The sequence below is a fragment of the Archocentrus centrarchus genome, chromosome 14 (genome assembly GCF_007364275.1).
Source record: "Archocentrus centrarchus isolate MPI-CPG fArcCen1 chromosome 14, fArcCen1, whole genome shotgun sequence".
Lineage (NCBI taxonomy): Eukaryota > Metazoa > Chordata > Actinopteri > Cichliformes > Cichlidae > Archocentrus > Archocentrus centrarchus.
Window position 1 is genome coordinate 20,408,689 of NC_044359.1, and position 131,123 is coordinate 20,539,811.

General features: G+C 40.9%; 4 protein-coding genes across 8 annotated transcripts; 1 reads left to right on the top strand and 3 right to left on the bottom strand.

Moving 5' to 3' along the window:
* Nucleotides 1-3,210: 3,210 nt before the first annotated feature.
* Nucleotides 3,211-59,015, bottom strand: sptbn2 (spectrin, beta, non-erythrocytic 2). Of its 5 annotated transcripts, none has more exons than XM_030746830.1 (40): nucleotides 58,707-59,015; nucleotides 43,358-43,524; nucleotides 24,069-24,220; nucleotides 23,659-23,832; nucleotides 23,232-23,323; nucleotides 22,980-23,060; nucleotides 21,861-21,976; nucleotides 21,430-21,542; nucleotides 21,137-21,324; nucleotides 20,911-21,028; nucleotides 20,524-20,682; nucleotides 20,090-20,392; nucleotides 17,680-17,833; nucleotides 17,172-17,566; nucleotides 16,804-17,067; nucleotides 16,510-16,721; nucleotides 16,015-16,152; nucleotides 15,691-15,910; nucleotides 15,013-15,549; nucleotides 14,519-14,721; nucleotides 14,335-14,425; nucleotides 14,010-14,156; nucleotides 13,565-13,828; nucleotides 13,079-13,303; nucleotides 12,886-12,975; nucleotides 12,199-12,477; nucleotides 11,965-12,095; nucleotides 11,655-11,859; nucleotides 11,164-11,538; nucleotides 10,825-11,069; nucleotides 10,572-10,710; nucleotides 10,379-10,463; nucleotides 9,891-10,087; nucleotides 9,616-9,743; nucleotides 9,443-9,518; nucleotides 8,813-8,890; nucleotides 7,636-7,814; nucleotides 7,310-7,483; nucleotides 7,112-7,154; nucleotides 3,211-7,001 (listed from the first exon to the last, which is right to left on the bottom strand). In XM_030746830.1, exons 2-40 carry the CDS (start codon nucleotides 43,512-43,514, stop codon nucleotides 6,789-6,791), a joined length of 7,140 nt encoding a protein of 2,379 aa, XP_030602690.1. In that variant the 5' UTR covers nucleotides 43,515-43,524; nucleotides 58,707-59,015; the 3' UTR covers nucleotides 3,211-6,788. The 5 variants fall into 5 exon arrangements, with proteins under 5 accessions (XP_030602690.1, XP_030602691.1, XP_030602689.1 ...); XM_030746831.1 differs by having other exon boundaries at nucleotides 8,813-8,887; nucleotides 43,358-43,545; nucleotides 58,707-59,014; XM_030746829.1 differs by having other exon boundaries at nucleotides 43,358-43,545; nucleotides 58,707-59,014.
* Nucleotides 59,016-69,265: 10,250 nt separating this feature from the next.
* On the bottom strand, nucleotides 69,266-107,898 carry ltbp3 (latent transforming growth factor beta binding protein 3). The gene is given in 31 exon segments (XM_030746032.1): nucleotides 69,266-70,294; nucleotides 70,381-70,509; nucleotides 70,638-70,727; nucleotides 70,810-70,968; nucleotides 73,764-73,892; nucleotides 77,395-77,535; nucleotides 77,636-77,773; nucleotides 77,924-78,052; nucleotides 78,289-78,369; nucleotides 78,506-78,676; nucleotides 78,836-78,964; nucleotides 79,197-79,316; nucleotides 79,484-79,606; nucleotides 79,729-79,851; nucleotides 81,069-81,188; nucleotides 81,306-81,434; nucleotides 81,523-81,654; nucleotides 86,298-86,426; nucleotides 87,306-87,383; nucleotides 87,625-87,688; nucleotides 87,770-87,783; nucleotides 87,878-87,931; nucleotides 87,934-87,957; nucleotides 87,960-87,971; nucleotides 89,123-89,278; nucleotides 89,416-89,532; nucleotides 90,562-90,648; nucleotides 92,778-92,883; nucleotides 92,978-93,141; nucleotides 93,234-93,509; nucleotides 107,302-107,898. Coding segments are annotated over 31 exon segments (3,714 nt in total). The 5' UTR covers nucleotides 107,540-107,898; the 3' UTR covers nucleotides 69,266-70,142.
* Nucleotides 107,899-111,855: 3,957 nt separating this feature from the next.
* Nucleotides 111,856-116,231, bottom strand: LOC115791787 (zinc finger protein 16-like). Its single transcript, XM_030746033.1, has 2 exons — nucleotides 115,104-116,231; nucleotides 111,856-115,003 (listed from the first exon to the last, which is right to left on the bottom strand). Exons 1-2 carry the CDS (start codon nucleotides 115,813-115,815, stop codon nucleotides 114,051-114,053), a joined length of 1,665 nt encoding a protein of 554 aa, XP_030601893.1. The 5' UTR covers nucleotides 115,816-116,231; the 3' UTR covers nucleotides 111,856-114,050.
* A 4,866-nt stretch (nucleotides 116,232-121,097) lies between these two features.
* On the top strand, nucleotides 121,098-123,073 carry LOC115792168 (leucine-rich repeat neuronal protein 4). Its single transcript, XM_030746595.1, has 2 exons — nucleotides 121,098-121,312; nucleotides 122,032-123,073. Exon 2 carries the CDS (start codon nucleotides 122,033-122,035, stop codon nucleotides 122,750-122,752), a length of 720 nt encoding a protein of 239 aa, XP_030602455.1. The 5' UTR covers nucleotides 121,098-121,312; nucleotide 122,032; the 3' UTR covers nucleotides 122,753-123,073.
* The last annotated feature ends 8,050 nt before the right edge of the window (nucleotides 123,074-131,123 follow it).

Consider the following 131,123-nt stretch of genomic DNA (forward strand, 5'->3'; position numbering starts at 1 on the left):
TAAAAATGCCTTGCTAATGCCAGTCAGAGGAGAATGGCCGGAGTGCTTCAAGGTGATTGGGAGGCATCAGCAACTCAAGTAACCACTCCTTACAACCAAGGTATGCAGAGGAGCATGTTTGGGATGTGGAGGAATAGGAGATTCACATCATGGATATGCAACCAGCAAATTTGCAGCAACCATGTGATGCTGTCATGTCAATATGGACCAGAATCTCTGAGGAATGTTTCAAGCATCTTGTTCAATCTGTGCCATGAAAAATGAAGTTCTGAAGGGAAAAAAAGGTCCAACCTAGAACTACCAAGTACTGTACCTAATAAAGTGGCAAGTGAGTGCAGGTAGCAAATGAAAACAAAAGAAAAAGACTGGATATTTTTAAAAACCATATACAACCATCCTCTGTGCACACTGTGATCTGTGATCAGCACACTTTTTTTGTGTGCTGATCAGATTTTAGGAGTGTGCACTGAAATATTCTGTTAATAGGAAAAACACTACAGGAAATGATCAAATAACTCAGTCACACTGCACTGACATAGCTAACAGCAATTTTATGAGTAACACCTTTCCTTTCAATACTGTGGCAGGTCTGTATGTCTGCTGTGAAACAGGTATGCTTACTCCTAGTGTAGCTACACACAGCTGGGCAGTTAATTATCCAGGGCAGTTGAAAACCCTAGGATGAGTATGCATGTCCTTTAAACATCTGTCAAAGTACCTTTTTAATGTAAAGGTATGTGACCATGTTCACATTTAAAAGCAAAAGAAAATACAGTAGAATGCAAACCTCCCATATCTACAATATTGTACATGTCAAATAAAAATGAGAGAAAATAATTAGGCATGGAGGTGAATGGTGTGATATGCTCTATTTCCAAAAGTGTATCACAAATCATTGAATTCAGGGGTTCCAATCACTTCCATGCCAACAGGTGCATAAAACCAAGCACCTAAGTATGCAGACTGCTTCTACAAACATTTGTGAAAGAATGGCTCACTCTCAGGAGCTCAGAGAATTCCAGCGTGGTGCTGTGATAGGATGCCATCTGTGCAACAAGTCCAGTTGGGAAATTTTCTCACTACTAAATATTCCACAGTCAACTGTTAGTGGGATTATAACAAAGTGGAAGTGACTGGGAATGACAGCAACTCAGCCACAAAGTGGTAGGCCACATAAAAATGAGCGGTGTCAGCGGATGATGAGGCGCATAGTGCGCAGAGGTCGCCAACTTTCTGCAGTCAATCGCTGCAGACCTCCAAACTTCATGTGGCCTTCAGATTAGTTCAAGAACAGAGCGTAGAGAGCTTCATGGAATGGGTTTCCATGGCCGAGCAGCTGCATCCAAGCCAAGCTCAATGCAAAGTGTTGGATGCAGTGGTGTAAAGCACGTCGCCACTGGACAGTAGAGCAGTGAAGACGTGTTCTTTGTAGTGAAGAATCACACTTCTCTGTCTGGCAATCTGATGGATGAGTCTGGGTTTGGTGGTTGCCAGGAGAACGGTACTTGTCTGACTGCATTGTGCCAAGTGTAAAATTTGGTGGAGGGGGGGATTATAGTGTGAGGTTGTTTTTCAGGAGCAGGGCTCAGCTTTTAGTTCCAGCAAAAGGAACTCTTAATGCTTCAGCATACCAAGACATTTGGACCATTTCATGCTCCCAACTTTGTGGGAACAGTTTGGGGATGGCCCCTTCCTGTTCCAACATGACTGCATACCAACAACATCTATAAAGACATGGATGAGTGAGTTTGGTGCAGAAGAACGTGACCGGCCTGTACAGAGCCCTGACCTCAACCTGATGGAACGCCTTTGGGATGAATTAGAGCGGAGACTGTGAGCCAGGCCTTCTCATCCAACATCATCTGGAAGAATTGTCAAAAAATTCCCATAAACACTACTAAACCTTTTGGAAAGCCTTCCCAGAAGAGCTTAAACTGTTATAGCTGCAAAGGGTGGGCCGACATCATATTAAACCCTACGGATTAAGAATGGGATGTCACTCAAATTCATATGCGTGTGAAGGCAGATGAGCAAATACTTTTGGGAATATAGTGTATGTGGAACAGTCAGGTTAAGGCTAGCACAGCATGCGGTCACTCTCACATTAACATTTCTTCAATGAGATTACGTGGAAAGGCTGTATGATTAAAAGTGACTGACAGTTTTCATCTTTTATAGAGCCAAATGGTTGCAAAGTAACAAAAGGTGATTGTGCTTTAATTCACAATTATACCTGTGAAAATCACTTTAATATGCTCATGGCTCAGGACCAAATCTCTTTCAGATACTTTTGGCTGCAGGAAACAAAGCCACACCCAGGGTGGCTCCGTGGTTAGCACCATCACCTCACAGTAAGAAGGTTGCTTGTTTAAACCCTGGCCAGGGAATTTGCATCTTCTTTTTGTCTGCACAGGGTTCCTCTGGGTACTCCAGCTTCCTCCCACAGCCCAAAGTTAATTGGTGATTAAAGTGAAGAGGACAAAAGTACTGTACAGTATGAATGCATGGTTAAATGTGCCTTGTAGTCTAAAGTGCTTTGAGTCATCAGTAAGATTAGAAATGCAAATAAATTCTATAGAGAAACTGTCCTTTTCCTTAGGACTGTGATATAATCAATATATTGAGTGCTGATGCAAATGAACTCCATACTGTATATGCCTGTAAGCCATTACATGTCATGTTACTATGGGTTTTAAAATCTCACTGTAATAAAACAAGAACAAATCATTTTCATATTCAAGTTCATGACAACCTGTTCCCTTTAATCTGCACATTGAGCTCATTATTAGCCTTTTTATGTTGTACTTTTCCATGCACTTACTGAACACTGTAACTAATTATTCACAGTTCAAGCTGGGGAAAAAAAAAAAAAAAAAAGCAGCAAGTAAAGCTCTGCTGATTGGAGTCAGCTGTTCCAGTTAAAAGATGAGATTGAAAGTGTCAGCTGTAGAGGTGGCCCTGCCTATAAAGAACGGCACATGAATTCTGGTGACAAAGCGACAGTGTGCTCTTCTTATGAAAGATCGGTTGTCTCGATCAGACCTCTCACAGGATCTTTGAAGACGTGTTATATTTGCACAAAGCTGGGAAACAGCTACAAGATATTCCTGCAGGCATCAGTGTTCACTGAGCCATAGTCAGTTTCTACAACAGTAACAGAAAAAACGATTACAGTCATTTTTTTTCAACAAAAGATTCAACAACATCATGTTCTTGATTAAACCATGTTTTATTATTCCTAATATTAGATGTAGATACACAAGTCAACAAACATTATCTTCAATTTGTAATGAAAATGCTCCACAGCACACTGACATCGTGTGGAAGGGTCTGATATTACAGACAGGTACCTGAAAATGGACAGCAGTTATAATTTTTGCAATAAGTTGCATTAGTAACAGTAGTAGTAATAGTAACAACAGTAGCAATAATGATAATAATAGCAATTAATAATAGTAGTGGTATTAACAACTCTGAATTACAGAGAAAGGAACAGACATTCGTCAAACGTAATGAGAAATGAAGGGAGGAGGACAGGCTTATCAAATGCTGCAAGACAGACCACTGGATGAAAAAATACAAGCTCCCACTAGACAGCAAATGTCCTGCCTTCTTCTAAAAAAAAGGAAGCTCAAATTGTCACCAGTCTGTTTTCAACCATGTGTAATACTTAACAAGTAGTTTTTTTTCTTCATTAAGTACTCCATCGTTACAAATACTCTTAGAATCAAAACGTAACTCTTTGACATCAATAATACATACTTCTCATGTTCTGGTCAAAGCTCACCAGTAGCACAATGTTATTTTAAAAGGATGCCATTTGCAACATCAAATCACAGCCAGTTAAGGACATTTCCACAAGACTGGTTTGCCAGGGTCATTCTGCATTAAATATACAGGGCAGTATTGGTGTGTGTCTGTGTGAGTGTATGAGTGAGTGAGAGAGAGTGAGAGAGAGAGAGAGAGAGCGCTTGTCTACAGTATGTCAAGTATGAGAAATATTTTTGCTTCACATGACCAATTTGGCCAAACTGATTTGAATCATTCACATTCAAAATGAGCTGATAAGAAAATACACTGTGTGACCTTTGAACTTGAACTGCCTAACATCTACTGGATGCAGTTCGCTGTTCAGAGCAGTTGTCGCTAAAGCGGCTCATCCACTGGGGGGGGGGGGACTCCTCCATTCAAAGCTGTGCACAATGCCTGAAAACTCCATTGGCTCGCTTATGTATGCAATGACTTTATTCACCTGGATCCCTCGTTGTAGTTTAGACCGAAACTAACTGAGAGCTCTGTCATACATTCAGGAATGCAAAGACTCACAGTCAGAGACAAAGCAGGTTTGATAAGTTTGGACCACCTGCTGTTAACTGAAGCCAGTTCAATAACCTCAGAGTGGATGTTGAGACATTTCTCTCATTAGCAAATGTTCAGTTGGGATTTGAACATTTAAACAAACTATTTAAACTCCCTGTGTTGTGCTATCACAGCAATTTGTTGTGGCATTGCTATGAACCGACCACTCTTTCATGGATATACACATCCAGGCAATTCTCAAGTTACTTTCAATCTCAGTAAATTACAAATAGTTACTCGAAGCCTGCTTATATTATGGTAATCCATAAAATGCTTATCATCAAGTAGAGCGTTGCATTTTTGCTGTTATAAACAGCAAATTCCCGCTTGGCTGTAAGTGACTGACTCTATCAACCAATTGATATCAAGCCAGAATGTAAGGTTGTGCTGTCTACATTCACAATATACTATAAATGCCCTTTTTAATGTAAATGTAAAGTATGTGAGGAAACTAGCAAGCCTAACACCTATCTTATGTTTACATAATCTGGATTAGGTTGCCATTTGATTTATTTTCACTGCCAACTGATTATTACTTGCTCTCCAATAATGAAGTCCAGTCTATGAAATACATGGCATAGCCTGGACAACAAGAAAGTATAAACCTAGTTGAGGTCATACCACATATGCAAGAGTGCAAGGATCATCAAAGAGAGGTGAGGACTTTCTACATCTCTGCCACAACAAGCAGAGCCTTCTGTGGTTGCTGCTAATCATATTTTACCTGCATATATAATCCACTGACATACATTAGGTCATTGCCACAGGGCATTTTTTTTTTTTTAAACTTTCATATCTTTTTACTTATAAAACTTCCTTTATGATTGAATTATTTGGTGAGTTTGTAAAAACAAAAACAAAAACAAGGGGTTTAGTGTATTTGTAGTGGGTTCAAGTAAGGCTCAGGCTCATATCTCTGTGTTGTAAAGCACATAAAGCGCATTCCTCAGAGCCTATCCAATCTCACCTCCACACACCTCACTTCACCTGTAATGAGATCTGCCAGCCGTCCATCTGTCTCGCTCAGGTCCCTACAGTCTGCCGCAAAAAAAGTGTGCTTCAGCTTTTTATCTATACACACTGCCCCCATGCCTTCACACCAGTAGATGGAGAATGGAAATAGATATGAGAAAACTAAAAACAGAAATAATAACTGTCTCGAGGAACATCGTTATAATAATGTCAGCTTAAGATATTTTAAAACCGAAAGAAAACGCTTTATGAAATCATTCCAGTGATATTAATTTGTGTTTCTGCCTGTTTTTTGATTTTGAGTACCAAAAAGCAGCATCCATCTGGCAACGCTTAATCAGAAATAACAAACATGCAAAGTCCACAGCACCACAACTCTCACACACACACACACACACACACACACACGCACACACGCTAGAAAACTAATCTTCTCTGCTTTATACAGAAATAAGAAAAAGTTGAAAATCAAGCAGAAAAGATCACTCAAAAAGAAATAATCAAATACAGGCAAAATTAGAGATAAAATAAAAAATAAAACCACTTATTAAATATATATTATTTTTCCAATGAAAATTTTGATCACTTACTGCACACTGCTAAAATTTAATGAGCTTTATTTTCCTGTCAAAACACCTCATAAACTGTCATTCCTAAAAAAAAGAAAGAAAAAAAAAAGAAAAGAAAAAAAAAAGAACAAGAAAAAAAACAAAGAAAACAATTTAATACAAACAATGGCGAGCCCGACATTCTCCACAACTTTAACCAAATTTCTTTCCACAACATAAATCAAGATTATCTACTATCAAATTAGTCTTTGTCAAGCCAGCAATTGAAAAAGATAAATAGTAATAATAATAATACCAATAATAGTGATATTAATAACATCAATACCAAGAACAGAAGAAGAAATGTAAATGTGATCCGTCCCAAAAGAGAGCAGTTAAAATTAGGGAAATGAAACCAAAATGCAGCAGATTGGAAAACCATCTTTTTTTTTTTTTCAGGTTTTTTTTGTGTTTTTTTGAGAAACAGTATCACAACAGGGTTAGCTAATCAAGACTCACCGAAGAGCAAATACTCCTACTGAGGAAGACCCAGTTTGGTAGACTGGAACTGTACTGGGACTAACTCCCTGCTAATGCCAACCACACCTGGTCTGGACTCGGACTAATGAGCTCTGCTGGTCTCAAACTGGGTGAGGGCTCTGATTGTTGGGTGCAGCTAAAGTGAAACAGACTGGATGAACGATAAAATAAATGACAGATAAAACCAGCGAGGGAGAGAATAAGAGAACGAAAAAGGTTTTCTCAGCTACGTGACGCAGCTGCTGACAAATTCCTTGGGGTCTGCACAGAGAGCAGTGTGTTTGTATGACCTGTTTGTACTTTCCTTTCTGTTTGCCTCAGTTTATTGAAATTTTAACAAATTTAGTTCCCATCCACTTAACAAATGTTCTATTTCTTCTTGCCAAAAAAGCTGAACCTCTTCTCACGATCCTTCTCTTTCCCCTCCTTGTTGCGCATGGTAACGCCTCCAGCTTCACCTGAGCTCGGCGAGATGGGAGGCATCGTCATGGCACGGCTGAGGGCCCGTGGACCTACGGGCGAGTCTCCCGATTCTTTTGGAATGGAGCAAAGGATGGACTGAATCCAGGAGCTCATTTCCGCCTTTCAACAGAAAAAAAGAGATTGGTTACGTTTCACATTTAACTAAATGTGCACAAACCTAATTTGCATTTAAGTATCTGAGCATCATAAATCTGTGATGTGCATCTCACCTCATCCTTTGCTTGGAACAGGTACTCCTTCCCATCCCCTAACCTGCAGTAACAGGGTTGAAAAGGTAAACACTTACATTTCAAAGTCTAATACACATCACTGTTTCACCAGTCTTCCTGTTTCACTATGACCTTTAGTCATTACATCTAATAGAGGGATCGCTGTAATAGAATCTTTTTTAATATCACTCTTCTCACCTGAGCTTGAATACATTTTTCCTCTTCTTATAGTCATGGGCTACTTCACACACAGCCTCTGCCAAGCTGATGGGCACCTCTCCATGGTATGGAATACCATTGCTAGCACTCTTGCTGTCTTTATAGAAACCGAGACTTCCTTTTCTTAGGACACAATACACATTCTGCCAGGACCTGTGGGAACAAATGAACAGGATCAGGATTAAGAAGACATAAAACAGGAGTGAGACAAAAGGCTGAAGTTAGACAGTTCTACATACAAACTAAAACCATGTCACCATTTCTCTGCAATTCCTCTTATAATGCACGTGACCGACCCTTCTCACCTGCTAGCTGCCTTTTTGCTGTGAGACTCCATCTCCTGTTTCCGACAGAGCATCCCCTCCATGGCCTCCGGCTCTGACTCTGCTGCGCCTCTGCTCGGTAAAGTGGCAGACGGGTCGAGGCGAGAAGATGCCAGTCCGCTGTCTCGACCCGGTCCGTTCACCGACTCAGACTCCGAGCCCTGTGGTTGAAACCAGGACATGAATGGTGGTGAGGGGGTAGAAATGAACACGGCTGGATGGAAGCGGTGATTAGCAAAGCAGCCATTCACGAAAAGCCATGATGACGTCTGCTTTGACAGCACTGTATGATTACCTGAGATAACAGCATAGTGTGGGTTCAGGAGGGCTACATAATCACACAGCATACTGACGTTGCACAGACAAGATTATAGTCGCTCTTACGGGTAAAACATACAATTAAAATAACCAGACATACAGGAAACAGGTATGCTCCACTAAACGTGTTCTTAAAATTATTCAAAAATAATTTAAAACTGCCTCAGCCTCTTCAGCCAAATCAAAACTGTAAATGAATGAATATAACTATGAATGAATAACTCTACACGGACACAAAAACACACACTCAATTACAGTTCACATCTAAGACTTGAGATATGGAGATCCTAGAAATAGTGTAGGTGAAGTGTTGTGGCTCTAATGTAGCTTATCAATCTTAAAAAAACTATCCACACACTACAGGATTTCTTCTGAAGTTTTGTGACTAGTAGGAAGCAGAAGCTCAGGGTACCTCCACCAAAAGACTGACACTCAAAAGGCAGCTCGCACACATGGATAAAGACTAAAACAAGCTACATATAAATTAGCTTTGAACAGCTACATTTATCACCACATTTACTCTGGACTCCACATACAGTCACTCCTGTCCTGGTCAATATGAGCACATATATAAAAGCCGATTTGATCCATGAAAATAGTGTGTTCATGAATCTGCATCATGCCTTTAAACAGCAATGGGACTTGTTAATGATAGGTGTAGCTCATGAATAAATAAAGCAATGGCTGCATCTGTGGCAGAGAGCAATGGCTTCTCAGTGGAAGAAAAAAGGCATTGCAGTTGACCAGGAGCTGAGCGGAGGCTGTGATGGGGACGGGGGGGGGGGGGGGGGGGGGGGGGGGGGGGGGGTAGCTACAAAGCTGACCATGGCTTGGTACTCACACGCTCCTGCTGCTTTGGCTTACACACACGTTTAGGCTCTGATTTCTTTCCCACTGACAACGATAGCGATAATGACTGCTGACAAAAACGTAATAAGAAATTGTTAAGACGTCTGTGGCAAAAAGGTGAATGTCAGGATATGGCTTGCACTTGTAGAACTTCAGAGACAGAAATGGCTCTTTTCCATTTAGTGATCTGTAGTATCAGTCGATCAGAGGTTTACAACAGTGCTGTCCACAAGCAGTCATCCATCACCTCTAACACATGAAGTCACTGGGTACTTATTCTCATCTGCCAGTGAAGAGAATCACTCGTGTAACATGTATGAATTCAAAATTTAAAACAGTTTTCTTTCCAGAATCCAAAACAAAGCGTGCCTCTATATTATCAATATATTTGTCAAGCAAAGGTCAACTACTTCCTAATGTAAATTAATTACTAATATACAGCTTGGATTTGTTCTTCATAAATTAGGCCAAAGTGTCTGAGTGGATATGAATTTTAATGACCTATTTTATAATATGGGAAATCAAGGAAAACAATGTGGTGGGCTGCATGTTAATGTATGCTGGAAACTTGGTAGAATTAATGAAACCCTTGCAGCATGTGGGGATCCAAAACGTATCTTACCTGAGATGTGTCATTGTCGCTGTGTACTCCGTTCACTGACACTGACTGATTGAGTGTGGTCTGGTCCAGACTGGTTCTATGTTTAAGAGGAAAAGAAAGCATGCTCATTTTATTCTTTTAGTTTGTTTTTGTTTTACACTGTTCTGCTCTACCATAACTACTCTTTGGTGTACCTGGCTGCAGAATCGTGTGCTTGACTTTCTGCCTCAGACTGCGGCACTTCTTCTGCTGGTGGTGGAGTAGGCGGTCGCCGTGCTCTCTCCTCTTCCTCTCGCCTCCTCTGAATCTCATGCTCCTCAAGCTAAACAATGGAAAACCATTAGCCATTGCTCAATGTAATCCCCAATGAGTGAAGCTTTTATTGCCCAAATTACAGATGATGCAAGATGTACTAATATCCTATGCATCTACCAGTGTACTCCAGAACAAACCAAACCCCTCTACTTACTGTAGTGAGTTTCTCCAGCTGAACGAAGCGCTCTTCCCAAGCTGCGGCAAGTTTCTCAAAGGCCTCATGGCGTTTAATTAGACTCTCTACCTCATCCACATTTGCGCCCAATTCTGCCGCTCGAACCAGTGGTTCTTGCCCTGCCAGCCAAGACTCTGCCACATAAGCATCACGTCCAAACTGCAACACCTCCAGCACTGAGATGAAGGCAACCAAAGGCCACAATATAGAGAGAAAAACAAAGCAAAAGAGAGCGGATGAGAAAAAAATGAAATGTAATTCACTGTATGATGCAGTCCCCACAGTGTATCGACAGTTGCGCTGTGTCTCTGCATTGCATTGGCCTTTAAACCTGAGATACCGGTGTACATTTTATCTACCATCTCTAACCTGTAGCAACATGCCTACAAGAATGTGCACTTTCATCATGGCTCTGTTAGATTAAATGTACCCGTACCCATACACACTCCAAAAATGCTAAGCCATACCAATTTGCAAGTGGTCCATCTTGTCTTGCCATTTTTTGTTGATCTTGTCTCTCTTTTCCTGGAGTTGAGCCAGTTTTTCTCGGATCTGTAAATCAAGAAAGGTTCAGTGAATTTCTGTTCTCAAGTCAACATTTTCTGTACAATGTACTGCTCTGTCTGAAGATAACAGTAAATGGGACCTGTTGTAAAATACCTCATCAGATGCATAGTGGTTTTTGTTGATCAGAGTATTTCCCATCTCAATACAAGCAGTGAAGCTGTCTGTTCTGGCCTCAATCTCTGATTTGATGTCTTGATGATTTGCAATTACCAACCCTGCAGAAGATACATCCCTGGAAAAAACAGGAGACAGAGATTACATATGAATAAATATGTCATTGTTCTGGTGTTTTTTTTTTGTTTTTTTTTTACAGTAACTGGAAAATTAAGCAGAAAATGACATTAACCTGGGGCTGTCATGTGCATCAATCTGCAAGTTGACCCCATCCATCCAGAGCATGAGGTCTCGCACCATGTTGAAAAAGCGGAATTTCTCCACGGTGTCCAGCAGGAGGAGCCTGCGGGCCTCGCCAGCCTCAAGCAGACCCTCCCAGGCAGAAGTCACAGCATGTTCACTTCTGTGAATGTCATCAGCTTTCTCACCAGCATAGGCCTTCTGCAGACGTGCTGCATCATCCTGCACCTGATTCACCTAGGAATTCAAAGGGGAAGAGTGATGTTTGGTGTTGTATTCATAAATTCGTTTGGCATCTAAAATGAAATTGCTTTATCAAGTGATAACGGACCTGTCCACTGAGGGCCTGGATGTCATGTTCAAGAGCAGTGTGCTGTCTGTGTAGATGTTGGACAGTGTTCAGGTCACGGCCAAGCTCAGAAGGCAGCGTTTCCCTCTTCTCCTTAACACGCCCAAGCACCTCCATGGCATCTTGATGGAAGCGGTGTAGCTCATAGGAAGCTGCCAACATTTGTGTGCGTGTGTCAATCAGCTCCAGCAAATCAGCCCAGGCCTCGTTTAAACCGTCCTTCCATTCAGCAACACTGGCGTTCTCAGGATGACCCGACTCAATCAGGTCATCTGCCAGCCCATTTACACCATCTACACGCTCTTGGCCGATAGTGCTGGTGTCACGAGCAAACTCCCGGAACTTGTCCCTCAGCATCTGTAGAAAGAAAAATCAGGGCAAAAGGGAACAACATAATTAATTCAGCTACATTTCCCTGAGCTTCCATGTCTCCAAAGCATGCTACTGAGAAAAAGAAAAAAAAAAAAGCTCACTGTGACATGTTCATAGTCCTGTCCTAGTTCATGGGAGCCAGCAACAACCTCCCTCTCAGCAATCCACTGTTCCAGGTCATCCACCTCTCTCTTCAGCTGGGTCAGCCGCAGTCTCTCCTGAAGCCGTCCACGACGCTCCTCAGCAAGGTCCTTCAGGCCTGCGTACAGCTTGTCTACTTGGGCTTGTCGTAAGGTGATTCTTTCACTGTTTAATTGAAAATGAGAGACGTTTGGTTATGGGTGTCCATCTCTATTCATTACAAGATTGAGTACCACAGCTGAAAATGTTCAAAACTCCTTGTGCCCTCACCTCTCTGGGTGTTCATTGTTGACCATGAGACGACTGCTGTTGGCCAGTTGGTGGATGGTTTGGGCGTAGTCTTCAAGTGCCTGCTCAAGGATCTGGTGCTTCTTGACCATCACTAAAGCATTTTGCTCATCCTGGGAGAAAAACAGAAAATTACTAAATTTCTCAAAACACAAGTTTGAGGGAAAAAAAAACTGCATTAAAAGCAATTTAATGTCTCACTTTACCCCGGCTTACCTTGGCCTTTTCTTCTGACATCATGTGGAGCTCCTGCTCTCCCATCCAGGCCTCCGCCTCTGCTGCATCAGCATAGAACTGCTGGGCACGGTTGGCCTCTATTAGACGGGCATGACGTTTGTCTGTCTCGGCAATGAGTTGGTCCCAAAGGTCCTTCAGTTCAATAAGGCGATCTTCTAGAACAGACTGTCTTTCGCCATCCACCTGGCTCTGAGTCTTGCCTCGTCTATGGATGTCATCAATGCGAGGCTGATGGCCTTGGATCTCCTTTTGCAAAGTCTGATTCACAACGAGACACAACGCTCAATTTTCTTGGTGGGTTAGCAACTTCTGCTCTTCAGAACCTCTCCATACTCAGTGAAAGTGTTTGTTTAAAGTATTTAGACTCTTGCAAGTAAAAGTTCATGAATACCCAGATTATGGCCTTGATTACCCATAAAATGATGTTTTATCTCCATGATGGCTGTTACTGTGTTCAATAAAGACATAAAAAGTACAACTTCTCATGTGTTATAAGTTTAGTCAGATTGTGCTTGTCTATACCTGTCACTTTTATGAGTAATCAATGCCAAAAAAAAAAAAAAAAACTATCCTCCTTAAGTTACTTACAATGCAACAACTAATAATAATAATAATAATAATAAATTGTAACTTGGTCACTTTATATGGAAAAAGCTGTGACTGCACCTGGTTCTTCTTGATTAGCAGCTGTACAGTGGGCAGGTCTTTTCCATGATCTGTGGAGGTTGCTATGGGCATCCTTTCTTTCACCCACAGCTGAGAGAAAAAAAAAAACATCAGGAAAAAACAGGATATTTTATTTGAGATAGTCAGAAAATGTTTATCCCATTGATGGAATCAATGAGGTAATCCCACTCACAATTTCATCCTCCAGGTCTCTGTTGAACTGATGTGCTTCTTTGGAGGCGAGCAACTGCTGCCTTCTAAGTTTGAGAGGCTCCTGAAGGCCGGCGAAGTTGTCAGTGACACGCCTTTGCTGACCATCTATCTCAGTCAGTCCAGCATCTTCCTGGGACAGAGCCAGAGCCTGAGACTTCAGGGCATGCACCTCCTTCTCTCTGACCTCCATTTGATGCTCCAACATCTACACAGAGACAGTACACACATTAAAGACACAAAGGTATAACATTTACTTCTGCTAAGCAAACATGGCTACTTCCACTACATTCAGTTAGCAAGGCTGGAATCTAAATATATATGCGATATTAATCCCCAGAAGAAACGCTATCTAAAACATGTTTAAAATCTCTCTCTAAAGTGAGGTTTTTCAGCCCTTTTGAAACTTGTTTATAAGACTAAATTTGATAATTTGATGACACTGCTTTACTTGCACCGTGCAGTATACCTGGTGCTTCTTGAGGAGGATGTTCACGCTGGTCAGATCTTTTCCATAGTCATCACTATGCAGCTGACTCTTAAGGTTTTTCAACCAGACATCCAGGGCGGAGCAGCTTTGTGTGAAGAGCTCTGCTCTGTTAGCATCAAATAAGCACTGAGCCTTGGTGCGGGTTGTGCCCTCCAGCTCCTCCCACTGACGCTGCAGGTCCTCCAGGGTCTGCTGGACAACAGGTTTCAGCTCAGGCTTCTCAGCAACCAGTGCCTGGCCCTCCTGTAAGAGATGAGACACAATTCAAGCTTGAACTTCATTAATCTGCTTTTTTCTCAAAGTCAGTGCTTTTTTTCCAGGTTCCCTAATGTAAAGGCAAATAAATGAATGAAATGAAATCTAGCTTCAAAATGGCTCTCTATGAATGTTATCATTATGTATTTACTGATTAAAATGGCCACACCTTATCAATTTTGTCTAGCCAGTCTTTGTTGGAGGCCAGCTCTGCCATGAAGGCCTGATGTTTCTGCCACTTGCTGTGAAGATTTCTGGCCTCATCATAAGACATGTCCTGAGCTGTCAGCATCTTCTCATTGATCCATAAAGTGAGCTACAAAAAAAAGAGAATAGCATTTTAAAATGATTCATTTTTATGTAAGTTTGTAATTACATTATTATGACCAAAAAACCCATTTCTGTTCACAATACAAGTTAACTTTTCAATATTTGTCCCTTGCCCATCATTATTCATTTATTTATATTTTAATTGGACTAAGACATATTTTTACCTCCTGTCCATCTTGGAGGAAGTGCTGAAGTTCACGGTTATCCTTAAGTTTGGCCAGCAGTTCATTTGCAGCCTCTTTATTCTTAAGATGTCTGGAGAAAATAAACAAGAAATGTTTAGCATTCAAACATCTAATTAAAAAAAAAGTACATCATATCAGTTTTTCTTTCTTCTTTTATTCTAACCTTTCCTGGATTGAATCAACTTTTTCCTGGATCTTATCAGAGTTCGCATTAGAGTCATTAATGAGGCGCCTTCCAGCTTCCACCACACCAGTTATCTTCTCTTCACTGGCCTCTGTGGTGGTGAGGAAATCCTCATGCTTCTTGATGGCTTCCTCTGCTGCCTGAAGACTGGTGGGCATCTCTGTGTGGGACAGCACGTACTCCTACAAAGAGACGGAGAGAGAATGAATGTTAAACACCGCTTCAGACGCAGTGCTTATTTGCAATGATCTAATTCCAATGATTTGGGTTTTAGTGGATTTATTTATTCATACAACAGAGTAAGAATAAGACATTTAAAAACGTGCAGAAATTTTCTTTACCAATAAAATATCAGATCTTTTTTTCCTCAGAAACTCTCAGTTAATTGCTTTGAGCCAATAAGGCAAAAAGTTATTTCAGTAAACCCATAGGTGTTTGGCAAAGGCTTCATTCCTACAGTGTATTTCCCTAACCTGGCTGTTGAGGAAGGCCTCCGCCTGCTTTGCATCCCTCAGGAAAGTCTGGAAGTCGAAGGCTTGGGCCAAAAGGCTGTGGCGATTCTCCCACATGCGACGCAACTCATGCCAGCCAGTGTCTAATGCCTGGAGCCTCTGGGCCAGAAACATGTGCTGGGCATCTGTCTGACCTTGGGTCACCTCCTCACCAACCGCGCGCATCTTTTCATAGTCCTCCTTATAGTTATCCACCTCGTTCTTGATGCTCTCATGCTGGGCTAGCAAACTCTCAGCCTCAGGCAGAGAAGTGGGAATGTCCTCTGAGGCCACAGCTGTCTGAGTGCGGGACAGCCAGGACTGGAAGTCATCCAGATCCCTAAGGAAACCCTGTAACTTGCTAGCTTCCCCCAGTGACTCTTCCCGCCGCTTCATGGTAGCATTCAATTCCTCCCACACCTCTTGAATTTCTGCCAAGCGTCCTTGGATCTCACCAGCCTGATCTGGATGCTCCTTGGCCAACTTTTCTGCCTCATTTCTCAAGTCATCCAATTTTCCCTGAAAAGATAGAAAAAAAAACTGTATGAACTATAACAAAATACCTCATCATGAAACCCCAAATAATACCATTTTTATTTTGCCTTGTTTCATTTGTGTTCTGTTCCCATCTTTCACCCATTATAACTACACCTCCCATACCTGGATAGCCTCAAGGTCCCTCTCCATGCCAGTGAGTTTGCGTTGTAGTGCCATCACTCCAGCCAAGTCATTGCCAAGACTCTGAGTAGATTCAATGACTTTGGTCTTTTCCTTCATCCAACTCTGGATCTCATTACACTCGAGGTGGTAATTCTGGATGTTGAGGGCCGACTCGAGAGCCTGTTTCTTTTGCCCAGCCAGTTGTTGAAACTCCTTCCATCTAGACACAACAGTACATAAGGCTTAAAATGCTAACCACAGAGCCTGTAGAATAATATACATTCCTGTGTAGGAAGCGGGTTATAAGTCATAAATGTAGCTGACCTGTTGTTTAGTTGGTCTGTTGTCTTGTGGATTTGGTCTTTGTTACAGTTGTCTGAGCTCAGCAGCTGCTCAGCCACCTGGTCCACATCAGTGACACGAGCACCTAGGTTGTTCATCTCAGGTTCCAGTGTCTCAAATCTATATGCATAAATAAAACACAGCTATTAATTCGCTCATTCTAAAAAGTCTACCAAGTCTTATCTAATGTAGACACTTACATACATTATAGTGGATTTAACACTAAGTTTATACTTTTAAGATTAGAGCTTAGATTAGAATAATGTAATTGTTCTTGGTGAGTGCTGTCAGAATTTTCATCTTTATATTTCTTAACATTAATTCAAGTGTTAGATTACACAAATGTAATAGTTTTATTGATTTCTTGTTTGTCATTTCACAACTGTACGTTTCAGCTTCAGTCTTTCAAACATGAAAAGGTTTTGAAGAAGAAGAATTCATCTGTCATCATGTTTTAGCATTCTTCCCTCTCCTCACCTTTGCTGTACAACCTCCAAGTCTTCCAGTTTTGTAGGGATCTCCATGCCATGCAACCACTGCTCCTTTTCCTCCACCCAGAGCTGACAAGCACCAGCTTCACTGAACATGCGATAGAGGGCCAAGGCACCTTCCAGAGCCTGCCGTCGAGCTGCTGACAGGGACTCCAGTTCTTGATAGCTTTGCTCAATAGCAGGCAGACGACCATCCACCTACAGTCAGCAATAAACAGTAATTTAGTACTGCAAAGAGCATACCGTCATGGAAAAAGTATGAAAAACAAAGCTCCCATACTTGAGGGTAATGTATGTAGGCCTGTGGCAGTGCTTGAGCCTGTTCGTGCAGGGAGTCGATAAGGGGGTGGTGACTCTGGATCTCCTCTTCTATCTCCCTCTGCTTACGAGCTAGAGTTTGAGTAGAGAACTCATCATGGCCCACGTCCTGACTGGACACCTGTCTAAGTGTCTCCATGATCCATGCTTCCATGTCATTGGCATCTGTTTGAAACTGGTGCAGGGCCACTGCTTCCTTAAGGCTCTGCTCTCTTTGCTTAGTTGTCTGAGAAACATCACGTACAAGAAAATTACGAGCAGAAAAGGAATATTTGTAGTAAGTAGCTTTATACTGTACATTTAACAATAAGAATCATGATGAACATTTACCTCCTCCAGATGGGTCCACTGTGCACGGATGTCTTGAATTCTCTCAGTGACTTCTGGAGCTCCAAAGTGTCCCTCTTTAACCAAATCTTCTCCAGCAGCAATGCTGTTACTCAGGGGGCCATAGCGGGCTGCCATTTCATCCCTGAAAGCCTCATGTTTACTGAGTAGGTGAAGGGCAGAAGAAAGGTCACGGCCACAGTCTCCACTAGCCAGGATCTGTTCCTGCTCTCTGATCCAGGCTGCCTCCTCTCCGAGATCCCACAGGAACTGCCACAGACGCCGTGAGTCCTCTAGGCGCTCTCTGCGTTTCACAGCAAGCTGACCAAGCTCTTCATAGGCTTGACCCAGCAGCTCAACCTTCTCACTAACTAGTCCAGGCTCGCAAGGTTTATAGGCTTGTGATTAGAAAAGGCAGGAACACACAGAATTTAGATACTGTGCATAAAATGGTCAGACTAAAATGCATGTTCTGTACAGAAAATGTGTAAGACCATGTCTGAAGACTTACCCTGCTCATAGGATGTGAAGCGCTTTGCAGCTCCCTGCACTCCCTTGATCCTCTCTGCCTGGGCAGAAATGTCAGCCTCTACCAGAGTGTGTTTTTGCAGTAGATCTAACACATCATGCAAATGTTTTCCACTGTCCTGCGACTGCAGGCGACCCTGAAACAAACAGAAAGCACAATCCAGTTGAATATTTATCTATTTTATCTTGTGAAAACTTACATTTAACAAAAGCTCTAAACTCCTGATAAAGGTGAACTGGGTTATAAATAATTGATAAGCTATCGTTTGCAACTTGTAACATACTAAACTACGAAGAAGAGAAGAAAAAAACAATTTAAAAAAATCAATAATAATGAGTATTTTTCAACAATTTTGACAAGCCTTAATCGCACACCTTGCCACCACCTAAAACCCATTTTTAAATTAAAAAAACAAAACAAAACTGTGATACAATATGTGAAGTCACTGAGTACTGAGTAAAGTTTAAATTAACCAAAGTGAAGCTGTGGGAGATTCCATATAAACACATCACTCAGAGCTATACACAAGACAAGTAGGGGTACAGAGTGTATGCCAGCAACCTCCACATCCAGGTAGCTGAGATTTTATACTGCCTTATCACCCCACTCTCCTGGTCCGCATCATTCATAATACCCTTATAGGGTCAGATTACCCCAAAATTATATTTACATATATTACCTCAGGCCCTCAGTGACATTTATCCATCTAAAATCCACAAAACCTGTTGTGAGTTGTTTCATGTAAAAGTAGTATTTTCTATTTTACCAACCATAATCACTCTGGCAATCAGGAAACACCAGCATCTACACTGGCCAGTCAAAATGAATTCATGTCAATAATGTCACCACTAGGGTTTAATATTTTTCCCGAAAATGACATGAATCAAATCCCGGGAAATGACGAGCCATTTCCCGGGAATCCCGGGAAAAAGTTTATTTATTTTTTTATTTTAATCAGGCCTTCTGTAGCCTGTGTCGGCCTTAACCTATTGTGATATTGTAGAGGTAGCTTTCCAGCTATGTCCTGTTATGCCCAGTAGGGGGCAACGTCGGCTTGATTAACGCAATAAAACCTACATCTCGACATTGGAGTGCTCGAGCTATGCGGTGTTGTATCGTTCCTCAACACTCCCTTAACAAATATAATTCGAATATTCCTGCATTGTACATGGAATTATACCAAGATATTTTACAACTGCTGGTGCAAAACAATACGGTTCATCTCCACAGCATTGATAAAGGCTCAGCCACGCTGTCGTGGCGACATCTGTTACGCTATATCTCCACCAGTGGAACGCTGTAATAGTCATTGAAAAGTTAACTACCGTACTTCACTATAATATGGCATAACACAGGGCCTTGAGTAATGCACTACGACTTGGTCATTGCCATTCTGGCAACAGCAAATTTATAACACCGTGTCTGAGGGTTAAAGTAGGTTCGCTGTGAATCGTCTATTGAAAAACTGGCCAATCCTTATAGCCTAAAAAATATACATTTTACTCAACTCCATTTTAAAAGCGAAATATGTTAAAGCAATCTATTTCATGATAATTTCTTCACACGTTAGGCCCGTATCCTAATTCATGGTTGTTAGTAAGCGGCTGCAAACGAGGAAAAGAAACACTCGAAGTTAAACAGATATTTCTTTATTGTTCAGGGCAGGCATATTTTATAGGCTATATAATGCAATATAACAATATATAATATAAAATTATATAATACAAAATACCTTAGGGTAAACACATTGCCTACGATTTCAACAAATTAAAGAGGAAAAAAGTACAACTGTGTAATACCTCTATTAAAACGCTTGAGATGAAGCTGAAGCCTTAAACGGAGGCTGAACGTGCCTGAAATGAAGAGTAATGCTTTTCGCATTAAACGAACCCTTCTCTCAATATTTCCATAAATTTAACATTCTGAAGCTTTCTTTTCTTTCTGAAAGTCAAATCAACGCGCGCGACTTTTTTCCCGGTTTCCCGTCTAACGTTTCCCGGGAAACGGGAAATGGTTCTGATCGCATTTCCCGGGAATCCCGGATCCCGGGATTAAACCCTAGTCACCACGTTTAACCACAGAAGAAAGGCGCGCACTTCCAGTGACTAGAGTCTACCTCAGTCGACCTTTTTAAAGCCAACAAAGACAGCTAACACCAATCAGGCTAGGCCCGCACAAAGCTAATTACTGCTGTAAAGTGCCGACACTAAAGCTGCCAGGGACATACGTGAACAACAATTATGTTAATTGAGGATTAGGAAACTAATTTTTGCTAATTAAAAGCTCAACCAACAGAATGCAGGAACCAAAGCAGTGATTCAACAAAAAAAAATTAGGATTTATAAGCACAGGTATAGTTGTGTAAACACGTGTTTCTTTGTGCCAATTTTACCTTCTCATCTCCCATCCAGTCCATGATGTAACGCATCTCCTGAAACAGCCTCTGTAGGTCACGGTGGGCATTCAGACGCTCTCTGCGTGCAGCCAGAAGCTCTTTTAGGTATTCCCAGAGTCGAAGCACATTATCCCTTCGTGCGAGTATGCGTCGCACATCGTGATATCCCTCTGCCTCAAGCTCTTTGGCAACAGCCTCCACAGCAGCCACACGTTCCCAGTATGCCCCAATGTCTGTCTCAATTGCCTCGTGTTTACGGGTGGCAGCTTCCACTGCTCCCAGGTCAGTTCCAAAGTTATCCTAATAGGAAAAAAAAAAAAAATGCCAATGATTGTAAATCTATTTACAGCATTCAAAATCAGTTATTTAAATGCACGTGGAGCTTCACTTGTCTGCGCGCCCCCCCCCCCCATGAGTTAAATTTTATCTACCTGAGACACCAGTCTCTGGTTCTCGCTCAGCCATGTCTCCCGCATAGCGGCTTTCCGGTCAAAACGAGCAGCAAGCATCTCCAGTTTCTCCTGACGAATCAACTCATTCCTCAGTGCCAGCTCACGTTCATGCTCTGCCTTTTCCAGTCGCTCCCATGCCTGCCATGCAAATGAAACACAGGAAGCTTGTATCATCTGGGATCTAGGAAACTAACATCGGGTTGCCAGTTTTGTGTGATGATGATATTTCTGTAGTCCAACAAAACCTTAAAGGAAGCATGAATTTTTCCCTAAAATCATACAACCTGCTTATTTAACATGCTTTTTGGATCACATTATGAAACACGGTTTTCACATTCGTAGATGGAAGGCTAGAGTAACCCATACCTTATTGATGTCAGAAATGAGTTTTCCCTCTCTTGGCATGTAGACTTTCTGATTGTTTGCTCTCATCTTGCTTTGGATAGTAAAGAGAAGAACCTCCAAGTTTCCTTTCTCTGTAAATCTGAGGAGACAAACAACACTGCTAGTTAACATACTGCAAAGCTTCACCATTTTGGATCATAAATGATAACAAGCACTGACTCATACACTTAACCCAGCTGACACTCACTTAGGAGGTTTCTCCACAGTCCTGTAGGAGTTAAAAGCTTGGAGCTGGTTCTGTACAGCACTCAGGGAGTTAGCTAGCTGCCGATCATTGAGTGTCACTATGGTCTGCTCAATCCACTGCAGCAGCTCAGAGGCCAGGGTCTCATACTTCTCTATCAGCTGGTCGGCCTCAATAGCATAGTCAAGCACCTGCAATCAAGAGAAATTTATGAATTGAACTGGGGGCATAAACTCAGTGTACCTGTAACCACAGATCTACTCAGATAAATGCACACAAATACACACAGAACCAACCTTTCCAATTCGTTTGCCCTCCACTGCCAGGGCTTTCATCTTAGAGAAGTAATGATAGTAAGTTGCCACATAGGTAATTATGGACTTCTCATCAGGCTGATCCACATTAACATCTTTAAAAAAAAAAAAAAAAAAAAAAGAACAAAATTAATATGGTTTATATGACTATTTATATGCTTAAGTTTGGCTCTCAAAATAATCTGAATAAAGAGTGTGAAATTGTTTATATTTTTAAACATGCTTTTTGTTATGTCAGTGTAACTGACTTGCGATGCAGTGTTGTCTAATCTATAATTAATTGCAGTAATCCTCTATAGCCAAACTCTCGCCAATCTGTTTCAGGCAACAGCTTAGTGCCTTAGCGGATAGATCAGGCCATCAATGTGACTTACAAGAGTGCTTTTGTTTTTGTTGAGGCTTTATCCACTCACCTTCTGGATCCAGCAGCTTGGTAAGCCCCAGTTCCTTCTCAGCCACATTGAAAGCATTTTGGAGATTGTAGTGAGCATTGGACCTCTTCAGGTTGTCAAACTCAATCAGGTCGGGTCTGCAGAGGATTGGAAACAATTGCAACTTCAATAAGAACAGACTACAGAAGAGAGAACAGGGCAGGCAAATAAAAATATTGGGCTGACTTATTGTATCTTCTTGTGGTAGAGAAGAAAATATTTTCAATCCACTTTGTTAAAAGACCAGGGTGCATAAAATATTCCTCTAGAACTGGATGAAGTCATCTGCATGCAAAAAGGCCTATGGATAAGAACCGCACCTGCCAATTACTGCTTATTCTTTGCTGAATGATGCTTTCATTTTAAGGTTACTTAGGTAGTAGAAAATTATGAAATTGGCTTGGGTGATTATATTTTATTAAAACTCATAACATGAATGCATTCACAAAAAAGAGAATGAAGAGAAAAAGGCCCATTGTTCCTTGCACGATGATGTAAATGGCTGACAACTATCCCATGGCTCACTAGCTCCTGTGAAAGCAACGCTGGCTTTCATGTATCGAGTAGCACCTTCATAGCATGCAGTCATTGTGATGAACAATACATTCTGCTCTGTTTGAGTCATGTGTGTTTAGGCTACACCTTTGGATGTTGGTTTACAGCTTCATTTAAACGTTAGCTTTTCATGGTAGAGCTACCAGCAGAGTGTACAACTGAGATGTCAAGCATGGCTCTTCACAGATAATAAGTGGGTTATCATTTCTGTGATCTAGGTCATCTTACTCCCTTTTTATTTTCATCCTTTCAGCCATACTGCAGACTGAAAAAATGGGAGGAGCAAGTGCAGACCTAAATAGAAAAGGGGATAAAAACACCCCAGAGATGGGAAATGTTACTGCGACAGGTGCTCGTCATTAGGAGAAGAATGAGAAACATTCAAATACAAGACTCTCTTTTGATTCGGAGGATGACTAAGTGATCTAAAAACCTCACATGTAAGAAACAAAAACTGCAGTTAGATTAAAAAAGTAAAAGCCAAAAAACAGCCACTTTTACTGTAGCTGGTATTGGTGACATGAAATACACGAAGAAGTCAATGACCTGTGTTTGTGCACGATGGCATTGAACGCTAGACCATCTCTCCAACTGGTAGTGAAGTTGTGGATGTTGACATTTGGATATCTGAAAAGGGCAGATAAGAAATCATTAACCATTAGCTCAACAAAGAAAGATTCTCTCTGAGGCCACAACATGAACATAAACTGTAAAGCACAGTATAACAAGAACAAATTAGCAGTATTTATCCCCTGTGATTAAGCCCCCCCCCTACTTCTTTTACTGCTCCTTTCTTACCCAGCAGTTTTCATTTGGCACCAAAGCAGCAGGGCGTCTTTAGCTGATTTCTTCTCCTTGTTGTCCTCTGTTTCCACACTGATGTCTTGAATCTATCAGTATGTTATACATACAGTCAGGGTGGAGTTCACAGAATTTTACACAAATCCTAGGCTATTTGACCTTCAAATATTATTGCTGCAGTGCATTGCATAATATTTAAGGAAGGCCAGTAACAACAGTAAGCTCACAACTAAAATAATGACATGAATAATTACCCTGTAAAATCGCAGCAGCATTAACTACTATTAATTTAATTTCATATGAGTTTGCCTGGAGAAGGCTACGTGCAGAGACCTGACATACCAAAGCCCAACTTACCCTTTCAAATAAGCTGAGCAACATGGTGAGAAGGGAAATCAGTAAAGTTCATCACAGTATATATTACCTGGAAGCGAAGGATGATGGTCCAGATGAGACCCAGGGTGAGACGGTGATTCCCATCCACAATGTCATGTGAGCCCATATTTTCAAGATGGACTTTTTGCTCCTTAAGAAATTGCAGGGCTTTATCAACATTCTCAAGGCAGTGGATGCGCATGCGGCCCTTAGTTGGTTTTGGCTATAAGAAGCAGCAGAAAAAATAAAGTTGACATAGGCTGACATTGTTGAAGAGGAAAGGGTGTGGCAGGAAGCTTAAAAAGACAAAAACAAGTAGAAGCAGAAGAAGTAAATCACATTAAAAAAAAAACAAGAAATGAAGCATATGATCTCCCCTTCCTCCTAACTTGTGAGGGTCATGCTGAGGGTATGGGTCAGGGTGAGGACATAAAGGGATAGTTCCCCTGTGATACTAACCAGCTGTTCTCCTGAGAGCACTTCCAAAAGGCGGATTAGCATGCGACCATCCCGCAGGTCAGTGTACAAGTCACCAATGCGACAGGTTACTCGGCCTAAGTGAGAGTTTACCCATTTGGTGAAGGTCTTCTTCTGTACTGCTTCACGCTCATCTGCATAGGAGAAAGGAGAAAAAAAAAAAAAAAAAAAAAAGAGAGAGGGGGGATTAAAGCTGCTACACATTATAACAGCATCAAACTTGACTCTACAGATTGAGACGGCACCGTCATTGGTGTCATTACTCTCTACAAAATCCATATTTACAATTTTGCTCCAAACACCAAATGTCGACAGTTTTGATCACATTTGAGCTCAGACAGGGGACAGTAAATCATAAGCACTTAAGCCCTGGTCGTGTGCAGTTCATTTCACAGACAAGCTATGCCGTTAAGTCTTTAGAATCACTATAGTGACAGCTTAGTGAGAGGTGCTCCCGCCTAAACCACAGTTTACTGATAGCTCTGCTAATGTGTACATTGCTAATTACTCTAAAGATGTCAGTTTGGAAACATGACCGTGCAAAATTGCACATGAAGGCAACTGAGTTTAGTGAACAGTTTTATTGTTACTTTATAGGAGCAGGGGTTAAAAAAAAAGGAATCGCAATAAATTAAGCTCTAACAGCAGCTGAGACATATGGACCAGGGGAGTAAGAAGCTAATCCTGCTCCACCACCTAACAAGGTGACCTCATTTCTAGGACACAAGGTCTCCCTGCCTTTTCAAGACACAATTCTAGCACTGTACTTACACTGCACCTAACGCAAGCCCTAGAACAACTTAAAATTAGATAAAAATAGATCTAAAGGGCAACTTGGATCTAATGAGTTAAACAAAACACAGAGATACTTGATACTACAGAGCAGCATGATATTTAAAAAAAAAAAAAAAAAAAAAACAGCAGCGTTGAGAATGTATTGTTTTTAAAATATTTCTAACAGCAAAGTCTTCATACTGCACTATGTAAGGCTGTACTTTAAAAAGGTGTTCACCACATGTATTTCCATATTATTGATGCTTGTCTTCTTTGCGAAACATACATCATAAGGAACTTGGTGTAACAATGTCAAGCAATCAAAGACAAAACTCAGTTCTTAACACATGGACCAAATCCAGAGAAAAGGTAGAAATGCAATCAATGTGAAAGTATTCACTAATTTTCTTGCATGGTCAAGAAACTCTCCTGTCCAATCTTTGGTACCTCTCTGTATTCAGGTCAACCAATTTGTTTATAATTTAAAAGTGCATTTATAAAACTTCTCAAAGGTTGCATTCTGCAAGCTTGCATTTGCTACTGTTTAAGAGCGCTGTTTGTTTAAAAGACTGTATTTATTTGACCGTATTGGTTGAATTTGCATTTTAAAACATGAACACCTGTTCACTTGTCAAAACTCCTAATGCGGGTAAAGCTTGACAATGCAAAATATTTTATTACTCAAATGCAACATTATGCAAAGCTGAGACTTCCAACCCAAAGACCTGGTCAAATATCTAGGCTGTTCATGCAGCAGTAAGACTCAAAGTCAACAAGCTCACAACAGTCACATTAAAAGTGTTCTGTGAGATTAAATCAGAGGTCAGAATCTTAATGACAGGTTTGGATGAATAAAATATACATATATAAATATATTTTAAGCTGACTTCATAACTGTTTGCGCAGTATTGACTGACATTGAGACAACACAACAAATGTAGTGGAAGAACTTCTGAGTTACTTCAGGGTTTAGCTATTTGCATCTTTGATTAACAGATGAATACTGAACCACTCTGGAACCAGTGAACAATGCAAGCCGAACAAACTTAAGTAACCAAAGACCGCTGCTGCGTAATCAACTACCATCAACTGTCATCTTTAAAAAAAAAAAAAAAAGGAATATTTTGAAATCTCATGCAAGTCTCCCAGGGTGTAACATCAAATCAGTTTTATAACTATTGCAAGCTGAAGGAGCTTCAACAGGAAACTAAAAGTAATCTGCTATTAATTAAATAAACTTAAATCAACGTTTTACTAAGAATGAAGTTTCTGACCTCTAGCAGGCAGTGAGCAGGTCTATGTGCTGTTTGCTAATGTTATATTAAGCTGATATCAAGGATGTATATAAATCCCATGAGCATCAGACAAGAGAGATTTCTGCCAAATACAGATGGCCAAACCTATCAAGTTTCATTTTGCTCAATGAGACTCATGTTACAATGTCTTTCTGGCCATCTCCACAACCTTGAAATAAAATCTCAAGGACTGATCACACTGCCAACCCCCCCCCCAATCACCAAGCAGTATTTTTATAAGCTCATGATGAAAACGAAATGTGGATTATCCTCCTTTACTTGCATTTCTCTTAAGGGCACATGTGCCAAAGTGAACTGTCAGTAATAGAAAAAGTGACACTGAATATTTCTGAAGCTTTTTTTAAAAAAAATCCTTTACTGTGTTAGGACAGGGGAGAAAAGACCGGAAAGCTGGGGAGTGAGAAGGGGAAGACAAACAGTAATGGCCATGGGGTGGATTCAAAGTCAAACCTCTGCATTAGCCTTATGGCACCTGGGTTGCCAGCTTAACCCATGGAGCTAAACTGGCACCCCACACTGAAATATTTTTAATTTTAATTTTTTTGTACACATTTGCTTGAACAGGAAATTGTTTTCACTGGACCAGCAAGTCTTTTCTACCTACTTTGGAGCCTGATTCCCTGCGTGCCGATATGAATGCATTCTTACAGTAGCGAGAATACAGCAGCGAGTTAAAATTAACATTTCCAAATAACAAGTTCATGTCATGTCATAATATCACACAAAACCACAAAAGATGGAAGGAAGTTGAGTTTATGTACGACTATAAAGTATTATTTACTGATCGTGTTATGCCCTGTTCAGTAAAGTAAAAAAAGCAGAAATCACGTGCATGAGTCACTAAGTTCAACGGAGATAAACCAATGTTTTAATTTCTCAGTATTATAACATTGACATCTTGGTACAGATTGCCATCTGATTGTGTTAACTATGCAGACACACAAAAAAATTACAGTTAACAGGTGCAAAGGTACATACAGGAATTCAACAGAATGAACCAAAAAAAAAAAGAACACATTTTTCATGAAGGATTCAGACCTCATTACAGTTTATTTACACTGAATGTTATAATAAAACCACGCCAAATAAAGTCCAAGGAACTCTCTGTAGACATCTACAATAAAGCATTGATGAATCATACAGCAATAGTAAAAATCTGTTTCTAAAGCTTTGATCACTGTCAAACTGCAAAATTTTGAGATCACCAAGATTCTTCATAAAGGTAGCTAGCTAGACAGAAGTTGAAGATATTTGACATTTGAGCTCATTTAAAAGTTACAAAATTTACAAAAAAAAAAATCTTTCAAAGGATCTCTGATAGCATGAGTATGTGCAGACACGTGGCATCTTAATACCGTTCTTAGACCTGCCAGAACTACAGGGAGAATGAATGCTGCCAGACACACAGTCCCTTAAGAAAACAAGCAACAAGAGACTCAACAACAGACCACCTATGAACACGATAGTGAACAAAAACACACAGCCAGCACAACACCAGAGTAGTTTCAGGACAAGACACTGACTCTCACTGAGTGAGCGGCCCAGCCAGAGCCGAAAAAAAGTCAATATAACACTCATATTACACCTCTGGAGAGAACAGAAGACGCTTCCCATCCATCGAAAGTAATAAAGGTGTATACTTTTGCAGTTTACAGATTTAAGTTTTAGATTTTTTTAATGAATTTGGGTTTTTAAAAAACCTCCACGTTTACAATTACAAAACTGTGAAAATTAATTCATTGATACAGTGAAAAATCCAATTCTGTTTCTGTAAAAGGTGAAATTTTTTGAAGTGACAGGTTATTGAAGTTTTCATAACAGAATTATACCAACAAAGACATAAAAAAAAAAAAAAAAAAAAAAAAAAAGATGTCTGTAGAAAGAAATGTTAACTCGAAGCAGGTGACAGGACTGGCTACAGCCAAGCCCTACAGGCACATATGGTGAATAGCTGTAGCTGCCATCTCAGCTATCAATCCACTAGTCCCCAGTATGGGTATGTTTTTACCTGTTTCACTGGAACTTTAAGTTACACTGACAAATAAGGAATGTCATAGTATTGCAATCAAGGAGCTACTCAGTCCCAGCTTTAGTTCAGGATAGTTCTCTACATGCTGCAATGGGATATGCTAGAAGCTTGAGGCTGCAGTTTGAGCTTTGGTTCTTACACCTTTTAAGAATAGACAATGACAAACCCTGTTTTATTTGTCTTCCTATGTCTCTTGTGTATAATACTGACAAATTATTCAATTATTAAAAGGATTGTGAATCGGTTTGAAGCTGTTTAATGAGCCAGAAAATATGGACTTCTGTGGCAGGACGAGCACTGCCGAAGAGTATACATGTTGCGACATAGAATAATGAGTAGGAGGCAGTGGGGTGGCGGGCAAGGGTCCTAAAAAAGAAATGCTGCTACCTTGCTTGCACTGCACTCCTAATAACAATGCAGTCGAACAAGAAACCCAGACAGACAAACACAGACATCAGTCTCTGACGTGTTTGCTCATTCAAAGCAAGCAAACAGAAACCTGTCATCATGGTATGGTAGATAAATGCAAAACTACTGCAGCTGTTGTCTCAAATGTGGCATTTATGAATTATTTAATTAGTCCATAGGTTGACATGTCAACTGTAAGGTTTGTTCATTCAGATCTAATTGAAGTTTTACTTTTTGCTACATCCTGTACAACCAGAAGTCTGGTAGTACAACACATATTTTGAAAAGTGTGAGCGCTGATGCATGAAGGCGACAAAAGATAAAGGCGGCTCAAACTATGCACCACTTATGGTGCCAGATGTCTCACGTCATGTGAAATACCTTCAGGGTTTCCAAACACTGTTACAGAATTACACAACAGACAACAGAGAAGACTGAGAAAACTGGGGCTTTAGAAACTAAGTCTGATAATTACTAGTTTGTCTTGCATAGTCTTAGCTGTCTTTTTTTTTTTTTTTTTTTTTTAATAAAAACACTAAAATAACTTTGGAAACGTCACAGTTTAAAGTACTGCTCTCACACTACTATCCAATGTGATAATACTAGGTTTATGTTTAATTTACTTGTGTTTATATACCTGTAATCGGCACAGAATAGACACCAGGTGCTCTGAATATTATACATATCCTAGCATATATATGCCATGTGAAATGAGGATTCAATCAACTACTACATTATTTTATTTTTAAATCAAAAATATATTAAAGCTGGATATCCTGCCACTATTACTTCACAGTATGTATGTGAAATGTATTCATATTTAGGCTCTGGAGCTTGAAAAAGGCGACTGGACTTCTTTTTGTTTCTTGAAGACGTTTCACCTCTCATCCGAAAGGCTTCTTCAGTTCTCAACCAAATTGATCAAACACATGATCAATAGAGGGTCATAACCACCTCCATGGGACTACGCCCACAGGGGTTTAAATACCTGGGTCTCTCCACCATTTGGTTGAGAACTGAAGAAGCCTTTCGGATGAGAGGTGAAACGTCTTCAAGAAACAAAAAGAAGTCCAGTCGCCTTTTTCAAGCTCCAGAGACTACTATGACCTGGATGACTGAGAATCTACACAGACATTCATATTTAGGCATCACTGAAATTAACGTTATAAAAACTGGAGTCTCTCTTGAAAAACAAGTGATTAAAATTATAAATGTCATGTTTTTCCTCCATTGTTTACTAATAACAGATTAAAACCCGTGGTTAGAGTCATCACTAAATGTTTCAAAAGCATATTTGGGCATGTCCAGTCACTTTGAACATGTCTGTGTCTGGTAGTAAGCTTTAAGTATATGTCAGAGTGAGGGAGGTGAATGAGGGCCTGTCTCAGCCAGTGGCCTCCTTACAATTGAAGGTTCTGGGGTTTAGCTCGCTGCTGCTTTTCTATTTCACTGTCAAATGAACTTGGGCGCTGTTGATAACGATGATTATCTGCAGGTAATCCGAACCAATATGCCGCCAGACTTAATCCTGTCTGTGTGGTTGGGATCATGTTTGGTGATAACATGGAGACAGATACAACACTAACACTGACTTAGTGGGCCAAGGCTCAGAAGGAAAAACCACAGAGACAACAAAGACTAAGCCTTTATCAGCAGTAGCACTGCACTGGGGTCATTAAAAGTTTAGAAACCCAAGTATTAATTCAGCAAAATGACTTTTTTCTTTTTTTCCTTTTTTTTAAAAATGTACCAGCATATAATGTGTTTTTTAAAACTGAGTTCAGTGGGCACTGCTGCATCAAGATGTAGTAAATAATGATCAAACAAAACGTCACCTACAGAATAATGCATTACATATAAATGTGTTTTTCCCCCATTTGCTGGGGAAAAAGGATACTTCAGTCTCAATTAAAAGACAAAATATTGATAAATAGTAACATGAAACACAATAAGTGTTTGAGTCATTGCATAAAGGCATTCATGTTGTTGGTGATACATTTTGAGAATCTGCAGATACAGCTGAACGATAATGCAAGTACGTTTAAAAAAAAAAACAGAATCCTGTTTGGCTGGAAATTTCCTACTCGAGCTCATTGTGTTGAGTTTGAGAAATAATACGATAGCCCCTATTTGCTGCAGCATAGCATGTCTTCACTTAGCCTGTCAATAAACCGTTCATGCAGCCAAATTTATAAAATGTTTAAAATAACCATAAATGCTTGGTCACAAGGTCAGAAATGCTTGTGTGTGTTGCTGTTTATACAACAGACACTGGAACAGGACGAGATGCCAGCACTGTTCCTGACCCTTGAATTGTGCCCTGTCACTCATGAAATCTTGTCTGTGGGGAGATAATCCTTCTGATTAAAAAGGTCAGTTTGCTTTGTTTCTCACTCTTCTTCTCAATGAATGCTGCATCCATGCACTGTGTTGCATGACATTGCATTCTGGACTCCCAGTGGCATCTTTTTTGCACACTGGACAAGGAGCGACTCCATCCATAAATAACTTCCCACAGTAAGCACTTCACACAAAAGCAACAAATGCGCACTGCAGATTTTCTTCACCTTGTATATGTGTGATCATCTATTATCAAACACACTGGACCATTGTGTTGTGATTTCTTCACTAAGGTGCCGTTTACACGAAGCCGTTTTCACTGGAAACGGTGTCGTTTTGATGCGTTTCAGCCTTTCGTTCACACGATGGCGTTTCAGAAACGATCCGCGTTTACACGAGGACATGTGAAACGATGAAAACGATGTAGTTCTCATGCCAGGCCACAAGTTGGCGTTGGTTTTCTCTTTGCAAAGTTTGTTTACGCAAGACGCGCATGCGTGGAGTGACACAGTAGGTAGTGCGGCAAATTGTTCATTACTTACAAAACGGCCAATGTGAGAGGTTTTGTGTGGACCGATGATGAGGTTGGATCGCTGCTGCACACAACGCTGAATTACAAAACGGTAAAAACACAAGAAAAGCATAAGAAGCACTCGTGAATCCGCGAGTACTGTTTATCAGTTTGCGCGTGCGCGAAAAACTGGCCGTCGCAACCATAGTGCGCATGTGCGAGTCGAGCGTTTTCAAATCACCCCGGTTTCAAGTGTTTACACGAAAACGCAAGCCGGTGCGTTTCTGAAACGCTCCACTCTGGACCCCGTTTCTGAAACACATCGTTTTCACTCTGTTGTCGTGTAAACAGAAGGGCGAAACGCATCAAAACGACACCGTTGTCGTGTAAACGCAAGGCCGAAACGCATCAAAACGACACCGTTTCAAAATGAAAACGGTCTCGTGTAAACGGCACCTGAAACACATCGTTTTCACTCTGTTGTCGTGTAAACAGAAGGGCGAAACGCATCAAAACAACACCGTTGTCGTGTAAACGCAAGGCCGAAACGCATCAAAACGACACCGTTTCAAAATGAAAACGGTCTCGTGTAAACGGCACCTTACTCTTAAATATGTAGAATAATGTAAAGTAAATGGAAAATTAACTGTGAACCACATCATAATTGGAGGGTATGTATAAATGCATATTACTATAGTAAGCATACATTTATTTATGAACGCATGTTTTAGTTTTATGCTTGAGAACTACACAGTTAATATGCTGTATATTTAAGTTATTCTGGATGAATGTGTAGCATGGTAACTTCTCAGAACCCCACGGTGGTTAGCACTGTTGCCGCACCTTCTATGTAAAGTTCGCATGTTCACCCTGTGCCTGTGTGGGTTCTCACCAGGTACTCTGGCTTCCTTCCACAGTCCAAAGGCAGGTTTGCTGATGTTAGGTTAATTAGTGATTCTAAGCTGCCTGGAAGTGTCAGTGTGAGAGTGAATGGTTGTCGGCGTTTTAGCCTCATGATAGACTGGTGACCTGCCCAGGATATACCCCGCCTCTAGCCCAAAAATGCATGAGATAGTCTCTAGCCCCATCACAACCCAGAACTGGAAGCAGTTAAGAAAAATAAATAGATGGATGGTCAGATAACTTTGCATTGAATCTTATATATAAAAGACATTTCACATTCTTTGTTGAAATAGTGATAACATATCATAAGACCAAAACAGTGTTGAGTGTAAATATGGCCATAAGACTGTACGTCACAACACACCAAAGTGCACAAAATAAGGTTGCTCAAAAGAATTAGTCAGGGAGAGCAACAACAACGACAGTCATAGCAGGGCAGAGCACAGATCACTTGGAACTAATCTGGAAGCGCCATGAAGCTCAGAAATCTACAGGGCTTGAACTGTTGGCTATCTGAAATTACATAGTACAACCAAGGCACTCATTTAAGAGATACTATGATGTACTTGGAGAGAAAAAACTCCCACAAACAAAAGGAGCTTGTAAGCTTTGTGGTTAGTGGTTAACATCCTGCACTGAAACAAGTGGGTGGTATCAATAAACAGTGACTATGGTGTGGGGTGCCATGAGCAATGCAATCATTTTGGTAAAGTTGTAGGAGATGTTGGTATTTGTAAATATTTTTTTCAGCAACAAGGGGGAAATAACACATGACATACACGCTACCTACAGCCACCAAGCTAAAAATGAACTCCACGTGACACAAATCTTGCTCTCTCTCTCGCTCTCCCCCCCCCCCCCCCCCCCCCCACGCTAATCACACACTAATAATTTTCCACCACGGGTCAAATGTGCTTCCACACAAGTCATCGCTTTACCGCTTTTACAAATTCTGTGTTGTTTACATTTTTAACTCATTGTTAAAATATCTACTACAACTCTGAAGTCAACATTCACCACAGCTGTAAACCACAGTCTTAGGAAGTCAACAATTTAAAGTATAAGCAGTTAATTATCTACACGGTGTTATACTAAATGTACCTGTCACTGTTTGTGTTTATTCTGCCATTTTTTAAATTCTGTTTGTTTCTTTGTATTTTCTTTTCTTTCTTTGTAATGTGTGAAATGGAAATGTTTTGTCTGTGCAAAACAAAGTGAAACACAGATGCACATGCTTTGACATCTTTCTCCCCATAAAAGCGGAACTTCCCTTCCTTTACTTATGACTTTGAAAGTAGGGTTGTGGTAAAACCGCTGCCTTGCCACATATGGCATGAGTTATTCTTGCACTTTTAGCAGCTTGAGTTTGCAACTTTAGAAGCTTGCCCAACTTTAACGGGTTTGTTATTACAACTGACAGGGAGGGTAAAACAGAGAGACCTCCTGGCCTTTTTACCTTTCTAATGGAAGTGATACTGTCCTTCAATCACATTTCTTTGTGGCATTTGCAGCTGTAGGTGATAACAGGGGAAGATGGGGGGGAAATGTAGACTGGCCAAGGTCATCTTGGAGGATAGAGTTCGATCCTAGACTGTGTAGATACGGAACTGCCACCCTGCCTCATCTTGATATTTCTCTGCACTGAGATTGCTTCCAATGATGCCAAGTCTGATCGTCAGCAGCTGGGGTACCAGAAGCTCAAAACAATAGTCAATAGCAGAGTTAATAGCAGAATAAGCTGTTTGGTATTGGGAGAGAAGATTTGGCAAGTTTTTCATGGTTGCAACCCACATACTCAACTCTGCTGCTCAACCCACAAATGCATTTTCCTTACAAATTTAAGGGGAAATAAACAGGTTCTCCAACAGTATAAGATTTATTGCAAAGAAGCATTTTTACAACAAAGAAATAATCAACCAAACACAAATTTCCTTACTTTTTGTGTTAACTTTAGAAAGAAGTACCTCATAGCAGTAACATCTAGACACAAATGGGCTGTAAAATGTAAATAGGACATTATTTGTCTTGCTGTTGTCTAAAGATGTCTTTCTGCATTGTACAACCAAAGAAAGTCACTGTGCATGTCTGTACCTATGCTGAACCCTCACCTTCAGTGATATGACTCTTTGTTACAGCTGGAGGCAACTAGAGACAGAGCTTTCAGTGAAAGTTTTAGAAATATCAAGTTACAACTTTCAATTCACAGTGCTGCTAAACTTGAAACTTAAGCAAAATTCAATACTGATCTCTTCAAGTAGGAATCAATTTTTTAAGAATGCAAAACAGCAGAAAGACACCCCCCCCCCAAAAACAAAAAATACCCTCACCCAAAAAACAGCAGCCTTGGCCACATCATTATAGAACTAAATTAGCAGAGGAACCACGTGTTAGTTTTGTGTTTATTAATGGACTGTCAGCCTAAGAAGTCTGTCAGTTCAGTGCAAAGCAGCCTATGCTGCAGATTTTGTTTGAACACCTTGTCACTTTGTGTGTTTTAAGGCTTTAAAGGAAAGTCCTGTCTGTTTGAACAATGCCATGCTGCCAATGCCTGCTGAGTTACAGTCCAGCTAAAGTCCACAGCGGCTGACTTGTCACTAAGACAGTGACCTTTTGGACCAACACTCTGTCTAAAGGCCCTTTCACATATTTCCATTAACCTGAGAGCATCTGAACCCATTGGTTTCAGTTTGACTGGGCACCCTGGTCACTCCCGTAAAAGCAATCTTACTAGGTTGAACTTAATATTTATATATCACTTTCAACACAACACAAGTTTCAACAGCATGTAGCCATATTAACAGGAGCATGCAGTTCAAGAGGCAACCAAAAGATTACCACATATTTCTATCCAAAAGCATGCACACACCGTGACTGTTGTAACTATATCTGAATGAAGCCAGGCGCAACATTGACGTAAAAATGAAATTAATGCAAAAATGCTGTCACATCAAAAAGACTGATGAAGCAATGCCATTTATCACATCTGAAAGAAAAAAATTAAATAAAATTCTCACTGTATTTATTGAGGAATTAAGATACTGAATGAAACATTTATCTTAGCTCCTGCCTGAAGTAAAAGGCTGAACTTTGGTATAGAATTCCTCTAATGCGCTTTACACACAAAAGGCAACATAACGCTATGTAATATAACACATAATGTGAGCTGGGCAACACGGAAAAAACACAGTAAACCTCCCTCCAATCTGTAACAGAGACTTCTATGGAAATACTTTCTATGGCACAAACCATTAGGCCTGGGTTTTTCATTAAACCCGTCTCCTTTGACCACAGTAATCTAGATACTCATTTTAATGTTTACCCATTAGACATCATTTACCCAACAGTCAAAAAAATGCTAAATATGACTTCATGCTGGACTGGTACTGGGTCAGATAAAATATTTCTCATTTCTTAAAATTTCTGGGAAATAATTACAGCATACTGTACAACAGAGATGAACTATGTGGCTAAAAAGGCAAATTCAAGTTTGCACAAACTTAAAATTGCAAGTGAGGTGAAAAATATTTCAAATAACATTTACTATGCAAAACTATTTTGCTACTTCATCTTTACAGCAGACTTCATGATCCAACATGAGGGAGTGACACAAAGAATGAGCCGCAAGGACAGTCAAACTGGAAATACAAGTGGGTGTTGACAAAATGTTTGTGCATTTGGATATATGTGTGTATCATTTTATTTACAGCAAAATTTATCCAAACACACACACCTATGCACAGAGATGACTAGCAAGTAGGGGTAGATTATATTTATCTTATATTCATCCCTCCAACATAGGGTATTTATATATTTGTTACAGGAAACCTGTTGGCACTAGTTTGATGACTGATCTCTGAACCCAACTTCAACTAAGTTGCAGGCTGAAGGTGAAGAAACGTGTTGGAATGTACCCACAGTGAGGGTGCATGATCGGTTCAAGACAATGCAGTAACTTTTGTATATCCTTAAAGAAAGTGATATCTCATTTGGATCTTATCTCCAGTGAAAACCAGGGGTGTTGTGAGGGTGGAGATGTAAACACTGTTTTATTTACACATCACTTCACATAAAAGAAACTGTTTTTTTCTAACAGAAGGCATGTTTAAATCTACAATATCCAGAAATAATGTAAATATTGTTCAATATGAGGGGTGAAATACGGTTAGCGTACAACAAGAACGTCAAACCTAGAAAGTAGAGCTGCCCCTCAGGTAAACTTGAAGGCAGTTCTCCATCCCAAATCACAACCAGGAATAGTCTGAGGTTCAGGCACAAAAAAAAAAAAAAAAATGGCATGGCATTTTCACACACCACACACGTATGTACACATTCAACTACTGTAAATACTTTTTTAAATACAAATCTTTGCACAACAAAAACTGTATTCATGCAATCATGTTGACTGCCTATTTACCACAAGCCTTTACAGACGTTTGTTAAGAAAGTAATTGGACTTCTGGAGTTATAGGATTCTCTTAAAATTAATCTCTTAAATTTTAGCCCAAGATTTTTTTTTTCCCATGGCCTCTGATTTCTATGTGCTGGATCTCACAAACTTCGCAGGCTTTGGTAAGCAACAGAGCTGTGTATTGTAATAAGATAAGAAAGGACAGGTGGCCCAATGATCAGGTGCCAGGCTGCCTGCCTGCTTTAGATCTGAGCTGAGAACTGTACAGTATCTCATCCTCGTTTCTCGCCGCATGGAGCTCAGAAAGAGTTCGGAACTGAGAAGAATTTGTTCGACCTCCCACAGATAATTACCCAGAGGAAAAAAGTATTTTGGGGGCTTATTTACCACTCGAAGCACCTCAACCTACAGCTACTGCACGCCGAGTTGTCTGATTCTATTCAATATTTCCTGTTTCAACAAACAGGATATGTGTTCGCTGTTGACTCTAGAACAATTTTATCAACATTTTTAAACATAAGACTTTTATAAGCCACAAAAAAAAAAAAAAAAAAAATGTATATAACATATTCAAATATATCAGCTCAGTTAAAAAGTAAATATCAAAACGAAGCACAACATATAAACACGTTAATTAAAATGGAATTTCCCTTTCAACCAGATCTGTGTAACTCTTACCTTGCAGCTGTTTAAATCTTCCTTCCAGGATGTTAGAGTATTGCACCTGATTAACAAAAGCTGCTGGGGACAAGCAGGGATCTCTTTCCCTGTAGTTCCACTCCATGTTGTTTTCCTCCTCAGTCCCTCTTTGTGAACTATTCCTCTCAGATACAGAATGAATGGGAATTCTCCCACATAACACACCAGAAGCAAACTTTCTGGCTTAAAAAAAAAAGAAAAAAGTATCAAATCCTTCAAAGAGTTGTCCAGAAGATACTTTTAGTCTAAACACAATGCCTTGGTATATCCTCCTCCTTTAGATTCCCACAACACAAGCTGAAAAATGTTGCCGCCTTTTCTTCTCTTTATCTATCCTAAGGTCCACCTTGTCCAGTAACACAGTGTGAGGGCAATGGTGGAGGATTTTTTTTTTTTCCCCTCAAAGAATCATTTATAACAAAACTGAGGAGCAAAATGTGCTCTTGGTTCTTTCATTTCACCACCCGTGTGGCCTCTGTGCACAGTAAAAATCTTTGGTTACACTCCCTCGTGGTTCTAGAGAGAAAAAAAAAAAACCTGGGTATTCCTTCCAACCTCTGAACAGAACACAGGCGAGAGCAAGCTAACCGGCCATGGTCGTATAGCTGTGTAAACAAAGCCTGCTGTGCAGTCTGAAAATTGTTCCATTTGCATAAGGTGTGTTTGAGGGAGGAGCACATAGAAAGAACATGGTGGAAAGGAGGGAGGAGGGAGGAGGTGTGGAGACGGACTAAACCATTAAAGTCCTCTGGACTTGGTGTAGCCTGAGGTGGATTAGCTAACGCCACCTTAATTCCAGAGAGCACAGGGGTGTGGCTTGCTAGGAAGGTGTACCATGAAAGTCCTCATCATTTTACATGATGGTATGTTACTTTCTAAGACAACATTTAATCTCATAACCTTATGATAAGGCGTTAAGAAAGGAAGGAAGCTGCAGAGAAATTCTCAGAAAGGCAGCAAGCGTTTCCTGCCTGAACAAGATTTTAAAATTGTCAACTTGTGTGTGTGGCAGAGGTGGGGGTGGAAGTGAGTCATTACCTGTTAAAAGCTGTTATAGAACAGATTTTGTGTCTACTAGATTAGACCCAAGTACTGAAATGATTCCTGGCAGCCTTTTCAGAGAATCATAAAATTCATTTCATTAAAATCAAATTAGGCAAGTGTTTGCAAGCAGTGAAGAAAACAATGTTGTGATTTTAAAGTTGCTAAATACATACTATCATTTGTATTAATGAACAAATGCAAACAGTAAGTCGTTTTAGTCTTTGGCCTTTTAGCGCAGATAACTTTTCAGTTCCACTGTGGAACTGAAAATACTAAAGCAAAAAAGATTTTAATCTGTATAACACATACTCAGGTATGTGTATGTGTACGAGTATGCATTAAGAGTGATTCTAAATATATATTCTGAAAGGTGAGTAACACTGAATGGAAACTTTACCCTGAAAATTTTAACTGTAAGGCAAGGATACAGATTTAGTAAAGACCAGAGGAAAAAAATGATAATAACACAAAACCATAAACACAGTCAGGACAAAGGTCATATTCTTTCAGGCTTTTTGGTCTGGTCAGGGGACAATCATTATTTTCTGGTCTGTGTTTCTCCTGATGAGCTGGCAGCATCTGGATTGTTCTCATTAGAGGACCAAATGCCCCAGGATTTCTGTAACTGGGTGTTTATGGAGCGGGACTGGACTAATGAGATCCAAAAAGGACACACTTCCTTTTGAGGAACTGCAATCACATGCAGTGAGAAAAATAGCAAACTAAAGTAATGCCCACTTAAAACCCCACTGGACATATTTTAAACATTGCAACCGCATTAGACGCAGATAACAAGAGACACAGATAACATAATCACTTCCTCCCTGTACCAGCCATTAATCATTTGGAAATAGAAATAAATAAACATACAAAACAAGATTAGCAGTTCCTTTATAAATCTTGTGTAACATGAAAACAGTGAGAAATCTCTCAAAAGGAAATGTGGGAGAAATTCATGCATTGAGCAAACTAGAGGCAGTGACAATAAATGATGGCCTGGTGTGGTTAATTACCCTTACAAGAGAGAAAAGACAGAAGCTGCTAGGGGAGTAAACACTACCAACGGGGAAAAAGGAGACATCTACTGCTGAACATGTAAATTTTATCTGTCTCTTAGTGCAACCCCCTTCTGAACACTCAGGGGAGGAAGGAACCATACTTCAAACTCTGATCTGAAGGGGAATTCCCCTGAAGCAAGTAGGGTTAACTACTCATGAGAGTCTATGAGTGCTTACTGTGGCCAAATTTATACACAAAGATACAATCACAGGCCTGTGTTATTTCTCAGAACTGTCCCATTAAAAGGCCTACTTTGAATATAGCTCAGGTTTATGTCTTTGATAATTATGCAGATCTATTACAAAACAAAAACAGAAAGTAATTCAAATACATTTTAAAAGCCTTGTGTTCTAGCTGTGGATGCTTCCTCAAGTTAAAAACACCTAACTGTTTGAGTTTGAAGCAGGCCGTTGGTTTAGAAATATGCAAATCTGCACAGCTTGCCTTGCTACCCACACAGTACAGGAGAGCAGATAAGTGGCTATCTGTAAATGAAAATGACCTTAAAACAAGAGAGGCTGTCCACTGTGAAACGAGAGGTACGCACTCCTGTCACATGCAAAATAATTCACATTGGAAGATGTGAGAAAAAAGGCAATCATGTTACATAGAGACAGGCACAGAAATTTTCACTGAGAAACTGTGAGGAAGACATGTAAGGAAAAAAGCACCTTACTGACTGCACAAAGTCTTGACATTTGGGGATAAGTTATAAATGGTGGGCAGATGCTAAGCCTGGGGGGGGAATAGCTGCTAGGGCATGTCAAAGAATGTGCACATCAAGTCCACACTTGTTAAACTGAGATGGTATTGAAGACACTCACACAGGAGTGCACACATGCACACACATTTTCTACTCTGATCACACGCGCAAGCAGTATTACAACATGTTACAGCGTACTGCAACATAATACAACAAGAAGCACTCTGAGAGCACAAACCTCCACCAAGGCAGCTCGCTGTCTCGGCAGTATTTACCTTTAAGGGAACAGTACTGTATTTTATATATATTCACTTTGTTTACTTTAGGAGGTTTGGTGTGCAGTTAAAACCAGATGAGGGTAGCATGACAGATGTTTACTTTGATTACTCAAACATTATGTAGAAGTATGTAATGGATAATGGGTATTGATTTATAAATAACTGGACATGAATAACTTGAGATTATTATATAATATTATATTACAGTATATTTCTAACTATTTCTAACAGCTCATTCGCTTTCTCTTGATAATACTTTCTTTAAAGATAGAACACATTTGGGGTGTTTTGGGTCAATTTGAAAGAAAGTGAAATGTAAAAGTGAGATCAGAGGTCAAATGTGACATGATGTGATGTAATAATGATGTAATATATAATGTGATATTTAGATTTTCCATATACCAGTATCATTTTCCTAAATGTCGCCAATACAAACAAAGGCAGCAGCATTTTAAGCATAGTTTTAAAGATAAAAGCCATTTTATGAATATTTGACCTTATTTGACCTTGAAGGAGAGGTCAGAGGTCAAATGTGACATATTTTAAAATCTTTATATGGTACTTTGTGTATGCTGACTAAACACACCAGACTTGTAAGAATCATGGTTTCTAAGTTATAAGGCTTTTTGTCAATTTTCAACCAATAGATCGTGAAGTTGACCATGAAGACCTTGGTGGATGTAAATCATATTTTACTGAATTGTTAACATGACCCCACTCCACACCCCTACAAAGTCCTACCAGAATTCATTCAAACTTTTTTGAGCTCTCGTGTATACAGACAGAATGACACGCTAGCACACAAACACTGCCAAAAAATAACCTCTTTGATGGAAGTAATTACATGACAGGACATCCACAATGTCTGTTAATGAAGTGCAACTTTTATATACTCAGCATACTGGCAGTTCCTAAAGGAAATGAGCTGGGCTGCATTTGTCAGTAAAATGAGGTGTATCTTTGAGAAATACGTTGACTGCAACGGTGCTCAAAGATCATCATAGCATGTGGTTTTGTGTGTGTGTGTGTGTGTGTGTGTGTGTGTGTGAGAGACTGCCTGTTGCTCCCCTCTGCTGGGTTCTTTATGATACTACATCTTGGTTTTGACTATTAACAATAGAGGATTTCATCTACAGAATGTGAAACCAGGCCTTCAATAGGGTAGTTAAATAAAACACACACAAACACACACATACAGCAGATGTGATAAAACAGCCAATTATGTGATGAGGAATTTCACCTGGGTCACCTTATTAGGAGCCTCTAACAAAGGCAGACTGGCATGTATTTGCACAGCTTTCAAGGATGTCAAGGGTAGGCTAGTTAGTTATTGAATAAAACTGTCATCAAAATAATATTAGCCCTTTTAAAAAGGGCAGTTTCATCATTCATTTCAGTAAGATCACTGATCAGGCACAACATGAGTTCAGATGCACTGGCACAGTACAATTTACACAGAAAAAGATGAAGCTAGCCAAATTTCTCCTTGCATAACAGACTTCAGCTTCCTGATTGTGTCCTCCTTTTGGAAGTATTTCTGTCTTGCCCTATAAAGAGAGAACTGAGCCTATTGGGACAAAAAAAAAAATGAAACCTGTTCCCCAGCCTACAGAGATTTTGCACAATAGTGTTAGTATCAGGATTTATCTCAACTTGGTGCTTATGAAAACACATACTTTAAAACACAAAAAATAGATGATATTTCTGATAACACAACATATAGGTTTCACTGTCATAGATGTTCTACTGAAGTGGAATGAATAACATTCACACTGTTAGAACTATTTTATTTAAAATTTGCATTTGTCATTGCTTCTAGCTGTAATACTCATCATGGTACACGTTTTCTTTCCTCGGTGGACATAATCTACCAACTACCTCACCAAAAAAATGAGTGGAATAAAAAAAACCTATCAAGCTTCCAAGACCTGTGCTGTCAAAATCTGTCATGTCAGAACATTGTGAGGGCAAAAAGGAAGTGCTGAAAATATCCTGGAGAAAAAAAAATTGCCCAACTATTATGAGTGGATTTAAACTGCCTAACTAATTCTTAGCTTAAGAGAGCTCGGTATGTGTGCAAACACTACACAGTACACACATACGTTAATTTCAACGTGAAAGTAACGTATGTGTGTTACTTTCACATATAACGTGTGTGTGTGTGTGTGTGTGTGTGTGTGTGTGTGTGTGTGTGTGTGTGTGTGTGTGTGTGTGTGTGTGTGTGTGTGTGTAGGTAAAATTTTAAGGATTTTCCAAAATGGAATCAAAATTACGTTTTCTGAAAATATGCAACAGCATCTTCTTTAAATAAAGACTTTGACCTCACGGCATATGGTAGCATTTTAAGCAGTATGCTCTGCTATTTGAGACCAAACTTCATCAGTGAATTGTATCTTTTGTTAGCATTTGAGAGTCTACTTTTGAAGTCTTTTGATTGTACGTTTTAAATCATCACATCATTTACACTCCACTCTTCAGCTCCACACAATGTAATGGATCTAACAGTGCAATTTTTAAGACAATCCACTCCTACACAACAACCTTACCAGCTCAAGAATTTAATCAAAATCTCTCATGGGCAATATTTGTCTTTGGATAACGGATATGTACAGGTGTACCTAATAAATTGCACTTACAACTTTAGTGTTACAGTAACTGGCCTCCAAATGGACACATGAGCCATGACACTCTTGTTGTCAACTGTGAGAAAATGTTTTAAACAGAAACAAATACTTGTATGTGCCTGCACGTTGACATAAGGCAAGAATGTGCACTGATGAGGCGTGATGTGTAACATACCTGCGAGGGCCTTAATACGCGACCGTTCGAAGAGTCGTGCTGAACTGTTCTCATTGTCCCAGTCAGTCTCTGCTGCCAGGTCCCAGCGATTATTGATGTCATTGTACTGCTGCTGGATCTCCAAGCTGTCGAAGTCTGTCGGCGAAATTGTGCTCATCGTGTCCAGGCTGGAGGAAAACACATTCAACCTACAGTTCAGACACAGAAACACAACGAGAGTCAGTGCGTGCACAGCAGTTTCACATAGCGAGAAGCTTCACAACACTAACCCTTGAAATGTTTGCAAGATAAAATTTGGAATATTAAGTTTCAGAAACAAATGGTCCGCTTCTATTTCAGCAAGAAAAAAAAAAAAGACTATGCACGTCACCCACACACTGAGCACACAAAGCCTGCCAGCTGCACTCCAGTTTTATATGCTCAAATGTAAGTCATATGCAAATGTAAGCTTGGACAGTGCAACTGCCAGTGTTTAAGAGACAGAAACTTTGAGATAAGTTTAGCAACTGTCACAAAGTCGTTATGTTAATTAAAAATGAGTGTTCCTGTAACGCCAATAATGGCAATGTATGCTGAGTCACAACAACAACAATCTACATTAATTGGAGTTTGACTTTTGGTTGAGCAAAACATGAGTATACATAACTATATCAGCACACACAAAATGACTACACAAACAACCCAGCAAGCAAAACCGTCGCGCACACACACACACAAACACACACACACAGCAGTATTAACATACTTACACACAATGTCCTACTCCATTAAACCAGGATTTAACTGACAAAAAAGAAGAAATAAAAGGAGGAAAAAAAGGGGGAAAAGGACTCTCTTCATTTAGCTACCATCTCTGTTAAATAACAGAATACTAAAGGAAAGTCTGTCCATTAGCAGGTGTGGAGTCTCAGAACTGAAAGACATTTTGTCAACATTTCACAACATAATTATGAGATGTGTGTGGTATGTGTGCGTTCTCGTGCAAGTGCTGGTAGATTATATCACACAAACAGTAAGGGGCCTCACCAAAACATTGCTCTACATCTATGCAGCTCACCTAGGGGTCAAAAAACTCCCAGAATAAATCAGTCACCTCTGTCCTTGAATCACTGCTAAGCATGCAATATCCTCCAATCCTGCTATTTGCACGAATTCAGCATCCAGTTATAAAAGCAAGGCTTCCTAATATGGCAACAATCAATACTTCAAACAGAATGAGGGCAATCCCACCCTCTTTCTCCAGCTGGCTGGCTCTCAGAGTTTGAGCCAGAAGCAAAAGCATCTTGTCTTTTCCATTCTATCAAATGCTGAGTGTGTGACAATTATTCTGCACAACTGCAGTACAAAAGCTGGGCAGTCATAACAATTCACACTCATGCACTAAGGTGACAATTGTATATGTAAAGATTTTACTATACATACAGCACTAACCAGACACAGCTTGTCTTTAGTATTATGCAAAAAATACACACAATGGGGGACCGACATCAAGATTAAACCCCCTGCAAGAGAGACCCATTAACTAACTGAGGTCATTTGCTTAAGAGCATTGAACAGATTAATAGACGAGGTTGAGTAGTCAGTTTGCTAATACATGTGAGTTTAGCTTTTGTTGTGTCTACCAGCTGTGGCCAAGTTCATCAGTGAATCATTAGATGAGGAGCAGTGATGAAATAAAGGACAAATTTTTAAACAAAACAAGTAATAAACAAGTAATAAGTGGGTCATTATAGTAAGTAAGTAATTATAGGTTAACTCTTGTGCGATCTTAGCATTCTGTTTACTCCCCTTGTCCTACGGGTCAAAAATTACCCGCCCTACCAAAGCCCCAAAATAAAGCAGCCTAATTGAATTTTGAATCCAAAATCTATTTTGCCTGATGAAACAACCTGTTATTTATCAATTCAACTCAATTCAATTAATTTTTTTATCATGTATTTTTTGTTGCGCAATACAAAAACACAATCACCAGTGAACAGTATTACACTTCTTTCTGTTTTACCACAAACCAACTGTCATAACAGTTTTGTTTTACACAGTAAAGGTTTATTATTGCTATTATATAAATGTGAAGTTATTACTTTGGAATTAATTATATTGATTACTCTGATGGCTGTCAGTTTGTCTGTCACGCCTTGCTGGTCTTGACTCACAGCTTTCAAATCTCAGCATTCTTGAGAAAGTGTGAAAGATTTTCAGCAACATTGTGGCATGAAAAATTGCCCTTCCACTCTCTGCATCCCAGTGACTACATGTAGCCTCGCCACAGGACCTACATACACCTGCTAATATCAAAAGCCCAATGTAACCATGCAGGTCAATCTCATCCATATTTTCCAGTTTTCTCCATATTTCTGGAAACCCTCCAAATTTGTATTCTCCGGAATGATTTTTTTTGATGTCTGGTGTGATGAACAGGAGAAAGGTGGATGAAATGTCCTGGACACGGGCAGCCGAATACCTTGTTGGCCCTGGAGTCATCCTTATGATATTTGATGCTGCTCTTCTCCCCTGGTTGCTGTCTGAATCAGATGAGGAAGGACCATGCAATTTTGCAGTTCTTTGACAAAAATGTCTTCATGACAGCTTGAGGGATTTCTTCTTCTTCTTCTTCATCCAAAGATGCATCATCCTCTGGGTTACATTCCTCCCCATCTTCCTCTTCAGATACATCATCCTCTTGTTCCTCCTGAGCTCCTGAAAATATCTCATCCAGGACCTGTTGGGTAGTCTACTCATGGCTTCAGCAAGGAACCAACTAGGGGTACTTTGATTCAGAGTAGCTTTATATCCTCTATACTGAATTTGATTTTATAATGTCTGATATTGTTTTTTGTTTTGTTTGGGAGCTTGTGTGATGTGAGGGGTTAGCTGCAGATCAAGACTGCAGGTGCAGGTCAAATGCAAGTTCCAGTTTCTTTGGTGTGTGTGTGTGTGTGTGTCCATCTACTCTATCCGGTCTTTAAGTCCGACGTCATTTCCAGGTCCAGATGCCCATAAATGGACAGCAATAGCAGCCCAGTGACTGTTCACTATTACATTCGGATTGGTCAAAACAACGAGGGACACAGCTTTGCTGAGTATTGAACACAGGAGAGTTTGGACCCGGAAATGGAATTCTACATCATCACTTAAAGACTGGATTCCCTTGGTGTAAGGTAGCAGTTTGGCTGGCTAATGTGCACAGGCCTGTGTGTGGCCTTTGAACTTTTTTCTGGTATTTAAATGTTTTTATAATTCACGGGTCACCCTAGTGGTGTACAGCCCACATGGAAACAAACAAAAACAAAGTATCACTTTTTCTAATGATGGGGTCCCTTAAGGAAAAGTCATAAAATTTCAAGTTGGATAAAGATAGTTTAAGGTATTTTTCTACAACTAAACGTGGTAATGGGTCACTTTTGACCCGCAAGACAACACAAGGGTTAAGCTTGACTGAGGACTGTCATGCTTAGCTGAACCCTGTTCTTTGGTTCAATGTTTAATTCATTCATTAAGGGATGCAACTACCCTTCCCAAATTTAGAAATATTGTCCATCAGGCCTGGCAATTTTACTTTGGTCCGATACTACAGTAAGCGTACTGAAGAGAAAATTTACAGGTAATAAACAGGGTGGTAATCTAGGGGAGCATAAATGGGCCACATAACGTATGTGTGCACTAATTAGGACATTTATTCATTTTCTGATTCCCCAGGTGTGACTGAAAAACCTGATAGCAGCCAATGGCATAGATTTATCTGGTTAAATGTAAAGCTGCCAATAATATATCTAGGAGAACTATTCTTGGACTTGTCATGTTTTGCCAAGTTGATGTATCCTCTAAATCAAACTGGAAATCAATAACAGACAGCCACCAGATGGGCCCAATCTGACTGTACACAAGAAATATAGAGCCAGATTGCATCTATATATATTCCTTCCACCATTAAGTCTAGAAGACACATAACAGGCAGGCAATATTATCCCAGAGCAAAGTATAACAAAGGGAGAAAGAAGTGGTCCACATTTTAAAAGCCTACTTTCAACTCAAAAAGGAATCTCAAACAGCATTTTGCAGAACTTAACTCTTAGATCTTAACATTTCAAGGAGTGAGCATTCATTCAGTAAATATATGTGGTTGCAGGGAAGCAAGCACCCTACTGTGTGACACAGCCAAATTCTCTCTTGTATTTTCTTCACAGTTGTTTTGTTTTTGTTTTTTTGTTTTTTATTTCTACCCGTTTTGGTTTTGTTGTTGTTGTTGTTGGTGGTGGTGGTGGTGGGGTGTTTGTTTTGTTTCTACCAGTTTTTAGTATATCCTAAGCATAAAAGCAGAGAGCAGATTTAATCTGTGTTGCGGTTTTAGGAATTTTCCATTGTGTCAAGCCAAATGTACAATGTACAACTGAAAAGTCAAACAAGTCACACACTTCCTAGTTATATTAAATAAAAACAAAACAAAACCAAACAAATGCCTAGCAAATCCTATTAGTGGTTCTTTAGGAAACTGGATGGGAATATAAACTAAATGCGTGGATTAGAGAAGAAGGAAGAACAACGCCTCCAAACTGCTCTTTGACTCGTCACCTCTCTGGCACCCTAGGACTTAGCTTGTCCCTTCAACTCACTGTATGCATAAATAGTTAGGTATATCATGTGTGACTGACAGCGATTTACTAGTCTTCAGCTCAAGGCTGGAGATATATTAAAATATTAGAAGTACTACGACATAGTGAATCCACAAACATCAAAGGACAGCTCTCATCCTTATCAAATCATGCACTCTTCTTCAACCTGGCATATTATTGCACCAATAATAATAATAATAATAATAATAATAATAATAATAAATATTTTAAAAACACACACACAGATGTAAACTGTGCAAATGATGTCAGTCTAGCACTGCCGACAAATACTTGCATTTAAGATTTCTACACAGCCTAAATTACAAAAATCCACAGCACAGAAGCAAGAGCCACAAAGAGGACAGACTATCCAGGACAGGCCTGGCAGTGATACAATCCAAGGCAATCTGTTTGGGGGATTGGACCATGGTAGGAGCTGAAGAGGGGCAGGACCAGTGAGGTCACAAGAGTCTGGCAGCGACAACAAAGCACCAATCCTCCCCTCATTGTGAGTAGGACGAGGCTCAGCTCAGTGTCTGCACTAATCGCTCCTCAGTGGATCAGACTAACAATCCCCTGACCTACTATGATACAGCCTACTGTACTCACCCCCCTCCCACACCCACACACACACACAAAAAACCTGGTAACATAAAAACCGCACATGCAACTTGACCTGACCTATTATAGTACACCACTCCCAACACCCCTTCTACATGTACACACAATGCTTTGGAAAGTCACAATTACAAATCCACCCACATAGTATGTAACCATATCAGCATTCAGCACACAAAATAGATTGATTCAACACTTACAATTATGCCAGCCTGAGTGATGTGCAGCTACCGCCCCCAGTTCAGACAGAAACTAAATCACAAAGAAATTAACCTATAAAAATGCATCTTTGTAAAAAGGACATAAGACATAAGTAAGGCCTTTAAGACTGATTTGTATTTTTCCATACACAAACCTTCAGATATCAGATATAAGCCCCAAAGCTACTTAAAATAGAGGCGAGCAGACAGATGTGGCACAAAAAGGCCGCATAAAAGAGGTTCTATGAAAGAAAATCCCCCCAAGGCCTAATCCACAAATCTACACAAAGACACATTTATGTAATGAAACATGCTTTTGAAAAATTACTAGTGTAATTAAGACAAAACAATATACAAATGAAAGCGTGCCATCTAAATTTGTAGTAGCCAGACATCACTGTGGGGCTGTGAACAGAATAAAAACATAAATGACTGACAGATTCGTGTGTATTTTTTCAGTATCATTATGAAATATCCTCAAATTGAGTAAAAAGAGGTGGTCTGCATGAAAGACTAACCCTTTCCAAGCACAGTGAGTTATGCTTTCTTAACTAAAAATAGGAATACAAGACACAGATAAATAGTACTGCTGAAAAAGGGAAACATTTGAAAGGAGGGCACAAAGGAATGCCTCGAGGCTAAAGCCAGCTCCTTACTGGGCAGACACACATCAGGCTACTGCTCACAACAGAATGACACTGGTGAAGAAAGCAGGGCAGAGCCAGCGGCATGATAGGCAGCACCACCACCTCTTCCCTTTTCTCTCTCTGTCACCCCACCTCCCCTCCCAGAGCTGCCTCGCTTTGCCCAGCTGGTCTGTTTGTCACTGCACCCGTTAATCAGGGAGAGAGGAAAAGAGAAATAGAGCCTGCAATCAGTCACCCACAGGGAATTAGGCCTGTGCACATTAGCCAGCCAAACTGCTACCTTACGCCAAGGGAATAGAGTAGACGGACACACACACACACACACACACACACACACACAAACACACACACACACCTTATAATGACAAAGGGGCCTTGTCATCAGACTCATAACAAAACCATGTTACAATACAGGCATTCAAAACACATGAACATGAGCTTTTTAATGACTACAATACAAACGGTAAAATATAAAACTTTATATGTCAAGGAAAATGACTGCAATTAAAGCTAAATTCATGTAAGCTAAATTATTTTTGCTTGCATGCTTTTTGAGTGTAACAAAGCTGTGAGCTTTGTGTGAATAAATATTAACATGTTCAAGTGATGTGGCACTTCTGCATTACCCCAAATCAACCTGCTTATGATACTCAGATGAGCCTGCTTGGATGTGGACGCAGATCCCAAAAAGCAGAGTACAAAGCCTGCCCTGCCAAAGTGGCCCCACACAATGGAGGAGTCAGCAGAGAGTTGAGGCCAGCCGTTCAAGCCTTTCCTGTTTGCAGAGATGAGGCAGCCAGAGGGACATATGCATCAGAGGCCCCACCACAGGCTGCTGATCCTGGCCTGAATGCCCTGCTGAATAGGACAGCAGAGGTCCTTTGTTGACCTGTAGCATCACATTCATCAAACACTCAAGCAGCCAGTGTGCTCTTCACATATCGACGTAGACATGTCACTTTGGTTTAGGGTACAAGTACTGAATACTGCATAATAGTATACAATATTTGTTTTTTTTTTGTTAATTTTTCTACATGTGTATTATATTTTTAATCTAATAAGATAATCTAAATGAATTTTGTTAGGTAATCATACTAACAATCAAATTAATTTATTAATCAGTGCAATGTTTCTGGCAAACACTCTGCTTTTCCACAGCTAAAGTACTTTTCACTTCAAGAATACACACATCTCCTTGTACTCTTGGAAAATGCCATCAAAATTGGTTATATTTTGCAACTTTCTTATTAGTCTGAAAATAGAGGAGGTGCTTCTCTATACTTTAGGTACTTAAGGGACCAAAAATAACCATCTAGATTATAAACAATGTCAATCCTGCATATGATATCTATATTATTGAAATCTGTAACATTTGAAAGAAACTCAGATGCCTATGCCCTACATCTTTTTCAATGATTTGTCACAGGTTAGCAGGTGACACAAGCTACACTTGTCTCTCTCTATAACAAGAAAAGGAATAATTAATAGTCCCACTGGTATAGTTAATGTTCAGAAATACAAAAAGATGCTGCTTTACAGGCAAGTTAAGCCCCAATGGGAATTCAGGCCCATCCACAATATGGCTTATTAAGAATAACACTAAAAATAGGCAAATGCTATAGTGTTTGTGAACCTCTCATGCTGCTGCAGCTGAATGAGTCCTGAGCTTAGCCTTCATTTCTAAATACATTTGGCTGGGAGTCACAATAGCTGCATCAATCTCCCGGGCTGCCAGAAATCCAAATTAAAAACATCAGTGAATGAATTATTCATGCCATTTTAAAACACACAAGAACAACTGCAGGAATAAGCATGGGCAGCATGCCTGCAAGTGGTGATACACAGTGCTATCAGATTCATCCCAGATCATTCATATCAGTGAAAATACCTCGAGCCAGTCAGAAAGCTTTATTACTTTGTTGACAACTGGACAATAGAAAAATACCTGGAACCAGCAAGAACACCCAATATATCCCTAATTGGCATGTATGTAAGCTACATAAAAAAGACAAAGTTCTGAATGTTTTTAAACTGTTCTCAAACATTTCACTGACATCACAAATCCTAATGCCCCAATATCAACACACCAGGATTTTCCTCTTGTTTCTAAACCATCAGAAATGCAAAGTTTTATTTAGCAACATCCTCTTTGTTGGAGTTTGATAACAGCCCATGATTAACAACAACTTCATGAAATATATTCATTTGGGTGACAGAAAATAGCACACATTTAAGGTCTGCGGTAGATTTAAATCACCGCGTTGGTGTTACTTATAATGGTGGTGTCACACAGCTGTTCTTTGAAGTGTTTTGAAAAAGACTTGCAAGCATTCATTTAGTAAATTGCAACCTTTGGCGTGATCACTTTAGTCAAAAAGCAGCCCAAGATACTGTAGTTCCTAACTGTAGTTCCTAAATGTAATATCAGAGTACCCCAAGAAAAAGCAAGAACTGATAAGCTGAACACATACATTGAATCCTATTCATTTTATTTAGAGGTAAGTGGTTATCAACAAATGCTTTTATCTATGTATTAAAACACTGTCCATATCAGTATTGCTCGCTAGCTCTATGATCTGAATTGGTAGTGAGATTCTGTGCTGTCAGATTTCTGCGGGGGTGGTGCAACACTTTGTGACCTTGTGAAGCACCAGTGAAACAACTGTTCAGAATTCTCTCCATCTAAAATCAGCCCCCACAAGAGGTGCTGACAAAAGTCCTTCCAGTGACCTCATCTTTAAGAGGGATACTTATTCATTAAGAGCCTGTATATGCAAGTTCAATAGAGCATGAGGTGTCATAAATACAAAACAGTTGAAAAATGGCATGTTAAGAGTTCTGTGTTGCCCATTTCCTGTCTACTCCATCAACATTTCTGGCAATATTATAAATATGGTGCTCTGCTTCATTTGACCACATCTGGTCTTAATAAAATTAGAGATATTGTGTAAAATTCAATTGAAAATTGTAAAACTCATATACATAAGGAATTTTTTTTTTTTTTTAACTACATGTTCATTTTAAGCTTGACGTTAGCAATACGTGGCATCAGCAGGGAGCTAATGTTTATTAAGCAAGCAACTGGATATACAGGACACTATGAGTGTCGTTATATAAGACCAATGTTCCATACTCTGCCCCCATACAGTCAGCATAAATGTATATTACCCTGTTACTAACTGTTACTTTGATGATACTTGACAATGACAATGGCCAATACTCTGATCATTAAGATTCTTTCTAAATCTGTTTTTAATAACACCCGGTGCAGAGCTGCTATTGTACAGAGTTTGTGTACAACATCAGGAGCTGAAAATGGCTGAAGCCACTGTAAAAGTGGCAAAAACTGCAGCATCTTTAGATGATACTTCAGACCAGCTCCAAAAGTCAGTCAGTTCCCATACACTCTCATATTAAGATGCACAATTTTACAGCATTAAAAAGCATGTTTACAGTACAGGGTTCTAGCCAACAGTTGATCACACAGCGCTGCATCAGGCTGAGAATTTCACTGGTTCGCTATCGGTACCGATTGCCATGACCACAATTAGCAAGCAAGTACTAGCAAACAGCTGTCCAACAGCCATCATCTGATCAACCTATACCACCGGGCTGTGAATTTTTTCTGGATAGAACCCTGTAACCTGGTATAAAAAAAACACGGATTTGGTCTCTATGGATATGTTTATAATTCTGGGCAGGGTGAATTTTTTTTTTTGACTCATCCACCTGGATGCTGGAATTAGGGCTTTGACTGACAGGTGTCCCAACACAAGTAGCTGGAGCTGATAAGTATTTTTCAGGCTTCATGTTCACTACCGGTCATTGAGCTGGATCTCTGTACCTTGTTTGTGCTGCTGGTGCCTTTTTATGGCTTGCAGTGTAGAAGTTTGTCCTTCAGTTTGGTGAGTGAAATTCTAGTGTTTTATTAGTCCTTTACTTAGCACTAAGTAACAGATATGTGTCAGCAGTTTATGGATGTAAGTGAAAGTAAAGGTGCAATGATGTCTGTCAGCTTTGATTGTAAATTAGTTTCAATGGACACATTTTATCATTAAGTTTCTTATGAAAACCTGGCTGTCCTTTGAGCGCCCCGTTGCTGACTTTGTAGATAACCTATATTTTCTGTACATCTTCATAGATGATTGTTTTCACAGAGCAATGTTACTTATTGTAGTACTTGATTTATTTTAAAGGACCGCAGTCATGCAAGAAAACATCTATGACCAATGTACATTTTTCAGTTTGGAATATTTATATAGCTCTTATATGTGTGGTTTGGGTGCTACCTAACTCATAGTGCCATTCTTATGCCATCCCATACATGAAACATGTTCCCATGGCTATGGCTGTTTTTCTTGACCATTTAATGCACATTTAAAACACTGAATTAAAACTGAAAGTCCACTGTACTGGTGAACAGAAGCAAAATTACCCAAAATAGTGTCCTTATGGTCAAGACTGTACAAGGTTCACTATTAATAGTGCCCTCACACATTACCCTTGTGCAGGAATACACTTATATGGCATCATCTATGCTTGCTTCTGAACCGCAGAGTATATTGTATTACAAGGCCAGAAGCCCACAAGGCCGAAGCTGACCTTACAGAATCATTACATACTAGCAGAACCTTACCATATGTGAAGATGGTCAACCTTGATTGTAAGCTTCAGCTGGTATGTGTATGTACACACTTGCTGGAAGTGAGAAATCAAGTCCCTGGTGTCTTTCTATGTCTAACTCCTCCTGTGTGCAGAGTTGCATGTTAGCAGTCCCACTGATTTTTCTCTGCTACAACTCAATTAGCATCACTATAGCAGAAAGATAACACTACAAGAATAGAGAGCAATATCAATTTGTATCATTTTACCCCATATAACAACATTTTTGGAAATGGGGCTGCAAGATAAAAGAAAAATTTTATGTTACAAAAAAATGTTAGGGCTTGCAGGGATTATTTTAATGATCTATAAAAAGTCCTTCCAGAAGCACTTGGACAGTTATTTTGAAGTTAACTTTAGCTTTAATGGCCATGGGAACACTAAAACTGCATGTACAGAATCACCAGTCAAATCTGATGAAAACAAATAAGTTGGGCAACAAAGATTTTCAACAACTTTTTCCCCCCTTCAAGTTAAAACTATCATCAGCTTGGCTAGCATAAGTCTCTCATAAATTTCAATGTAGAATTATTTCAGTGCCACATCTATTGCTGATAATGTCTCTAGCTCTACACACCAAACCACAGTGCTCTGCTTTAAAATACTGTAAAATGATAATCATGCAGTGGTTCTGTAAAAATTTAAAAACTGCTAGTCTAGTGAGTGAAAACCTCAACTTTATCTTCAAAATGTAAACTTCAAACAAAATAAAACAGGATTAGTGTATCCAAATTGATTCAACTTTAGAAATAATTAATAACCACCACATATTATAGGATTTCTGTGGTTCATTTGAACAGCATGTTGTACAAAATACAAAATATTGTAAAACCTATTAGACATTCTTTACCAAAGATTTTTCCAAATCTTTGTGTCCATTCTTTACTCAAAAGCAGAATAAAAAAAAGAAACTTTAGACTATAACTGTGACTTTTTGCATGTCACAAAAGAAAATAACTGTTTTGCTTTTGGGATGTTCTTCATTTGTATCAACTGCCCAAAGACTAGATAAATTAACTACAATAAATCAAATACTCTACTAATCCACTATATTATGACATGTTCCTGTATTTAGACCTGTAAAAATAAAACATTAAAGAGATGCACATTAGAAAGCAGCTACAAAAGGCTTCCGCTGGGTTAGTAATATGGTTCACTGCAGCAAAATAAAAGTGTGAATAGCATGAATTGAAAAAAAGCTTGTCGGAGAGGGATTTTGAAAATCAGCACTACAGGGGGCCCACATTCAAAGTCCCATTCTATTGTTGAACGCTGTTCATCAAGGCAGCCATTCAGCCAGCTAACAGCAATTTCTTATCCATCTATATCCGCCTGACTCTCCATTAAAAAGGCTCCACAGTTTTTTCATCTTGTGGTCATGAACGCAATAATAAAGTGTGATCTGGATTCCATGAGACAAAAATTACCAGTGTGTACACGTTACTCCACTAAAAGGATTTTCATGCATTTAATCTAGTTTAATATTTCTTCTTCCAGGAAACAGGGAAATATACAAAACTAACTGAAACACTTATCACAATGTCTACTTATACTATAGCTGAGAGAACTTTGACCACATGAACACACCACTTCCTTCCTGAACATAAATGCTTATATAGCTGCTATGAACACATCACTTTAAAAACATACTTTTTAAGTTCCTACAATAAATCTCTCAAGGAATTTGTGTAGAATCACTAGTTAGCAACACGAGAAACAATATTACTGACTTGAATTGATTCCACAACAAGTTGCTAATATATTTCACATATATATGTATGCCAGTACTTTCTCCAAATTTAGCCAATACAGGCATTAAAATGTGTATTAGCGCTCACAGAAAGAGTCTGTTTGTGTACATAAATGTGAAGAAAAGCTACTCACAGAGACAAAGAAAAGCCAGAAATGCATAGCTATTCCAAGCATACATTGTGTTTTAATGTGTGTGTCTAATTCCTACAGTATTATTTTCTGGATTTGTTGTTTTCACATATTGCAGCAGGTCTCTGAGGCCAGATGTCAGCCACAACTCCAAACGGATCATCGCTAAATCTTCGGTATGTGGCCAGCTTTAACCTTACACCTAATGCTGCCTGTGGGCAGTGCTCTATTAACATCATCTCAACAAGGTGAACAAAGACAGAAAAATAGTTGTCATGTCAATCTAATGATGCCATTCCAGTTTACTTTAAACTTGACAGAGACTGACTGACCTAGTCTTCAAATTAATCATCCGAGAAGCAAATTCCATTTGTAGCAAGACCAACTGGGATCTACTCCACAAAGAATGAAACAAGCAGAAAAACTGATTAATAATGAATACTTGAATTAGTAACTCCACATTTGTTTTTCTGCAACATTATGGTACGGATGCTCCAATTCTGAAATTTTGGTTCAATGCAGATGTCTACATTTACAGCTTGCAATGATTGACAGCAATATTTGTTTGTTTTGTTGTCATTTATTTCTTGTGTACCAGGGAAAAGTTAAAATAAATAAATAAATAATAAAATTAATGATCTGTCTTTTTGTAAATGTGGCTGCACAACAGTACATCAGATCATCTGTAAATGTCTGTTTTTTTGGACAATTTCTGTTTTATTTGTCAAGCATAAAAATATTTTTGTTCATCAAATCGCTATAAATAACAGGAAAGTGCAGAGATGTGTGTTGAGTAAAGTAATACAGACTCATCACTTTAACTACATGCAAGCCATTTGTGTTTATATGCCTAGTCAACCCCTTAACTCTTATTTCGAGCCATTAAAAAACCATTGGTATGGCTGTTTAGACACACTGTAACACTTTGGTGAAATTGTGTCACTAGTTATACAGGCCGTAATACCAGAGATAGAAAACATATGAGCCAGAGAACAGAACAAAATTCAGCAGTGTGTTTCATAACATGCTGCTGAATGTCTAACCACCAACTCACCTTCAGTAAGTACAATAGCTCTGCATACAGTCTCCTTTTACAAAGCTTTAATGGTCAATTTTTGTTATAGTCAAAATGGTGATTATATTTATTACTGAGGAGATGTTGGGTTTTGATGATGTACTGGACTACACTACATTTCAGACTATTCCTAAAATTTTGCATTTCATACCCACTAGAAAAATAATAAAATGCAGAGGACATCCAGCATTCAGAGGTGGTAACTGAAAGGAGTCTTTACCAATTAAAATACAAATCTTCCATGAAAAAATAAACTTTACAATACATTTTATTGGTTATTTTGCATTTACTCTATGGACATGAATTCAATTAAAAAATGCAATTATATCAAATGTAGTCTAACATATGAAGGATTGAAGATAGATGTAAGGGGGCAACTGAAATATCACAGAATGAACTTGCAGCTTTCTAACCTCCACTTTAAAGCTGGTAAATCTGAGTATAAACTGAGCCACAAACCAGTGGAGTATTGTACTGGGGACAACTGGATGACTATCTTCTAATGAAGACACCCTAAGTTTGGTTTCAAACAATTTCCTTGCAGACTGTTCTGGCCCTAAGCAGCAGTTAAGTGTCATCAACAAACTACTGCATAGATTTAGTTTACAACATCTCCGCATTTTAGTCCCGTTTTACTGACGTTTGCTTTAAGATTTCAGAAAACTAATCAAAAACACGTCTCTCTCCAACATGGGTGTTACCCAATATCTGTGTTGGACAAAAACATCAAATTGCACATTCTCATTAAGAATACTTGTTGCAATAAATTATATATTCCCATGTGGGATTTTTTTGTTTGTTTTTGTGTGTTTCTTTCCCAACTATTTTTTAGTGTGCAGATGTTTCTGGGCCATGAAACATGGATCTACACGTGGTGGCCAGTAAATGCCAGCTCCGTGCTATCTGCTAGACTAGCAGTGCTGTGCTTGATGTTCATGTAGCATACTTGCACATTTCAAAACAACGTGTTCACTGGCCTTTGGTTTCAATTATCTTTACCCTAGTAAGTCCTCATTTTACTTTTACCTGATGCATCCCCAGCTATGACTCACAGTCTAGGCCAGGCACGCAGAATAAATCTCTGTCATATCACAACAGAACATAACCACGCAGCCCACAATGTCGACAGAAAAAAAAAGAACACAGCTTTACAAGATGCCAGCTCTGTAGCATATCATGGTATGGTAGGAAAAGAAATAGCCAGGGGTTAAGCACCAAGGCTCGGCTGCTGTAGAAGCAGATGCTGAATGAAAGGACCACAGACTGGCTGTGCACAACACGCAGATAAAATGTGGCTGCGTTTGACATCGATTCAAACAAAGGCAAGAAGAGACAGACGTACACAGAGATGTTCCCAATGACTAACACAACGCGTTGCAGTCGGACACTTCTCAACCCGGCAGCTAACGTACTAGAAATGTATGCGAGTTTATCTCGAGTAACAGAAATGTAAAATACTAACGCTGTTTTTTTTTTTTTTTTGTTTTGTTTTTTTTTTTGGCTTGAAAAGCTAACAGCAGTGGCAAGCTAACAGCAGTCACCTGAATATCAGACTCCCCCCTCCTCCTCCTTCATTAGCTTTGTTACGAGTGGCTAGCCTGCTGGTGGTGGAGAATAACGAGACCAAGAAAAGGAAAAAAAAAAAAAAACACTTACCCCTTATTTTATTCTTCTTGTTAAGAGGCTCTCGGTGTTTGTTCAGTCGCGTCGCTATTTGTGAAATTTAACCAAACATGTGAAATATCTTCCGTTGCTTACAGACGCGTCCGGCTACGCTAAATTCAAATGTTAACGGTTAAAAATCCCAGGTGACACTGACAACGTCTTCCCCTTAAATCCGCATCCTCGAAAAAAAAAAGCTTTCCCTCCGCGCTGCTAGCGGTGCAGCGCGTTACGAAACCAAACCAGACTCTCTCTTTATTTAGCTTTCACACAACAAAACGGTCTGCTTGGGGGGGAAAAATTATATGTATATATATATATACGGGCTGAGAGGACCCCGTTTTGAGGCAGGTATTAGGCGGATATCCGCAGCAGCTTCTTCTCCCCCCCCTGCGGCCGAGCATCCGATGGGCCGTCCGTGCCTCACTGACTCCAGCTCCCTGTGCTAACGTTCAACAGGGAGAAGAAAGAAAAAGTAGACGTGGTGATAGCTAGGGATGTGCGTGGGAGGGGGTTAGGTGGTGGTTGAGTGGGTGGGTGTGTAGGTTGGTTTCTGACCCTTCACAGTCACATGGGAAACACTATTCTCACAGTATCGGTATTCTCAACAATAATGGAAAGAACCGCGGGGAAGGAAGATGCTGTGTCCTTGTGTCTGGTGCTGTCCCTGGTGCTAAAACTGAAAGCTTTCACTTTCACGCATACAGTAACATGCTTTTAATTACAATCTGTCTACAGCACTGTGGAAGTCTTCATCCAACCCTTATTTCTTTATATTTTCCTAACAATTTTTTTGAAACGTGCAACAATTCTAACAATCTTGAAAGTCAGTATTTGGTATGAGCACCTTTATTCTTCAACACAGCCTGAACTCTCTTAGGCAGCTTTCTTGTCAGTTCTTATAGTCTTCAGGACTACTCAAAGCTCTTCTTTGGATGTTGGCTACCTTTAGTTATGTTCTTTGTCAGGATGATCCCACACTCTGGGGAGGCCAATCCATGACTGATAGTGTTCCACTGTGTGTCTCTTTGTCTTTTACTGCTTTGACAGTGTGCTTGGGATTATTTTCATGCTGAAAAATGAAACAGTTGCCAATCAGTCACTGTTCAGTATTGCACAGTGGACCCTTATTTTTCTGTGTTCATAATTCTATCAATTTTGACAAGATCTCCAACACCGCTGGCTGAAATGCAGCCCAAACTATGACAGAACCTCCACTGTGTTTTACAGATGGCTGTAGATGTTTACTGTTGGGCCTCTCTCCTGAATTCCTCCTTACATGTTGATAACAATTTGAAGCAAAAATGTCAAATTTGGGTTCATCACTCAAATAGACTTGTTGCCACTGATTTTCAGCCCAGTTCTTGTGTAATGTAGCATGCCTCAGCCTTTTCTCCCTTTTTCTCTTCCTTAAGAATGGTTTCTTGACAGCCACCCTTCCACTGAGACTATTTCTGATGAGGCCTCAGTGAACACTAGATGGATCAGCTGAAGGGACAGATGCATTTCTCAGGTCCTGTGTCAGGCCTTTGCTGCATGTTTTCCTATTTCTTAAGGACATGACCTTCAGATACTGCTCAGGGTTAGCACCAGAGTATATAAACTGGATGGGCAACCAGCTTTGACAACAGGGCATTTGGGTCTTTGATATTTCATTAAAAAAAAAAATGGCACTTGCACTACACACACTACATCGAGAATTTATAAGCAAATATGCGCCGCAATACCCATTAAATTCACTGGATCCCTGAGGCCCATTCATAACACCAGTGTTCTGCCTGCCACTTGTTATTTTGTCTTACTCAGTTTCCTCAAAATTTTTTTTAGGACACGCTGCACACCATGCTGAGATATACGACATTTTTGGCTAATAGCGCTTTGGGAATTCCTTCCACTGTATCTGTCACTATATAGGTTATATCTGTGAGTTATATCTGTGATCTTACTGTTTTAAGAATGATCAGTCAAACAGGTCCAAATTTGAACGTAACTTTGAGAGCAAGCAGATCTACCAAGTGTACTATGTCCATGATCCTTGAACCAAAGCAAGTGCTATTTTTGAGATTAAATTCAAGATGAGACCATCGTTTCTACAGTTATACAGCTGATACCCCCAAAACTGGGCAACTTAAACTAAAAGAGTCTAAGAGAACAGCACTACAGGCCAGAGGTAAAATATGTACCTTTTATTTTTGGAATGAAATGTCCTTTTAAGGTGGGCTTAAATTCCTCCAGAGCTCTGACAATTTTCTGGTCCTTGTGCACATTATTCCATGACAAAAGGTCAGCGTATTTGAAGGTTTTTTTTTCCCTATAATTCTGTTATGACTTTAAATTTGTAAAATATTGTTGGAATGTTGGGAATATTAAATATATCACTGGACCTCAAAGCTTTCAATTCTTAAACTAGGCTATCTCCTTCTTCAGGGGGATTTTGTAGGATTAGGATTTTGTTCTATATCCATCCATTATACTGCTAGATTGCATTTTATACTTTTTGAAATCAAAGACCCATCTCCAACACAAAAGTCTTGATTTTCTTTTTCAGATTTTATTCCAGATTTGACTTCAGTTCAGAGGGTTAACTATTATTTAGTGCAACTGCAGTTGCACTAAATAATTCCTGAGACACTATGCAGCACCTGGCTGGTGTGCAACATAAAGCAGGTCATTGAGATCTGGGTTATTCATAAAGCCCTAGAAGATCCTCATAAAAGAGTGTCTCAATGCCATGGATAAGTGTTGTCCTCTGTGCTTTTTCACTACTCCACCATAGTGTGTGCACTGGATAGATGGTTACAGCAGTTAGAAAAGATGAACACTCTAGGGAGCCACTCATTCATGTTGGTTTGCTGTTGACTGGTGCATAGGAAGGCACCCCAAAGTGACACTTAAATTAGTTTCAAGTCTCAGTCTAGCTTTGGTCATTCATGGGTGTAGCAAAACCAAAAAAGTGGCAGTGGTGAGGGGTTTATGGGATGGTGGGTCTCTTAGGGAGGGCTGAGCAGTTTGGAAAATAGCATGCTACTCATTAAAGGCAGTTAGTGGTAATGAAAAGGCTCTGCTGTGTTGTTAGAGTGGTTCAGGCACTTTGCATTTTTGCTATGAATGTGTTATTGGAGTTTGAAGCTTTCCAAATAAGCAGCCTCTTTACAGCGGCAGCTAGAAAGTAATTCATTTTGGGGCCAATCAAAATGGGCCGGGGTATTTGAACTTTAAAAAAAGAACAGGGGTATAAATCATACGGCTAAAAGATTTGCCTGTGTAATGAGGTGGCAGTGGGATGACACAAAACAGTTTAAACATGTTCAGTAAGTATTCAAACAGAATTTAATTTAACTTAAACTTAAAGTGTTTTTCAGATTTGTAATATTATGGTGTAAGCTTGCAGGGGGTTCAAGATATAAAAGTCAGATTTATGACAAAATGTATTGTTAACCACACAAACAAGACTGTGTCACACCTGGTTATCGATGTAGGGTAGAGTAACCTTGTATAAATTGATTAGGATGATTGAATAACACAGATAAATGCTAAGAGTAAATACCTTAGCAAATCTTTTCTTTGAATTAAAATTAATAGAAAGGTTGAATATAACACTTTGTATAATTCATTTTATTACTAAGCTGATAATGATGTGTATTTGAGCTTGTCAATGGTACCCATCACAGCGCATTTTTCTTCATATCTAATAATTTTTTTTTTTCGCCTCTAAAGAATGTGTACACAATGCTCTTAAAAGGACCTTGAATACTAGAGGTCAGGTAGATTTAACCGTGTAACGCAATACAGTACTATATACAGTAGTGTTTAAGAATAAAAGAAAGCTCCAGGTCTTCACTCTGACACACTGTTTGTGTGTCAGCATCAATAGCTCACACACGCACACACACACACACACACAAACACAACCTGTTTACGCCCTCAGCCCCAGTCCCCACCTCTGCTCAAAGACCCACACCCAAGCAGACAGCTCAGCCACAATCCACCATGACAAAGGAAAAGAGCTGAGCGTGGGATATAAGGCTGCCACTGGCTGCCAGAGTGCGTCCAGCACAGTGATTTCTGCAGATTGCAGCATTTTGAGCTAAACCCCCTTCTGTCTGCTCACTATAGATGGGACCTGGGTGGGTGGGGTCATTATTCGTGCGTGCAGTGACCGGGGTGGCAATGGAGGGTGGTGTTTGGTAAAGTCGGTGTGACTATGTACCCTCACAGATGGGTGGATATCTGTTTGTTTTTTCCTCAGAACGGTTTGTGTGTTTGAGTAATACAACCCTCATTAAAGCTGAATGATATGACTGCAATCGTGGGTATTTGAAGGGGGTCTCTGTCTGTGCTGCTGCAGCTCTAATAAGGTATCTGAAGCAGAAGCTGAAGAAACAAGACTCCAGATACAGCAAACAGATCTCAGACATGATGCAGATTGCATTATGCCTACTTTACGAATGAATTCAGAACCCTCTAAATTAACTGAAAATATAAGTTGTAAGAAAAAGCCAAATTTGTAGGTTCTAATGCATACCGAGCCTGCAATTCATCCTCTACAAGTGCCATCCTATTATATCATACACAACATGAAAGACTCAGCTGCAGTGGAGATGGGCTGCACAGACGCTCGTAGAAGTGCTAGTAGCTGCATTTATGTCAGGCAGGAGGAAAAGAGAAAGACCATCAGAGAAGATTCATGGATGTAGTGAAGGTGGACATGCAGAGGGTTGGCTAGATCATCTTCCACTTTTTTATTCTCTCTTTATGTTAATCAACCTCAAGACTTGGGGGACATTGATGAGAAAACCAACCTAAAGAGACTCACAGACTTGTTCAGTCTTTATGAGGCTGCACTGTAAATGTGAAAAAAAATGCAGATCATCTTGCTATGTGAAATATGCACATCATCATATGTCATATTTGTCCCTCCGCCTCCAAAGTCAACCAAAGTTGTATTCAACCAACAATGAAGAAAGTTTAGTAGCTGCAGTCTACTGCCACAGTCACCCAGCGGGTTATACTCCGGTCAGTACGACCCACTAAAAGATATTTATGTCTCCAACACCACTTTTTGAGTTTTCTCTGGAGGACGGCTATGCTATTTCTGTTTTGGTTCTTGCTCATGTGTCTCTCCTATCCCTTTTCTTATCTCTGTTTCTCCCCAAACTAGTTGCTGGAGGTCACCCTGCTGTTCCAGTTTAAAATTATATAATAATTAGACAGAATGAAACCAGGACAGTAAGGAGCTATGGTGCCACCATGGTGCAACGTGACTCACGGAGCGCGCAGAAATTGGGACCGTCTATAGGTCTGGGCAAATGGCTGTTTGGGGAATTATGACACATTTTTTGGCTGGCAAATCAGAAGACAAGCTGTTTTACAGGCAGTTAATGTTTATGAATCCCATGATAACACTGTGGATTCACTCACTTTCTTGAGCATTTCAAAAATCAGTGTTTTTTTTTTGAGGGGGGAGGGGTCACAGCAGGCATGGTAGGCAACACATGAGTCAAAGCAAAGAAGGACAACTGCATCATTTACACATCATGAGAGCTGCTCACTTTGTGCAACTACTCTGTTACTTGACAGACCAAAGCAGCTGACAAATCTAAAGTTGAAATTGTTAGTATCATTTAAGCTGATAAACTGAGGTTGAATAAAGCACATATAGCATGCCCCCCCCCCAAAAAAAAGAAAAAGAAAGAAAATCAAATTAACATCATGTATGCAGGAGCAGGAAGACTGTATACTGTATACTTGTTGCTCAGATTTTTTTCCTCTTAGACCAGATTGACCATAAAATACCTTTCTGTTCCTTCCCATTGTACCTTTAGAGATGACTGCACTGAAGTGGAGACAAGAGAATAAAGACAAAACATCCAGTGCTGTACTTGTGCACCAGCAGCTCCCTCTAGTGCATGTTGTTTTTGTTTTAAGGAGGTTATGTTTTAGGTAGTGTTTGCGTGCGTGCGAGCGTGTCATTCAGTCTGCAAACACGATAGCGTGATAGATACATTTTGGATGAATTCTAATAAAACTTTGCAGGGGTGCAGAGTGGGATCATGTTAACAATCTGTTAAAATTTGCCTTAAATCCATCGAGGTATTCAGAGTCAACTTCGAGATTTACTGGCTGAAGATTGACAAAAAGCCTCATTACTTAGAATAGAATAGAATAGAACTTTTATCATTATACATACAACAAAATTAATCATTATACAACAAATTATATAACGACATTCCGTCATAATATAATGAAATTGCGTTCGGAACAACCATCCAGAGAAAAACAGACAAGACTAACATAGGGGAGATGGGTGTCTGCAGCCGCTGCCTTTTTTCACTGGCGCCGCCACTACAATCAGTCCCCAGAAAAAGGAAACAAACACACATCATGGGGTATTTAGGTTAAAAAAAGGTCATCTGGTACGGTGTTCAAGATGAGCAGCATACCAGGGTCCAAAAAAACCACCTTAGCAAAGCATATTTGCACATTTAAAGCCAGGATAGCAAAATGGCGGGTAAGGGCGGGGGCAGGAGGGGATGCAGATGGAGACGAGAGGGTCAGGGCATTGTGGAGCCATTGTGGAGAAGCTATGATTCCTACATGTGCAGTGTGTCAGGTCAACATAGAGAAAGTACCATATAAAGATTTAAACTAGCATGTCACATTTGACCTTTGACCCCTCCTTCAAGATCAATAGACTGATCTGAAGATCAAAGTGACAATAACGCTAAACAGCTATTTAAAACTATGCTTCACACTGCAATCATTTGTATTGACAGCAGACAGGCATATAAGAAATGATATAAGAAGATTCTAAATATCACGTTACTTTGGACCTCTGACCTCACCTTCAAGGTCAAATAAGGTTAAATTTTTATAAAATGTCTCTCATCTTTAAAATTCTGCTTGAAAATGCTGCTGCCTTTGTTTGTATCAGCAACATTTAGGGAATGATGCTGGTATATGGAGATTCTAAATATCACATTATAGTTTGCATCCAAATATCATGTCACATTTGACCTCTGACCTCAGTTTTACATTTCACATCTGCTTTTCTTCACCCCAGTTCACCCCAAAATGTGTTCTATCTTTAAAGAAAGTATTGTCAAGAGAAAGAGAATGAGCTGCCTGGTTATTTAGAAATATACTGTAGTGATAATATTATCATCAACTCAAGTTGTTCATGTCCAGTTATTTACAAATTAATGCCTATTATCCATTACTTACTCCTACAAAATGTTTGTGTAATGAAAGTAAACATCTGTCATGCTGCCCTTATCTGATTTTTACTGCACTACAAACTTATTAAAGAACCAAATTGTGCCCTTGAAGCTGGATGTGAGAAGAGAAAGAGGAATTCTGGAATAAGGTGGATGAAGTTTTTGTTCTAATGTGTGAAGTCCAGAAATAAAGTGATAAGTTTTCTTGTCATTGGTTCACCATATTTCACAAATTAATGGCAATTAAGCTTCACAGAGCATTCAAGAAAGGCTTGCAAAAAGTCATATCCAGGACTGCCATGACTTCATGGACAGTAGTAATCATGGCTATGAAACACACAAAAATACTTCAGTACATCACTATGCCATATTAGTGATGTTAATGGTGATACTAATGTAATGTGGGAGTCAACCACTCCCTCCATGACTGTGACCAATAAGATCATGATCATCACCATGTAACCATATGCAAGACATATGCAACATACGCAACACAAAGACAGATTGACAAGAAGGTCTTTGGCTCCCATGGACAGAAAGAAAAAAGAAAAGGAGACTCGGTGGTGGAAAGAGGAAGTGGAGGAAAGTATTCCAATAAGAGGATGGCAAAGAAAAGCAGGATAGTCGGAGAGATGAGGATAGCAGACAGGGAGTCTGGTAGGGGTAGAGGGAAAAAAATCAATAAAATATAGTATCGCAATATTTTGCATGGCAAAATCGTATCAATACAGGGACACCAAATATACATGTTTTATTGAATAAAATACTCTGGGAACATTATGAACTAGAGGGCTCATCTCATGGAGCGCCAACAAACTGACATTAAACTGGCTCAACCAAAAAACCATCCAACACTGGACACACTTAGGCTGACAAAGCTACTTCCTAATTCTGAGCAAGCTAATGGCTCAGAATTAAAAATAGGATAGTAAAAATAGGATAGTAACCTCCCTCCATCCCTTTTCTTCCACTTATCCTGGTGACTAAATGGTTGCCCAGAGCTTGAGGGTGTTGCACACTCATGACCACTTTTGATGGGAAGTTGATTGCACAGGTCACCCAATAGGAGATAACCTTTCTGCAAACAGTCACAGTCTGACTTGGGCTGCCTGCGATCACTCAGAGAGCTCGGCGAAGCGTTGCAAACAATTTCTGTCTAATTCTGTTGATGAATTTATTGATGAAGTACACAAGGCTATCAGAACTAAAAACCTAATAATGATCAAGTTGACTTCATCTTCTCTCTTCTCAGGAGTTCCACATTTGAAGAGATCAATTTTCTGTTTTCTGAGAGAAGCCCAGCCTTTGCTGACCTTTCATAGTTGGATTTTTCCAGCAACACTTTCTGGGTGAGGATGATGATGTAGCCTCCACAGCTAAATGGCTTAAATTGGCTGCAGCTAATTCACTCTCCATCCCTTACATAGATTACATTGAGCTGGGTGTGCAGGCCATTGGGTTAACAGTACCTGACTGTGGGCTTTTGGCAGTCAAAGACCCAGCCCAAGAACAACCAGAGCCAAAGGACCAAGGCCTAGTTTAAGCTAAATCTTGGGAATAAAAGAGCAATGTTGAAATGCAGGTGGAAGAGGGAGAGAGCAGACCAATAAATAAATCTTTGCAATAAATATAATGAGATGTAGGGAGTCACTGCAAGGGAAAACAGTATGTCTGAGGTCCACAGGATTTGTTCCTTGCAGTGTTGTCTAATTTTTCCAGCAGTCAGTTTTCTGCAGCTTGTTATGCAGTGTGTCATTTGGAGGAAAAATTATTTTTCCTCAGTATTCTCAGGATTGTCCTCAATTATCATGTCAGCATTGGCAATGGCATCGTGCTGCGCTTGTTCAGGGACAAGTTGACTCAAAATTGCGAGGCTTTCTTCATTCAACAGGTCATAGCTAATACCAGCCCACAGCCAAATATTTTACTGTTTAAACATTCAGATGATGGGAAAACAGTCCTTGAATTCCAAACTGTGCAATACGGTTGCATCTGAAAACTAACTTAATCACTGACACTGCAGCTTGGACGCGTTCTAAAATCACCATCTTGAAAAAAGAAAGAGATCACCCTGATGAATCTGCTCATCAAAATGCATTCCAGCTCCTCTGGGGAAAAATATCTGGTGAGTTTGGCTATTTTACATGTAGATTTTGCAATAATATCCACAAAGGATTGAAGAAGCTATAGTAAAGAAACCACGAGATGGCGCCATTTTTCAGGCTTGAGACCACTGGTGAGCTTTTAGATTTATGCTCCTATGCTCACCTCCATGAACCTTTTCCACTGCTTAAATTGCCAGCTGAGGTGTTCCTCTAATTTTATGAATGTTGCTCTCTGATAAAGCCAAACTGAAGTCATACTCTATATTTAAATAAAGAAAACACTTGAAAAAAAAAAAACGATTTCTCAAGCATATCCCATACTTCTCTGTAAGTCTTGATGCAGTCAGCTATAATGATTTTAAAGGCATTCACTTTCTTTGAAACAGAGAAAAGACTGTTAAACGTAAGGAAACATGCCAAAATACAGCTTCATTATTCCATTTCCTTAAATTGACTTAATGAAACCAAAGTGAATCCTTCACTGGTGATTGATTATTGACAACACTTTTCTACCTAAAGTGCATTTTTGCTACTTTGGAGTTTTCATGGACTAAAACCCTTACGGAAGTTGGAGACTGACTCGTTTCCCAAATAAGAACAAAGAAAATGCGTCCATTACTGTTCCCATTTCCTGGATTGAGAAGTGTGGAAATAAATGCATGTAACATTCTGAGTGTAGAAATATTTCTGTGGTGGGAAAATAGGATAAACTAACTGTGTTATTCAGATAAAAAAAATTAACTTGTACAAGCAGCAAGCAAGAACTTGAGCCTTCTTGGGTGTCATCATAGAGAAGAGTATCAAGATTTAGTATCTAAGAGAATCTCAGTTCACTCATGGACTACAACAGGTCTATACCAGTAGCGAGGTAACATCTGTAGGAACTAATTTGCAGCACCCTTCCCGATGGTGCAGAATGTCTAGTTTAGTTTAAAATGTATAGTCAGTGCTGTGTGGAGGAGGAAAAGAGCATGGAGGTAAATCTAATGGAAGACCTATGTCAAAGCCTGCCATGCAGCAGGTTTATTTATTTTCTAGGCGTGCTTGAAAGGTAACACTGAATCATCCAGAGTACAGTCCAGAATATTTCTGAACGTGCCTCCCTGTCTGAATGTGTCCGTCTGGACTTAAAGCATCACTATTTTCCACGTGTCTTCATACAGTACGTGTGAACAAAACATATTTCCCCCAAAACAGAAGAAAAACAAATGCATGAAAGGTTGTCATTTTCTTTTTTTAATCAAATTCCTCTTATCACAAGATAATCTTTGGATTCCTAAATACTTTGATGGAGTATTTTATGGCAATCGATGTTAAACTTTCTTGTTTTTTTTTTTTCAGAATAAGCTACATTTAGCAAATATTCCCACTATATTTATTGCTAAGTGCATTATTGTTTTTTTTTTCTTTAAATCAAGCTTAAGTCCACTTAGGTGCACATGTCAAATTATACAAAAAACCTCAAGTTTCTCATATTTTACATAAACAAATAATAAACAGGGAGCGGACAGGGACCATTCCACGAAACAAACTGTACAAAAAAACGTCAACAACGTGTGGCAACGAAATACAATTTAGATGATTTAAACATTAAAGAATGTGGATGTAACAGGGAATGTTAATGGGAATACCAGGAGGCAGGGCTACAATACACAACTGCTGAATAGGCTGAAGACAATGCTAATGCCATAGAAAGATTAATTTCTTTATTGTTTGAATCAAATATTCAAAAGAAGTTAAAAGCAACAGGGAGGTCAAAGACAAAAATCACAAAATGCACAATTTAAACTACAAAAACAGTTTAAAAAAATAATTACAAAAAACTTTTTAGCGCACAAATAAACATATTCCTTGTCCGTGTTGCAGAATTTTAAAATGTGGACTGGCCAATGAAAAAGGGGCTGACACTGATATGTTTTGTACCTTTTGGATGAGCCATTGCTACGACATTGGCTCCCGCTGAAAACACATTTGTACGTTTACCGCGTACACACAGTCCCACGTTTGTACCATGAGAGAGGAGCGTCAAGAGCGGCGCGTGCTGGGCAGTTTGCGCGCGCTGCGTGGATGAGGACGGACACGGCAGCACGCAGAGCGGCGCACGGAGGTTATCGAGTTCTGCGACGGGCGCACACGTTTGGCCTGCGTGTGGGTACAAAGCCGTGCTTGCAGAAGCACTTGTACGAACCAGAAGTGTTGACACAGCGCGCGTTCTTGCATTGACTCACACGAACTCCTGGTTCCGCACACTCGTCAATGTCTGGAACAAACACAAACAAGAGCTCATTAAAGACAATGAGTCATAAAAGAGAATTCTTTTTTTTGTACTGTATATGCAGGACAAACCTATACAGCGAGCACGGGAGTAGTCTAGCCTAAAGCCTGGGTTACATTCACACATAGTGCCAAGGTAGGAACGGACACAGCGGCCATGTCCACAGTTGCATTCGTCCGAATCCTCTTCCGAACTGTCACCTTTTAATAAAAACAACCAGGGGAAAAGAGAAAATGTGGGCCGAAAGAGGTAAGTAAATAAGGCTTTTCTGAGGGCGTGAATGTTTCTGGTATCATTGATTATTAACAAAATTGATGTCTGGTTTTACCTGGGTTGTAGTTGGGAAAAGCTGCCTGCGGTTCCTGCTCCCCGTCTGACTCAGTCTCAAGATGCATCCCACACAGATGGCTGAACATTGCTGAATAAGAGGAATACAATTCTTTTTAGTTTAGCAAGCAGGTAAAGTGCTAAAGAGGCCAGGCGGGTCTTCAGTGGCTCACCTGAGTTTCTGGGTGGGCAGCTGTTACATTCGGGCCCCCAGCCACGACCGAAGTGACAGCAGCACTCAGAGTACGTCACCACCCGGTTCTGGGGCTCGCTGCAGATCCAGCCCTCCTCAATCCGCGTGAAGCACACATCCTTGTGGGCTGCAGTGCGATCTAGAAATGGGAAAGATCAAAAACAAGTCATGAAATTTTAACTCATCTCAGTGTTCAAGTGTATTGAAGTGAAATGTAAAAAAAAAAAAAAAAACTTAAGCAATATATAGCATTTGACATTAAAAAGTCACATTGGCTCAGATTGCAACATTCACAGTGTTCTCAGATGATTTTCACATTAAAATCTCAATAAATGTTACACATAAAAGTTACAAAGACCATTTGAATATACACCATAAAAACAATAATTGTACATTTTTATTTATATTAGCAAGGAAGCAAAAAAATGCACCTATTCTTTTTTATCTGTACAAGCTTGCAATGTTTGTACATCTATCAGGAGCCTGTTCGAACTATATGGACAAAAGTACTGGGCCACCTAATCATTACACCTACAGGAGCTGCTATGCTTTGGAAACTCATGCCATGAAGCTCCCAGCAACCGTTTTTGTGCTGATATTAATGCTGAGGAGGTTTGGCTCTCTGCAGTTATTCAGTCAGCAGGGTGTTGGTGACTTTGACGCACTGTGCACCTCAGCTCTCATCGACCCCGCTCTGTAACTTTACATGTCTGAAACTTCGTGTCTGAGTTGCTTTGGTTCCTAAACTCATCCGCTTCATAATAATACCACTTACAGTGGATTGTAGGATATGTAGAGGGGAAGAAATTTCATAAACTGACTTCTCACTACAGTGGGATCCTATTACAGTACCACGCTCAAATTTAGTGAGCTCTTCAGAGCGATCCATTCGTTTGTTTGCAAAGGCAGACTGCATGGCTAGGTGCTTGATTTTAAACACATAATGCAATGGGACTGAAAACACCTGAATTCAAAGATTAAGATCTGTGGCCAAATAATGACTCCATGCGGTCCTGTGAACCCCCCCCCCCCCCATGATTCAACAGCTTGCAGAACAACTTTAGGCCCACTCTTCTTTACACCGTTTGAGTCACTGAAATTAGTTGCCATTTGTTTATGAGCAGCTCTCTTAAGGTGCTGCCACAGCATTTCAGTGGGTTTGAGGGCTAAACTTTGACTGGGCCGTTGCAACACCTGGATTTTGTTCTCTTTATTGTAGATCTGCTGGCGTGCTCTAGATCATTCCCTGCTGTGCAACCCAGCTTCGGCCAAGATTTAGAGAGGGGCTCACGTTTGGCTCTAGAATACAGAGGAGTTCACGGTGGACTCAATGACTGACAGGTGCCTGTGATCCTGTGTCTGTAAAACAAGCCTAAATCATCACCCCTCCACCAGCGTGCTTGACAGGTTTTTAGTCAAACATGGCGCCGCGCATTATGGTCAAAGGACACTGTGATTTGTTTAGATGCAAGTTTGCTAATCTACGCTGTGCTGCCATGTTCTTTTTAAAGAGGACAAGCCACACTTGTTCAGTCTTTTAACATGCTAACTGAGTCTGAGCTGTGGTTCTTGGGTTTTTTGCAATTTCTCTGAGCATTTCAGTCTGACCTTGGGGTGAATTTGCTGGGCCATCCACTTTTGGGAAGACTGTGGCACTGTTTTAACACACACTTCAATGTTCTGGACCAGCAAACAATGCAAAACATCTGCTTTTATAGAGGTGCTCACACTTGTTGATGATCAGGTAATCAAGTGCATTTGATTAGCAGCACCTGGCTGCTACTTACCCTATCACATTCAGTATATTTGTTCTATAAGTAATAAATACAGCAAAAGAAAATACCTAAACAAACTATACTCATGCCATATAAAACCTAGTAAGCTTTTAACAGATTCAATTATTCTGTTTACATTCATAACTACTTGTACATAGAAATAAGTGACAAGTACTGAGTTACCAAATCCACAAAACACCCAAGAACAAGCGTTGCTATCACAGCCATGCCCGTAAGAGTTATTCATATGTGCAGAATAGACCAGATTACAGTTATCTGAACTGATAGGTTCATCCCCTACAATTCCTACAGTGCCTCTGTTTTCAGTGACAAATGAATTGATGTGCTACGTAAAGTGTAATATGTCGCTGAGATGAGATGATAATGTAAACTCAAAGGCTGAAAATGTTTCATATTTTTGCAAGACAGCTCTGTGCTGGGTTACCAGTCTTTCACGCACTGTGTTTAATGGTAAAACAACACCCTTGTGATGTTGTTTGCTAGACAAAAAAAAAAAAAAAAAAAGACAAATGGCTGCAGTTTAGTTTCATTAGGCAAACGGCTTATAGTTACAGCTCATTTGCTTTTGGCTTACTGTTTGTTCTCAGCCTCTGCATTCTTGGAGATAAAGTATTATAATCTTCAGTGTCATTTCGTCACACTTAAAAAGTTCAGCGGTGTTAATTGCAAATATTAAATCAGTCCATTGGCAATCAAAACAGATGCTGTAAATCATGTATCACACAGGCCTTTCTCCAGAGAAGCTTTCAGACGCTGACTAATTCTGTATCCTAATAAATACAAATTTCATCTACAATTTAAAAAAAAAAAAACAGATGCAAATTTTTTTTTTAAATTTAAAAATGCAGTGGAAGTTGCTCAACTTCTATGGTTACTGCCACATACTCTGACATTGTTTGTGTGCCTAAATGTGTATATTCATCATATTTTTTAATAACTACACAAAGAATGGGAAACTCTGTCTCTAAATTGGGTAAAAGAAGAAATCATATGCCAGATAGAGCCGGCACAGGCCAGATGGGACACAAACTGGGAGGAATTACAGTAGGGAATTACATAAGCGGCAGATGACGAGGTAAGCTAAAGCTCATTTTGAGCGGTCAGGTTCAGGTGAGCTGACGCTGCTTTTTTTACCCACCGTCATAGACGCACTGTTTCAGCGCTGCACTGAAGGTGAGGGGAGGGTCGCAAAAGCAGTGAAAGGAGCCGGGCGTGTTCTCACACCTCCCGTTCTTACAGTACGAGGGGTCCTGGCACTCATTCACATCTGCAAAGGGCACCACAGACACTGGTTACAGTAGGAACATGTGCTTGGGGCCGGCTATTAATTCCCACCCCCCAAAAAAAACACATCACGAAATTCAGAATTTTGTTAAGGCTGTAGTGTGAGGTGGGTAAGGTTCGTGTGTCAGCTACCCTGTATGTCCTGCTTGCAATCTGTTTACATTTTATCATAAATCTTGCACATGAGGTTTTTTGCGATGAAATTAAGTCATGCACAGTGCAGCAGCTACAACTCCTCTGAGATACTTGGAAGGTTAAGATAGGAAGCTCGGTCCCAGCTACATTTCAATCTGCCAAGAAGTTTGAATGCACTTTACAAGTTAAAAAAAAAAAAATACTGCAGCGCAGGCCATTCGTGTGGATCGGGTTTCTGTTTATTACTTTGCTTTTAATCTCAGTTTTTTTCCTTGAAGCTTGAATTCAGCCAAATATGGTATGACTAGACTAGACCTACAGAATCAGGGTTTACTACATACTTAGCGATCATGCTCAAAATAGAGAGCTAATCCCAGTGGATTTACACAGTTTTCAGTTTTATGCACTTGATTTCTATTCTCAGTACAGAAGTACAGGGAATTTTGAGAAGAGCATAGAGTTACAAACTATTTTAAAAGGGCCTTATGCTGTCTAAAAGTAACAGTTTATGCCGAGAACATGTGTAGAAGTTAGTTTATTTTAAGCTCATCTGTATCCATCCACCTATTCCCCAGTGATTTATTTATGCCATGGTTGTAGTGGTAACAGGGAGACCCAAACCATTTATACTTAATACTCTCCAGAGCCCAGATCATGTTATCTAAGAAGTTTCCTCTATTTTTGCAGCTCTTGCATGCCACTCATAAATAACTGAGGTGGACTTTCCAGGAGCTGCTATTGACTTGTTTCAATGTCATGATCAGTATCAGGACAGCTCCTTCAACTTGCGGGGATTTTGACTGCTCGTATCCTACTTGAGGTTGTACCCAAGGTTTATGAAGATTAATCCACACTTAGCATTTTACTTTTGTTGCTGACATGAGAGCTGATCTGCTTTATTAGAGCCGGCGCCCCGAACCACGGCTCAGTGTCATAATTCTTAAAATGATCCTGCGTTACCTGAACTCCTCCATCATGAGCTATTGCTTCCCCTGCCACCTGTAAGGTGTAATCCTCCATTCTGTGGGACAGAACCGATCTCAAATTTGAGGTAACCACCTATCTCTCAGCTGTATCACATTCAGCTGCGAACTGCTCCTGTGAACATCATCTGCACAGCTGCAATGGTGCGTCACTGCTGCACAATGAGACACTCTCCAAACCCACAGTTTGGTTGTGTCCATAAATATAACAAACAAAACAAGGACACACATGAAGTTAAGAGCCAGCACGTTCATCAGACGGCTCCCCTAAACTCATACTTCACTGCCAGTTACCAGTACGACTGCCTTATTGCACTTGTTTTAGCAAGTACTACTGCTGCAGCTACCCTTCTTTAAACTGGATGCAGTAATTGTAACTGCGAGTCTTCGGCCTTTGGTCATAATGAGGAGAAAGCAATTCACCGTTCAACACAGATTTTTCTACCAGGTGATATAAGCAAACTCTGACTCCATGACCAGGTCAGCTGGGCCCACCAGGTAGCTGATGCAGCTCAGTGTTAAGTGATGACCAGCTTGAAAGCCCAGTTATTGTTTTCATCCAGAACGTTAGCTTCAAGATTTATTATTTCTCAAGTGTTGCGTGAGACAAAGAAGTCAAAACCCTATGTCCAATTTGAAAAACAAAGTGACTACTTCACAAAAAAAAAAAAAAAAAAATCACTTCTACATGTAGATTTAACATTTCAGTGTTTGACACTGATGAGCCACACATTCAGGCAGCGATTACACCCAACAACACAAAGGCAACCACTAACTGGGTTTATTTTAGGTCAGAGAATATGTGAGCATTATTAAAGCCAAACCAAATACCTGTAGAGGAAAAGCAGGCTATTTTTAGCAACTCGGTTTGCCTGTAACCGCTAATATAAGCAACAGCACTGTACTGAGACAGTAGTCTACAGTCTAAAAATAATGTTTTTCCATCACAAGCACAACCTCACAAGTTGTTGTGAAATGCATATTTCACAACAACTTCAGGCAGCACAAGCACAAGGTTTTAATCTCTGTATGGCTTAACTCTGGTGGCATCATAAAACTGGCGTCACTCTCATTACGTGACCATTGCTGTGTTTAAAAAAAAAAAAAAATCATTCATATCTTTATATTTTGCTCTAAAAATTGGAAATAGCTGCAGCAATTTATTGGTGCATGTGCAAAGATACAGTAAAGAGTGAAAACAATCTACATTTCTGCTTTAGCTGTGGTAGAAATGAAAAAGAAAAAGCTGAAATGTAGATCGTTTCCACTCAAATTTTTAATTGACTTCAACTTTCTGCACGTACACTTTTTAGACCGCCTTTATTCTTCAACACAGCCTGAACTCTCTGAGGCAGCTTTCCTGTTATTTCTTTAAGCAGTCTTCAGGAATAGTTCTCCAGGCTTCTTGAAGGACAGTCAAAGCTCTTCTTTGTATGTTGGCTGCTTTTTGTTCTGTTCTCTGTCAGGATGATCTCACACTGCTTCAATAATATTGAGGTCCGTGTTCCACTGTGTGATTTCTTTTCTATCCAGCTTTGGGATCATTGTCGTACTGAAAAATTAAGATGTCCCAGATGGTATTACATGATGGATCAAAACCTGACGCTACTTTTCTGTATTCATAATTCAATTGGTTTTGACAAGATCTCCAACACCACTGTCTAAAATGCAGCCCCAAACCATGACAGAGCCTCCACAAATGGCTGTAGACACTCACTGTTGCACCGCTCTCCTGACCTCCTAAATACTGACTGATGATGATTTGAAACAAAAAATTTCAGATTTGGATTCATCACCTGTTGTCACTGCCACTTCTGAAAATGGTCAAGTAGACTGAAAATGAGTGAAAAAGCAGCCAATGTCCAAAGAAAAAAAGACCCTCAGAAAGCCTGGGGAACTATTGCTCTCCAATTACAAGAAAAACTATTACAAGAAAGTCTGGCTCCTTGGAAGCAAAATATAAAGAAATGAGGAGTGACACAAGACTTTTGCCCAGTATTGTATGTTTGAAATGATGCATTAGTACAGCAGCAGCAGAATATAATTAGTTTTGCACATAGGCTCGGAGCCCATCACTCCCCACAGGACAGAAATTGGGGAGTGAATCTGCCTATGCCTCTAAAAGCCACTTAAACAGGTGGCTTTTAAACATAATGACATATGACGTGAGGAGAGAGAGGCATGTTACGTGTATATGATGCAGTGTAGATGCAGTTACCAGCCTGAAATGGCTCACGGGTTTTCAGCCAGAAAGAGAAATATTCTGTCTTACATATAACACATATATAACATCTAACACAATTATTTCTTCCATAAACTGCTGTTGCCAACCACTGGCTTCTCTCACTGCAGGGAGTCTGCACTCACCAGCCTGCTCCTCCGGAGTCACACAGCTGTTGCGGTCAGTGGCCAGGGTCCAGGGTGGAGAGCAGATGCAATAATACGAGCCTGGAGTGTCCACGCAGCGGCCATTTTTACAGTTTTCTGGGTTCTCACACTCATTCACATCTGCACAAAAAAAAAAAAAAAATCACCCCAAACCCAAGTATTCGGCATTATTCCTACAGTAGCCAGATAAATGCAGTTTAAGCTGGGGGAACATACTAACCTGCTACTGTTGCCATTACACACTTTTTCCTGCTAGGGTCTTGTACCCAGGGTCGATTACAGTTGCAGTAGAAGGACCCTTCAGTGTTGATGCACCGACCATTAGTGCACAGAGACTCATCGTGGCATTCGTTCACGTCTGAGGAAGAACCAGAAAAGAACCCAACAAAAATCTATTAGAACGAGCATACAAATCTCTATTATGGATTTCCAAAATTAGCCTTTAAAGCATTTTTTTTATGATGAAATGCCTGAAGTCTCTTTTTATGTCGTGTACTTAAGCATTTACCAATGCACTCGAGGAGGTTGCCATCGTAGTAGAAGCCCTGTTGACAGTAGCACTCGTAGCCTGGAAGCGTGTTCTCGCAGCGACCTTTCTTACAGATTTCTTCGGCAAACAAGGAACACTCGTCAATATCTGCAGCCAAGGAGAGAAAGGAAGAGAGAAAGATCGCTTCGTCAGCAGCAGATTCACAGCTGATAAACTGAAAACTGTGACTAATGGCAAAACACTAGAAACTGTCAGCTTCTTTGGACATGGATGGAACAAAGGCCCTGTAGTTGATTAAAATGATACTGTGATTGATTTAATATCACAGAATGGAAGAACTGGTGCAATATTTTAGCTTGTGTCTGAGTTTACATAGTACCTACCTTGGTAGGCTGGGAGGTTGTACTGGAGGCTCTCTTCATAGTAGAGACCCTGCCCGTTTGGACAAAGGGAGTGGAACTCAGCTGGGTTGGAGAAGCAAAAGTTGAATTCAAAGTACAGAAGACATACTAAATACCAACTGTGACAAAATGGCCACCATTTGCTTAACACAAATATGAGTATTCTTGCTTTTGTATACACAGTGAAGTTCACATTTACCTGAATGAGAGACAGGACAGGGATAAATCTCACAGTGATCTCCCCATCCCACTCCGATGGAGCAGCAGCACTCCTGCTTGGTGACATTGGTGGCCAGAACGCTGTCGCAGAAAACAGTGTCGTCAAGGTTCAGATAGCACTCCTTCTTCTCATCCGTCCTCACTCGAACAACTGCAGCATAAAGAAGCTTTAGTGTGGATTTCTGGTGACTTCACCGGGCTACAGATAACCTTGAGTTTACCAAGCTGGCCTTTTAAAGTTTGTGCCTTCGTTCATGCAGACATAGGATATGATCATTTTTGACTTCTGAGGAAATCAGAGCAGACTTACGCTCACAGCAGCGCTTGTCCTCTGAAAGGACATAACCGTGATTGCAGACACACTCGTACGAGCCCGGTTTGTTCTCACAAAAACCGTGGGGCTGGCAGAGACTTCTGTCCACAGCACATTCATCAATGTCTGAAAGAGAAATCAGATGGGCTGCTCTAAATATATGTTTGAATCTATAACGCACCTGAGTTGTAAGAAAAAAGTGGGTTGTTTATGTGTTTTCAGACATTTAGTACATTGGTTCTAATATTGCCAAAACTCCCCAGGTATCCTCCTATCATCTCCCATCACAGTCACACACAAAAATAAGTGATGCACACAATCCTATTTCCTGGTTAAAATAAGAAGTGAGGACACTGACCTTGGCATTCCCTGCCTCCGACCAGTTTATACCCAAGTTGGCACTCACAGTGGTATGAGCCCATGTTGTTGATACAGCGACCCCCCAGACAGCTCGATGGATTCTTACACTCGTTGATATCTGACAAGAAGAAAATAAAAAAGTCCCAGAATATGAAGAGTGTGATCTTCTCCTTCCTCAAACTGGACAAGGCTTCACTGAACTCAGTTTTTTTTTATGCATAAGTATAATATGTTCTTAACAACTGCATATCACTGTCAACACTGTTTAAATACGTGGTTTCATGCCTTCACAGTGACTGCCCTCTTGTGTGCGTTGGTATCCTGGGTAGCAATGGCATTTGAAGGAGCCATCAGTATTGATGCAGCGGCCGTTAGCACAGAGCCGAACATCCTCACACTCATCGATGTCTGTGTGGGAGAAATCATTTTAATAAATGCAGCTGGTGCAAATGCACCTTCTTTCATGGTAATCCTTCATTGGTAAAGTCACTTTATGGTAAGCTTGTTTAGGTGAGGTAACCATTACTTACCGCTGCAACCTTTGCTGTCTACAGATGGGAGGAAGCCCTCGTTGCATAGGCAACGGTAGGTACCAGGGAGGTTCTCACAGTGACCGTTAGGGCAGATGCCCGGCTTCTGACACTCATTAATATCTGGTGAAAGATGTGGGAGAAATCCAAACAACTTACTGTGATGCAGTGAAATGCTTGTAGCTACAGATTGCTGATCCTCCTTTGAATTCTTGTTGAGTTTACCAGCCGATTATCTTGAGTGGTTGGTTTTGACAAGACTTAATAACCTTTTCTATTATCACTCTGGCACAAATGCCTGATACTGAAATTTTTTTGTCATGGTCCAGGGGTTTTGTTTTCTGGATTTCAGTTTAGTTTTCATAATCTTTAAGATGTTCATTTGTTAATCTCGTTACTTTGTATTATGGTTTATATATGGGTTATTAATGGGTCATTAATATTTGATTCTTTGTTTAGTACAGCCTCCCTTGTGTCTTCTTGTATTGTGTGGTTAAGTCTTTGGCTCTGCATTAGGTGTCTCCCTGTTGAGTTACTTCTTGTCTTATTTTGTGAGTCCTTGTGTCTTGCTTTTAGTTCTACTTCCCATGTCTTTGATTAGTTCCCCAGGTGCTTCCACTTCCCTTGATTGCCTTCTGTGTGTCGGTGTGTATTTATTGCTCCTATTTGCTCCCTGTCATGTCATGCTGTTTCCATCCATCCATCCATTCTCTTCTGCTTATCCTGTTCAGGGTTGCAGGGGGGCTGGGGTCTATGCCAGCTGTCATAGGACTCAGTCTCCAGAGAGAGACAGTCATTCAGACCTATGGCCAATTTAGAGTCACCAATTAATCTAAGTGCATGTCTTTGGACTGTGGGAGGAGGCCGGAGTACCTGGAGAGAACCCATGCAGACATGCAAACTTTGCACAGAAAGACCACAGCCAGCTAGTGGATTCGAACCCAGGACCTTTGTGCTGTGAGGCAACAGTGCTAACCACCACCACACCACCATGCTGCCAGTACTCTTTCACTGCCTGTCTATTTTTTCCCTGTGTGTTTCTCTGTGTTGCCTGGATTTACTCTGTTTTTGGCCTATGCTCTGGATTTATTGATTAGACTTTTATCAGCCAAATAAGTGGCTTGCTTTTAGTTTTTGAACTCTGCCTTGGCATCCTTCACTCACACTCCAGACCTTGACACTGTTCCATAAATTACAAGGTGTTTTGCACAGGTTGGTTACTACAAATAAGTTTCATGCTGTTTTTTTTTTTTTTTATATATCTTAACCCCAGCATGCTTTCATTTTTTTGGACGCTTTAGTGTGATAATAAAAGTTATTTGCACTAAAGTTTAACTCACCATAGCAGATGCCAGCATGGGCCTCGTGACCAGGCAAGCAAGGGACACACTCATAGGAGCCCGGCGTGTTCTCACATTGTTCATTGGGACAAGTGTCGGGATTCAAACACTCATTTACATCTGAAACAGATGTGGAGAAGTTTACATGCATATTGTAGCAACACACAATAAGTGTTTTGTCAGTGGGAAGTCTGCACTCTATTATCCACAATGCCACAATAATCCGCGTTGTTGTACCTTCACAGGCCGGATGCCAGTGTGACTTGCTCCTAAAGCCGCTGTGACATTCACATTTATAAGAACCGGGCAGGTTCATACAATGACCCCCGATACCACAGATGTCCTGGTTAAAGCACTCATCCACATCTGCAACACAGAAAGGTCAGAGTCAATGCAGGATCTGATGGAATATAGAAAAGGCATTTTAACATGGGAACCACTCAACATAACCCACCTACACACTTAAGTCTACCATGCTGCACCATGTGTTTATAGCCAGGGCGACAGAGGCATTTGTACGCTCCTTCTATGTTTATGCAAACACCTCTGCCATGGCCGCATGGCTCTGACTCACATTCGTTATTATCTAGACAACAGGGGTGAGAGAAAGAGAAAAGTGAAAGTGGTATATAATACAGACAGACTGCAGAGGCTCACAGAGCTTAGGGGACAGATGGCGCTGATCCCAGGAAGTGTTTTTCATGAGGAACGAATGTTAGTCCGTTGGCGAGCTCAACTGCCTCTCACTCAGATCAGCTAAAAAATAAATAAATAATTAAAAAACAACTACATAGCTGCTGTTTGCTTATTTCACTCTTAAAAAATGTGTATACACATTTGTCAGGAGATTAAAATAAAGTTTTTTCATCTTAGTCCTACTGTGATTCAGCTTTTTGACCAGTCATTGCAGACACTTGTGACACTTATCATGCGCAGTTTGAACAAAAGTGACTTACAAAGCTCGCCTGCTTTCGCATTTTACCAAATATACCCGCAAATAAAAGAAATAAAACATGTCTTTAAAGGGGCATTCCAATAATTTTATGACCTTTGTTCAGTTTACTTGCTGGATGTTACCTGAGAGTATTAATAAACAGGGTGGGTGTGTTGAAGACTGCATGCTATGCAATTCTGACAATTCTTTGTTTTAATTTATCACTTGTGAGCAAACACTTACTTTGAAAGCCAAATAAAACTCTGGCCACTGCCCAAAATTGAGTTTTTTCTACTGTATAAGCAAAAATACTGACCATAAGTAGTAGGTATGTGTCATGCCTTGAATGCCTGAGCTATAACATGTACATAATACCTGCATAACGTGACTAGGCCAATACAATGAAATTTGAGATCAGACATAATTCAGCACCTCCGCTATTCTCTGAGACCAATGCAATAGAAAAAATGTAAGAAAATATGTAAATTATTCTTGTCATGTGTCTATTTTTATGACTGAAAGAGCTTAAGGCACTGCACCTTAGGTAAACACATGCCAACACTGAAATAGTGAAATAGTACAAATAAGTGATGATCAAAAGTTCAAAAGTCACAAAACATTAATGACAAGCAGTTTCCCCCACAGGTTCGATCACATCTTTGTGCCACCCGGAAACATTTTTCACCTGGACTGCTTGGAGTGCATTTCTGTATTTAGTTATATTTACGGCACATATGTTGCCAGATGGACGAAGATGCTGTCATGTCCTGGGCCGGTGGCCCAGTGTTTTATGTTTTCTTGATATGGTTTCCGTTTTCTCAGGTTGTTTTGTTATCTGTTATAGTTGCCTTCAGTTATTTCTAGTTCCTTGTGTCTCTCTGTATTCTGTGTCAGGTTGGCGTCTCTGTTCCCTTGTCATACTTCCTGTTTTATTTTGATATCCATCTAGCCCCTGTCTGTTGTATTCAGTTTTGCTTCCCTCTGGTCTCGTCTTGGTTATCAGTGTCACCTGTGTTCCCACCTGTTTCCTCTTCCCTCATCAGCCCTTCTGTGTATTTAAGTCCTGCGTTTTCTCTGCCTGTTGTCGTGTCGTTGACGTTATTGTGCCTGCGTGTTCCTGTGTTCCCCGTGTCTTCCCTTCGTCTCCCTTCCAAGGGTTTTGTATTTGTTTTTCCCTACATAAATAAATACCTTTAAGTTATGCCACTCTCTGGAGTCCCTCGTGTTGGCCCTTCCTCGCCCGTTTTCTTCCCGGCCATGACAGAACGACGCGACCAAACTATGGACCCCGCGGACACCAGGAGCCCCCCCGAGCAAGAGGAAGTGATTTTGGAGCTCATAGATCTCTCCAGGAAATCATTCATGCCACTGATGAACCCCGCCGGATAATTCAGGCAATTTTCTGCTGCAGACTTTTTTCTTCCTCCACTTGGCTCCTCACCCATCCTGACACTGCCTCACTTGCCCATTCCATAATCATGCTCTGGAAAAAATTTACAAGCTGAACTGTTTAATATTGGTCACCCTGTCCAGGGCAAGGACACAACCTTTTTCCTCCAAGCCATCGCTAATTCACCTCTCCTGCAGCCGGTCATCTCACCTCCGTCGTCTCCTCCGCTCCGCTGCAGCTCAGCACCACAGGCGCTGCCTCGCTTTCCGGATCCGCCGTCATCCCTTCAACTCACCTCTCCCACCTCGTCCTCGTCATTCTCACCGTTTCACGCACAGCCCACCGCCTCCCCGGACCTCTCTTGGCTGCCAGATGACGTGGAGGTTATCGATTCACCTCTGCTGGTGGACATCCTGGATGCTGAGAATCGTGCTTCCCACTCCAACAGAACGCGAAGGAAACAGCGCACCCGGCATCGCCGTACTCCTCCCCAGTCACTCTCGCCTCAGTCAGCTGTAGCTCCCCCTCAGTCGCAGTGTTCCCAGTCAGCTGTAGCTCCCCCTCAGTCGCAGTGTTCCCAGTCAGCTGTAGCTCCCCCTCAGTCGCAGTGTTCCCAGTCAGCTGTAGCTCCAGCTCCCTTAGCTCCAGCTCCCCCTGCACCCGTACCTGTTCCGCGGGTGGGGGCAGCCAGGTCCAAGCCTTCGCATCAGTTTTCAGGGTTAGCTGCAGCAGCACGGTCTCAGTCAGCCTCGGTGGCTCTCCCGCGCCCTCAGTCAGCCGTAGCCCCAGCCTCAGCTCACTCCCAGCCTTCTCAGTCAGCTGTAGCTCAGTCCCAGTCTACGCAGCCAGATCTCCCTAGCTCTCGGTCAGTTTCCACGCAGCCAGATCTCCCTGGCTCGCAGTCTGCTCTCTCTGGCTCGCAGCCAGCCGCTCTCCCTCGTCCTCAGTCAGCTCCAGCTCTAGCCTCCGCTCCGTCCCCGTCGGCTCCTGCTCCCTCTGTAATTTTGGTTCCCTTAGCTTCCCCAGTGTCAGCTTCCCCGATTCCAGTTCCTTCCCAGTCAGGTTCCCTGTCAGTCTCAGCAGCTTCTCTGTCTCAGCCCCAGTCTCTCCCGTCGACTGCTGTAGAGTCTCTGGTCTCTGAGTCAGAGTCCCAGTTAGCTCCCCTGTTGCCATCATTCTCACCAACCGACTCACCTGAACTATGCCCTGCTAAGCAGCCCCAGTCATTGGAGGAGACGGCCGTGCGCCCTGCAGTGCAGCCGGGGAGTCCTGAACCTCTGTCCGAGCCGTTGGGGGTCTCCGCTCAGTCCGAGCCGTTGGGGGTCTCCGCTCAGTCCGAGCCGTTGGGGGTCTCCGCTCAGTCCGAGCGCTCCGCGCCGTTGGGGGTCTCCGCTCAGTCCGAGCGCTCCGCGCCGCCTGAGGGTTCCCCACCAGAGCCCGGGGTCGCCCGTCTCCGCCGCCGCATGCCCCACGGTCGGCCTCCAGTGCCTGCTCCTCGTCGCTGCTGGGAGCGCGGTCGGCCTCCTTCATTGGGACTCTGCTTTGTGGCCCCTTGGCCTGTGCGGCCCCCTGAACTGTATTTTTTTTTTTTTTTTTTGTTCTGGGTTTCCCATGGACTCCCCTGAACTGAACTGTTTTTCCCCTGCCGTTTGCTGTTTTGTTTTGTCTTGGCTCCTGTTCTGTTCATTGTTTGATGCCTGTATTTGACATTGGAGCTATCCGGCCTTGTGCTGTCGCTTTTTGTTTCGTCCTGTTTTTTTCTTCTCATCCCTGTGTTTTGTTCTTGTTTTTGGACTGTTGTTCAGCCTTGTGCCATTGCTTTTGTTTATTCTGTTCCTTTTGCTTATTGTCTTTTTGCCCTTGTGCTCTAGCCTTGCCCCAGTGCTTCCTTGTGTTTTGGTTTTTGTTCCCGGACTTTGTTGCCCCTGCTCGGTTTTGTTTTTTTTGTTTTTTTGTTTTTTTCCCCAGTGTTTTGGTTTTGTCCCTGGGCCTTCTTCCTTGCTGCTCCCTGCCTGGGTTTTGTTTTTGTTTCGGGCCCTCCTTCCTGGTCCCCCGCCTCCCGCCCTGGTCTGGTTTTTTGTCTTGGCCGTCGGGAGCCGGCCTTTGAGGGGGGGGGGGGGGGTACTGTCATGTCCTGGGCCGGTGGCCCAGTGTGTTATGTTTTCTTGATATGGTTTCCGTTTTCTCAGGTTGTTTTGTTATCTGTTATAGTTGCCTTCAGTTATTTCTAGTCCCTCGTGTCTCTCTGTATTCTGTGTCAGGTTGGCGTCTCTGTTCCCTTGTCATACTTCCTGTTTTATTTTGATATCCATCTAGCCCCTGTCTGTTGTATTCAGTTTTGTTTCCCTCTGGTCTCGTCTTGGTTATCAGTGTCACCTGTGTTCCCACCTGTTTCCTCTTCCCTCATCAGCCCTTCTGTGTATTTAAGTCCTGCATTTTCTCTGCCTGTCGCGTCGTTGACGTTATTGTGCCTGCGTGGTCCTGTGTTCCCCGTGTCTTCCCTTCGTCTCCCTTCCAAGGGTTTTGTATGTGTTTTTCCCTACATAAATAAATACCTTTAAGTTATGCCACTCTCTGGAGTCCCTCGTGTTGGCCCTTCCTCGCCCGTTTCTTCCCCGGCCATGACAGATGCTCAGTTCATTTTTGCGTTTTGTCTGTCTGCAGGTGTTTTGTGAGTTGCAGTGTGTTCAGCTCTTGCTGTAATGTTTCAGTGACTACTACTTGAAATTCATGGAGAGATTTTTTTTTTTTTTTTTTTTTTTTGATATAATGTGAAATTTCAGTCAAAGGTAAGTTTTAATTCACAAAAACATCTATTGTTGCAGTCCGTTCACTATGATTGAGAAACATAAAATAAAGAAACTACTCCCTACTGGCACCTCCTGTCTCTACCATTGTCTCTTACCCTCACAGATGTTCCTCTGCGGGTTGAGATGGTAGCCAGGATAGCAGTGACAGATGTGACCATTCAGGCTGTTCACACATTCTCCATGACCACAAATGTTTCTGCTCAGCCTGCATTCATCTGTCTCTGCTTCAAGGAGGAAACAAAGAGCGTCATCATATATATATGAACATGCATATATATGGATACATTGATGCAGAAAGCTGAAAATGTCCATGCCATGCCTAACTTCTGTCTCTGGCCATGTTCACATTATAGCAGCAATGATTTTTTTTTTTTTTTTTTTTTTTTTTTTTTTTCCACATCAAAGTGAATGACAGAGGCCAATCAAAGAAGACCGACTGAAGCTGACTTCAAAGAGAAATTGCAGTTCAGGAGGACTCTCTAGAAAATCATAAATCTGCACACAAGACAGACCAGAAGAAAGCAGCGGAAGCACAAAAGCCTAGCTCTGTGAACGCTTTGGGATTGCTGTCAGTGTTTATCACTGATAGAACTGGGGACAGTTTTCCGTTTCATTTTATGGAAATGGAGTGTGTATCACATCACCTGCTCCTAAATACCAGCACACGTCACCTCCATAAAACCAAGAGAGTGTGAACATAGCCTTAAGGCTGGTTCATGCTTCACGGTCGAATGCACATGACATGCACGGTGCCCCAAAGCATCAGCTAATCATTAAAAAAAAGCATGCGTCAGACTAGATTTAGCCTACTTGACTTATTTTTTCCTTTCTGTTTATGTATGGCACCATGGATCGGTTAAGCCTTAAAAATCGAGTGCATCACATGACAAATGCTGTTCACAGCATGGAGAAAGTCAACATGTCATTTGTGGGAAATGAACCCAAAGCTCACCACAGCATCTTCTCTTACTGGGGAACGTGGAGAGCTAGATTTTCTATACTCGTGGTGCATGAAACATAAGCCAGCATTTATAATTGTAACCCTTTATGAGGTTAATAGAGAGAGATCTTTAAGCCGGTTTGAAGTTTTGTGTGAGACTCACGGAAGACTTTTGTCTGTGTTTCGAAGGGGTCATTGCCTGGAGTCATTCGGATGATTGTCGGAAGGGTGGGTTTAATAACTGTGGATCCAACAGAGAAGAAGTGAAGTGGGCAGGCTTCAGCAGGAACTATGACATGTTGAACGTTAGTCCTCATATCTGATCATGCTTGACAATATTCAGTCTACAGTGCTGCTACAGTTAGCAGCAAGAAAGAAATGTTCCTGTCACTGTGGATTTAGTGAATAAATGCCACTTTCAGTGTGTTTTTATCACTGGGGATATTAATGACTCAGGCTGGTGACCCTGGAGGTGCGTTTACCGGGCACACGAGGACCGCTGGTGCTGGTGGGGACCTGGTGCGCAGTGGTTGTCTCTGGGTGCCTCTGCAAGAGAGAATCGCATTTTAAAAGAGCAAAAATAATAGTTTTTTATTACTGTATTAAAAGACAGAAATTATATTTTACCTCTTTGTCGTCTTCTGAAAGAAAACACAATAGAGGGAAATTTAAACTCTCAATTCACGTGATTCATACAGGATTTAAAAGATTCTTGAAGCACATTTGAGCGCTCACCTTCCTTTTCAGGCTGCGGTATGGTGATTGTCAAGGTCTCTCTTATGTTATGAAAAAGTAGCCTTTCCCAGCAGGGCAGATTTATTGAAGGCCGCTGAAAGGAGAAAAAGAGGAGAGGAATTAAATATTACTTTATTTCACTTTGCGAGAATCTCACATCCTGTAAAATAGGTTGAGTGAGCTTGGAGAGTCATTCTTTCTGGATTTTTAAAAAGCATATGGAAATCCTGAAAACTTGAATCTAAGCTTTGAAACTTTAAAAAGAACACCTTGGATTCCCCTGCCTCTCCACTTTTCCTCCAGACTTCCTCCACTCTTTGTGAAGCTCTTCCAAGTAACTCAATCAGTTTTTTCTTGACAATCCTGCAGTCATCCCAAACGTGCACATTGTTACTTCTGCACCTTTTCCAACCACACTTCCATTAATATACTCTGATGCAGCAGTCTGTGAATAGCCGCCTTTTCAGCAATGACCTTCTGTGGCTCACCCTGATCGTCATCTGGACAACTGTCACGTCAGCAGTCTACCCCGTGATTGTGGTTGCATGTACGGAACTAGACTGAGAGACACATGGTATTTATACTGTTTAAATAGTAATTTACTCAAACTCGAAATTATATATTCTAATAATTTTAAATACTGGATTTCTGATTTGCACAAGCTACAAGTCATAATGATCAAAATTAATACAAAAAAGGCTTGAAATATTTCACTTTATGTGTAATACAGAATATATGAAAGTTTAACTTTATGGATTAAATTATGAAAAGAAAGTGAAAGATATTCTACTTAGTTTATTTTATTGCCTAACAGCTCAATCTTTTTTTTTTAATCTTATCACATTTAACCCATCAGACTGAACAGAGCAGAAACTCTTTATATCTGAGAAGCTGTAATATGATTTATTTTCATTGTATACTGTAGGCTTACTAATGATCAAGTACAGAAAAAATTATTATTATCTCTATTCTGTAAACTTTCATGTCATCAAGAATGAGTTGAGCTGCATAATGATCTGGAAAAATCATTACAATACATTTAACCAAATGATAATAATGATTATTTATTTAAAGAGGAAATCTGTGATGAAATCTCCATCATAAATAAGTAACTTTGATCATAAATATGTTGATGCGCAGCAGGCGGCCCTGACATCACTATTACAACAATGAACACAACGCTGAATGTGGGAGGAAGTAAAACTCCTTATTAACTGAATATTTCTTCCATTGAAATTCGCTCACCTGTGCCCACCTCGGGACATCTTTCACAGTTTTGGCCCCAGGCTTTGCCCACTGTGCAACAGCATACCACCTGGGTGTGGAGGGTTGGCAGCGGGTAATCGCAGCTCCTGGTGTTGGATGCCATCCGGAAGCATTGACCCACCTCGGCTGGAGACTCTAACACAGGAGAAAACTGCTCTGGCAATCTATCCCGACAGTATATCACACAGCTGGAATGAATGTTTCATGTCATTCATGTGGATATGCAATAAAAAGCAGAGAAGTTAAGAAACCCAGAAAGGATTTTTATTCACCAATGCATTGATTCCTCTCCAAGACAAAACCAGATTTGCAGGAACACTTGAAACTGCCCAGTGTGTTCAGACAATCTCCATTCTGACAGACGCCCTGCATGGAGCACTCATTGATATCTTCAGGGGTCAGGAGGTGAGGTGTAAGAAAAGATGAGATTAAAATTGAAATGTAGAAACAGCTCCTAAAGTTGGCTTTAAGTTCTGGTTTGTCCTTGCTGGAAACTACTCCTGGATGCTGTGAAAATGTATTCCTCCTTCCTGATTTGTCAACCATGCATAATATTAGACAAAGATAACATTAGTAAATACAAAATGCAGCTTTTAAATGATAGTTTCATTTATTATGAGGTTAAAAAAGTTATCCAAACCTACCTGTCTAACTGCCCCTAAACCTGATAACTGATTGTGCCACCCTTGGCAGGAAGAACTGCAATCAAGCATTAAACTGGCAATGAGTCTTTCATGATGCTGTGGAGGAATTTTGGCCCACTCTTCTTTGCAGAATTGTTTTAATTCAGCCACACTGGAGGGTTTTCCAACACGAACAGCCTGTTTAAGGTCATGCCAAAACATCTCAATCTGATTTAAATTCAGACTTTGACCAGGCTGCTCCAAAACCTTCTTTCTTTTTTTTTTTTTTGAGCCAGTCAGAGGTGGATTTGCTGGTGTGTTTTGGATCATTGACCTGCTGCATAATCCAAGTGCTTCAGGGCACAAACTGATGGCCAGAGACTCTCCTTCAGGATTTACTGGTAGAGAACAGAATTCATGGTTCCATCAGTTACAGCAAGTTGTCCAGATCCAGCAAAGCAGCTCCAGACTATCACGCTACCACCACCATGTTTCACAGTATGTTTTTAGTTTTATGCCAGATGTAACAGGACTCAAACCTTCCAAAAGTTCAGCTTTTTGGCCATTTTTTGAGCTTTTCCACACAGAGGCAGATAGGTTTTGAAAGCGTTTTTCCTTAATAAATGAAGCCATCATTTAAAAACTGCATTTTGTATTTATTATCCTTGTCTAATATTAAAATGTGTTTGATGATCTGAAACATTTTAAGTTACATTTAACAAATGTGCAAAAAACAAAATGAAATAAGGAAGGGGGCAAATTCTTTTTCCTAGCAGTGCACATCCTGAGTTTTACCTTTACAGTGAGTGCTGTTGAATCTTTTATAGCCTTGGGGACAGGCAGAGCCATAATCTTCCACAATGGTCTGTTTGACTGATGCATCTGAGGAAGGACACAGCAAAGCACACAGGTAAAGGTCTATGAAAAGCAGAGAGAAGGGATGCAGGTGGCTGATAAGAGACAAAATAAAACTGTAAAGCCCTAATTACCAGTATAATTAAATAAGAGCTGGATTATTAATCATCACCAATGTCAAAACGCTAACAATTTCAAATGAAATTGTACAAGATGTTTAAGCACCCACCAGGTGTTATCCTGAATCCACCACGTTGCAATTTTTGTATACCTGAAATACTACAACAGCCCTTTACAACCAAACAGGTGCAATAACTGCAAATCAGCTGATCTCAGTGCCAGCACACATCATCTCTGCCTCAGCTCTTCTCATCTGTAAATCTCATACAAGGTTTTTACGTTTCCCTCAAGTTGCTGCAGATTTGCAACCCAGCTCCACCCCTGCTCGTTCTTTCATGCTGTGTCTGACAATCAATATTGTATCTGTCGTGATACCTGTTCTGCTTTGTCCATGCGATCTTTCTGCTGCTCTACTCACCTCCAGGTTTCCACATATACAGACTGAAAACAGGGGAGTTCCTACACCAAAGTCATGACACTACATATAAATTACTGCAGGTAAAAATAACAGCCTTCTTTTGACTCTAGCGGTGGTCCTGACAGAACTGCTTGCGTGTTTGCACAACACTTTGTTCTTCTCTCTTAAGCTCTTTCCTACACAAAACTGCTTCCACAACTCAAACAGGTTTACTGAGGTCTGTAGGATTTTTATTATTCCAAAAAAAAAAAAAAGAAGTCGTAGTTTTTAAATGCCAATAATGAAGTTCAGTGAGAGGACTGCCACCATTGCATAGTCTCCCTGTGTGTTCTTGGGTTCTCTGCAGGTACTCTGGCTTCCTCCCATAGTCCAGAGACATGACCTTGGACTGTGGAAGCCAGAATTGGTGATTTAAAATCACCAGTTAGGTTAATTGCTGATTTTAAATCGCCCATAAGTGCGACTGCGTACATGAACGGTTGTATGTCTGTCTGTGTGTGCTTTGTGACAGACTGGCCACCTGTTTGGGGTGTACCACATCTCTCACCCAATGACAGCTGGGATAGACTCCAACACCCTCACTGCACCCCTAATCAAGTTGTCTAATCAAGAAGCCGTGGAGAAAAGACATCAGTGCATCATTGTTTGGGGTGTAAACAAGGTTTATTTGATTAATGTCTCACTCTACTCCTGTAATACTTGGTCTGGACAAACCTCTCTTTTTCTTTTTGTTTTCTTTTCTAATCACAGGTTGCTTGCTAGAGATCTGACTGAATAATCCTTTCATGAGACCTGAAATAATAAACCACAATATTCTCCTCCTTCTTCTTACTGTTCTACTTTCCTTGAGGGGGTGAAAACATGTGAAGGCGTTTTACGACAGAGCCGTGGAAACGCTGCATATTGTGAAATCACAATGGAAACAGAGGCAACATCACAGCTTACCTTTATCAACTCATTAAAAAAAAAACAAAACAGAGGAGCCTAAAAATAGAAGCATGTGTAAAAAAAAAAAAACAGACAGCACTTTTGGCAAAAACAGCTTTCGAAAGACTAACCGCGATCAGGTTTTGTCAAAGGCCACATTGTCTGAGCCAGAACTGAGAGATGGAATAATAGCGGAGTGGAAAAATCTGAGTAGCCAAGATTTTCTTGAAAATTTGATCTTCTGGAGTGTGATGACAGTCCTGCACTGGGCAGGCCCATAGGAACATGCTTAACTAGAGGGTTATTTTCCACATTCCCTTTTTCTGCCTCACTGTCTGGGTGTAATTCTCATAATTTCTTCCTTTTCACATACCCAACCTTACCACTAACTTTCATGTACGCATTCAGACACTTTTCCTTTTAAAGAGGTATGAAGTGATTGTTTTAATCCAGGGCCGTAATTTCAGAAGGTATAAATTGGTGGGAATGCTTGACATTTTTGGCTCAATAAACAGTAATTTTATACATTGGAACACACAAGATGTTGATTAGAATTTTAAAAAATCTGAATACTGAAGACTTTTTTTTAAGTATAAAGACTAGATATGATTAAATGTGATTAAATAAGTGTATATGATATTCATAAAGTGGGAAAAAAAAAATGAAATAAGACATTGCTTGAGGTACTCACATGGTAATTTGGGGCACTGATAACATTTGTTTTGTCCCCATGAATTCCCCACACTGCCACAGCAATCCTCCTGATTGGTCAGAACAGGAAGTGGGGTGCTGTTGCACTAAAGCACCAAAATGGAGAAACATTATGAATGGAAAACACGTGCCTATATTTCGGGCTGAAAATCCACTACTGCGAGCAGGGTCTAAACTCACAGCTTGTTTGGGCGTGGTCTCCTGAAAACAGCGCCCCTTTGGTTTGCGTCTAATCTGGAAGTGGCGTGGCCCTGTCTTATGAGGGGGCTTGATATCCGAGGCGTCAAGAGGGTGAATCACTACAGAGGTGTCTGGCGTGTGGTGAACACGTACATTAAACTGCACTGGAAGAGAAAAGGTAGATATCAGAGGAAAGAAGTATGATGGGAAGAAAAACTATCCCAATCTGAGAGGTGCAGAGGGAGATGATAGGTACCTTCTGAGGAGTGATGTCCCGGTTGTGACAAGGGGACGGTGAAGATCGACGTTGACGATGTTTGTGTGAACTGGCTGCGGCTTATGCCTGGCTGCTCCCCAAATTTCGGGCCATCTGGCTTCAAAGCTACGGGGTACACAGGCTGCTTGTTGCCTCGCGCTGCCTGAGCTTGCTGAAGTGGAAACTGGCAGAGTCGACCGGTGAAGCCAGGAGGGCACAGGCAGTGCTTCCTTGAGCTGCATACTCCTCCATTCAAACATGTCAGGGGACACACAACTGCAAAGAGACGGGACACGAATTTGTCATGCAGAGACGTCACATCAGAGGAGTGGAAGAGGGAGATCTTAGAAATATAAGTTAATTAAACAGTATTTGTTTTAGTTTATATTGAAATCCATCAATATGAATTCATTAGTCTCATCATACTGAAACCGCTGAGTTCAGAGACAGACTTTTTATATGAGCTCTCATAGAGTAATGTGAACAGCCTGATGATTTAGTAATGTATAGGATAAATATAGTAGGAGACCAAATGCTTTGGAGCACAAGCAGGGCCGTGTAAAATCTTCACTTTGAACTGTACCGCTGTAAAAATCCCATCGGGTTGACGGGTCCCTGCAGCCAGTCGGCTCGAGCAGGAAAGCAGGTAAAGTCACTGATCTGTATAACAGCTTCACTCTGACATATGGGAAAGATCTTGAAGTCCGTGGGAAAGTGGCTGGCCTTCAAGATATATACAGTACTGACTGCAGGTTTATTAGGTTCCCCATTGTGTTTATTTAAGTGCAAAGTTCTTGAAATTCCCACAATAAGAACAATCGCAGGAAAGAGATAAGAGAGAGAGCAGGGCTTTAGGAAAACAGCGAGCATACATGAATCCAAAGAGAGACATAAAACCCAGACAAGCTAGTGGAGCAATAGTGAAAGTTTAGTCATGCAGGCCATTTTTGTGCTTCTTTCCATGTTAGCTGATTGCAACATCTAAAATTTTGGGACACCTGAGCGTCAGTAACACAGCCAGAAATATGCTGTGATCCTGAATTAGCATCATAAGCCATATAAATACTTAAGACCAAAATACAGAAAAACAATCAAGACAGATATTATTAAATACATTGCAATTACATCCCACAGCAGTATATACTCACCGGCCCCTTCATTAGGTGCACCTATTGACCTGCTCAATAAAGCAAATATCTAATCAGCCAATCACATGGCAGCAAATCAGTGCATCTAGACATGTAGAAATAATCATGATGACCTGATGAAGTTCAAACTGCACCTCAGTATTGATTCAAGAGACTCTGAATGTGGCATGGTGGCTTGTACTAGACAAGCTGGTCTGAATATTTCAAAAAAAAAAAAATCCAGTTTCTGGCAGAAAATGTCTTGTTGATGCCAGAGGTCAGAGGAGAATGGACAGACTGCTTTGAACTGGCAGGCAACAATAATTCAAATAACCACTTATTACAACCAAGGTATGCAGAAGAGTATCACAGGCATGCACAACATGCCGAACCCTGAAGCAGAACACCACACTCAGGGCCATTCCTGTACACTAAGAACAGGAAACTGAGGCTATAGTTCACCTGGGCTCATCACACAAGAACAATAGAAGATAATAGAATAGAAGACTGGAAAATAGAAGATTGGAGGAACATTGCCCAGCCTGGTGACTCTCAATTTCTGCTGGAACATTCAGACGGTAGGGTCAGAATTTGGTGTAAACGTGAAAGCATGGATCCATCCTGCCTTGCACCAACAGTTCAGGCTCCTGGTGGTGGTGTAATAGTGTGGGGATATTTTCATGGCACATTTGGGCCCCTTAGTGGCAATTGAGCATCAGCTGAACAACAGCCTTCTTGAGTATTGTTGCTGACCATGTCCATCTGTTTATAACCACAGTGTACCCATCTTCTGATGGCTGCTTCCAGCAGTATAACAGACCATGTCATAAAGTTCAAATCATCTCAGACTGGTTTCTTGAACATGAAAATGAGTCCACTGTACTCAAATGACCTCCAGAGTCACCACATTTCAATCCAACAGAGCACCTTTGGGATGTGGAGGAACAGGAGATTCACATCATTGATGTGCAGCTGAAAAATCTGCAGCAACTGTGCGATGCCGTCATATCAGTATGGGCCAAAAGTTTGGAGATTTTCCAGCACCTTGTTGAATCTATGCCATGAAGAATGAAAGCAGTTCTGAAGGGAAAAAGGAGTCCAGCACTAGCAAGGTGTACCTTGCTAGATGCATGCAGTAATAGAAATAAAAGAAATAAGAGAAATAAAAATAAAGATGTCATGACGTCATAAAGACACATGGAAACTATATACTGAAAGGGTGCTGAATGCGAATGTTAGAGTGAAATATCTGAATGCTGAGGAGCACACAGTAAAGGAAGGTCTCAGAAGTTTCATAAACCGCACTGTTTTTCCCAGTGTGCATAAAGATGTTCATCTTTAAGACAGTCTAAGCGTTCCATCTTGTATTACGTAACAAATTTTTTTTCAGTGAGCAAAATACCGCATCTGAGCTTTAAAAAAGAGTCAGCTGGCTAATAAATCCACACCCTTTTTTGATAGTAAATCCGGCACCTGCCAGTAACCTCTGGAAACTCCAAGGAGTTTGTGGTTATAAAGCAGCTGCGGGCACTGCTCATCAATTAAAGAGCTTTATGGGCGCTCTGCTTGTGCCTTTACGTTTAATAGAAAAGTATTATTAGTATTATTAGCTCTCATCAAACTCGCTCCCAAAGGAATATGTGCACCTCCCAGAATGTTGAGCAAGCCCTTTATGAAAAAAAAATGCTAGTTTAGACCTCTGTGAATATCTTTGGGTTTGGAACAAATGGTTGTTTGAACAAAAGAATTAGAGATTATTTAAATGTTATAAGCCAATCAATTAGTCAAGAAAAGAGACAAACTACTTGTTATTTTCTAACACTTGGTCAAAAAAAAAATATATAAACTAGATTACAAAAGACAAAGTGCTCACACTGTGTTTTTGTTTCATTATTCAGCTCCATTGTTCTTAGTTACACCCTCCCTTCTTTTACCCAGATCAAAACATTTTTCCAAATAATGCAGTTCCCTTTGCCAGGAGGCTTTCCCCCCAATTATTTTGCCAGTATGGTTTCCCTTCGTTGTCTTCTTTTCATGTCACTTATAAGCTTCTGTTAAATGCACTCACTGTTGTCACCACTTCAGACTACTGCTTAAACATCCAACATCTCTTCTACATCAATTCTGCTTAATTCCCCAATATTTAAAATGCATTTTTCACCACAGAAATATGCACTATAAAACTTTACACTCCTGCATTGCTACAACATCAACCAGAATTTTAAGCAGTACTCTTGTTCTATATAGTATTTAGGAGAGGAGAGGAGAGGAGAGGAGAGGAGAGGAGGCCTCTTGCTGCTGCTGAGCCAGGTTCACACACATGGAAGTAGTTAGTTGTGGACTGCCAGGGAGTCTGGGCTGTGGCGTAATTAGGGGACTAGATCACTTTAAGCACAGCAGGGACATCCTCATAGAGTGAACGTCTGGCAGAAAAATTAAAAAAACCTCAATGAGACACCCAACAACTGGTAAAAAATATTTTCAATCAGAAGCAATATGGATTCTTCAGAAGCAGTCTACCTATAATACTTTGTGACAATGGTCTTTAACCACTAGGGCTGGGTTGCAGGCAGCAACATGCAGCATCAGGTGGAAAGGCTCAGGCTCAGGCACAGACTGAAGACTACTTAACTCTGACATAAGAGTCCCAGTTCCAAGGTTCAGATTTCACCTCAGAACTGGATTTCAAATGAGAGGAAACTGGGAAAATGAGGGCCTTGAAAATTGAGTTGCAGACACAGAAAGGGAGCCAAAGAACATTTTTCAAATCTTATTACACAATCTAAACGCACAGAGCCTGTGGAAACGACTAACTGTAGGCAGTCTGGATTTAAGCTGGGATGGTGTCTGAATGAGACTTGATGTAGAGGTCAGATTTCTTGGGTGGAGACAGGGCATGGAGTCCTGTAAATGAAACCTGATGCAACATGCAACAATGCTAATTACAGAAACCATATTCTGTGGATACCACACATCTGCTGCTTGCTGCATGATTATACTGTATATCACATCTATTGTTCCCGTGACTGGTCTATTTTTGCACTATGTGGCTTTGGTATAAAGGATAGTCCAGTTTGGGGTAAAATTTCCCCATCTGCTGACAGGTACTGCCATGATGGCTGCTGAGTGATAAGGCATAACAAGTACTTTGATTAGGGCCATCTTTTTTTCATTTGTCCATTATAAAGAAAATATGTGTATACCTTTAGGTCTGAAAATGTCTGGAGACACAGTAGATTTAAATGAAGCAACCAAGATGTGACTGTTTCACGACTTGAACTGAATTTTTTCGTCTTTAATCCACTGAAGTCTGGTAGATGATCACAGGATCTTTTCCATGGTAAACAGAAAAACCTTCATAACAACCAACCAAAAGCAAGTGCACACTCCAGGAGGCTTTATCAAGGCATCATTTAGACATATCATGCCACAAGAAGAAGACTATACAAGAGTAAATAAAGTGTTCACCACAAGGTGCATTCATCAGCCTCATGAATAAAAAGGTTGCATAAGCCAAAACGAAAAAAAAACAGAGCCCAGCATTTTTTTTGGATGACTGAATCTGTGTTCAACCTGTACTAGACTGAGAGGAAGAAAAAAAATCTATGGAGAAGGTTCTGAAGAGCTCATGGCCTAAACCATATAACATCATCTGTAAAACACTCAAGTCAGTGTGATGCATGAGCATGCCTGGCTTCCAGTGGCGAGAAGCAGCTGGATGAAATCTGAAGTGTCTAGAGCTATACTTTCTGCTCAGATTCAGGGCTGAGGAAGGTTTCCAGGCTCACCAGAGTTACATATCAAGTCAAAGCTCCAACAGCAGGTGGTATTACAACTGCATATCATGCCTGTGTTATCCTGATTGTTGGATTCTGTTTAAATCAGTTCTCTCGTGTCTGTTTGCTCTCAGAGCACCCTGAGCGCTGAAGAATCCTTGCTATAATAACATAAGGTGAAACCACTCCTTCACATCTGCCCCCTTCATTTAAGTTCGAGTTCTGCACAGGCTAATGTTTTCTGCAGATTTTGTTTGTAAGTGGGTGTGTTTGTTTGTGTGTGTGAGACAGTGCTATTAAGTCAAGGGTGTATCACCTCCTCAGAATGGCTGCTGCGGTGAAGCGACTGCACCACATTACAAGCTGAAAAGGGCACAAAGCTTAAAAGCTGAGATCATAACAAAGGGTTTTACTCTCCAGCGGACTTTCCCTCTAAATCATCACCTTGGAGTTCATTAGGAGAATTTATAATCCAAAATTGCTCACTGACTCCATCTGTCAGTTAGCTTAGCGTCTCGGAGGCAGCCGCCCTCTGTTTTCTACCACACCTCTGTCTTCACAGATCTAACACATTCCTGAGACTAGAGGTGGTGTGTTATTAAAAATCAAACGTGCCTACTGTAAGAGTTATTTGGTGGTCTGAATGAATGTGAGGCATGAACAGGACTGGCTGTCTGAGTGCTGGGACGTGGAACATGTGCATCTGAAGCAGCTATTTTGTCATGAACAATATTTTCCGCATGTTTAAAGACAACTGAAGAAGTTGAGAAGAGTCCAGGATTTAAAGATTACTCATTCTGCGTCTGTGCCAGCCAGATCCAAATAAAGTTTTTAATAAATAACTTTTGTAACTTCAGCTAATTTTAACGTAGAAACACTGCACTATTTAATATTTTAGATCTGTCTTTCCAAAATATGGTTCCAGTTGAGCTAAGAAAGCATTTGAAGTCGACCTTACGCTTTGCTGTCATGCTTTTAAAACCGAATTTAATTTTGAATGCCAGGTTCCCTGTTCGTTCCAAGAGTCAGGAAGCTTATAATTTTCCCACCCACAACTGACTTCAGAAGAAAGACATGAACAGCACACAGAAGTATGTCAAGTGATGTACAAATGAGAAGGAACGCAGTCTATTTATTACAAATATATATGAAGTATATGTTAATGTGAGCGACTAAAGCAACATGAGAGAGATGTAAAATCCACAGACTAAGAATAATGTGTTGTTTCAGTGGATTATTGTGATTCCCAGACAATTATTTCTTTGAGAAAAAAAAAACAGATTTACATTCCTCAACTGCTACGTAAGAAAGCCCAGTGTAACGAGCAAGATGTACATAAAAGAAACCATGTAAATCCAAAAACACCCCACAAAGAAAGAAAGAAAGAAAGAAAGAAAGAAAGAAAGAAAGAAAGAAAGAAAGAAAAGAAAGAAGAAAGTTAGTTGTCCTTTGAGTACCCTGTGAAAAACCCACCCACTCACTTCTGTCTGTCTGGAGATGACGCATCATCAGCCCCCTCCCTCCATGGCGTCCTTTCAGCCGCAGCCGCACCCTCCTAGCACAAAAACAACAAATTACAGTCCTACAGACTGCAACTCACTGAACTGAAAGCTGCTGCAGTCATAATCTTAAACCATACAGATGATCCAATGACCCGATCTGTCCCTTTCTCTTACTACAGTCCTCTGGGTGAACTACAATTAGCAATCTACCCCGTCTGCAAGATTCAGACACCGAAGTCAGTGATGACTCCTGCTGAGTCACTTTCACTGTGATTCAGTCCCTGGATTAGTTTTTGGTCAACATGCCATCGTTGCCCTAATCTTGTCGGCCAGTAGAGGTGCAGGAATACAGACTGCGATACCACCAGGAGTTGTTTTTCCATTGGTAGAGTTTTCAAATTATTACTGAGTAACTGTGAGGCACTCAAACATATTTCATATGACTTATTATGTGTTGTCTCAAACACATAGTAGGTCATCCTCATCAGTATTTCATTAAGATTTCACTTGGTTTATTAGAGGTAATTGCTCATTTATAGCACCACATTCATAGGTTTGGACTCTACTACAGTAGCTTTGCATGATTCACAGTTCTTTATTTTTCTTATACTGAGCCTTGATGCAGCCCCTTAGTTTCATCCACTGTCTAAAAAGAAAAAGCCATTTTAGCGTTAAAGAACACTTTAAGGTCAGCTTTATTTTAATTGGCTCTTGCTTGGCTCGGATGGCTTGGCTTCAGCCACAGTTTCCACAAACACAACCAGGTACTTGAGGGCACTTTCACTGAATTAGGTCCTAAATGAACTAACTGTAAACCTACTAAAAAACATAATTTGTCAGACTTGATTGAAAGCAGAAATTTCTTAAAGTTTAAGCCCAAAACTGATCCAGAATATAAGAGTTGACAGCAGCAACAAAGATCACGGTAGGCTCTCTAAATATTTGGCATAATGGGTCGACTTTAACATTTACAGTGAAACGTAAACACTGCAATTCTATTTTTTTTGCCTCTGTGGTGTCTTTCTAGTATGGAATATGACAGCGATGAGGTTCAACCTTTCAGTCTTCTGCCAGCCTGCCTGAGAGAGCCAAACTAGGCTCAGCACTGTGACCCCGTTTTCATTTTTCCAACCATAACCATTCCAACCAGGGAAGGTTAGAGTTTTTTCTTCTCCTTGACCTGACAGAACTGTGACTAAACAACACTGGCTCCCATAAACAGCTGCCACCAGAGCCACTGTTTAAAAAGAGAAATCATCATATGACTCGCTTCCCTTTACCATCAGCTCCAAAGCAGGAAGCCACATCTCCAAATACACCCACCATCAACTGGCACTGTGAGACCACATACCGCACAAAGTAAGGAGCGACGTATGAAGTGGGTCAGACTCCTGCAGCTGAGCCAGACACTGGGAGTAAATGACATAATCACCGCCTTATGAAAACACAAACCTGCGTACACATTCCTCCTCTCCCCTGTAGAGTTTGGAGCTCCCAGTGCTCCATCAACCCCCAGAAACTCTGGATGGCCTCACTTTCAGCTATCCAAACAACAGTGCTGACCTTTGCCAGAGTCCAGCACTGTCACTGAAGGCTTTCATTACCTCTCTCACACACGGGCTAAAACAACAGTTTGTTAACATTACAAAAACGGGATGATGACAACGACAACTGCTCCTGAGAAACAGAAGCAACCGTCATTAAGGGGATCAGTCTGAGTAAGGAGGGCCGCAATTATCCAAATCTAAATCAAACTGTGCCTTGCACAATGTGGTTTTCACATGTCATGGAAATATGCAACCACACTGCACTGCTTTTTAGCGGGCACACATCCAGCATTACCCTATCACACCCCTCTGGCAGATATGTTTGTGGAATGAGAGCAAGAGAGTCTGACAGAATCTTGGCACCCATGCAGATGATGTCATCTAATGACTATCTAAAAGCCTCGGCCATAAGGACTGCAAGGCAGGCAGGTAGAAGAGCGCTGACAGTGCTCTGCTGAGATTATGTCAGATACCTGTCCTGTGGGATACTCAGCACTGGAGTGCGTGGCAGGTAATGTCTGTAGGCTGCACTGTCTCAGGCCACGGCAGCAGGCAGCGCTGGCAGAGTCCGTGTTATTCTGTTTACCCTGGCTAATCGTTACAGCTACAGGGTCCTGCCTGGTGTGGGTGCAGTCCCCAGCATGCACACATTCCTCTGAGGAGCTTTAAATAACTGCCCCCCACCACCACCACTGCCGCCTCTCGCTACACAAATGGGAGGAGAGTGTTAAAGACGGCAAAGAAGGTCGTTTGTTTGAGCTGGGTTCAGCACACTGCTCTTGAACACAGTCACATGCAAATGTACACACAAACTTCACTTAATGAGATGTTTTGTTTTTTTTTTGCAAGCTGAAAAGTAGGATTAAAGCACTCTGAGTGGCCTGTAAGACTAGAAAAGCGCTTCATAAATGCAGTTTATTTAGAGTCTGATTGGACGGGGAACTCCGGCTAAGACTGTGTGGATGTTGGCTCTGAATGAGTGTTGTGGTGCAACCTTGACTAAAGTTAAAAAAAGAAAAACTGACTGTGGATTTAATCTTTTTAACATCCACTCTTCTTTCAGGGGGGACATAAAAAAATGACTAAATGTGCCCTTATGATAGCATTGTTGGACATTCTTGCTGGAGAGCATGATTTAAGCTGTTATTAAGACTCAGCTGTTAAAAGATATAGCATTCACTGCTCCGCCAGTGGGTGCACTTTTATGAAGTGATCTCACCGTGGAAACAAGACCAAAAAAGGTCAATGAGAACAGAAATAATCGCAAGTATTAGTTTCCCAGTAGGCATAAATAATAAAAATAGAGGGGACACCTATTTATATTAAAATTCTGCCTTAACAAGGGGTCGATGGACAGCCTAAGGCAGCCAAAGGTAAGAAGTTTTCATGACTAATAAGCTGAAAGTGAATGTGTCTAAGACTGCCTCGGCATGTGTGTTTGTTTGTGAGTTTGCGAGCACGGGAGCCGTGCCCAGCTTTGCCTCTGAGTTCAGTCCAACCTGTGGCAAAAATCCGGAGTACTGCAGGTTTCTTGGTTGCCCGTGTTAGACCGCTTTCTCCAAAGTTTGGCATGACAGAGAAAAGAGTGTGTGGGGAAGAGCAGAGGGCTTTGAAAGGTAAAATAAACTCGCCTCCCTAAAAAGAGAGAGTGAGTGAGAAAGCAGAACCACCCCTGACTACTGTATTTAACTGACTCGCCTTCATCTCCAGGCTCCCATGGACCTCTGACCCATGCCAAGGGAAAACCAAAACAAACCACAAGGCTACTACTGTCACTTTACCCTAAATACAAAACCACATGGGAAATCCTGAAATAGCCATTTCCACTTGTCATGATGCCCATTTTAGGGGACGCGAGCCCAGACTGAGCTATGATAAGAATCACTTCCTGTGCAAGAAGAGGCCACGTTCTCTTAGTTATTCCAGAAAGAGATGGGAATCTAGAGCAGCCTGGCAACAGCAGGCCTGATAAAAAAGAGAAGCAGAGGAGAGAAGAGGCACAGAGGGCTGTCTGGGAGCTGAGCAGCTGCTGTCAGAAAGCCTGATATATTGGATGCCTCCGTGCTAGCAACAGCGAGAAACATTTAGACTTGGACTAAAAAAGCATGCTTGAGTCAAAGCAACCACAGTATCTGCACTGCTTTGATCTAACCATATATATATATATATATATATATATATATATATATACACATACACATTAATTTTTTTACAAAATATAAGATATATATAAACTTCAAGAAGCAGTAAAGTAAAAATAGCATCATATCGCCTTGTATTTTTCTGCCCCACAAACAGTGAGGGTTGAAAGTTTCGGGGGATAAAATAAGTTTTTCAAATGAGATGGCCTTTGGATATCTTTCAGCCAAACACAAGAAAATCATCAAAAAGACACTCTTCATCTGCCAATATACAGGTTCAGTTTCGAGTTCAGGTTCAGGTTCGGGAAAGACAGCATGCAATGGGATCAGTGCAAGTTCATTCACGCGTTTCTCTGTGTCGTGATTCAAAAACCCGACTATTACGACATGAAAGCCTTTCATCCTCTTTAATATTTACCAGACTCTTAATGCTAAAATTCCGCTTTAATAAATAGAACAATATGTATCCTGCAATACTTTTATCCCTATTATAAGTGATAACAAGGCCTCTGCCTCAACCCCTGCAGAGCACTATGATTACTTACATGTGGAGTCCATGAGAAAGGCAAATTGTATGTTGTTGCAAACACTGATTATTTTCTGCCTGCCATACCTGGAAGGATTTCAAGTTTCTTTTCTTTCATTAGTTTTATGAACTCAATCAATGCACATCAACAGAGCATATCTGACCCATTGTAAATTCACAGATGCTTCAGTTCTTAGTAAGTTCTTAATCTGATGTTTCAGAACTGTGAAAACAAGTATAAAAGATCGATAGCAGGCAGATGTTTCTATATTGATTATGTATATTAAGCAGTACTGATTCTGAATGTTACATACCTATCCAAAAATGATATTCTATAATTGCTCGTGTGTAATCGTTCTCAATTATAAAGTCCAAGTGAGCAGCATGCTATTCAGGTGATTTATATTCATGTGCTCCAGGTTATTCAGACTGAGACAATCTGCTCTGTCTGAACATCTGGGTGGTCGCCTCTCCGTCTGTCTGTCCCAGTCTGGAGCAGCATAATGACATCCTGAGCAGGTCAAACAGAGTCATTATTTCTATTTATTTCTTGATTTAATTTTGGATAAGGGATGTTTATGAACTAGCGTATTTTTAAAGATAAAGAAGCTCGGGCCTTTAAGCAAGCAAAGCTACAGTGGTGTATTGCTAGAACAGCAGCGTAATTGTTTAAAGCTGCTCTAATCTATGTCCTACCTTTTTATCACATGCAAGTTTACAGTACTATGCAAAAATCACCCCCCATTTCTTTAGATTTTGCTAGTAAAATGGGAAATTGTTGCAGCAATTTATTGCAGTATGTGGAATCATAAATGGAAATACAGCACATAAGACAAAAACAAAGTTTGTACAGTCCTACAAGCTTGACCACACAGGTGCCATTTCTTTAAGTAGTCTTCAGGAATAGTTCTCCGTTCCCAAACATTCAAAGTTCTTCTTTGGATGTTGGCTGCCTTTTCTTCTGCATGCTATCAAGATGATCCCACACTGCTTCAATAAAGTTGAGGTTTAGGCTCCGAGGAGGCCAATCCATAACTGATAGTGTTCCATTGTGTTTCTTCTTCTTCTTCTGTGTTTTTTTTCTATCCAGGTATGCTTTTACTGCACTGGGAGTGTGTCTGGGATCATTGTCATGCTGAAAAATGAAGCCGCTGCCAATCAGACACTTTCCAGATGGTTTTGCATGGTGGATCAAAATCTGCCGATACTTTTCTGTGATCATAATTCCATCAGTTTTGACAAGACCTCCAACACCACCTGTATAAAGCGTCACCTGTGTCAGATCTTTGCTGGATTTTTTTCCTGTTTCTTAATGATGCTGTTCACCCGCTGTAGATAGTTTCTCAGGGCTGCAAATTCTTCTTTTGTTCTCCACATGTCCAGTTTCCTCAATTTTTCAAGGACAGACTGCACACAATACTTGGCTAACAGGAATTTTGGTGCGAATATCCTATTTTTGCTGTCAAACTGTGTTATTGTTGTCATTTTTCATAGACTGAACTAAAGAAATGGGACAAAATTATGTGTTTTTGCAACAGGCTGTTAGTAACGAAGCATCTAAAGATACAATTTAAAACGGCTTCTTTCTTTTCTTTTCTCTCGGTTAATATCATTGTTTTAAAAAATAAAAATAAAGCATTTTGCCTTGGAAACAAACTTTTGAGAACATGCCATGTAAAGTCTCTGTGAACTAGATTATGGTTGAAACTCTTTGTTGGTTCTCAACGTGTTTGTTCTTAAGCCTTTTTCTTCACTTGCACAGACTGACAGGAGCCATATTTCTTTAGTGGAAAAGCTTTGTTCAGCCTTGCCATGCTTACATCACAACTGCTCAAATATGGAAAAGTCTTCATATTGTTGCTGCTATAGCCGTGGCCGTTTTAACACGGGAGAGAAAAATTTCCACTTGTCCAGACCACATTCCAACGCTCACACTAAACAGCACGCATCTCCTGTCCAGGCTGGAGTCAACTCCTCAGCCCCTCTCTGCAAAAACTCTGGTAAATGGAAAGATAAATCCAGGAGATAGGGGACTGTATGACTACATGATGTCATTATCCAGAGACGGTGTAAAACAGCACGAGGTATTCCAGGGATCTGATGTGTCTCTCTTGAATTACCTTACACAGAAGCTCCATAAAACGTGACGCACCATAAGGAAATCTGGGGAGACGAGGGAAGACTGGTGCCTGAGCCAGCTCTTTGACTCTGCACTGTGTCAGAGTGGAAGAATACTGTCACGGCAGTGCAAGTAAGATTCACTTGGCCTCAATTAAATCCAGCTTGCTTACCTCCACATGGGCAAAAAGCAACTGCAACTCTGTGCAAACCTGTGTGTGATGAATGCAAAAATCCACCACAACCACAACCTGCTGCTCCCCCCCCCCAGGCAGCGCTTATTTTTCATCCAGCAGTGCTGCATCTTAGTTTCAGTCTGAGAATTCAAACAGAAAAACATGCGCAGAAGCATCCAGCAGGCGAGAGAGGGCTTGGACAAATCAATATTAAGAATGCAGCGGGGAAGAGGAATTTATAGTTGGAAATATGTCAGTTTTAAGGACAGGAGCTGAATCAGATTATGCTGGGTAACAACTGCTGAATTGTGTTGTTCAGGTTTGTATATTAGGCCACTTTTGTTACTGTTATTGAGTTAAATCACTATCGGTTTGTGTTAATGAAATGAATTGTATCATTTTTTTGTTTTTAACTCAGTCTCATTCTGTACACTGAGCCACTGAGGATAAATCCATTTGTGGAGCAGCAAACTGATGTAGACAGCAAGGCTCCAAGTCTCACCACAGCTGATCTGATACAGCACAGAAAGGGCTCCACTCATGCCAACCAGACACTGAAGTCAGGGAAGGTGGGGAAAGTATAGATCTTACGAGTACATTTATATGCTATGTAATGAGCCATGCCTTACTAATTAAAGTGCAACCCAGGAACATTTTCCAGATGCAGTGGAGGGGTAAACCTCAGCTCACCTCATCTTAGCCACCTATTTATTTCCACAGTTTCTGACATGAACTCAGGGTGCCTATCAGCAGCAGGCATGGAACCAAAAAGGCCATGAATGGATCAGATATGCTTTCTTTGAACTGGTTATTGTGTGGATTATGTTATGTGGACGATGTCAAGGTGTGAACTTTTTGTTTTAACTCCCACTTCACACCAAATTTAACCCTGAAAGAAGCTAAAAATCTCGCTTTTAAGAAGCACAGCTGGCCCATCGGCGCAGTTTTAAGCATTTTACGGAGCTCCACGTTGAATTAGCCATCCTCCCCTCAAAAAGCCAGTTTATAAGCAAACAAACAGGCCTCCCTCACCTCTGTAGAGGGGCAACCACAACCTAAAGCCTGGGGTCAGGGCAGCACTATCAATTCATCGTAGCGGCCTATTTATACCCCCCCTCATAATAAACACCGCTGTTTCAGCTTCCCGTCACTCACCGACCCTGAAGCCCGGTCCGGTGAGCGTGTCGGCGCCCTGCCCGTTCTCCGCGATCAGCGTGGTGTTGTTGCCCTGCTCGCAGGTATACTGACACTGCCCCTTCAGGCAGATCCGCTTGCAGATGCGAGGAGCGAAGACCACCTTGATGCGCTCCAGTGTGGAGGAGCGCTCCGTGCACCACACCAGCCTGTGGACGCTCAGCCAGATGACAAGCAGATGGGAGATTAGAGAGGGCATCCTGGCATCCTTCACTGCCCTCCACAGAGACCCGGGGACATTTAATCACAAACCGAGGGGTTCCGCTCCAGCTCAAAGGCGCCGCTTTGTTAACACAGACAGAAACTTTTGACGTTTCATACGGCGGAAAAAAAAAAAAAAAAAAAAAAAACGCGCGTCCTCCCTCCCGTTTTCTTCTTAAGGAAAAAGAAAATCACTTCCCTCTTGTACCCAAGTGATCCGTCTGCAAAACTGACGCGTTTGGCATCCTCGGAAGTTTCTCGTTGCCCTCGTTCTAAAAGTTGCTGGAGTTGCCCTTGATTTTGTCGCTCTTCCTTCTTCTTGCCTGTTGCTTTGGAGAGTTGGAGAGAGTGCGTATGTGGGTTTGGGAGAGAAAGAAGGGAGGGAGGAGAGGAGAAGGGGTGAGCCAGCCCTCTCTCTGGAGAACTTGGCTGCAGGCCAGCCAGGCGGTGCAGGAGCAAAGCTGAAAGTGGTTTCCTTGTTGGTTATTTCTCCTCTAACACCACCCCACCCCACCCGCTCTGTTGCCCCCGCACAGACAAATCACAGCTGCACAGCTGTGTGTGTCAGTCAGAGATAGAAAAAAACGGACATAGGCGAATAATTCACACACACCTTTGTGTTAGTGAGTTTCTAATGTGTGAAAATACCATGTATGTGCACTTGGTTGAGCTAGAGATCCTGACACACAGGTCCCCCTGAAGTGCCTCTCTATATCTCTCTATTGCTTGCTTGCTTTACACCCAGCTTACATTAATCATATGTCATTATACTACAGTGTGTCACTGCATTACATGTGGGTCTTCAGGTTCAGGCAAAGCTCTGCATAAGCAGTGCCACAGCTACTTTTAGTTGACTATTTAGCTTTTTACATAAAGCAAAATAAATCAGTAATGTGTATATCATTAAGATTTTGCAGATGTGGAGTATTTCTTTTATTGTGTGATTAAGTTATTTAATATTTTCACAGCTCAGATATCAGAATAGCCCTAGGGATGACCAACCATGGCGCAGATAAAAACCCAGCATCCCTGATGTTAATGTGGCACATTAGTGCACATGTACGAGGACCACTGACGCTGAACGCCATACGCAGGCTTAGGAGCAGCATATGCCGCCACCCAGACAATATCCTTTTCAATGCCAAACCATTCTGCATGTGATCCAACAGCAATCCGGGGTTATAAAAGCATCTATAGCTGCTGTGATTTTTCCAGCCTGCAACAAATTTCGGTTTTCCGTTCTTGCCCTAGGTGTGCATAGACAAATAACATCCAAACCTGTTGCCACCCACGCCGGCTGAAACAGATTAAAATCAGACAGTGAACGTGACACCACACAGTCTGCAGAGCTGAAGCCTGCTCAAACACTTTATGCGTGATAAGTTCAGCTGCGACTCTCGCCTGGGAAGAGTCAGCGTGCTGATTAACCCCGCTTAAAAGTGAAGGTGTGGGAGTCGGTGTTTGGGGTCATGTGGGCAACGGGTGAAAGTGAGAAATAGACAAAGGGAGGGAAAGAAAGCAAGCTGAGTCACTTCCTCTCCAAAAACTGAGAGTGTTTACTTTTTAGTCGCTGAGGAAATCACCCATGGGCCTACGGAGAGTTCACGAGCTGTTCTCACATGTCTCTGAGCCTTTGCTGCTCACCATCACAGGGTCACTGACTGCCAAGACACACACACACACACACACACACACACACACACACACACACACACACACACACACACACACACACACACACAATGGAAATACACTGCAGGTCAGCCAAAAACCATCTTTATTGTTAGTACACTATAATTACTTCCCATCTGGAAACTGAAACCTTAGTGAAATTCCCTGCACCAAACAATAATAACAAACAGCACAGGCAAATGACACAATCTGTGTATGAAAACAGCTTTGACAGTATGAATATGGAAATTAGATCCTTTACTTGAATAAAAGTAGCAAAACTGCACCCAAAAGATCAAATGTGTGTCTAAAGCAGCGTACTTTGTGTAGAGTGTCCCCTAATAATAATAAACTCTTTTGTCCAATCCATGCCAGTCCTCTAAGTTAATCAACACACAAACTTGTTAGCATTTTAAGCTGCTTCTTTATTTCTACACCAGCTCATGTTTATCTATTGAAACAATCAGACCTATTTCCGTAGACGATGCCAAATACTTAAAGAGATCATGAAAAACCTCAGACTATACTCAGTGCTGTTGGAAGAGTTTTCAAGTTTTTCCAAGGGAGAACTTCAGTGTCACATTCAAAGGAAATGCCAACAGCTTAATGGATCTATGGCAGCCTCTGCTGGATCACTTGCCCAGTGATTTAAGGAAAGAAGTCCAAAGGGCACGTTGGTGCCAAGTGAATTTTTCACTATACAACAGTAAGAATAGCTGAGTTTTGGTGCTGAATACAAGGAGTCTTCACTTTAGCTCAAGCCTGTTGTCCATAATGACTTGATTTCCATTTGCAAAAAAAAAAAGAAAGATGACCTACATAATATTTTCCTTGCAGCAGATTGTACTGTATATGAGTGCAATTTTTACTCTGGATTTTGTGCATTCATCATCCCCAGAAGGATCAGTCATTACGACTTTTTATCCTCTAGCACCACTACAAGGTTCAAATTTGTGGTGTTATGTGAAAGGTCTGAACTACTTCAGACATATGAGAATTTAAGGGGCGGGGGGCACCTATTGAGGAAAAATATAACAGTTCTGGGTGATCAGCTTTAGACAGATTGCCTTAAAACTTGTCACACTGGCTAATGTTCCACCTTAGAATTAACTGCAGTAACTTTGGTGATCCTACAACTTTTTATCTACAGAAGGTTAATATTTCTGTTTGTCCTTTATGTTTATTTGTGATCAAACAGATGCAGCAATGTGCTGGAAACATTCCTCAGATTTTGGTCCAAACTGATACGACAGCATCACACAGTCGCTGCAGATTTGTCAGCTGCACATCCATGATGCACCGAGTTGCTACTATATGATTGGCTGATTAGATATTTGCATTAACAAGCAACTGAACAGGTATACTTAATAAAGTGGCTGGTGAGTATATACCACAGTGAGTTTAGTATTTTTTGAATGTAACTACAGACCCATTCCAAAATATTAGAATATCATGGAAAAGTTGAATAATTTCCATAATTCCATTCAAAAAGTTAAAACTTTCATAGATTATAGAGTTGGGGCCCACAATTTAAACAATTTCAAGTATTTATTTGTTTATTTTTACATAATTTGGGCTTCCAGCTCATAAAACCCACGAAAACAGGATTTCAAAAAATTAGAATACTCGTTTAAATCGTTTAAATTGTGGGCCCTGAACCTATAATCTATGAAAGTTTAACTTTTTGAATGGAATTATGGAAATTAATCAACTTTTCCATGATATTCTAATTTTTTGGAATGGGTCTGTATATCTCAGTGGTAACACTATCCTTTCTCTGTGACAAAAGCCTATCTAACTCTCTTTGAATGAATGTGACATCTCAAATATTTTTGACAATCCCAAAACATGTCTTCATGCAAATTTGTTCTGGGAGGGACCGGGAGGATTTAGCCACGACTGCTAATTACATCAAGACCTATCCATCTTATTCTCAACACATATACCGCAGTGGCAAATTTGGTATATGTGTTGTGAACCTTGATGAGTCTGACCTTCTTTAGTGAGGAGGCACTTCCATCTGTTACAAAAAAGGAGCTTCAAGTTTTAAGCGTAAGCCACTAAAAGAAAACAATTTGATCATTCATCACAGTTAACACAACACCAAAGTTACTGGTGTTACGGATGAAAAAAACATTATAGTCTCATTTTTTCTGGCCTATCTAACCTGTTAAGCTTCTGTAATCATACCAAAGGCTACCTCAAACAGCAGTTTGGAGTGTTTTAGCACAGATGTCATTACTCAGCACTGTAAGGAGAGCAAGGTGTGATTTGGGATCTGTTTGGGCGTGAGCACACCACCTACACAATCTATTCTGGCAGCATTTCAGGCAGTGTGGAAACTCTCCCCTTAGGTTTAATGTGGCTTTTCCTGCCATGATACAATGAAACAATAAAATGAAATCAGCTTTGAGTGAACTGGTACATCACTGATCTGGGTGATGGATTATTTATTGCCTCTGCACAGTAATAATAATCTGGGTGTTTTTGGTTTTCAAGCAACTTTTTCTCTTTTTTCTATGTTTAAAAAAACACCAGAGGAAAAAAAGAAGTATAAACAAGGCCCTTTAATATAGTAACATATACAGTAGGTAATAGTATGAGTATGATGTGGGTGAACAAAAAAAAAAAAAAAAAAAAAAGCATAAAGTAATTCATTTCACATTTAACACTGATTTCTTAGGGAATAATGCCATTTCTGTTAAACCTACATGCAAAGGCCCCCCTCCCCCCACCCCACACATGTGTAATACAAAAAAACAATAAATATGCTCATCTGGGGTCAGAGACTACCATCTTGGTATACACAGTGACAAATATTTAACACCTGTAGTGTCATTTTAAGATGACTTGCACTTTGTAAATGTACACAGAATAGTTACATGGAGGTCATTATAGTAGTATACATGTTAAATAAACACCAGACAGTTTAGCTCAAAAGGCTCAGAAGATTAATGCTCGGCTGTTACGCCTGATGCAAAGTAGCATCAGGAACAAATGTAACTGGGTTATATACATTTACACTGTATGTTAGTATACTGCTGTTTGAAGCACATCATGTGTTTCCTTTAAAAAAAAAACAAACAAACTGTTGCACATTAACTCAACCACAACCCTTAAGAAAGCAAAAAAAATGCTAAAGCTACACTCTTATATACACAAACAGTCATGAGGGATTGTTACCAGCAGAGGAAACAGATATGCACATGCAAGCACCAAAGTCTGTCTACCAGTAATTGCTAGTAACTGCCTAGTAACAATGACACAAGTCCAGGAAAGCAAAGGCTTTCGAGACATACGGTAGCAGCGTGATGATAAGAAAAAAAAAAAAAGAAAAAAAAAGGAATGCTAGATTGTGGTCCACAGAGAGATGGTATTTAGAGAGGAGAGAGAATGAGAGCGTTTAAGCTCCTGATGTGTGTACATAAAGATGCCAGCTCATTGTCTTCAACTAATCCTGTATAATTTAGTAAACAAACAAATGCACGGAGTGATTCCTTCAAAACAGGATGTCTTTGACACAGATAACTTCCGTTTGATAATATAACAATTGCAGGCTGATGAGGGCTCTGCACAGTGAGGAGAAGAGATAAGAGAGCAGAGCAGGATGAGAGAGGGAGAGAGAATGGGGTGGCAGCTGATTGAAAAACAGCTCATGCTTCATGATGACACACGCACATTGTACTTGAAACTACACTTTAGCTTTTGGTTTATTAGTCTTTTATAACAACAAATGTACTGAAGTTTTTTTTGTTTTTTTTTTTAAGCAGCAGATTTTTAGAATAAAATGCTACTGCATCCACCTACAGAGGGCGATAAAGCATCTGATGTTTTAAACTGTCAGTGAAGGAAATCAGATGACTACACCTAAATGAAATGACTGCCCGATCATACCAAAATCATGCACCGTAACATGTCCATAAAGGATGCATTTCAAACCTGACAGACTGGGCAGAACTTCATACACGATCGCTGAAACTTTCAGCTTGTGTGTATGCGTCTGCCATAAAATACAGCGTGAGGATGAAAACTGGAGGGAGCAAAGGTGGGAGATGTTAATATCCCATGACATCTTCAGTTTTGGTGGCTATAAAACTGCCAGTTTACACTGTCTAGGCAAAGTTGAGACTAATCTGCTACTTCAGTTGAGGGAAATGAAAATGTCCACATTAAATTCACTCGGCAACTAGCACGTTCCCAATAGGTGTGAATGGTTGTCAGTCAGTTTGTGTTAGCCCTGTGACAGGCTGGTGACCTGTACAGGGTGTACCCTGCCTCTCGCCCTATGACAGCTGGGATAGGCTCCAGCCCCCCCCCGCGACCCTGAAAAGGATAAGCGGAAGAGAATGGATGGATATATACCAAAATCTGATCAATTTATCAAGATAAAAAAAAGACAACAAAAAAAAAAAAATCCTACAAACTATACTGCAGTTAAATGTCTGCACATTTGTCTGCAACATTAAGGATGAGAGAGCTATGCCTAAATTTTCCATTTATTGTAAGCTTTTTATAAATTCATGACCAGAACTTCTTTATCCTTTACCTTTTTAGCTTGTTGTTGCCAGAAGTGGGCAATCCAGAAACTTCCTGCACCAAGAGCATTTTGTACACTACTTTTTCTGCTTCATAAATATCCGTATAAAAGAACAGTTGCTGTTGAATATACTGTGGTAATTTTAAGACAAATTTCACATCTAAAAGTGTAAAACATGGATATCTTAGATAAGCTAAACTCCACATATGTAGCCTGGCTCGTCACCCTAACACCAAGGAAGAATGGTGACCTCATGGTCCAGCGTGTCGACAAACTATGCAAACACATTAGTCCTTGCTTTTTACACACAGTCCACAACTGAGCTGTCATCCTCCTCAGCTCCCCACTCTCCAAACCTCATCTGTGGAGATGGAGCTGCAGGATGGAGGTTATTAATGTCGTCCATGGCGTCCGGGTCGGTGTCGTCACTGGCACCAATTCCCATGTGACCGCCTTCCTCCCGGTGTGTGCGGATGTGTTTCCGTAGAGCTGCAGGTTCTTTGAAGCTGCGGTTGCAGAAAGGGCAGCAGCACGGTCTCTCTCCAGTGTGGATAAGCTGATGGTGTTTCAGGTGCTGCAGGCGACTCAGCCGCTTCCCACAGATGGCACACACGTAGGGTTTCTCTCCTGTGTGCGTGCGCCGGTGTTTGCGCAGACCATCCAAGTGGCGGAAGCAGTTTCCGCACTCAGAGCAAGAGTACGGCTTCTCACCTGTGTGTATGCGCAGGTGGGTTTTAAGTGCCCCTGACTCACGGAATCGACGGCCGCAGACTCCACACGGGTAGGGCTTCTCACCTGTGTGGATGCGGATGTGCTTCTTCAGGCTGGATATCAAACGGAAGGTCTTTCCGCACTCCAAGCAATGGTGAGGCCGATCTCCAGGGGGCTCAACCACTGCTGTGTCGGGGGCTGAAGGTCCTGCAGAGTCCTCTGCTCCGCCTGGTGAAACGCTGTCACCTCTCCCTGCTCCAGGAGTCCTAGCTAACTGTTTCTGTCCATCAAGTCCGCCCTGCAAGGCACTGCTGCATTCTCGCATGGGTCTTTGGTGACGTAGTGGGTGAGAAAAAGAACGCTGGGAACTTGCCTCTCCTCCAACTTGACCATAGCCAAGATCCCCCACGTTATGTGATGTTCGTTCTCCATCCCCCGCTATATTGTCCTTCCTGCTGGGCTGAGCAGAGCCTGAACCTGGTCCCTGCTCCTCTTTGATCTCAAATCTGGGTGCTCCACCAGGTGCTTGAGACTGCCTCTCATCTAAAGACAAAATAAGACACGCAAATCATTACTGTATTTGCACACAGAAGTTATCCATGTATGTGCATGTTTTTGGTAAGAAACACAGTTTGCACTGTACCTGGTCTGCTGGAATCAGAGCACATATGAGATGTGTTGGATGCAAAAGAGTCCAGAGGGTGGTTGGTCACAGACCCATCTGGTTGAATTGAAAGCTGGCACATTTTGTATTCATCTCTTGGTTCAAACCCGTGGAGCGACTCATCCACAGAGCCACCAAGACCCAAGTCAACACCTGCCCCGTTCACATTTCTGGTGTTCTGGTGGTCCCTGTCCAAAGTCATCGCAGCCATGGATGACAGCGATGGACCAAACACTGACTGACTGATTGACTGGGGGCCCGTGTACGACACCTGCAGCTGATCTATGAGCTTCTGAGCACTGCACAGACACTCCTGTAGGGTCTTCAGCTCCCTTTCGGACACTTCCAGGCGCACTTTGAGCCTTTCATTCTCCTGCTCCTTATGCAACAACTCCTGCTGAGTCTCATTGAGCACCAGCACAACTTCGCCGAGCAGAGTGTCCACTGCTGCGGACATGGCGGTTTGAATGGTCGGGGCCAGACGCGATTTGAGCGACGTTACAGTCACGCTGCCCTGCGAGGCTCCGTATCCACCCTTGTCCGCTTTGCGATCGTAGCAAGACTCGATCCTGTCGGGAATGCTGACCGTGCTTTGTTTGCGATTTCCACCGTGCACTGAGCTGCCGCTGCCGCTGTTTGACGGAGAGGAGGAGTCCATGCTTCCAGCATAGCCTGTCCTCCTGGAAGTCATTATTTTTAATGTCGTTAGCTAAGCTGGTATTCAGTCAGCTAACGTTTACGCGCCGTGCTCCTGAAAACACGGCTCACAAATCTAAGCAGCCGAGGAGAAAACTCTGCTGCTTCTTTTTACTTTAATACGCAGGAGCAGCGACTGTCACCGATTACACGCGCCTCATTAGCCGTTTAAGTGGCGCTGCTGATAAAAACAATGTAATGAACTCTCCGCGGGGCCTGGCTCCGCTCGGCAGCATTGGGCCGCTCTCTTCGCAAGTAACAACGCCAGGCAACAGAGGACCTCTCTTCGCAAACACCGCGAGCCTGCAGGAGAAGCGTGCTGCTGGTCTTTAGCTGGCTTAATAAAGTCTCTAAGTTATTGTTCAAAACACGGCCCCCTCCACTGCCACTTACCCACCTCCCTCTGTCTGCAGCAACTGTACGTACAGGCCTGTCGCGTGTACATGACGTCAAGAGTAGGGTTTAATTTTACCCCGGGTAGTGACTGCAAGGAAGTCACGTACTTATTTATTTTTCGCCTAAAACATATTTTATAAACGTCCCAATTCATACTCATTTTTTTCGTTTTTTCATGATCTGCTCTAAACAACTGCTGCAAATATGAATTTCAGTCTCATCTTTTTTGAGTACATGCTTAATATTTTGGCTACAGTTAATCAGTGTTTTGGAGCAAAAGGACATATACTTGCCATGGTCATATTGGACTTTTCATGATTCCTTTCAGCTGTTCTTTTTCCAGAGTGGAATGATTGTACAGCATCTTTAATGATTAAAAACAAACAAACAAGAACTGGCTGCACAAATTTGAATCTACTTTTGGACTCTCTGTAGTCCACAGAGGGTCAAAAGCATACACCCCCACTAAAATTTGGTAATATGTCCCTTAGCAAGTTGCACCTTGTCTTTTGGTTGCCATCATCAAGCTTCTGGCATAATTCAGGCTGGATATTTAATCACTCTTCTTGGCAGAATTGGTAGAGTTCATATAATTAGTTGGTATCCTGGCACAGACTTGGCTTTTAAGCCTGGCTTTGGGAAGGCCATTCCAGAAGCGTAATATTAACCTGCTTTATTCATTCCAAGTTTCAACTGTCTAGCTACTGATCTGGGGTGAAGTGAAGAATGTGGAGACAGTCCTCTTCCTTCATTATTCCATCCATTTTGTGCAATGTACCAGTACCACTGACAGCAAAACAGCCCCAGAGCATGATGCTGCCACCACCACGCATAACAGCTGGCCCAGTGTTCTTAGGTCTGAAAGCCTCACCTTTACTCCTCCTAGTATATCTCTTGTCATTGTGGTCAAATAGCTCAATCTTTGTCTTGTCTGACTATAAAATATTTTGGCTTGTCCATGTAGGCAGCTGCAAATTTTGGTCAAGCTTGAAGGTGAAGGGGCTTCTTGGTCAGTGGCCTCTCAGTCCATGGTGACATAAAACTAGCTTCACTGTGGACAGTGACGCTGGTGTTCCAGCAGTTTCCAGTTCATGGCAGGCTTGAGTCTTAGTGGTTCCTGGGTTGTTCCTGAACATCCTAACTAATTTGCTCTCATCTGAAGTGGGGACATATTCAAATACTTGATGATCTTGGAATATTGAATAGAAATGGCTCCAAGAGACCTCCCCAGCTGATGTAAATCTACAGTTGTCCTTAGAGCTTTACTGAGTTCCTTGGACTTTCCCATTGTTCTGAGTATTGATCAATCCAACGAGCACTGTCAAACAAATCTTTGTTATGCTGGCAAAGAGGAACTACCAGCTGTAGTCAGTCACGATCACTAATGAGAAGTTAACAGGCCTCAGCCTTGTCAAGTTAAACACACACTGTAGAATCTTCAGCCCCACTTATTAAAAGATTTAAGTGTGTACAGTATATGTACATATTTGAGCTTGTATGCATACTTTTGACCCTGTGTGGAAAATCCAAAATAAATCCAAACTTGTGCACCCAATTCTTGTTTTTTAAAGTAATTAAAGATGTATGCCGTACAATCATTCAACATCTGGAAAAAGAACAGCTCAAAGAAATCATGAAAAGCCCAAAATTGCTACGACATTCAAGCCCATGATGAGTGGATGGAAACTTCTGACCACAACTGCGTCTCAGACTGAAATACTGAATGATAGAATGACGTGTGAAGTGACATCTTGCTCTTCTTCCTTCCTCTTCTTTTTTAAAAAATTTTTTCCCAGAGGCCTGAGGATTTCAGTGTTCTCTACAGGATCTTCTGGACCACATATGTCTATGTTTTGCATGGAGACTTCAAATCCTTGAAATAAAAGAACTTGAAAAATGGCTGAAAATTTGCTGAATTATAATAATTTTAATGTGCACAGACGTCCTGCCTATATAAACACAAATTAGGAAACACAGCTGGCCTGTAAGAATATGGCCGCTGCACTGAAGCACAAGGTGGATGGAGGTAATGCGCTAATGAAAATATACTCTGGTTACAACAGTGAATATGTTTAATTTCACTGAATGGTAGATGCAAATAACTGTGTCTCACACATCCTTTCTTTACAGTTTCAAAGTCAAGCAATGCTAGGTGGTGGATCAAACCACTGTGAAGCACATGGGGGGCAGTCTATCTTTCAAAATTAAAAATGTATAATTTTCCATCTATAATTAACCAACTTACCTTTGCAAAATTATATATTTACAGTAATGCACTGAGGAGAAGAACTTTTTTTTCACAGAGAAAGGTGAGCTAGACCTCCTTATCCCCACTGTAATTTTCACCCTGCCCTCTGACATGCAACACAACTCAGAAGGGGCCAGTTTCTCAAAATTTCTGGATAATCCATTTTACAAAATGAACCTAATGTTTTATTCAATATTCAATTCAAGACTTATGTTTAACAGGCTGAACACATGAAACATATGGTTCAGTGATGCTGTGAGCCCACCTGGTAGTTACTAGAGTTACTAGTGTAATGTCCTGATTTTTAGCCTTAATCCCACATTTCAGGGTGAAATTTGCTCCACAGTTTGTGGCAGTACAGCAGCCATTTGATGAGGGGGGAGAAATGATACAAATAGCACTCAGGGTCTAAAGTACGCCCAGGTCAACGACCTCGTGGTAATGCTGACTCTGTGGAGAAGACATCTGCGGTCTGCTGCAGGCAGTGCTTTACAGGACCACGTGGTCCACTTAAGCTGGGGAAACTGGGCAAAAAAGTGCCATGAACTTTCTGATGTTTTGCAGATGTCAGTGCGGTCCGTCATGAACACTAATTAATATCAAATACACCCATTGCAGTTACGCCCCACACCGAACAAGCCTGCCAGAATCGAGATGTTTTTTCTTGTGTTCCCTCCATTTTCCCCTGTAGACACACAGACTGTATAACTAACTGATGAATGAGGCCGATAAGAACCTGGACATTAGCTTCAACCTGAGGACTTCAGCATGTTATTATATGTTTTTTTTATATTATTTTTGGATGCTCACAAACATGATGTGAATTATTGGGTCACTTTCCACTAACTACTTTCCTCTACAGGCCACGGAAAAACTGCAGTGGTTTACAAGACCATATGTGGAAAAAAACAGGCCGCAGTATTCGACATACCCAAGACCTCCTGTGAAGATCTGCTACTCCTGATATAACAGGACCTTGTAGCATTTGTTTGTGCTGCTTTAGTTTCGTACATAAAAATAATTTATTCCTTATGGGCTCATTTCTAATGGGGAAAGCAGACCTATCCCAGCTGCTGGCAGTTCTTTAAGGAAAAACTGATGGGATCTGTAGCAAAAAGGGGTAGTGAATTGCGAGATTATGTAACAACCTATTTAACAGTTACCATCTGCTTGGATTTGTGTCACTTCAGGGAAAGAGTTCTTACTCAGCGATTTCAAATCTGTCTCTGAATTTGTCATAATGCCTGTCACACCCTCTCTGTTCACATTAAATTATAAATAAAATACATTTTTTTATTGGTTTATTGTGAATAAAATCTCCCTTTCTTTGCTTTATGGAATATTGCTAAACAGTAGATTACTGTCAGCTGCTTGGCTGCTGTTATACTCTTTATTTTCTATCTGTAATCTCCACAGTTATGACGCTGACATTTGAATTACCCTGAAGATGAATGCTGGGTGGATTACACTTGAAGAATGTACAACAGATTTCTGTTAACGATCACACTATTAGTGCTCAGTTTCCTGTATTTTTATAGCAAATTGTTACTGTGTGTGAAACGAAATATGGAAGGAAACTGATGTAGGCTTAGCAGTATTGAATTCAGATATAATAACACAACACATACTGCACAATATAAACAGAGCGTTACTCAGAAGCATCCTGGATGCAGTTATATATGTGTCTCCTTCACACCTTCACACCCACACTCTCTCCTATACACCCAAAACACGTTCATGCAGCCACAGACTGATGTCCATACAGGAAAGAGAGAAACAACTAACATATATACTGTGTCTAAAAATGACACAGGAAATAGCATGATTAATTCATCCATCTGGTGTCTCCTGAATAATGGCAGGAACAATACATTTGCATGCTTGAGCAGGATTGTGACTCATTCAGTACATACATTTTAAACAGACTTTATCTGAGCTGTTGGCATCCCTCAGGTACCACAGGACAGTCACTTCATGTGCCCTTATTTCTGCAGCTTAAGCTCCAAAGCAGAGTGGAGATTCAAAGCCGCATAAAGTTGTTTTTTTAACAGGTAACAAGAAAACATCTCATCCAGTTATTGTCTTTCTTGAGAACTGTCTTTTGACATGCACAACTTGATATTTTACAGGTGTTTGATTTAATTGCGTTATATTATATATTATATATCTGTAAGGGAAACACCAGTTAAAATAAGATCATATTTTACAAATGATTCCCGAAACAAGTCCAGCCCGTTTCATTTCCGGCCATTTGGTGAACAGCTGCTCAGCAGTTTGTTCTATTTCAGTTTTGGAGCCGTTTCACTTTAAGTCACAGTCTACGTGTTATTTAGATGAGAGGTTAGGTGGGTTAGGCTGTCTGGAGCCACTGACTGGGATGAAACATTTCAATGAATCGAAGCTAGAGCCAGAACATAGAGAATTTCCAATCCTCTTTAAATCCCTTCACCCCTAAAAAGGAAAGCAAGGCCTCATTAACAAGTGAGACATGCTCTGAATAATGTGCTTGTTGTGCAAGAATGAGACAAAAATGTGGTCAACGAATTAAACAGCAGTGACGTAACTAATAGCAGACTATAGTAATTCCACCAAATGGCATGCAGAGCTGCTCACTCACAGATTCACCAGTAAACCGTTAAGCAAGGAGGGAGGTGGAGCTGGTGTAGGAGCATAGGGAGTAAGGAAAAGGGGGGATTATGGGAAGAGTGAAAGAAGGAGGTGATTGCTGGGCAGAAGGAAAACATATAAAGAGGGAGAGAGCAAGACGGACAGAGAAGGTGGAAGCAAGACGAGGAGAAAGAAGCTCAGTCATTGTCCGATAAAGGTTTCAAACTTCTCTAAGAAACAGGTAAGTTGATATCTTTTTGTTACACAGTTTCAGTGAATAGAGTTAAGCTGCGAGTTGACAAAACAAAGAGCACAAAGTGGATTAGTATTCAGTGGGGGCTCCTGCTCTGCGCCGTTCAGCACAGGAGATTTTTGAATGGCCCATTGTTACTTTGCTCTGCAAGTTCAGCATATTTCATTTATGCTTGTGTGGATTCTTAAGAAGCAGCGGATTTCTTGTAACTAGATACAGCTGACAAGCCTATCCTGGTTCTTGGGTGTGCAGGCATTTGAACCTGTTGTGCAATGGGCCAGTGGAATGCTAAACTAGAGTGGAGCGCCTGCAAGTCTTAACAAATGAGGAATATTCCCAGTAGTTTGGTATACAAGACTTGACATCATTGATAAACACTTTGCAGAGTACTACATTTCAGCTACTTAGGTGTTACCATTTTGTCATTTTGCCTACTCAAAAGCCATGTGGGTTGAGAAAAAGTTTATGTCTCCGTTCTGACGACGGTTTTATTTTCCCACTGAAACCAGAGCTTTATTTAAGTCAGATACAACGCTTCCCTCTGCAGGTATATCATCTCTAAAAAGACAGAACCAGGGGATAAAAATATGTCCTCATTCCACCTCTTTCATACACTAAAAAATGAACTGAATCACTAAATGTACACCGTTAGAAACCCAAGGGGCATATAAAAAATTCTAATGGAATTCTACTTTTATGATTTCCAGCATGATGGCTGCCATGAGGGATCTTCTTTCCCCCCTCGGAATCATATGCCTGGTTTTCATCAGGGGTTACTGCCCCCTGCCTATGGCCTTACAAGGAATGCATCCCATGAGAACTCGTGGACCAAGTTCACATTCATCCGAGGATCAGTTTGTTTCCACTGAAGATTACAGTCAATACGAAGATATAGTCACCACTACTTCATCCAAGAGGTTGACTCCAGGTGGAGGGACCCTTCAGCAGTGTGACTACGATCCCTGTCTTGAAGGCCAGACCTCCTGTTTTCAGCTTGCAATCTCCACCCACTGCTTGTGTCGAGGGCTCCCTTTGAATGAGGTTCCAAAAGCACCCAGCCTAAGTTCAGTATCTTGGAATGGGTCCAAAGTTGTCCTTAAGTGGTGCGCACCTTATTCACATGTCACGGCCTATATTGTGACTGTTGGGGGGGAAGAGAGGATGACATTTGGGGAGGGCGAAAGAAGCGGAGCAGTGGGTGACATTGACGACATAGCAGAAGTTTGTGTGAAGGCCGTAAACAATGCTGGAGCCAGTGATGGATCCTGTATGATTTACCATCCCAAGGATAACAACCTGGCTCTGACAGCAGGGCTCATCGGAGGAGCCCTGGGCTTCTTGTTGCTCGTCTTGCTGGTCATCCTGTTGTGGAGGCAAAGGAAACAGGAGGCCACCATCTCTATGAGCAACACAGCTGAGACACAGTGAACAGGAAACACCACGAGACTCATTGAGAAAAATCTGCCCTATGAAACTCTTCAGCGTTATTGCAGTTAATTAACTGTGAAAACATGATAACATCTCTGAGGTTTCCCGCACCAAGAAGCTTTCTTAAAACAAGAGGAAGCAGGGTTTATCCTTTCGCATGAATACATCGAACTGGCTGCGTTCATCGCCTAATGCCTTGTCCATCCTGAAAACCCCTCGGTGCATTCAAGGGGGTTCCACATCCATTAGAGATGCATTAAAAATATTCACAGCATTCATTAGTTGCATTTTTTTTTTTTTTTTTAGAAATAAAACCCTGAAGACAGACATTAGGGAACATCCCAGCATGTGGCCCCTGCCTTCAACTGCTTAGCTGAGCAGCATAGTGTGTAACTGCTCATAGCTGGGTAAAAATCTTTGTAGTTTACACAATAAAACCTTCCAAAGCACCAGTATGCTGCTCCAAGTCTTTATTACTTGACAGAAGCGTATCTTGTGTAGCATAGGCCAGTAAAGAAGCAAATTAGGGATTTTTTTTCTTTTTTTTTTGGAGTAGTGTTTATGAAATAATGACTTGCATTAAAGTGTTAGTAGCATGAAGTACAAGAAAATGACAACAGGCACAAATTCTGCTTGAAACACAAGGTAAGAAGATTGTAAGGAAGGTTGAAATAACACTTTAACAGGTATGTAATTTAATTAGGGTTTGGTTGCTGTTGAGTCTTGTGATGGACTGACGATGTCTCTGGGGCGTACCTGCCCCCCCCCGACAGATAGGAAAGGCTCCAGCCCCCCTTCCCCCCCGCTGTTGTTGATTTCAAAGCATGCTGTAATTAATGAACAAAATGTTTTCTTTGAAACTCTCTGTGAGAGTTCCTTGTTTTATGTATGTAATTAAAGTGAACGGATTGATTCCTTTAATCTGACTACTAACTCTAATAATAACCGTATTTATTAAAATTGCTTGTTCTTCAAATATGTTTGACCACGTTTGCTTGAATCTGACTCTTAAAATTAAGGAAAACATCATCTTAGTTACACCGCTGTGTCAAAATATGTCATTTTATATCATCTGTGACTCTGGAGGATGGGTGTGCTTTTCCATCTGTCTTATTGACGGAAGTTATGTCAGTGCCCTGGATGAGCACCAGCGTTCGATGCCATTTTTCCAGCTGTCACACAATCGCTTTTTCAGAGGATATATATTTGGCAAGGGTTGTCTCATCCCAGCTGAGACTTCCTGTCACGCAGCATCGGGCTGATGAGGAGCTTCAGGCTTTTATTTATTTATTTTTTGCCACGAAGAGACAGAGAAGAAAGTCCAAAATTTTAATCCCCCCCCCCCCCCCCCCCCGGTTTATCTCATGTTCAGGCCTCCATCTGCGTTTCTCGCAGCAATGTTATAATTCCTTTTTTGCTTGGGCTGCTGTCACGGAGTTGTTCAACCGCTCTTGGCATGGTGTCTTTCTTATTCCGACTCCACTGCACAACTTACATCGCAGAGTGCTGCTTGGAAGTCATCAAACATCTGTAATTGGAAAAACACACAACAGACTGTTCATTTGAGTGGCTCAAATGGCCTCAAGATGTTGCTTTTATGACACACATTGCTGTCACTCTCAAACTGGGAGGGGAAATCTCTGCTTGAATGGGTTTCATTGAGATGAAACCCAGAAATATGAGCTGGCGGCAGCCTGTTTAAAGCAGAAAAGGACGCTCTGTACTTAAAGCAAATGCAGAAGCAATGAAACTTTACAAACACTAATGGAGCACGCATGCTGTTCCTGCGATGGCAGCAGAACAGAATGACATGAAAAATACATATGGATATTATTTCAAAATGCACTTGGCTTGAATTTTTTTTTTTTTTTTTTTTTAATAAACTACTTTTCAAAACCCTGAAGTGTTTTTAAATGTTGAAGAAATCAAAACGTACCCCATGAACGAGCACCGACTCCAGCGCAGCTGTGAGAAAAAAAAATGAACTGCCCTCGAAGTATAAAAGCTTCTGAGGCCTTTGATGTTAAAAATGAAAAGCCTACAGATCTATAACGCCAATAAAAGACATAAAATCACACTTTTTCCTCCCCCCCACAAAAAAAGCTTGTACAGAAGTATAAAACATCCATAATAAAAAGCAAGATTTAACCATGAGTGAAAAACTACATTTAAATTACGTTCACAAAACCTAAATCTAAATATTCCATCTGAATTTATGTTGCTTGAAATCTTTTCTAAGAAACTTCAAGGTTTTCTCCAAATTCAAAAAGCAACTGAATTTTTTTGACCCGTAATTCTTTAATAGGACAATTTGCTCAATTTGTGAAGCATTAGAAAAAAAAAAATACAAATCAAGATTTTGAGACTTCACCTGCAGCTTACCTGCAATAATAATTCAATCCTATTTTCAGCTTAAAGTATTCTGAGGTGATGAACATTTCTTTAAGTAAATGTTAATGATCAACAACTCTGAAGAAATGACTGAATAAATAAATAAATAAAAGGTCAGTTAGGACATGATGCAGAGACTCTTCAATCCTCTGCTAATCATTTGCTAATGTGAATGTTTGAGGCTCCTGATGTACGACTCTCCTGAGTTTTTGCAGAGCTCATTTTTCAGCCCAGAGCGAGTGCCTATCCAAACAGATTTTTGATGTTACTTAAACTAAGTGGAAGATTATCTGGGAGAAAAACAGATGTGAGTTGCATTTTTCTGCTCTGCTGAGCTGCTTTTACGCTTCATATTTTAGGCATGATGGCATCTTTTTTTTTTTTTACCTGGTAACTGCAGGTAAATTTGTCAGTGAGGTCAGCGGCAGAGGAATGTGTTGACAGGATGCTACTCACTCGAGAAAGAGTCATGCTGAATCACAGAAATCTCCTTCAGTGATCCGGTGAGTCATTTACTGGTGAAGAGGTCCCATATAAAGCAGTGAATCAGCTCAGCTGACTGTGTCAAAAAGGTGCTTTGTCTCCATCTGACACCTCTGTTATGGTGGCTGCATCAGTAACCAGCAGACAGAATGAGTGTTTGTTTAGTCTGTGAACCGACGCTTAACACGTTTACATCAGGACTGATGAAGTTTGGGATTTTACCCACAGGTCTTACATTATGTTGTGTTGCTAATGATGATGATGCTTATGATGACTGGACACAAAGCTGGCACAGAGCTCACAGTCAGTGCTGCTCACAATGAATCAGATGTAGTAATCCATGACTATCGTTCGTGTCTTTCAGCATCAAAGACAATTTTTGCACCAGGGACAAATTTCATTTATCGAGGCCAATATATTAATGACATAAACTACATTCACTGGCCACTTTGTCAGGTGCAACTGCAAATATCTAATCAGCCAATAATATGGCAGCAGCTCAATACATTTAGGCATGCTCCGTACAACCTGCTGAAGTTCAAACTGAGCATCAGAGTGAGAAGAAAGGTGATTTAAGGGACTTTGAATGTGGCATGGTTGTTGTGTCAGATAGGCTGGTCTGAGCATTTCAGAAACTGCTGATCTGCTGGGATTTTCCTACACAACCATCTCTAGGGTTTACTGAGAATGGTCTGAAAAACAGAAAATCTCCAGTGAGCAGCAGTTCTCTGGGAGAAAATGCCTCACTGATGCCAGAGGTCAGAGGAGAACGGGCAGACTGTTTCAAGCTGATAGGAAGGCAACAGTAACTCAAATATCATGGTCATGGTCATGTTTGTAAATGACTAGTTCTCAAACATTTTACCTGGTAAAATAAAGGTTTAAAAAAATACATCCACTCATTACAACCGAGAAACGTAGAAGAGCATCTCTGAACACACAACACATCGGATCTTGAAGCAGATGATCTTCAAGGTGGCAGAAGATCACACTGGGTACCACTCCTGTCAGCTAAAAACAGGAAACTGAGGCCACATTTCACACAGGTTCACCAAATTTGAACATAGGAAGACTGGAAAAAAACTTGCCCGGTCCGATGAGCCTTCATTTCTGCAGCAGCATTCACATGGTAGGATTATAAAATTGGTGTAAACAACATGGATCCATCCTGTCTTTTATCAATGGTTCAGCCTGCTGGTGGTGTAATGGTGTGGGGCATATTTTCTTGGCACACTCTGGACTCCTTATTACCAACTGAAACACCACAGCTTAAGTGAGAATTGTTGCTGACCACATCCATCCCTTTATAACCACAGTCCGCTCATCTTCTGATGGCTGCTTCCAGCAGGATAACACACCACACCATAATGCTCAAATCATCTCAAACTGGTTTCTTGAACATGACAGTGAGTTCACTGCACTCAAATGGCCTCCACGTCACCAGATTTCTATCCAGTAGAGCACCTTTGGGATGTGGAAGAATGGGAGATTCACATCACGGATGTGCAGCCGACTAATTTGCAGCAACTGTGTGATGCTGACATATCAGTATGGACCAAAATCTCTGAGGAATGTTTCCAGCACCTTGTTGAATCTATGCCATGAAGAATTAAATCAGTTCTGAATGCAAAAGGGGGTCCAACCTGGTACTAGCAAGGTGTACTTAAAGTGTCTGGTGTGTGTTTATATTATAATAGCAAAAAATTCACCTTTACAGGACTCTTAACTGCCCTTAGGCTCAGAGACGTCACTGCGTTGCCTACTACTGGTCACAAAGAAGAGGCCTGTCTGCACCAATGGACTCAAACACACAACTGTAATTAGAGTCATGCCTGCAAAGCTACATCATATTAGGCTCAGTGCTAATTAGAAACAACATGAGACAAAACAGACCCTTAGAGGCTAATTCTCCTTCACTCAAACCCTGCAAGTGCACCAGTCAAAATAAGAACCACAAAACTAGAGGAGAAAGAGCCTTTACTTAAAGTCTATTAAAGTCTAATAAAAGATGAATAATCACTTGTCCTCTCTGGAGCTTCAGTTTCACAGACTTACACTCGTTCTCATCAGTGTTGCTTCCTGATGCATCAAGCAGCCGTTTTCATCAGCATACACGCCATCCACCATTGTGCAAAAGTGTCAGGGTGAATACCATCTCAAATAAACCAACAAAATGAAAATGACAAATCCAGGAGCTGCTGCAGTTGAGCCTAACCTTCAGTAACGTGACCGAGCACAGGATAAAAGGGGCTGAAAATAATAACCGCCAGCCTGATTTGACCTTTTATTTGGATCGGCTTTTGCAAGATTTATTCATCTTTCAGTAATTTCTCTGCCTCTGGTATCGCGAAGGCACCACCAAGAACTCAGACTGATCATTTCATGACTCGATCTTTTTGCTGACTGTGCTGCAGCACGTAGGTGAGGTTTTAAGAGGCTTTTCTGCAATGAAAGTAATTGTAGGTTGTAATATTATATTCATCCCATAACGTTATACTGGTACCTATTCAAAACTGTCATTCATTTTCAGGCAATTAACATTCGTGAAAAATTAATTTGCATTTGGCACTGGGAAAAAGAACACTATTATTTTTTTTATTATTAGTAGTAGTAATCCACCAGCAGGGGCACTAATGGCTGCTTTCTCTGCCTGCTGGGGTCAGCTTTTACAGGGCATAAAATGTTCAAAGTAGGTCAGACATCCATCAGTGTCCATTATTGGAAATAGACCGTCCTCGTGCCAGAACACATACTGGTTTAATTCAAATGCAGAAATGTTTCCTCCTCTTTAGTCTTTTGGGCATGCTGATGACAGTACAGTGAAGAAAATGAAAAGGGAAAATAAAGGGGTGTCAATCAAAAACCTCTTCCAAATGAGCTGGATGCACTTTAGTTGACTGTATGAGCAGCCTTTTTTTTTTTTTTTTTTTTAAAACATGGGGGCCATGAGGTGGCCTTCATCAGAGGGAACTGTGGGTCTAAGTGGGTGGTTGTAAAAGCTGATCTTCCCCTGCAGGCGTCTCATCCTGTTTACTCCTGTGTCTGTCTGTCTTGGCTCAAACCACAACTCTGTAAATAAAAAGATTAACTTCTGTCTCCAAGTGTAAGCCTGATGTCACTGGCAGGATGATGGGGGTTTATGTAAATGCAACAGTGTGTATGTAAGATTATATTTTTCTTTTGCAAATGGAAGAAAAAAAAAAAAAAAGAGGGAGAACGAAAACAAGAGTGGGACTTCCTTCATCATCCAGACATATCCTGAAACAAGTGCAGCCTGAGTGTGAGCTACGCTCCTTTGCCTTCACTGGAAACCACTAGAGGTCATTATTGCAAAGAGCACTGTAGAAATTAAAGCCACCTCTGGCATGCACTCAGTGATAATGTGGTGGAAATGGAAATTAGTTGTTCTAACAGGGATGAAAATGAGTTTGCAGTGGTAATCAGCTCAGACACATTTGTGCATCGCAGGGGACTGTGAGGAGAAGAGTTTGTGTTTGAAGAGGCAGCTAAATGTCTGCTTTCCATCACTGCTGCTTTTCCACATTTTTGTTTTCTATTCTCTGCTTGACAGGCAGGTCAGCACTCCCCCCACTCAACCCCCCAGGAAAGCTCTGCCACAGCGTCTCATAGATGAGGAGGAGGAAAGAATGCCCCCCCCCCCCCCCCCATTTCCTTGTATGAAGAGCTAGGGTAACCATGGTAACCTGGAATTGTATGAGCTGAGGAGGTTGAGACTGAGAGCTTGGCGAGGAAGGTTATCAATCACTTTGGCATTGGCACTGTCACACATGCATGCACACAGCCCTGCTCTTTCACCCTGCACAGGACTTCACAGGCAAGAAATGGCGACATTTTCACTTTCCATCAGAACAAAAACAACACACACACAAAAAAAAAGGGCAGAGGATGCCAACGCACAGGTGAGAGGAGGGCTTGCACGTTGCATTTTTAAAAAAAATATAACCACGGCCAAATTAAGTACATTTAATCAAGTACTATGCTGGGCACGGTTTTGACATCCGCCAAATATGCCTGCATTCCACCACGTTTCAAAATGTATTATTGTGCTTTTTACTGAGTTACATTAAACTGGAATTGGTTAGCTTGCAGACCAAACTTTAATATAAAAGCATACTGCTATATACACTCGCTTGTTAGGGAGACCTTTTGAGCTGCTACTTAATGGAAATATCTAATTAACGAATCACACTGCAGCATCTCGGTGCATTTAGGCATGTAGACATGGTCGAGCTGACCTGCTGAGGTTCAAACTGAGCATCAGAATGGGGAAGAAAGGTGATTCAGGTGATTTTGAACACGGCATAGTTGTTGGTGCAAGATGGGCTGGGGTTGGAGTATTCTAGCATTTACTGAGAATAGTCTGAAAAAGAGAAAATATCCAGTGAGTGGCAGCTCTCTGTTGATGTCAGAGGAGAATGGCCAGACTGCTTCAAGTTGATAGAAAAGCAACAGTAACACAAAAAAAAACATTTGTTACAACCAAGGTACGCAGAAGAGCATCTTTGAATGGAGAACATGTGGAACCTTGAAGCAGATGGGCTACAGTGGCAGAAGACCACACTGGGTGTCACTCCTGTCAGCTAAGAACAAGAAACTGAGGGTATAGTTTGCAAAGACTCACCAAAGTTTTACAAAATTGGAAAAGTATTAACTGCTCCGATGAGTCTCAATCTCTGCTGCAACATTCAGATGATAAGTAAAAAATTTGGTGTAAATAACATAAAACATGGAACCATCAAGCCTTGTATCAATAGTTCATGCTGCTGGTGGTGATGTGATGGTGTGGGGGATATTTTCTTGGCACACTTAGTACCAACTGAGCATCATTTAAACACCACAGCTTACCTGAGTATTGCTGCTGACCATGCCCATTCCTTTATGATCACAGGGTGTACATGCTCTGATGGCTGCTTCCAGCAGGATCAACTCAGACTGCTTTCTTGAACATTTCAGTGAGTACACTGTACTCAAATGGCCTCCACAGTCACCAGGTGGAGGCATTTTACTACAGAATAATTTCATGATTTGACTACATTTGCTTGCTTTTCTATTTTTTTTTATTAGGTTTGTACACTGCTCAACAAAATTAAAGGAACACTTTTTAATCAGAGTATTTTCTGGGATATTGATCTGGTCAGTTAAGTAGCAGAGGGGGTTGTTAGAGACAACCCCCAAAACAGGAATGGTTTTACAGGTGGAGGCCACTTACATTTTTCCCCTCATCTTTTCTGGGTTTTTTCACTAGTTTGCATTTGGTCACTACTGGTAGCATGAGGTGATACCTGGACCCTACAGAGGTTGCACAGGTAGTTCAACTCCTCCAGGATGGCACATCAGTACATGCCATTGCCAGAAGGTTTGCTGTGTCTCCCAGCACAATTTCAAGAACATGGAGGAAATTGCAGGAGACAGTTAGTTACTCTAGGAGAGCTGGACAGGGCTGTAGAAGGTCCTCAACCCATCAGCAGGACCAGTT

Excerpts from the sequence above, each read along its gene's own strand:
- LOC115792168 (XM_030746595.1), top strand. The coding sequence starts at position 122,033 with ATGATGGCTGCCATGAGGGATCTTCTTTCCCCCCTCGGAATCATATGC.
- LOC115791787 (XM_030746033.1), bottom strand. The coding sequence starts at position 115,815 with ATGACTTCCAGGAGGACAGGCTATGCTGGAAGCATGGACTCCTCCTCT. Across the intron at positions 115,004-115,103 it reads CTCTGATTCCAGCAGACCAG|ATGAGAGGCAGTCTCAAGCA; the intron begins GTACAGTGCAAA and ends TTTTGTCTTTAG.
- sptbn2 (XM_030746830.1), bottom strand. The coding sequence starts at position 43,514 with ATGAGCACAATTTCGCCGACAGACTTCGACAGCTTGGAGATCCAGCAG. Across the intron at positions 21,543-21,860 it reads CAAGCTGCTGGATCCAGAAG|ATGTTAATGTGGATCAGCCT; the intron begins GTGAGTGGATAA and ends TTTTTTTTAAAG. Across the intron at positions 15,911-16,014 it reads ACAGACCAACTAAACAACAG|ATGGAAGGAGTTTCAACAAC; the intron begins GTCAGCTACATT and ends TGTTGTGTCTAG.